Source organism: Staurois parvus, unplaced genomic scaffold, assembly GCF_062004578.1.
Source record: "Staurois parvus isolate SC_StPar_1 unplaced genomic scaffold, SC_StPar_1.0 ptg000668l, whole genome shotgun sequence".
NCBI lineage: Eukaryota > Metazoa > Chordata > Amphibia > Anura > Ranidae > Staurois > Staurois parvus.
In genome coordinates, this window is record NW_028318464.1 from 4,484,108 (window position 1) to 4,626,300 (window position 142,193).

The 142,193-nt window shown below is 42.5% G+C and overlaps 1 protein-coding gene across 2 annotated transcripts; it reads right to left on the reverse strand.

Annotated features, from left to right (window-relative positions):
* Positions 1 to 27,891: 27,891 nt before the first annotated feature.
* LOC149447863 (galectin-4-like) lies at positions 27,892 to 114,615 on the reverse strand. Of its 2 annotated transcripts, XM_089651983.1 has the most exons (13): positions 114,469 to 114,615; positions 76,936 to 77,024; positions 59,739 to 59,934; positions 56,986 to 57,114; positions 51,383 to 51,418; positions 47,685 to 47,711; positions 41,853 to 41,891; positions 41,678 to 41,710; positions 32,913 to 32,951; positions 32,738 to 32,770; positions 31,090 to 31,178; positions 29,659 to 29,824; positions 27,892 to 29,581 (listed from the first exon to the last, which is right to left on the reverse strand). In XM_089651983.1, the coding sequence occupies exons 1-13, from the start codon at positions 114,496 to 114,498 to the stop codon at positions 29,438 to 29,440; spliced, it is 1,050 nt and encodes a 349-aa protein (XP_089508109.1). In that variant the 5' UTR covers positions 114,499 to 114,615; the 3' UTR covers positions 27,892 to 29,437. The 2 variants fall into 2 exon arrangements, with proteins under 2 accessions (XP_089508109.1, XP_089508110.1); XM_089651984.1 differs by lacking the exon at positions 51,383 to 51,418.
* Between the last annotated feature and the right edge of the window lie 27,578 nt (positions 114,616 to 142,193).

The following is a 142,193-nucleotide window of genomic DNA, read 5'->3' on the forward strand; positions in this document are numbered from 1 at the left end:
CCATTTACATCCGATTACCCTTCCATCCAGTCTGCCTAAATAGAGAATGGATTCCCTTTTTTTTTTTTTTCTCTTCCCACCTAGTGTCTTTCAGGACAGCACCTCAGAGACCTAGGCTCCTCCCTTACACAGGAAACACCACCTCGCATATTTTCAAAACCGAGCCTTCCTGCCAGCTCCTCGGTTTTAGCATGGGAGACACTGCCAGGAAACCAGGTCTGTGGAACCAGTAGGGTTCTGCTGCAGTGGTTTGACATGGAGGTTGCTCCTGTTTATGGTGTGTGTGTGTGTGGCACTGGGACTCTGTTGCTGTTCGGTGCATAATGGTAATGTCATCTGATGCTTGGCTTGCTGCCCCAGCTTCCCCCCGGACATAAAGGGGAAGCTCTGGGGTCCGCTATCATTTTAGGGCCCAGGGGGTACGGTACTGGGGAAGCGCCCATCTGCCTGCAGTGATTCCTTTACTATGCAGCTGGTGGTGGAGCCTCTTTGGACCTGGTCAGATGGTAACTGACGTCACTTCCGGTTGAGGGAGTGACTTCCCCTAAATGTGCTACTTCTGACCGCAGGTGCAGTGATAGATGAACCAGAATTATGTGTGACATTTTGCTGGGAGCAAGCAACAGCACCAGCCATGTTTAGGTGAGTGGTCCCAAAGAAGGGGCTATTTCCTGCCTGTTTTTGCCCATAGGCTCCACATGTAGCTGGTCCTTCTTGTTGGTCAGAAGGTGTAGGACCACCCACCAGGAATCCCTGGCATAGGTTGGAGGCCAGGGGTTTCCCTGGTTTGAAATATGGCTTTCTGTGTTATATTTTGCTGCAGTCTAAAGCCACAGAAAAATCTAAGCCTCCTTCCCATTGGACAAAGAGGAAAAGCCCCTTTGTGCAGGACCATGCTCAAGGAGTCTTGGAGCAAGGTGTTAATTAGATCTTGTATTGAGGATCTAGTCAGGGAGCAATCAAAGGACCAAAATAGCAACTTGGTGGCTTCGGTCAAAGAATTACCTGCTACTTTTCAGTCCTTTTAAGTCTCTAATTGCTAGCTTTCCTCATCTGCAGACCCAGAGGCAGCTCCCACCTACATGGCAGCGTTTGACACCAGTTCCTCTGGTCACTCCATCTGCCAGTAAGGGGGCTCCAGCAGATTCTAAGGATCATATTCAAGAAGAGTAAAAAATAAACTCTCCTTTGCATGATAAAACGTATCGGGAACAGAAGATGAGGGGGATTTTTTGTTCTCAGATTTTCCTTCGACAAAGACACAACCATTGGAATAAGTTTTGAAAACTTGATAAAGACTTTTCACAGGTATTGAGAAGCACCCACTTGGCTTTCGAAAATATGGGGGCTCTGACAGACACCATGGACAAGAGGATTAACTCTTTTAAAGAAAACTTGGGACTTAACAGTGGCGAATTTGAAATCAGCGGTGGCCACCATGGTAGTTGCCCACAATATTGAGTATGGGTTACACAGTTGCAGGGACACGTGGAGTCAGGTACTCCCAAGGAAGAGATTTTGGTCTTCGTTCCTACACTCCTGCAGGGGGCGGATATATCGCAGACTCCTCACCAGAATCAGTCCTTAAGTCAGTCTTCAGCTTTAGCTGTGGAATTCCGTTTACGGGGTACATGCATGTGTTTTTTGTTTTTTTGGAGTTTGGGTCAGACCGCACGGCAGTCAATAGGAAAGCCTTTCCCAAAAGACAATGCTTCTGAGCAGGGTAAGAAAATGTTTAGCTCCTGGAAGAGGTTTTAGGCTAACAGGAACAAGTCTGTAAAGAAAGAATGCTTGGAGTCAGGGCAAAGGTAAGTGAGGAGTGTGTTTTTTTTTTTTTTTTTTTTTTTTTTTTTCCTTCTGTCGTCCTGAACAAGCCCAATAGACTCAATGATGGTTTTCTTGCAGTGGGAGGAAGATTTTAGTAATTGTAATAGGGCATTACTGTGTAGAATTTTCAAAATCCCCACCGCAAAGGTTTTTGGTGAAGGATTTGCCAAGATGTTCAGGCATCATCTGCGCGCCTTGCTGCAGGAAGTAGAAGAGCAGAGGGTGGTGGTTCTGGTTCCTCATGCCAAAATAGGCAAGGGTTTCTATTCTCAAATCTTTGTGGTCAGAAAGCCGTCTGAGTCTGAAATCTTTGAATGAATCCCTAACATACAATAGGTTCTGCATGGATTAAAAAATTTTTCCGTCAATTCTCTTCTGCTGCTGACCTATTTCATGAACACCTATTTGCACATCCTGATTGTGGGAAAACTCCTAGAGGCATCTCAGGCTGGTGGTTTGGTCATCACAGGAGGTGACCCATTGGGAGGTTTGGACACTGCCCTTTTGGCCTCTCATTGTTACCCAGAATGTTTACCGAGGTCATGGTGGAGGCTCTAGCTTTGATCTGCCTCAGGTCTCGGAGGTGGCCTACTTGGATGACCTGCTCTATTTTTGCAGAATCTGCAGATCAGTTGTCCCAAGATCCCAGTTTAGCGCAGGGGCACCTGGAAGGGTTGGGATAGCTCTTGAACCTGGAGAAGTCAAATCAGCCATTGTCCACAAGAGAAGCCTGGGCTTGCTGACGTCCTCCATCCCAGCAGTACAGTGGGCAAGGTTGCATTTGTGGCCTTTGCAACTGTTTATCCTTTGGCATTTAGCACCACCATCAGAAATTGCTAGACTCTGTGGTAAAGGTTCTAACTCTGGTGAAAAACACGCTCTGGTGGTGGAGGTGGTTGGGAAATCTGTGCCAAGGAGGTAAACAGATGTAAGCACCATGAGATGGGGAGCCCATTTGGGGGCGCTGATAGCCCAGGGCAGGTGGCAGGCCAAGGAGTCAGGAAGATCCTTGAATTGGAGGGAGCTGAGGACAATTGTTTTGGTTCTCAGCGCCTTCCAGTCAGCTGCAGGATCAACACGTGTGAATCCCATCAGACAACTGCATGGCGGTGGCATATGTAATCAGGCGGATGGGGAGGGCCCAGAGCATTGCTCTGTGGTCACAGTCAGTGAAACTCCTGAAATAGGCAGAGAGAGCAATGTAGTGCCCATCTCAGCAGTTCACCTGAAAGGGATGTTCAATCAAGTTGCAGATTTCCACAGCAGGAGACAGGTAAGGGAAGCCGATTGGGTCCTCAGTCAGGAGGTTTACCAGGTGGTTATGCAAATGTGGAGTTCCCTTTCATAGATCTGTTTGCGACAAGGGATAAAGCAAAAATGCTATTTTTTTCCTCCCTAATCAGGTGGGACAGGGTGCTAGGAGTGGATGCCTTGACGCAATCTTGGCGATTTCCCTTTTGGCCTTTGCTGTCGGCAGTACTGAGGAAGTTCAGAAGCAAGAAGACCACCTTAAAGTGGTTGTGAAGGCTGAAGGATTTTTACCTTCATACATTCTGTGCATGAAGGTAATAAACCACCTGTGTGCAGTAGCCCAACCCCCCCCCTTAATGCTTACCTGAGCCCCCTCTTGATCCAGCGATGTGCACAAGAGTCTCGGTTTGCCAGGGACTTTCCTTTCTCATTGACTGTGACAGCAGTGGGAGCCAATACCTCCCGCTGCTGCTGATCACAGCCAGTGAGCCAATGAGAGAGGGGTGCCTCCATAGCGAGCTGCTTGCTGTGGGGGCACTTGACAGGAGGGAAGGGCAAGGAACATCTGCGGGGGACCCAAGAGGAGGATTGTTGCTGCTCTGTGCAAAACCATTACACCGAGCAGGTAAGCATGACATGTTTATTGAAAAAAAAATAAATTGTCTTTACTATTCTATTACTTTTCATAGACCTAAATTGGCTCAGGAGGCATTGGTTTGCGATCCTTTTGAGCTGGCAGCGGAAGCTCCCTGGATACTTCCATGCTGGGAAGATCATCTCTCTTGGGGTCCTGTGTCCACATGTAGAGAGATGGTGGTGTGGTTACTGAGGAACGGCTCCTGAAGTCTAAAGGGTTTTTAGTACCCTGTTGAGTAGTAGGAAAGAGGAGACTAGATCCTCAGTATGGTCAAGAGTCAGGTTTCGGCACTTACTGTGTTCCTTTGAAAAACCTTTGTCCAGTGATCCGTTGGTGGTTGGGTTTTTCAATGCTCCATCCAGGCTGAGACTGATTGGGGGACCCCCTTTTCCTAGGTGTGATCTGGTGATCGTTTTGCAAGCCCTGATGTGAGATCCCTTTTTGAGCTTTTGGAAACATATTCGTTAAGGGTTTTGACCCTTACATTTTTTTAATAGCCATTACCAGAGCTAGGAGAGTAAGTGAGCTGGAGGATTCGTTCGAGCTCCTTTCAGATTTTTCTAGATCGTGTAATATTTAAAACAGATCCAATGTTTCTTCCATAGGTGGCCTCGAGCTACCATCATGGGCAAGAGATTTACCCACTTTTTGTTCTGATCCCTTGTGAACAGGAAAGAAAACCTCATTTGCTGGTTTGTTTGTAAGAAGGTGTGTGTTGCAGTATTTGGATGCGATTCCTTTTTTTTTTTGGTGTTTTTGGGCTCTAGCAAGGGTTTTAGGGCTTCCAGATTTAACCTTGTGAGGTGGCTGAAGGTGGCTATTGGACAGGCTTATTCGGTAGGGAAGCTACCATTCCAGAGGGGATAGTTGCTAGCTCAACTCGGGCCATGGCTGTTACATCAGCGGAGAAGGCTGATGCTATGCCTGGGCAAATTTGCAGAGCCGCAACATTGTCTAGCTTTGCTACTTTCGTTAAGCACTTCATACTGGATTTGATCTTGGCGAAAGAGCAGGCCTTCGGTCCTAAGGTCCTGCAAGCAGTAGTCCTGTCCTAGGCGGAAGGTCTCTCTTATCCTCTCAGTGGTGCTGTTCTGAAAAACGCTGGGGGTGGGGAGAATCAAAGTTATACTACAGTATACTTTTTAGAAGGATTTTTGTTTTTATCGAATTTGTTTACATGTAACAATCACTGTTTTTTTTTTTTTTTTTTTCTAGACAATTTCTTGGAACCCCCAAACATATTTTTAAAGTAGAGGCCATAGAAAATAAATTGGTGGGTGTTGCAATTTTTGTGTCGCAATGTATTTTGCGCAGAATTTTTTTGGGGTTGCCTCCGCTGTGGGGGAACCTGCAGAATCTGACACTAATAAGGGATTAGAGGTGATTTCCACCTGCCAGAGCACCCTAACCTGCAAAATTGAAAAGGTAAATATTGACATCTAACTTATTCGGCAAGATTTACAAAAGCTCCAGGAGTGGGTCACGGAGGCGGAAGCACATCTTAGTCATGTGGACAGGTTACCACTGAACTGCAACACCATCTTCATACAGTGCTGCAGAAGCAAGACGACATGGAAAACAGACTGCGAAGGTGCAACCTCCGATTCGTTGGTCTTCCCGAGGGTGTGGAGGGATCGGATCCGACTACTTTCTTGGAGTCGTTGCTCACTGATACCTATGGCAGGGAAGCACTCTCCCCTACCTTCGTGGTGGAGCGTGCCCATCGCTTGGCCTCTGCCAAAAGGTGCACCGCCACGCATGTTTATTGTCAAATTCCTGAACGATCGTGATCAGGACACTATCCTTCGCCTCACCAGGGAAAAAAGAAGCATCCCTTTTCAGAATATCAGGATTGCGTTTTTTTCCCGACTTCTCGGCTGAGGTGCAAAAGTGCAGTGCGTAGTTTGTGGAGGCCAAGCGCCAACTTCGGATTCATTAGGTTTCCTATGCTATGCTCTTTACTGCCAAACTCCCGAGTTGTGGGTGATGACAAGGTATACTTTTTTTGAAGACCCGAAATCAGTACTGACCTGGCTGATCAACGAACAGCATCGGGCCCTGTTGCAGCCTGCTTTCTTGGGACATCTAATGGAATTGTGCTTCATTTCTCCCCATTCCGCAGATCCATGAGTGTAGCGCGCTGCACCTGTCCATGACTTTGATTCCCTTTGCTCTCCACCTTTTTGCTGATTTTTTTTCCCCCCTCCTGACATTCACAATTTTTTCTTTTCGCTCATCTCCCCTTCTCTTGCCCCCCCGCCCCTCCCTTTTTTTTTTTTTTTTTTTTTCTTTTTTCTTTTCTTTTTTTTTTAATTTTATTTTTCGGTTTCAGCTCCTAATTCCTTTCATTTTGTCCTACCTGTGAGTCTTGGTCCCTCCTATCTAGATATCCGGTGGTTTCTTCAACTGCTCTGTTTCTTCCTCTTTCCCTTTTTTCCCTCCCCACATTTCCCTTTCTTTTCTCCTTCTGCTCCTTTTTTTTTTTTTTCTCCTTCCTTTTTCACTTCCCTATTTTCTGTTTGGTTTTATTCTGTTTTCTTTCGTTTTCCACTTGGACCTCTGACACCCTGGGCTATGAACCACTTTTCAGTGGATTGTTGGCTCCCCTAGTACCTGAACCTCCCTTTGTATGCTTCGTATTTTGCTGCTGTTTTTTGTTCATAGTCTGGTTTTGGGTGGAGGTTTAGCATTTTTTTTTTCTTTTCATTACATTTTATTCCATGTGAGGTTTCCCTGGCCAGCTGGAGTGGGGAAATTTTGTCAACTTCCTGTATTTTCTGTTACCCTCTCCATACTGGTCCAGAATGTATGTATAGTTTATTTTGTTACTCGTTTTGTTTGTTCCTGTTAGTATTGTATTTGCAAACTCAAGAAGGTTATGCTGTCTATTGATATGTGGTTTCTTTTATAAGTTAATGGCTCCTCTGACTATACCTTATGTGGGCGAATACCTGTATTTTGTATTGCCTTTGGATCATGTGATGAGGTCTGCTCCTCTGAGCTATGTTTTACTGTGCTCCTTTTTGTGTTATGCACTCTGCTCATGTAGATTCGCCTGCATGCATCTGTCTCACACAGTGTCATGGCTACTCAAGTTTTTGACGTGGACCGTCCGTAATATGAGGGCATGGCCTAAGCGCACTGCTGTATTTCCTCATTTAAAATCTTTGAAGGTTGACGTGGTGGTCCTTGTGGAGACCCAAGTTACCGGTCAGCTCCAATTGGCCCTTACAAAAACCCTGGATTGGGTGGCTTTATCAGGCCCCTTACACCTCAAATTCTCGAGGTGTTGCCATACTAATTGCCAAGACGATCCGTTTTCAGCTACTTACTCTACAGGTGTAGATTTATTTTTTATATGCTGTCCTTTAATGATATAGAAATGTTGATACTGGCTTACTACATCCCCCCCCCCCCTTCCAGTTTCCTGTTTTTAACTGAAGGCTTGGCGTTTGTTGTACAATACCCCGGTATCCCTACAGTGTGGTTGGGGGATTTCAATATGCTCATAGACCCTAGTCTGGATAAATTGGATTACAACCCCTCTGTCCGCACCTCATTCCGTGTTACTCGTTTTGGTAAACCTTTGGCGGAATTTGCGCTGGTGGACACTTGGAGGTACTTGTACTCCACGACTAAAACTTACTCCTTGTTTTTCTGCTTCCTACTCTACTATATCTCGCATAGACTACATATACTACTGCATCTAGATTAGTTGTTCAGCAAGCAGAGGAATGTTTGCTGGACCTAAAACACTCTTTCCAGGCAAACCCTTCAGGAGAAGCCGCTTCCCTTGTTAAGCTACAGCGTCGTCTGGTTAATCACCTGCTTTTTGAGAAGGCCAACCAGAATATTGTTTTTAGTAGACAGAGAAAATTTGAGCATGGGGAATGAGCTGGTCACCTTTTGGCATACCTGGCACATTTGGCTCTCATGCTCTCCACTGTGATCTCCTTGCGGGACGCCTTGGGTGCCTGTATTACTGATCTGGACTTGGTGGCGGGGAAGTTTCATCAGTTTCCACCCTTTTTATTCATCCACGGTTAATGACTCTCCCACTGAGCTTATACAATTTTTACAGACCATACCATTTCCTACCCTTACCCCTTCTCAAATTGCTAACCTGGAAGCCCCCATTTCTGTCGAAGATATTACTGAAGCCATGGCCCACTTGTCCCCATCTAAAGCGCCAGGTTCTGATGGACTCCCTTTGGAGTTTTACACCTACTTTCTGGACTCCCTTATCCCTCGCTTACCTAATTTGTACCAACATATCTATAATTCCGCCTCTCTCCCTTGCTCTGAGTGAAGCCTTAATAGTCCTCAATCCTAACCCTGGCAATGATCACCTCCCCGAGTCATACTGACCCATCTCTCTCTTACAGCTAGGTATTAAGGCCCTGGCCCTATGCTTAAATAAAATCATATTAAATTTAATTCACCCAGATCAGGTCGCAATTATGCCAGCCAAAAACACTGCGTTCAATCTCTGGAGGCTTTTTTTTTAACCTGCAGGCCGCCTATGATTATATGGGTTCCTGAGTCATTTTACTCGACGCTGCTAAAGCTTTCGACTCTGTGAAATGGGGGTATTTATGGGGATGTTTACGTAGATTTGGCTTTGAGCCCAAATTTCTAAAATGGCTCAGATTACTTTATCACGCTCCTACAGCTAGGGTATTAGTTGGTGGTCGGGTGTCTGGTTCCTTTTCCCTTTCTAGAGGTACACATCAGGGATGTCTCATTTCCCCCCAGTTTTATGCTCTGGAGGTGGAGCCCCTGGCTTTAGCTCTCCTTACACACCCAAATATTCGTGGCCTGTAATCTGGTCTGCTAACCAAAACGGTGAGTTTATGTGCAGCTGACATGCTCTTGTACCTGGAGGATGCGGGTCCCTTGCTTAGGGCCGCTCTTGACCGTATAGAATATTTTGGACATTTTTCTGACCTTAGAATAAATTGGGGGAAGTCCCAGATTCTCCCTCTGGACATTGGTGCTCCTACTAAGGAGCAGGCCACTCTCCCTCTAGGTAGTGTCAGCACTATAACTTATCTTGGGATTGTAGTTTCTCATGTGGCTTTGGATTATCTTTGGCTTAACTTGGAACCCCTGTACCTTATGCTAAAATCCAAATTACAGGCTTGGGCTCGTCTCCCCTTGCGGGTTATGGGGTGCTTTAATTTGATTAAGATGGTGCTTCTGCCCAAACTTCTTTTATATTCTTTGGCATACACCGGTATATTTACTGTTGCGGGTCTTAAAATCTCTTTACTCTGTTTAATTCCTTTGTACGGGGCAATATGAGACACAAATTGTCGTGGCGTGCTCTTAAAAATCCCATGCACCTGGGGGGTGCGGCATTTCTAGATCGTAGCTTTTATTACTTAACAGTCCAATTGTCTCACTTTTTCCATTTGGTCAAGTGGGATAGGGACAGGTATCTTGCCTTGGTGTGTGCTCCGGCCTCTTCTTGGGCCGTTCACCTCTTTCAATTGTTATTAAAGGTCATGCGCGATCCCTTAATTATGGGTGGTTGCAGGGGATTATTGTGCACCCAGATTGGTGAATCTGTCTTGCAGCTGGACTCTAAATATCTTATGGATGTGATTTTGGGTACGGAGCCCAAAAAACATACATCCACATTTTAGAACGCTCTCATTTTACCCTCTGCATCGATATTGGCATATCGACTTAAAACCCATTGGGAGGTGGACGTGGGGGAGCTGGCTGTTGAAATGTGGGAGGAGGTGCTGTCCTCAAACAAGTTGGTCTCCCCGAATTGTCTGGCTGCCTCACTCAGCTATATATAATACATAGAATTTATCTAACACCTATCCGATTGTCTACATACAGACCACAATATAGTCCACTTTGTCCTAGATGTGGGGCCTCTGATAGTACTTTTTTTTTATTTAATATGGTCTTGTGGCCGGATTATTGCTTGCTCACATGGCTGCAGGCATTACCGCCTACATTTTCACAGTAGGTCGCTGCAAAAAAAAACCTGGACATTACCATATAAGAAGGTTATTTATATGCATAGAGGATGCCCTGCTAAATACCATAATATTTGGGATAAATGGCTTGACTCCACATTCACTTGCGATGAGGAGGAGGTATGATTATGTCCTGTTTTACTCTGCCCTTTTTTTTTTTTTTTTTTTTTTTCATGTGATGGAGGTACCATGTTAGTTGATGCTATGTTAGTCTTCCTTTCCTTGCCCATGGCACGTGCCTATAGTCTGTACTATTATTTCCTTTTGTCAACTGTTTTGTCTTCGCCTTTATTGGATCTGTAATGTGATTACATTTTTAATCAAGCAAACTCTTTATTAAGAGAAGAATACATGCAAAGGATGTTACACCAAGTAAATAGATGACTAACATGTTATGCTTTAAAATTGCACACACCCGTGCAATAGCGATAAACAACGTAAATGTTACTATCCATAGGTGACATTTTAAAAGCCTTGACTGGCTATCACTTTAGATTGACACAGGAAATTTGGTGCTAGAATTACTGCCCATGATCTGACGTTCGTGGTGATACTTCACATGTGAGAGACAATTGCTGTTTGTGTATTTCTGCATGTGTACACCTTTTGCGTAGGGTGCTCTTAAAAAAAAAATAAATGATTTAAAAGAAAAATTTTTTTATTTATTTTTATTTCTGTTAAGGAATGTAGACACAAAGGTGTTGCGATGTGTGCGGACAATCTTTGGGCTGTAACCATGGAAGAGAAGTCAATGGGACAGGTGATAAGACTGATTTAAGGGTAACCCACTGTTTACAAAGGCTGCTGTGAAACCAATTCAGGACCCTACTAAGTATAGCTGCCACATGATATAGTTCCAGGTGTGGCAGACTAAGATATATTGGAGTCTAGCCGAGGACCTATGCCATTTATATTTGAGTAGTAAAGATCACACCAATCGGAAAAATTAATGAGGGACCTGGATTGGAATTGTTTGAAGAATATCTGAAAACCTAGGAAGGTCATCCATCTCATCCAGGAGTGTCGCACTGAAGATCAGCTTCTAAGACGTTGCTGTATAGAAGACAACAGCGGATAATAATTTAACTCGTACAGTTTGTGAAGTTGCGAGGGTATCTGAGTCTTGTGCCCCTTGAAAATCAAATTTATTGGCAAGAATGTCTCGGGTGTCTACAGGAAGTGAAATATCTAGGCACTACGATTTGGAAGCATTTTAAGATTGAGGGAGCCAAAGATTTCCAATTCCTTTAACCACTTCCATACAGGGCACTTTTACCCCCTTCCTGCCCAGGACAATTTTCAGGTTTCAGCGTTCTCACATTTTTTAATGACAATTGCGCGATCATGCAACACTACCCAAACTAAATTTTTATCATTTTGTTCACACAACTAGAACTTTCTTTTGGTAGTATTTAATCACCGCTGGCATTTTTTATTTTTTGCTAAATTAACAAAACAACATTATAAAAAGACTGAAAATTTAGAAAAACAAGTTTTTTGTTTTTTTTTTCTTTTATAAAAATTTGCAAATAAATAATTGTTCTTCATAAATTTAGGCCAATATGTATTCTGCTACATTTCTTTGGTGAAAATAACCCAAATCAGTATTTATTATTTAGTCTGTAGGAAAGTTATAGAGTTCACAAACTATGGGATATATCTGAATATTGATCAATCTTGAAGTACTGACAGCCAATCTAATTTCTTGAGGCCCAAGAATGTCAGAACAGTACAGATATTGCCCAAAGGACCCCTTTTTGCAAAGTGGACAGTCTGACGTATTTCATAAGAGGCATGGCGAGTTTTTTGAAGTTGTAATTTTTGTGTAATTTTTCAGAAAATGACAAAATTAAACAAAATTTTCACTTTTTTTTTTTCTTTTTAAACACAATTTGATTATAGCAAAGAATTTATGTGCTATAAGCAAGCGTTTAACTGAGTGACATCGATTCATTTAGGTTTTTTTGTTGTGATTAGCTGTGATTGACCACGGCTAATCACATTACACAGATGGGCTGTGATTGGCCCAGTCTGCGTATGTGATCGCTGTGTCCATATACAGCTAGACACACTTGTATACAATGGATGGCATGAAAGGAAGCCATCCATTGTATACAACTGTCATGTGACCTGTTGTGATTGGTCACAGCATGTCACTTGGTACTGGCAACAGGGCTGGTACATGGATCTGTCATCCCAAACTATCAATGGGTTGGTAATATGGAGCAAAAGATCTACTGCAGATATACCTAACTTATGTGCTCCATTGCCAGTATATATAAAAGCAGGACAACCTTGCCGGGTCCCATTAGATACACTATATTGCCAAAGGTATTTGGACACCTCTCCAAATCATTGGATTCAGGTGTTCCAATCACCTCCATGGCCACAGGTGTATAAAATCAAGCACCTAGGCATGCAGACTGCTTCTACAAACATTTTATGCTCTCAGGAGCTCAGTGAATTTAAGCGTGGTACTGTGATAGGTTGCCACCTGTGCAATAAGTCCATCTGTGAAATTTTCTTGCTACTAAATATTCCACGGTCAACTGTTAGTGGTATTGTAACAAGATGGAAGCAATTGGGAACAGCATCTCAGCCACGAAGTGGTAGGCAAAGTACAATGACAGCGGGGTCAGCGCATACTGAAGCGCACAGTGCACAGAAGTCGCCAACTGTCTGTAGAGTCAATCGCTAAAAACCTCCAAACTTCATGTGGCCTTCAGATTAGCACAACAACAGTGTATAGAGAGCTTCATGGAATGGGTTTCCATGGCTGAGTAGCTGCCGTCACCGAGTGCAATGCAAAGCATCGGATGCAGTGTTGTGAAGAACGCCGCCCCTGGACTCTAGAGCAGTGGAGACGTATTCTCTAGAGTGACGAATCACGCTTCTCTGTCCAATCTGATGGATGTATTTGGGTTTGGCGGTTGCTAGAACGGTATTTGCCTGACTGCATTATGCCAAGTGTAAAGTTTGGTAGAGGGGGGATTATGGTGTGGGGTTGTTTCTCAGGGATTGGGCTTGGCCCCTTAGTTCCAGTGACTCTTAAGGCATCAGCATACCAAGACATTTTGGACAATTTCATGCTCCCAACTTTGTGGGAACAGTTTGGGGATGGATCCTTCCTGTTCCAACATGACTGCGCACCAGTGCACAAAGCAAGGTCCATAAATACATGGATGAGCGAGCTTGGGGTGGAGGAACTTGACTGGTTTCAAGAAGTGTGAGGGAAGGATCGAGAATAAGAGCGGGGAGTGATCAGAACATAATTGAGAGCGAATTGATGCCTGGGGTTGCCAAATAAGGAGAATATGCAAGACAGGAAACTGATCTATCCTACTACACTATATGTAGCATGCGTTAGGAAGTGACATGTATAATCATGAATGGTTGGGTGAAGCATCTTCCATACATCAACTAATTGAAATTCATGTAAACGTCGCTTAAGCTGACTAGGTTGAGACAACAAACATGAGTTTTGGTAGATAGTGTCTAAAAAAGGATCAATTACTATATTAAAATCCCTACTCCACACTATTCTTCCTTTTTTTTGGCTACACAGGTTAGTCACAATAGGTGTTAGGAGCAGGGATGGGACAGTTTCAAGACTAGTTAGGTTGAATCTTGCCACCTGTCCTAGTCTGTTATAAAAAATATATAGTAAACGCATAAATTTAGGCCAAAATGTATTCTGCTAAATGTCTTTGGTAGAAAAAAAACAATACGTGTATATTAATTGCTTTGTGTGAAAGTTCTAGTGTCTACAAACTGGTATAGATACTGGGAATTTACACCATTTTTTGCTATCCAGTGCTGTGCTAATTTTAACTGAGACATGTAATACTAAAATTTTGTCCTTTTTTTTTTTCACACAAAGAGCTTTCTTTTGGTGGCATTTGATCACCTCCTGGGTTTTTTATTTTTTGCGCTATAAACAAAACAAGACCAAAAATTTTGAAAACCATATTTTCTCATTTCTGTTATAAAAAAATATCCAATAAACTCAAATTTCGTCATAAATTTAGACCAAAATGTATTTTGCTATGTATTTGGCAAAAAAAAAATCCTATAGGTATATATTTGTTTGTGTGAAAGTTATAGCTCCTACAAACTATGGTATAGATACTGGAATTTACACAGCTTTTACTTTGACTACCCATTACATTTCTTGAGGTGCTAAAATGCCAGAACAGTACACACACCCCCAAAGTACCCCTTTTTGGAAAGTAGACATCCTAAGCTATCTTCTGAGATGCATGCTGAGTTCATGCAAGATTTTTTTTTTCCACAAGTTTTTGGAAAATGTCGGTTTTTTTTTTTGGTTTTTTTTTCTTTTTACACAGTTATATAAATATATTTCTCCCATGTGCCATGTGTCTATTTGGAATTACACCCCAAAATATTTTCTGCTTCTTCGGAGTATGGGGATACTACATGTGTGAGACTTTTTGGGAGCCTAGCCTCATACAGGAGCCCGAAATCCAATGACCTCTTGAAAGCCTGATGGTGTGTAAATTTCTTATTTCACTTCCTGACTACCTATCACAGTTTCAGAGGCTCTGAAATTCCAGGATAACATAATCCCCCTAAAAATGACCCTTGGAAAGTAGACACCCCAGACTATTTGCTGGGAGGCATGTTGAATCAATGGAGTACGTTTTTTTTTTTTACTGCAAGTTCTTGGAACATCCCAAAAAAAAATTTTTTTTTTCTACACATAGTTGTCACTTAAATTTTATATTGCTCACACATGCCATGGGTATATGTGGAATTACAGCCGAAAATACATTCTGCTACTTCTACTGAGTATGGTAGATATCCCCAATCACATGTGTGAGACTTTTTGGAAGCCTAGCCACATACAGGAGCCCGAAATGTAATGACAACTTTGAAAGTCTGACGGTGCATAACTTCCTCATTTCACTTCCTCACTACCTATCAGTTTCGGAGGCCCTGAAATGCCAGGATAGCACCAACCCCCCCCCCCCCCAAATTACCCCTTTTTGGAAAGTAGACACCCCAAGAAATTTAAAAAGAGGCATGGTGAGTATTTTTCAGATCTAATTTTTTTTCTCACAAGGTTTTGAAAAATAAAATAAAATACATTTTTTCGGTTTCTTCTTTCATTTTCCAAAAACCTGAAGGTGCTTATTGGAGTTTGGGGTCCTGTACGTGGCTAGATTGCCAAAATGTCTCTCATATGTGGTATCTTCATACTCTGAAAAAGTAGCAAAATGTATTTTGGGGAGTAATTCCACATATACCTATGGCATGTGTGAGCAATATGTCATTTAAGTAACAACTTTGTGTAAAAAAACTTTGGTTAAAAAAAAAATTAATTCTATTGACTCAATGTGCCTCTCAGCAAAGCGTTTGGAGTGTCTACTTTCCAAAAAGGGGTCTTTTTTTGGGGGGGGGCATTTTATGCCCAGCATTAAACGTTTATGCCACACATCACTCACTCTTCTAACCACATGAAGACCAAGCCTTTTCTGACACTTTTTTTTAACATGAAAAAAATAATTTTTTTTTCCCAGAAATTACTTTGAACCCCCAAAAATTATATATATTTTTTTTAAAGTGGACATCCTAGTGAATAAAATGGGCACTGCAATTTTTAAGTCATAGTATTCTCACATCGATTTTTTAATTTTTTTTTTTTTTTTTTTCAAACGCAACATTTTTGAAAAAAATAAACTTTTACTTTTTAATGCACAAAAACACAATATATTAACCAATTGTTTGGTAAATTATAAAAGATGATGGTATGTCGAGTAAATAGATACCAAACATGACATGCTTTAAAACTGCGCACACCCCATGCAATGGCGACAATCTGCATACATTTTTAATATCTATAGGTGACAATTTAAAAGCCTTTACAGGATACAATTTTAGATTAAAGCAGGAGTTCTAGTGCTAGAATTACTGCCCTCAATCTGACGTTTGCATTGATACATAACATGCACGGTGCAACTGCTGTTTACATACCAACATGGGGTCAATGCTTGCACACGCAGTTTCATGGGGCGAGGGTATTTTTTTTTTTTCAGTTATTTTGATTTTTTTTTTTTTCAATTATTTCTACACTGTCCCTTTTTTCATTTTTATTTTTTCACTTTTATTATCACAGGGAATGTAAATATCCCCTGTGACTGCAATAGGCATTGACAGGTATTCTTTTCTGAGAAATCTGGAATTTATTAGATTCTAGATATCTCCTCTGCCTTACATCATCTGATCTCACCAAGATCGGTGTGATCAGATGCTTTCCCAATTTAAAAATATTTATATCCACGAAATTGAAGTGATGAAATGCTCGTAGCTTCCGATTGCTTAGACTATAGATGTGATTGGTGCCATTCAGGTCTCATTGGAGACCTGAAAGGCACCAATCATCTCTATGGTCAGCTGGCAGAAATGTCGGCTGCATTCTAAGTTTCCTCTGATTGCATGTGACTGCCTGAGTAAGCTGCGGGGGGGGGGGGGGGGGGGGGGGGGGGGGTTGCATGTTTTTTAAGCCTGTGGGCTGAATGAAAAAAAGAGAAGAAATCTCTGCCAGAAAGTATGTGGTATGCCTACCATTAGAATATACCATCCTGCATCCAACCACTTCTAATGGTGAGCACACATGAAATGTTTTTTTTTTTTTGTTCAGCCTGAGATTCAGAGAATCACATTGATCGATGTGGATGAAGAAATCTCTGCCACAAAATTATTTTTTTTTAAATAAATATTTGCCAAAGCATAATGGCCATCCACCCACTAGTCACCCTAGGCCCCCATGCTTTGGGCATATATGGTCTTATTTAACTGTGAATATCTCATCTAACAGCGTTCTACACACGAACGTATATTCAGAGCAAGACCCTGTTGCTGTCAGAATAAACAGATCGGTGCTGCAGCTGAATGGCATTCCTGCAAAGAAAACAGCAATGGTTAACAATAAAACAGTAATACTAAAACCATAACAGTAAAATGGTAACTTGACAACAATGAAACAACTATTTTTTGTTTTTTTAAGTTTTAATTTTTTTTTACTTTATTTTTCCTGACTACCTAACATCTTTTGAGACCCTTTATCACAGTCCGCACTGTAGCAGTAACTCTGCTATAGCGAGGAGCAAAACCAGTTAAAAAAAAAAATTCACCCCATCTCCATGCTCACGCGCAAAGGCAAATGCAAGCAGCAGTCCAATGGTGGTATGTAAACAGAGATAGCATCATATATGTGAGGTATCACCCCAAACATCAGAATGAGAGCAGTAATTCTAGCACTATACCTCCTGTTTAAATCTAAAGAGCAGTAATTCTAGCACTATACCTCCTGTTTAAATCTAAAGTGTGATCTGTAAATGCTTTTAAAGCATCCCCTTTGTATATTACAAGTTTACATAATTTGTCACCAGTGCACGGTCGTGAGCAATTTAAAAGAGTATCGCTCAAACAATTGGGCAATAATATTGTTTTTTTTTGCGCATTAAAATTCTACAAAGTGTATTTATCCTAAAAATGTGTTTGAAAAATCACCGCATAAATACTGTGTGACAGAAAAAAATGTCAAGACCCACTGTGTTTATTCTATATATATATATATATATATATATATATATATATATAGTGATTTTCTAGCAGAAAAGCAGTTTTTTTGTGTCAGAAAAGGCTTGGTTTTCAAGTGGTTAGAAAAGGAGGTGATGTCTGGCATAAGCTGGCCCTGAAATGTGAAATGTCAGGGGTCATTTGGGGGGGGTGTTTAGGTATTCTACTAAGAATACCTAACCCCCCCCCCCCCCAATGACCCCTTTTTTGGAAAGTAGACCCATTTGTGGCCATAAGTTTTTGGAAAATGAAGACCGAAAACGAAAATTAATTTTTTTCTTTTCTTTTCTTTTTCGAAACACTGTGACAAAAATATCTGCAAAGTACTCTCCATGCCTCTTGTCAAATTCCTTGGGGTATCTACTTTCCAAAAAGGTGAGGTGTTTGTGCACTGCTCAAAAAAAAAAATTAAAGTAACACTTTCAAAACACATCAGATCTCAATGGGAAAAATATCATGCTGGATATCTATACTGATATGGACTGGGTAATGTGTTAGGAATGTAAGGATGCCCCATCGTTTGATGGAAATGAAAAATATCAACCTTCCTAATATTCCAAAAGGCTGATTCCTAAGAATTCGGAGAAATTGCACTGGCCTGGATACATACTATTCTCAAGCCTCTATCCTGAAGGATAGATTTGTGGAAAAAGGCTATGATGAACCCATAGTTGCATGCACTTTAAAATCAGTGGCCGATATGAACAGAGATCTGATGCTGAGTGATTCCGCGAAGCAGAGGCAATCTAAGGTGTGCCTCTTTATCACTACTTTCTCCACGCAGCACAAGGCAATTACAAAGATTATTAATAACAAATGGAAAATTCTTAAAGCAGATCCGGTTTTAGTGAAGGTCTTACCAAACAGACCTGAAATCACTTTCCAAAAGGGCTATGCCTTTGAGGAATAAAATAGCTCCAAATATAATTAATCCCCCACCTAATGTGTCTTTTTTTCAATAACTTGGTGGGGTTTTTCCCGTGTAATAAGTGTGTGATATGCACATGTAGTAAATACAGGAAAAGGAGAGTGAATAATTTCACCTCCACTACTGGGAAATCTTATGACATTGGCAGCTTTATATCTTGTAATAGCAAATATGTGGTTTACTTTGTTACGATACCCATGCAAGAAGCAATATATAGGCCGTACCACAAGGAGGTTGAGGTATCGCCTATGCGAACACGTGTATAATATTAGGTGAGGCTACAAGGAGGACTCCCTCTCAATACATTATTGGCTATGCGATAATAGGGATCCATCCTCTTCTGACCTTTATGGGAATAGATATTATACAGACTCATTGGAGAGGCACCAACAATAGAAGGGCAGTGTCCCAATTAGAGTCAATTGGATTTTTGAGATGGGAACTATGCACCCTAGAGGACTCAATATTGACATGGGCATTAATTGTTTTATTGATAATAGCTAAAAAAAAAAAAAAAAAAACCTTTTTATATTGTTTTATAATAATTTTCACAAATTTTACAGTTTTTTTTCATCCTTTTATGAGCATCTGTTTATAGATTTTACATTTTTAGTATCTACATTCCCTTTTACCGTCTTTTTGCTTATCTTACTCCCACTCTGGTCATTGCGAATTTTAATTTTATCTTTTTGTTCTATTTTTTTTTTTGTATTTTATTTTAATAAAGTCTATCTATGCATCTTATTTTATTTACCATTTCAGATTATTAAATAGTAATAGTGCAGCGCTGTAATGTTAATAGAGATACAAGTAAGTAAAAGTGAGATAAAATAAAATTAAAATAAAAAGTTCATGAAAGTCCTTTATACAATGAAAGGTGATTGCAAGCGAAAATCTTGTGAAGACCTCCTCAGCATTAGATAGATGACTGGAAACAAATAGACAAAATGCGCACTCACCGACCGCGCATTTTAAATGCGCATGTATGCAGTTTTATCCAGATAATCAGCCAGATATATGGATCAGCCAAACGCATAGGTCATCCCTCTCAGGAAAAAGACATCCGCCTTGGGTGCAGTAATATGCCTCTAGGTCCAAAGAACCTCCTTGCCCAAAGTGTTTACGGTAGATTGGGATCTCTCTCCTGGTAACAAGGTTCTGGCGCTCATGTGCTGTGATTATTCCTTGAGGGGTCTCTAGGAATGATTGTATTGTCCCCATTTATCAGCATATCATCACTACTATTGTGACTATACCTTTCCTGATATCCGAGGATCTATTTTGTGGTTGTAACAAGCTATTATACTCCCTGGTGATCTAGATGGCACGAATTGTGTTTTTGTCCTCCGTGAAAATGGCGCCCGCGCATGCGCCGTTAGCCACCTACAACAAAATGGTGCTTGACACGGAGACGTTGGTCTTCAACAAAATGGCACGCACGTAATGCGCATGCGCCATTTTCACTATATATACACGCTGTAAGACGTCGGACGCTGTAGGCACACCCCCTATGATTATGTGCAATAGCACGAAACGTGTCAGGGAGGTGCTACAGCGTCATGACGTCACGCATGCTGGCACCACGTGGGTCCCGGCGGCCATCTTTGATCCTTGTCAGTGAATTCAGTTCTGTTCCCTTTTTATCTGCTTTTGATGTTGGAATAAACGCACATCATTTAAAACGATATCACGCTATTGGCCTCCTCTTTCTGGGGCTCTCTGTGAGCTTTTAACAACCCACAGAGCTACATGAGAGGACTGGCAGAGCCATTGCTGACAGAGGAGTGAGCAGTGAGGGACATCAGACCAGACCATACTCCCCTTTAAGGGGACCTCCAGTTCTACCACTGAGAGTGTTATCTCTAAATGCGCTCACTGATTGCTCATCTGGTGAGTGTGCAGTCTTTATACCTGATTAACAACCCCCTCTGCTACTTAACTGACCAGATCAATATCTCTAGTTTAATTGACTTGATGCTATACTCTGATTAAAAAGTGTTCCTTTTAATTTTTTTTTGAGCAGTGTATTATCCTGAACGTTTAGGGCCTCCAAAAATGTGATAGGTAGTGAGGTAGTGATATGAGAAAATTTACCCTTTTGAAAGTCTGGAGGTGGTCATTGGATTTTGGGGGCATGTCTGTGGCTAGCCTGCCAAAAAGTCTCACATGTGGTATCTCCATACACAGAAGTAACAGAATGTTGTATGATATTCAACATATACCAAGGCATGCGTGAGCAATATATCATTTAACTAACAACTTTGTGTTAAAAAAAAAAAAAAAGAAATTTTCTAAAAATTTGTGGCAAAAAATAAAATGTCCCATGGGCTCTACATGCCTCTTAGGAAATTCCTTGGGGTGTCTACCTTCCAAAAAAGGGTCATTTCGGTCTTTTTTGTACTGCCCTGGCATTTACCACCTCAAGAAATGTGATAGGCAGTCAGATAGTAAAAGCTGCGTTAATTCATATATATATATATATATATATATATATATATATATCAGTTTTATAGAAGCTATAATGTTCACACAAACCAATTAATATACACATACTGGGATTTTTTTTTTTTTTTTTAATTTTCGGTCTTTTTTTCATTTATATCACAAAAAATACGAAAATCCATTGGTGATCAAATACCCCCCCCCCCCCCCAAAAGAACATCAATTTCGTTTGGGTACAGCATTGCATGACTGCGTAATTTCCAGTTGAAACAACGCAGTGCCAAATAACAAAAATCTTCTGGAGGGCAAGTGGGTAAAGAAAAGAATACAGTCCCTACAGTCAACATGGTGGAGGGTCACTGATGTTTTGGGGATGCTTTGCTGCTTCAGGCACTGACTGTCTTGACCATGTGCATGGCATTATGAAATCTGAAGACTACCGAAGAATTCTAGGGTGCAATGTAGGGCCCAGTGTCAGTTTGGTCTCCATAAGAGGTCATGGGTCTTACAGCAGGACAATGACCCAAAATGCATGTCAAAAAGCACCCAGAAATGGTTTCAGACAAAGCACTGGAGAGTACTGAACTGGCCAGCAATGAGTCCAGATCTCATAGAGCACCCATGGAGACATCTCAAAACAGCAGTTGGGAAAAGGAACCCTTCCAATCTGAGAGACCTCTAGCAGTTGGCGAAAGAAGAGTGGTCCAAAATTCCAGTAGAGAGGTGTAAGAAACTTATTGATAGTCACAGGAGGCGATTGATTTCAGTTATTCTTTCCAAGGGGTGTGCTACCAAATATTAAATTGAAGGTGCCAATAATTTTGTCCTGTCCATTTTTGGGGGTTTGCGTGGAATGTGTCAAATATGGCTTTTTGTTTCTCTGCTTTTTTGTGTTTTAGCAATACAAACAAAAGAAATAAACATGAGAATGCCTAATAATTTGTAATTGCAACAATTTTCTAGGTGTAGTGGTGCATTATCTGACAAATGCAAGGGTGCCAATATTTTTGGCCATGACTGTATTAGAAGTCTAGCACTTTCACATAACACCCCCTATTGAGGTTTGGTTTAAGTTAGTGTTTTGGTTTTTTTTTTTGGTCACCTTGGGTCAGCAGCTTTTTAAATAGACACTGTGGCGTGGTGTTTTATAATATTTTGTACACCTAAATCTAGAGGTGACTAAATTCATTTATACAGTATAATCCTTAAACTCATAACAAGTCCTTGAGCTATTTTATAACATAATCCTCTTCACATTTACAGTACTATAGAATCTATCTTTGTGTATATACAGATAGAAGTTTGTATTTAGAATAATTATTTTTTGGCTAAATAAATTAATTGTAGTGCAAGCTTTTGAGGCATGCTGGCCTCTTATTCAGGCAATATGCCTGTTGAAATCCAATCCCAAGAAGTGCAGCCCTCCACCACTGGACTATAACTCCCCCTTCACAGTGGGGGGGGGGAAAAATCACAGGTGCTATCTACAGGCAAACAGTGTGAGTATCTCAAAAGTGATTGGGTGGCTCTACAGGTGCCCAGATCACTTTTGCATTTAAAACCTGGCCCCTTCTGAGAAGAATAGAAAGCAGCTTATGGTGACTGCAGCTTCGAGCCTCTTTACCGGTTTTTGAAGCCTTGGCATATGGGGGATGCCCAAAGTCGTTAACTGGTTATATCAGTCACATGTCCGGGAGCAATACAGACAATTGCGGAAACCCTTAGATACATTACTGCTCTCCAGAATCTAAATTATGTAGTTTTGTACAGAGTTCAGAAAAAAACATTATTCATACCTTCCAGCAGTCCCAGATTGTGAGGGACTGTCCCATATTTTGATCCTATTCCCACTATTTTGTGTACAGGGGCTGTGTCCTGCATAGGTTTTAGCCCTGTTCACTGTGTTCAGAGCTAATATATATGCAAATATTAGCTGGATTTGCATATGAATGATGTGACCTATGGCTTTACTGGCTTATTCATATGCAAATCCCTCTACATTCATATGGCAAGCTGGGTGAAGCTTCTCCCTGGCTTCAGCAGTGGGAAGGACTTCCTTCTGCTGCATCTCTCCATTCCACCAGTGAGTGAGCTTAAGGAAGGAAGGGGTCTGTACTTATGGGGTTAGTCTGTTCTGTTAGGGATGAGGGTCCTGTACTGGAAGGTGGAAGCTTGTACTGGAGGGGCTCTGTATGGAGGTGCATTCTTTACTGGTGGGGATGGAGGGGTCCTGTGCTGGAGGGAACCTTTGTACTGAAGGGACAGTCTGCACTGTACTGATGGGGAGGAGGACTGTAATGGAGGGGGGAGGTCAATACTGGTTCTTAACTGAAAGGGGTCCGCATGTGCTCTTCTGCTTCACTGCAACAAGGAAATGGGAAACTTTATTCAGAGAAAGACAGTTTACCATAGGTGTAGCTACAAACTTATAAACACTGTCATCTACTGGTTGAAGAATATATCTCTATTGAATACTGATGTACTTGTTGCAGAAAATACATGAGCACTGTATTCCAACACCCCCACTCATCAACTACTCCTTATATTGGCCCCATTTCAGATATCCATTCTATAAATCTGTTTCAATTTATTAAGAGATGTCCTCTCTTCGTCAGCAGCTCTGATTCATTTTTGTTTTTCATGGGTTGGAAGTCTTTGCATCTCATCCCATGATTTGCTTACTTGAGCCAAAAACTGTTCAAGCCTCTTTGGTACTTAACTTTTGTTATAACAGATATAGTGTAGTATATTTAGAGTAATCATCTATAAAACTGAGAAAATACCTCTTCTTTCCTGGAGTCAATTTTTCCACTGGACTGCAAAGATCTGAGTGAATTAAGTCCAGAGGTTTTTTTAGCTCGGTTTTGTTACTTTGCTTTGGAAAGGCTTTTCTTGTTTTCACTTATACAGCTGGTGCATTTAATTGTTTGGTCATATGGGCTCATTTTTGTTCCACTTGCATAATCTTTTTCAGTAAATCTCTTTATTATGTCAGGACTTCTGTACCATGTGTGAATGTAGTTTGGATGTTTTCCTCCTTGGCAGTATTAACCACCTCATTGCAGTTTAGCTGATACAGTTCAGCTGTAATTTTTGAAAGCAAGATATCCCATTTTGAGATGGCATCACTGACAAAAAAAATTAGACTCAAGCATACAGGACAGTTTTCACTGCATCTTTTTAGTGACACTCTGGTAAATAGGACAGTAAAGAAACAGTCTCCTATTCCATTATTTGCTGTCGTGATTTTGTTCTGTTTTACTCTGGTCAAGATGAATAAGGAAACTTCTATCATTTGTCATGTGACTCGTAGCTCCTGAATCAACACACCATGCCTGCAAAGATGAATTGCAACTTTTGGATTGAAAAACATAATCATTAACTGAAGATAAATCTGTTTCTTTCTTCACACTTTTGCTCTTTTGTAGTTTTGTTTTTGCATTTTAGCTTCCCAGATTCTGCAATCTGCTTTTAAATGGTCTTGTTTCTTGTACACAAAGCATTCACATGTTTATTGTTGCATGTTACTGTTCTTTTCCTATTTTTGTCTTTAAAGCCGACTCTGCAATAGAAGCACCATCACTATTAATGCTTTCTTTTTTATGCTTAATTTAATCCAGAAGCTTGCCCTTGACATATTGCAAGGTCAGTTCATCATATGGACATGCACCAAGTGCTGTGACAAACGTTTCATAACTTTCTGGTAAACCACTAAGTAATAGATCTGCAACGTGAAAATCTTTTATTCTCCTATACCTTTCAGGCGTTAAACCATTTCCAGGGTGTGCCTTATGTTATCCTGCATATCCTGGCCTTCCATCAGCTTGGTTTGGTATTGCTTTCAAATAGTTTATTGCTGAGATTAGTTCTTTCATGTGTTTTTTTTTTTTTTTTTGTAATCCTTTCTACATTTCTTTTGCAGTTTCATACTCGCTATACACTATATTGCCAAAAGTATTAGGACACCACTCCCAAGTCATTGAATTCAGGTGTTCCAATCACCTTCACGGCCACAGTTGTATAAAACCAAGCACCTAGGCATGCAGACTGCTTCTGCAAACATTTGTGAAAGAATGGGTCACTCTCAGGAGCTCAGTGAATTCAAGCGTGGCACCTTGATAGGTTGCCACCTGTGCAATAAGTCCACCAGTGAATTTTCTTTGCTATTAAATATTCTACGGTCAGTTGTTAGTGGTATTATAACAAAGTGGCAGCAACTGGGAACAACTGCAACTTGGCCACGAAGTGGTAGGTCACGTAAAATGACAGTGGGGTCAGCGCATGCTGAAGCACACAGAGCGCAGAAGTCGCCAACTGTCTGCAGAGTCAATAACTAAAGACTCCAAACTGTGTGTGGCCTTCAGATTAGCACAACAGTCTGTAGAGAGCTTCATGGAATAGGTTTCCACAGCTGAGCAGCTGCATCCAAGCCTGACATCACTAAGCGCAAAGAGTCAGATGCAGTGGTGTAAGACACACCGCCACTGGACTTTAGAGCAGTGGAGACATGTTCTCTGGAGGGGCAAATCATACTTCTGTCTGGCAATCCGATGGACGTGTCTGGGTTTGGTAGGTGCCAGGAGAACAGTACTTGCCTGACTGCATTGTGCCAAGTGTAAAGTTTGTGGAGGGGGGGTTATGGTGTGGGGTTGTTTTTCAGGGGTTAGGCTTGGCCCCTTAGTTCGAAGAAGGGAACTCTTAAGGCATCAGCATACCAAGACATTTTGGACAATTTCATGCTTCCAACTTTGTGGGAACAGTTTGGGAATGGGCCCTTTTTGTTTCAACATGACTGCGCACCAGTGCATAAAGAAAGGTCCATAAAGACATGGATGAGTGAGTTTGGGGTGAAGGAACTTGACTGGCCTGCACAGAGTCCTGACCTCAACCCAATAGAACACCTTTGAGATGAATTAGAGTGGAAACTGCAAGCCAGGCCTTTTCATGCGACATCAGTGCTTGACCTCACAAATGTGCTTCTGGAAGAATGTTCAAATATTCCCATAGACACACTCTTAAACCTTTTGGGCATCCTTCCCAGAAGAGTTGAAGCTGTTATAGCTGCAAAGGGTGGGCCAACTCAATATTGAACCCTACGGACTAAGACTGAGATACCATTAAAGTTCATGTGCGTGTAAAGGCAGACGTCCCAATACTTTTGGCAATATAGTGTATGTATGATTTTGATCATCTTCTATGCTAAGAGAGATTGTGCTCTGAGCTTTCTGATATTTCTCTATCCACTCATCTAAAGGGTGTTCTGGCCTGACTTCATGTATATATTTCCATGTACCTTCTGTATTTTGCAGCATTTTCATCTTGAATTTCCAAGACTGGTAGTGCTGGTGTGTGCAAATGAAAGTTTTGTTGCAGCTATGTTACTGGTCCTTTTTTATTTTTTTGCAGTCTTCTTTCTGTTGTATCTTGCTCTTTTTGCTGTAGCTGGCTATGACCGGGCCCATAATTTGTTATAAATGTTGTATATAGCCCTACAGAACAGACCGTGCATAGTCCACGTGCTTCTCTGCTTCACTGCAACGAGGAAACAGGAAAGACACAGTTTGCCATAGATGCTGCTACAAACTTATAAACACTGCCATCTACTGGTTGAATAATATATATCTACTGAATACTGATGTAGTTGTTACCCAAAATGCATGAAACTGTATTCCAACAGGAATGATGAGGAGGGAGAAGGTCTGAACTGGAGAGGGGTCTGTAATGGTGAGATAGAAGGGGTCTGTATTGTGGAGGGGTCAGTACTGACAAGGGTCTGGGAGGAGGATATGTGCTGGGGGTGGTCTGTACTGAAAAGGGGCTGGAAGATCTGTGCTGAGGGGGTTTTAGGGCTGTGGTGGCAGATCGGTACTGGGGGGGGAAATGTGAGCTTGGGGAGGGGATGTGTACTGAGAGGAGGTGGTAATAGTTTGGTTATATGATGTAGACTGGCCTTCGCAGAGGCATAACTAGAACCTTCAGGGCCCTAGTGCAAGCAATGTGAAGGGTTCCCCTGATCTCTGGTTCTGGGGCCCTTCCCTCGGAGCCTGATATATGTGCACATTCTAAGAACTCCAGGATGGAGGATCGTACGCCATAATTTGAGTGCATTGTACCTATGTCCTGGTGAGTTTATGCTATCCAGAGAGTGTGCTTAGGACTCTTTACACTTTCTCACAGTGGATGGAGCACCAATGAACTTTCCATTCTGGTTCATCTGGAGCATCGTGTGAAATTTTGCATCTTTATCACAAGTTGGAAGCACATCATTTGAAGTATTAATCCAATCTATAAGTGGAGCACTTTTTGTGGGTGGTGGAGCTGCCGGAAGGAGAATTCCGCTTTTTCCTCCCTCCAATAGCAGTCTGCTGTGAGGGCAGGAGAGCCTCCCCTACTGAGAACAAACCTCTTTCTCAGCATGGTACTGCTGGGGATTGAAGACAGACTATCCTTCATTCTTGTCTCCTATTTTCATGTTTCATATCCTATGACCAAAGCCAGAAAGAAGAAGTGGAGAGGTAAATTGCAGGACCCACATACATTCTGGGCTACAACAGCCCTATTATAATGCCCCAACTATCTGGCTCCTCTCCCACAGCGCATCCTTAGTTCCCATGCATCACTGTATGCAAAACCCCTCAGCAACTTTTCTGCTTTCTTACCTTGCTCTTCTCCAGTATACCCTCAAACCCCTGGTTCTGCCCCTGCGATGAGAGAGCCAAGGTCAATAAAGTGATAAAAGACCAGTCCTCCTATCACTACATTAAAGTACAAGCCTCTTATGACGTTAGGAGCCAGAAGGAATGCAATCAGCATGGCAGAGGGGAACAACTGTGTGTAGTACAAACACAGACTGTCAAATGCAAGTAATGGGTGCTGAAATGAGCCTTCTAATGTCTAGCATCCAACAATGGTACCTGAAGAGGTGGCACCCCAGAAACAAAATCTTGACACAGCACTTCAGGATCTGCTCCAGTTGAGGAATATGAAGGCAGCTGTTGATGGGGATGCTAGAAGAATCACATCCTAACACCCCTTTGGCACTACCCCTGTCCATGAGAGAGACCAGGTAAAGGTTCTGGCTACACCAATTAATACATTGGTTTTGAGTGGAATGACCCATTAAATACCTCCTCTGACTCAGAGATTTATATATAACATAGAAAATATTTGGTAGAAAAAGTAAGGGTATAAAATACTCCAATACACCGTTTAATGTGTTGCTTAATTTTATTTGAGTCATCATAATTTAACTAAAATGTATAATGAAAACATATTGTTAAAAAAAGAGTAATCAATAATTTCAACATAAACTTTATAAAAAGAAATTATTCAGCATAATATTAGCATATCTGATTATACAATAGAAAACATTGTTGCATTTTAATTCCTGGGTTCATATATAGTCTTTTTCTGGTCTCTAGGGGGTCATGTCGGCTGGCCAGAATGGAAAGTCAGATTAGTAACCATTGATCACAAAAAATACAGAATAGGCAATCTTCAAATAGGAGGCAGTAAAATCACTTCTATTCAAAATTCAAATTAAAGCGTAAATAAAGAATAATTGAAGGGCTGTGGATTCACTTTGCAGGAGAAAATGCTGTTCCAGGCTCTGTCCAGTGATGGTCATGTGACCAAAATTCAAAGCATATTCTCATGTGATCTGTGCCAAAGGAGTGGATCACAGTTCAGACTGGCCAATCATCCCCTTCAGTAAAGATCATTCAATTAAATGCATTGGTTTCAGTCACATGACAGGCACAAAAAGAAGATAAAAATACATTTACTTTATGCAAAGTTAGCCTCTCAATTACTCTTTATAGGCATGCATCTCAGCAAGACTGATGCACAGAACGGCTGCACCTCCAAGCTTTCAATGCCAGCTCTCTGGTGAGTCATATGTACTGTATGTACGTGAAACAGTTTAACCAATAAAACACTAGCTATGGTATTTTTGGCACTGGATGATTTGTTTTCTAACTAACTTTACAAGATGTATTTGCTCACCCAGTAATGTATGATACATTTTTTTGCCAAAATGATTGCTCAACAGTCATGTAGGGGACATTTGAATTACATTGTTTTGCAATTACTTCAGTTTTCATACTTGCAATAATAAAAATGCAATGCCAACCTCTAAGGCAAATCCATGGCAATGCCAAATGTTTTGAACTGATCTATGCCTGACTAACCAAAAGTAATCTCCTGCTCCACACACACACACCTTATCACAACTTCCTAAGAATGAGAATAGAAATACCCTCCCACCTGAATGCCAGTTCCATGCATCTCCAGAATTGCACCATTGGCAAACTGTGAGCAGCAGAAGGTCACTTTTTGCATATTCATTGATTACCAAACTGGCAACTCAACCCTAGAAAAGTGTCTGGAGTCTATGGTACTCAAAACTCTGAAATCCAAAACAACCTGCTTTTTTGGCCTTTCATGGACTAGATGATAAATTAATAATATCCATTCAAAATGATCAAAACCTCCAAGGTCTTTATTTATTTTGATGATTATGAATGTATCAAGTCTGCGGAATTCCAAAGAGCAGGGTTCTGTGTGACACGACACAACACTATCGGTTCACTATACTTGACCTTAAAGTCCAGCTTTCAAATGAATTGTCTTGTTGCCCCCAAACTGTACCAGGTGCTTCTAATTTACTGTGGCGAATATTTTTTAATAACGTACATTTCTTAAAATAATGTGTGTTTTGGCCACACTCTGATAATTATCTTCATTCAGTTGAGGTCAGTACTGCACATATGTTAAGGTGACGTTTCCACCGATTTCCATCATGTCAATCTGGTTGGCAGGCAGACGATGGACATAGTTGAAAAGTTTTGATCCATTGGAGTAGACACCCAGTACTCCTCCCTCATTTCTGATTTCCATCTGTAATTAAAAGTGACTGTTTAGATAAGGAGGTCCTCAGATGGGAAATTCAGGTGTCTACTATGTGCATTTCTCACCTGAAAAATTTGCCCTGGATAAAATGGCATGAATGCGAGCTGCCTCTCTTCCGGACCCCAGGTACCCCTGGTCTGAGTGTTCCTTACTATTGTACCTTCATTAAAGCGAGGGTTGATATGTAGGTGGATATTATTTGTTCTGCTACTCAGAAGGTTGACATGGAATCTACAAAATTTAAACAGTATAAAGTAAATGACTATATACTACATCACATCAGTGTTGTGCACACAGAAAAAATGGTAAGAATGTTCCATATAATCTATTGGTATTTGAGTAAGCAACCATAAAAGGAACAGGTAGCGGTTTTGTACATTTCTTTATTATTGTGAGGATATAGGACACAAAATTAAAAAAATATATATTTTTTCTTTTTTTGTCCAGTAAATATGATATATTATAGATTAAGTTTACTTTAAATGAGCTGGTGGAGCTTTGGGCTTTTTTCACACATGTATCTCTATTTACAGCCTATTGAGTAAAAAACCCTGCAATTTGCTCACACAAGTAGATGACTTATCACTGATAACTTATCCCTTTTTGGTTATCTTACCTCAATGCTTCAGACTGTGTAAAGGAGACACAAGGCAGGCAGCAACAGGTGGTAAAAAATGCCCCCCCCCCCGCAGGAGTTTATTTCATAATGTACTAGTGTGCACAGCATGTTAGCACTTTATGGCACACTTACCTGTCAATTGATCCCCTCCAGCACTGCAGTGTCAGCACTCTTGGCTGTCATTGATGCTGCCATCTTCTCTTGGGTTCAGACACTTTTGCCAATTGACTGGCAAGGCTTTGATAAAGTCACTCCTGCACATGCACACAGGAGTCCTGGCACAGAGCGGTGCCATTAATATATGCTGACAGGCAGGAGGAAGCAGATATTTACTTATTATTTTATTACAGGTACTTGTATAGCACCGACGACCTTAGTGCTGCTAAGCGCTAACCACTTAGCCACTGTGCTGTCAATAAGGTTTCTTCTGTCATAAATCCTGCCTCTCAGCGTTTTTTTTTTTTCTTCTCATAGTTTAATGCAACTTTATCACTAAAGAAAGCTGTACAGAATTTTTAATATGTATGGCCAGCCAGATAAAGGATTTGAAAGAAGATCCAAAACTGCATACCTTTTATTTAATAGCATGTATCTAAAAATAGCGCACTACTGCATTTTCTATAGCACACTCATGCCTAACAAACGTTTGTAGAAAAGTCAGACCTGTCTGTGTTGTCTCAATTCAAATAATCATACCTGAACTAAAATGGTAGCTGAATAACTGGGGCTTAATATGACTGTTTTTTGTAGGGCAACACAGAGAGTTCTGTTTCAGATATTTTCATACATGAGGTCTATAGGGTTTTTGATGAAGGCTTGGAAACCTTAGGCCAGCCAATTACCAAATAAAAAGTGCTGATACACTGTAAGAACGTACCTGTCTGCTCCAAAATTCACATTTCCTGTAATCACAATGTTTCGGGTATTGGCAAAACTTGTTGGGAAAGCAGCTTGAAAAGGCATCACCTAGATAAAATAAAAATCAGCTTTAATCACTTCAAACTGTATGAAGTTTTAACATGTTATTCTACCCTAAACTCATATCTTCATAATGGTGAGTCAAGTTACCTTCTGGGTCATTATATCTTTCATATATATAAATTTCACATGTACTCTGGCTACTGCTTTGTTAGTCCAGTCTGAGGATTCTGCTCAGCTCATCAGTCGTTAATCATCCAAAGAGAAAAATCTGGGACAGCCACACTCCTCATATGCTTTTATTGATGAAAATGCACTGTACACATCACATCACAGGGGAAGAAAGCAAGAGATAATGTGTTTTGTGCCTAAGCTAGCACTTAATCATAAGTGATTTAAGTGCTCTTGCTTTTCTTTCCCTGTGATGTGTACAGTGCCCTTTCTTCAATTAAAGCATTTGAGGAGTGTGGCTATCCCAGATTATTCTCTTTGCTTGATTCCAGCAGTTAGATCTCCCTGTATAAGTATCTGACCACTCAGCTCTGCACCATGTTATTGTACCTAATGTAAAACCCACCCACCTTTTCCATAATACTCATCAGGAGGGCTCTTCCAGATACAACCCAACCATATCTATCCAAAATTGAAGTAATGCTATGTGATCTATCCTTGAAAATAGTTATATATGTTGTAGAACATTAAAATGAGGATGATGGCCTTATTCAGGTCTTGTGAAAGGAAGCCTTAACCAATGGAAAAATTGATGAAAGTGGATTCTGTTAGTTATGCATTTGTGTAATGTTTACAATTTTGTGAGCCTGATTGGCTGTAATGTTGAAGGGAAGGGCTAAGACCCTATTTTGTGATGTTCTAGGGGCTGATAAACAGAATGTGAGGATTTCAAGCTGAGTAATTCCCACCCTCTCTGGTCAGTTACCTTTGTCACAAATTTATTAGAAGTTAGTTATGATTACTGAATTTTTTATCCTTAGCTGGGTTATGGGGGTAGTTGGATATCTGTACAACACTCATGGTAAGGACCAGGGGTGGACTGACAACTCATGGGGCCCCCGGGCAATAGGGGATCCTGGGGCCCCTGTGTCCTTGCCCAAACTCAAAAAAGCCTATGAAAAAGGTACCAGGGGCATCTCATGGGGCCCCCTACTGACCCCGGGCCCTCGGGCAGTGCCCGAGTTTCCAAATGTTCAGTCTGCCCCTGATAAGGATATTTAGGCTGAGGTGATGTTATCATTTAGGTATGCTAATCCCATACCTTGGACTAGCACTGGTTTGTCTAGTAATGGCTACATGATATACACTGTATTGTGCTGAAAAGTTAATTTGAACTTATAGAAAGCATGTTCAATTGTAGCCTAAGTTGGGCAATGCACCAGTTTGGTGGATTTATTCAATAGTTGTTGTTAATATGCTTCTCAGCAGTCTAGAAAGATGCTCATTTAATGGAACAATCCTGTAGTATACTAGTGCATATTTAGAATGTAAAAGCTAACGTGATTGGTAGAAATGGGCAAAACCCCAACTATCACGGGATTTGTTACACCATCCCTTTATGACCAAAGTATGTATGAAAAATAACCTAAACATACCGGATTATGCACCATTGTAGGTCCTTTCTGTGGCTGAAATGATATACAAAATATATTATTATTGTCAAAGAATATAATTGCTCAGGATACTTATATGGTCATTAACTTATTATACAATTTTAGCTTTGTCACTTTGAAAATGCAGTATTGTTTTACAGACAACATGGAAGCTTACCTTGGCTGCCCCAACCATTGCAAAAGTCAAACTTTGTGCCTGGAACAAATGTAAATGATGTAATAAAAAATATGTTTATGGTGTCCCTTTTTATACATCTGTAATGTGTCTAGTTCTAAACCATATATATTTTAGATTTACCACTAAACCTAAAGTTACAGAGATTAAAGCTACTTACAAAATTCATAGTACCAACATTTGACTTTCAAACAAATTTTTAGACTATTTGTTCTTTAGCCAGTACATTAAACTATACCTAAAACAAAAATATATTTTTTTATTTTGGTTAACATGAGAGGACTTTTTCTTCAGTCTCTGTCCCTGCTGGGGAGATTTACCCTCTCTATTGGTCCTGTTGACCACACTGTTTCTGGGTTTGAACATGAGGAAAAATTTAAATTTTTTTAGTTGTCACTTCTTGTTGTGTCTCATGAAAGGAAGTCAAGCAAATCTCCCCAATAAGATACTGTGGGGAGTCGCGGAGACATACTGGATGCCTTTATCTGCCATTGTGCTCTTGCTGAGCTTCCTGAATGAGCCTGTGCCTTTTTAAGGAGGAGTGGGCTCTCTTCAGGTACACCTGCCCTTAACCTATCTATAAATGCTCCAATTTGGAGACTTTCAAAAGTATAATGTTAGGACCACAGTATACAGAGGAGCCTTGAGTAGGCACTGCTGTTTACACATATACACTGCTTAAAAAAAATCAAAGGAACACTTTTTAATCAGAGTATAGCATCAAGTTAATTAAACTTCTGGGATATTTATCTGGTCAGTTAAGTAGCAGAGGGGGTTGTTAATCCGTTTCAGCTGCGTTGGTGTTAATGAAATTAACAACTGGTGCATTAGATGGGCAACAATGAGATGACCCCCAAAACAGGAATGGTTTTACAGGTGGAGGCCACTGACATTTTTTCCCTACTCATCTTTTCTGACTGTTTTTCACTAGTTTTTCATTTAGCTAGGGTCGGTGTCACTACTGCAAAAAAAAAAAAAAAGGGGGGGGGGGGTGAAAAAAGAATTCACAAGAAAAAAGCGGTTACATTATGGACATAAAGTGATACCCAAAAAATTATGCTTTATTGCAAGATTTGCACATATTTAGACATTTAGGTAAATACCACAGTTAGCAATCACCACAAGATGAGACAATACCAAAAGAGCTAACCTAAAACAAAAAATAAGGAAAATAAAAGGACGTCATGACCGGTCATGTATATGATTGTGCTGTAACGACAACGATACAAGGTCTTGTGTATCTACAGCACAGGCACATTGGAAACACCACCATGTAGGGGATGTACACAAATAATCTGAACATATAGGACTGTGCATCAAAATTGCAATGCAAAACATAGGTACCAATGGAACATATGGACTGAGGAGCCCAGCTAGACAATGCTTGAGATCTAGTATAAGATCCATCGCAGGGCATGAATTAAACCGAAAAATATACGCAACAGATAGATGTGCACATTGCTGCTGATATGTGCGCCAATAGAGATATTAAGACTAATCCTGTCATAAATCAAAAACACTGTCCTTAAATGAAGATTGTATGCCTTATTGAAAGAATTCAGGTAGATCGAGACTGGTAGGCTGAAATCAGTGTCCAGATATGACACAGGGTGAAAATGGAACTTTGGAAAAAAACTTGATAACAATAATGACTTCTCCATATGGCATCCGTCAGCTGTAGTTGGAATAGCAGGGCCCTGCCGATATGGTGTAAAGATTCTTCACTGCCAGCATGTGGACTAAATGCCTCCTTTAATTTATGGCTGACATGGAAACAATATGGATATCCACACAGTATAGTGGAAGTGGGGTGCTGCACACCATCTAGGAAGTGTGGCATAATGTCCCCATCCTGTGATAAATAAGTAACATGAGAGAAAGTCAATATGGCAGTCACTATGCAGCCTCAAATAGAGGAGGCCCTAGGGCCGTAATTCCTTTTCAGTATAGACAGTGTTCCACTCACCACCCGTGCAGTGAATAAGGGACAGTGCACAATATCTCCTGTTAGGTTCAAGTCCCAGATGCAGCCGCCAGCATCAGGACTGTTGATAAGTTGGCTCCGCTTCCATCCAGATACACATGTAGATTGATGAACGCCCAGCAAGAGCGTGTGTTTCCTTGTCCATTGCAGGGCTTGGTGTCAGGGACGCCAGAGCTGGCCTCGATCGCGCAAGGTTTGCGCGTGCGCGGTGTGCCCGGCCGCACTAGCGTGCGAGCATTGGGACCTGGGCACCCACAACTGCAGCGGCGCTCGCGCATGCGCACTCGCGATCGCAGACGTGTGCCTGGCACCAATGAGGGCGCCCTATTTAAAACAGGTCAGGTCTGACTCTAGCTGCTGTATGGTCTTACCTGTATCCTGAGTTTCCTGTATTGCAGATTGCCTTGTTGCCGACCCTGCCTGACCCTGATTTGCTGTCTCTCCTGTTCTGATTCCTGGCTTGTCTGACCATTCTCATGCTTAACCCTGCACGTTCTGATGTCCTGTTACCGAAGCTGGCTTGTGACCTGTTTATCCTTTTGCCTACTGATTTGGTACCATTCTGCCTCCACCGTTACCGACCCGGCCTGCCCGACTCTGCTCTCACTACCTCCTCACATCAGGCTCTCACCTGCTATACACCTCCAGTGGTGCTTCTACCACAGCTGGGTGAACCCAGGGGCCGCGACCTGGTCTCGGCCTGCTCCAAGTCCATCCCCACCATCAGGGGCCCTGGTGAACAAGCAGGTTGGGACTTAGATTCCGCGCCATGGGGGATTCCGGTCTCTGGAACTCTAGAGGCTACCACTGGCAGGGACATAACACTTGGTGTATGGCGCCAATGTGCCGGCCAGTACTGACGTGATGTCAACGCATTTCGATGATGAGCGGATCTTACTCAGCTTCGTTAGGACCAATAGAAAGCATATGTAGAAATTCCACTTATATCAGGCCTATCTCCACCCATATATGCAAATACAGACACAGCAAATGATTCCATTGGTAAACAGATAAAAAAAACTGTCATTATAGCAATAATTATGCATACCTAGCAATTATCAGGGTCCTGTCCATGACAGAAGTTCTGGAAGATCTGGCGTTTCTGCCAGTACTCTGCATGGCCGCAGAAGGACACATCAGCCTCAGTCTTTATAAGGAGGCTCATCACTTCCTCAAGTTGCTGGATGATCTCTAGCTCCCCGTGCCCTGTTCCTGTTTCCTGTGATTTCGACCCGTGATTTCTTGGTACCGACTCGGCTTGCTCCTGGACCTGTCTACTCTGCCTTACCCCTGATCTGACCTCAGCTTGGCTTATGGATACTCTCTCTCTCTCTCTTGCTCCTCTGTGTATGAACTCGGCTATCCCATCTGACTACGTCTGCTCTGATTCCCACCTGGTACCTGACTTGGCTTGAACCGACTACCCAGTAAACATCTAAATCCTGGAAGGGCTTGCATACCACGCACAGGCGCCTCCTGTCTGCAGACCTATCTCCGTGCACCGGCTGTACTTCTGAGTGGACCACCAACCAGCACTCCTACAGGTGACCTGTGCAACTTTGGGCCTGACTCCCGCTGTCCCACTCTCAGGGGAGTCCGGAACTTAGCCGCAAGGGAAGCTTTCTCTCCATTGGCCTCTATCACCAGGTACGTGATAGCAATACTCACAGTGGAAGTTAATATAGTTATATATACCTTAGCTATATATGCAGGGAAAAATTGGAGATGCTCTATTAGTGGGAAAGAGAACTTTTTAGTCTAGTCTGATCTCTTTTGTTTCCCTATTGATGCAGAAACACTTGGAGATCAAGTTCAACATTTAACCCTTCAGGATATATGGTGTCAAGCTTATAGATCCAATATTTTTCACGTTTTAAGAGCTCCTTATCAAAATCACCTCTTCTCTGTGGGAAATTGAGGGCATAGATTCCTTTGACCCTGATACCCTCTAGTTTACCCCCATGATACCTTGAAAAATGTTGGGCAAGATTACTTTCCGATTCATTAGATTTACTATCTCTAAAATGTTCTATACATACTTTAATTTGCCTTTTCGTTTTACCAATGTACATTTTGTTACATGGGCAGGTTAACATATATAGTACTTTCGATGCAGAGCAATTAATGAGGCTTTGGATTTTATAATAGGCCTTATTTTCAGAATCAGAAAACCTATCTGTGCGATCTACAAATTTACAGATCTGACATCTGCGATAGCTAAACATCCCTTTTATGCGTGAAGTAAGCCAAGTAGATTGTTTTAAAGGTTGATAATCAGAATGGATAAGTAAGTCACCAAGATTTGGTGCTCTTCTAGCTACCATTTGCAGACGATCCCCTACAATTCTACCTAACTTAGGACACTGTGAAAGAATCTTCCAATGTTTTTCCAAAACCTGTTTAACTTCCTTCCATTGTGCTCCATATTGAATTATCATCCTAACTGGTTGGGGATTCTGTTTATCTACATTGTTGTCCTCCTTGGAGGACAGCAAAGTTTTCCTATCAACATTATATGCTCGTTTTCTTGCCTTCCTAAACTGAGAATGAGAATACCCACGTTCTCTAAATCTCTTATATAGATCCTGTGCCTCCATTTTAAATTGATTACTATTTGAAGAATTTTTACGACACCATAGAAACTGTCCAATAGGTATACCCGTAATAAGGGAACGTAGATGGTGACTTCTAGCCTCAAGTAATGTATTAGCCGCAGTGGGTTTTCTAAAGGTTTTAGTGACTAATCTACCATTCTCAAATCGAATATTAAGGTCTTGAAAGGAAATTTGACATCTGTCATGGACAAATGTAAGTTTAATATTCAATGCATTATGATTTAATTCGTCCATGAACCGACTCAAATCCTCAATAGACCCTCTCCAAACAAGGAACACGTCATCAATATATCTCAACAAAATCTGTACGTGAGTGAGAAACATTTGTGACCGATACACAAATTGTTCCTCCCAATATGTAGACATGCATACGCTGGGGCTCAAGGTGCTCCCATACTTGTGCCTCTTATTTGTTGATGGAAGCTATTATTGAACTGGAAAAAATTATGATGCAACATGAAATCCAATAGATCAATAATGAACTCATTCTGTCCACCCATTTCTGGATAAAAAATGTCCAGAAAGTGACGGGCTGATTTAAGACCACATTCATGTGGGATGGACATATAAAGTGATTCAACGTCCACCCCAACAAGGATGGAATTTTCTTCAATTTCCAAATCCTGGATTTTAGCAAGGACATCCTTGGTATCTCTCACATAGGATAAATTGGGAACCATATCTTTAAGAAAGAGATCAATATATTTACCTGTTCTTTCTAGGGGACCCTGAATTGCAAAGACTATTGGTCTCCCTGGTGGGTTAGACAAATCCTTATGAATTTTAGGGATTATATAGAAGGTAGGAAAATTAAATTCCTCAATTCTGAGATATTCATATTCTCTTAGTTAGTAGGGCAGCTTCTCTTCCTAGGGATAATGTAAAGTTAAGTTTTTTTAACCAAAATGGGAAAAGGGTTAGTACCGTATTTTTCGCCATATAAGACGCTCCGTAATATAAGACGCACCCAATTTTAAAGGAGGAAAATCTAGAAAAAAAAGATTCTGAACCCAATACATATAGTAATTCATCCCCCATATAGTAATTCATCACCCCTATAGTAATTCATCCCCCCTATAGTAATTCATTCCCCATATTGTCTCAATTCACTTACCTTTGCTCCGCGCGGTCCTCTCGCCGTGTTCCCGCGCCGTTCCGGTCTTCAGGGCGGACTGTGAGAGGAGAGGAGTTCGTCACGCTGCCCCGCCTACATCCGTAGTTTGCCCATTGCTGATCCACGAGCAGAGGGGGTGATGACGTCAGCGCGCACCGCCGGGTGTACTAAGATGGCCGACCGCTCCAGAGATAGGCCAAAGCCGCGGCCTTTCCTACGGCTGTGGCCGCGTCTCTCTATTCGTCGTATAAGACGCACCAACTTTTCCCCCCCAGTTTTGGGGAAGAAAAAGTGCGTCTTATACGGCGAAAAATATGGTATCTAGTTTACGATATGTAATATGGTCACCTAATTGACGTTTAACTTATTTCACGTATCTCTGTTTTTTCAATATTAAAACATTTCCACCCTTGTCGTTTCTCTTAATAATATCCTTAGCTTCTTTTAATTCTTTAAGTGCCTTCCTTTCTCTCTTAGTGAGATTATCACCCAGAGGCATTTTCCACTCAAGGCACTTTAAATCTGCTGACACAAGGTCTAGAAATGCTGCAATCCTTTTATTACTGTGTATTTTTGGCATTTTTGTGGATCTAATTGCTAAATCCACCTTCCTAATTACATCCAGGTGGCCAATTTCATCATTTTCTTCCTGATCACAAAATCCACCCTCCTGTGCTAGCGAAACAAGCATTTCCAAGGCCTCTTTGTCCTCCATGTGTGTATCTGAGTCAGATTCACAACCAATCCCAGGTCTTTCATGTACCAATCTAAGAAACACTTTCCTTAGAAATAAGTTGACATCTTTAAAGGCCTCAAATTCATCCATGGGGGTCATAGAAGAAAAGGACATCCCTTTATTTAATAACATATGTTCCTGTTTAAGTGGAACGTCAGTTAAATTAATGACTTTTTGATCACAAGGATTGCTACCTACTATCTTCTTTGACTCCTTGTTCTGCCCTTGCCTTCCTGTTGCCTCCCTTTTATCTGTTCCTCCTTTCTTTTTTGGATTCCCTTTCCTGTCTGGGATTGATCTACCGAGGGTAGACCTCCATCCCGTTGATCTAAAAAAAGATACCGATTTACCAAGGCTCTCTGAGTCACCTTCACTAGATGGAGTTTCTCCAGTTGATCTAGAATGAGAACGAAAAAAATCTACCTTTAGATCGACTTCTTCCTCTTTTCATAGTGAGATCAAATATCTCACCTGTTTCCCAATCTTTAAGATCTTGTTTAAACTTAGTTTATTTCTGTATTCTGAGATTTTTTTTGTACCCTCTCAACTTCTTTCCTAAGTTAATTTTGTTTCTCAAAGCTTTCAGTAGTTTTAAATGGATCTAAGCGATTAACACTTTCCCTAATAGCTATATCGAGTTCCTCCAATTGCAGTTTCTTTTCTTCCACAATCCGTTTAATACCACTAATCCCTTGTTCAATGCACAAGGCCTTCCATTTGCTCAGAAATCTTTAATTATGTAACCGTTGAGCAGGTACTACTTTACTACTTAAACCACGAGGAATAATATTTTGTTTGATGTAGGCTTCCAAGAAACATACATCCCATTTCCGATTCAGATGTTTAATAACTAATTTTTTATGTTCTTTAAATCGGATTTTAATGTATTCATCCTCAGTAGTTATTTTTGAACTCTCAGCAAGGAAGGCTCTGTACATTTCTTGTTCAATCTCTTCCCCAGGTATAAATGCCATAGGTAATTTCTGACTGTGAGCACCGGGCAAATTCAAGAAAAAAGTAAAAACCCTTAGACTGTGGCAACGGGTAACTTAATAAATAGTCTCGGCCTCTATGGCCTCTATAGAAACTGCTCTGTTTGTCCAGTCTGAGGATTCCGCTCAGCTAGTCAGCCGTTAATCATCCAAAGAGAAAAATCTGGGACAGCCACACTCCTCATATGCATTTATTGAAGAAAATGCACTGTACACATCACATCACAGGGGAAGAAAGCAAGAGATAACGTGTTTTGTGCCTAAACTAGCACTTAATCAATCATAAGGGATTTAAGTGCTCTTGCTTTTCTTTCCCTGTGATATGATGTGTACGGTGCCCTTTCTTCAATAAAAGCATCTGAGGAGTGCGGCTATCCCAGATTATTCTCTTTGCATGATTCCAGCAGTTAGATCTCCCTGTATAAGTATCTGAATACTCAGCTCTGCACCATGTTATTGTACCTAATGTAAAACCCACCCACCTTTTCCATAATACTCATCAGGAGGGTTCTACCAGATACAACCCAACCATACTGTATCTATCCAAAATTGAAGTAATGCTATGTGATCTATCTTTGGGAGTAGTTATATAAGTTTGTTAAAATGAGGATGATGGCCTTATTCAGCTTTTGTGAAAGGGAGCCTTAACCAATGGAAGAATGAATGAAAGTGGATGCTGTTAGTTATGTATTTGTATAATGTTTACAATTTTGGTGAGCCTGATTGGCTGTAATGTTAAAGGGAGGGACTAAGACCCTATTTTGTGATGTTCTAGGGGCTGATAAACAGAATGTGAGGATTTCAAGCTGAGTAGTTCCCACCCTCTCTGGTCAGCTACCTGTCACAGATTTATTAGAAGTTAGTTATGGTTACTGAATGTTTTTTATCCTTGGCTGGGTTATGGGGGTAGTTGGATATCTGTACAGCACTCATGGTAAGGACATTTAGGCTGAGGTGATGTTATGTAGGTATGCTAATCGCATACCTTGGACTAACAGTGATTTGACTAGTAATGGATACATGATATATACTGTATTATGCTGAAAAGTTAATTTGCACTTATAGAAAGCATGTTCAATTGTAGCCTAAGTTGGGCAATGCACCACTGTGGGGGATTTATTCAAAAGTTGTTGTTAATATGCTTCTCAGCAGTCTAGAAAGATGCTCATTTAACCATAATGGAACAATCGTGTAGTATGTAAAAGCTAACGTGATTGGTAGAAATGGGCAAAACCCCAACTATCACGGGATTTGTTACACCATCCCTTTATGACCAAAGTATGTATGAAAAATAACCTAAACATACCGGATTATGCACCATTGTAGGTCCTTTCTGTGGCTGAAATGATATACAAAATATATTATTATTGTCAAAGAATATAATTGCTCAGGATACTTATATGGTCATTAACTTATTATACAATTTTAGCTTTGTCACTTTGAAAATGCAGTATTGTTTTACAGACAACATGGAAGCTTACCTTGGCTGCCCCAACCATTGCAAAAGTCAAACTTTGTGCCTGGAACAAATGTAAATGATGTAATAAAAAATATGTTTACGGTGTCCTCTTTATACATCTATAATGTGTCTAGTTCTAAACCATATATATTTTAGATTTACCAATAAACCTAAAGTTACAGAGATTAAAGCTACTTACAAAATTCATAGTACCAACACCATTTGACTTTCAAACAAAATGTTTAACTATTTGTTCTTTAGCCAATACATTAAACTATACCTAAAACAAAAATATATTTTTCCATTTTGGTTAACGTAAGAAAGGACTTTAGGATTTGGACCCTGTCAGATTTTTTTTCTTCTGTCTCTGTCCCCGCTGGGGAGATTTACGCTCTCTAATGGTCCTGTTGACCACACTGTCTCTGGGACTGAACATGAGGAAAAATCTAAAATTTTTTAGCTGTCACTTCTTGTTGTGTCTCATGAAAGGAAGTCAAGGAAATCTCCCCAATAAGATACTGTGGGGAGTCACGAGGACATACTGGATGCCTTCATCTGCCATTGTGCTCTTGCTGAGCTTCTAGAATGACCATGTGCCTTTTTAAGGAGGAGTGGGCTCTCTTCAGGTACACCTGCCCTTAACCTACAGTCAGGTCCATAAATATGGGGAAATTGACACAATTCTAACATTTTTGGCTCTATACACCACCACAATGGATTTGAAATGAAACGAACAAGATGTGCTTTAACTGCAGACTGTCATCTTTAATTTGAGGGTATTTACATCCAAATCAGGTGAATGGTGTAGGAATTACAACAGTTTGCATATGTGCCTCCCACTTGTTAAGGGACCAAAAGTAATGGGACAGAATAATAATCATGAATCAAACTTTCCCTTTTTAATACTTGGTTGTAAATCCTTTGCAGTCAATTACAGCCTGAAGTCTGGAACGCATAGACATCACCAGACTCTGGGTTTCATCCCTGGTGATGCTCTGCCAGGCCTCTACTGCAACTGTCTTCAGTTCCTGCTTGTTCTTGGGGCATTTTCCCTTCAGTTTTGTCTTCAGCAAGTGAAATGCATGCTCAATCGGATTCAGGTCAGGTGATTGACTTGGCCATTGCGTAACATTCCACTTCTTTCCCTTAAAAAACTCTTTGGTTGCTTTTGCAGTATGCTTTGGGTCATTGTCCATCTGCACTGTGAAGAGGCGTCCAATGAGTTCTGAAGCATTTGGCTGAATATGAGCAGATAATATTGCCCGAAACACTTCAGAATTCATCCTGCTGCTTTTGTCAGCAGTCACATTATCAATAAATACAAGAGAACCAGTTCCATTGGCAGCCATACATGCCCACGCCATCTTGTGGTGAACCCTCTGTATTCACTCTAGTGAAGTCTTCTCTTGATTGTTGACTTTGACACACATACACCTACCTCCTGGAGAGTGTTCTTGATCTGGCCAACTGTTGTGAATGGTGTTTTCTTCACCAGGGAAAGAATTCTTCGGTCATCCACCACAGTTGTTTTCCGTGGTCTTCCGGGTCTTTTGGTGTTGCTGAGCTCACCGATGTGTTCCTTCTTTTTAAGAATGTTCCAAACAGTTGTTTTGGCCACGCCTAATGTTTTTTTTGCTATCTCTCTGATGGGTTTGTTTTGTTTTTTCAGCCTAATAATGGCTTGCTTCACTGATAGTGACACCTCTTTGGATCTCATCTTGAGAGTTGACAGCAACAGATTCCAAATGCAAATAGCACACTTGAAATGAACTCTGGACCTTTTATCTGCTCATTGTAATTGGGATAATGAGGGAATAACACACACCTGGCCATGGAACAGCTGAGAAGCCAATTGTCCCATTACTTTTGGTCCCTTAACAAGTGGAAGGCACATATGCAAACTGTTGTAATTCCTACACCGTTCACCTGATTTGGATGTAAATACCCTCAAATTAAAGCTAACAGTCTGTAGTTAAACACATCTTGTTCGTTTCATTTAAAATCCATTGTGGTGGTGTATAGAGCCAAAAATGTTAGAATTCTGTTGATGTCCCAATATTTATGGACCTGACTGTATCTATAAATGCTCCAATTTGGAGACTTTCAAAAGTATAATGTTAGGACCGCAATATACAGAGGAGCCTTGAGTAGGCACTGCTGCTTACACATATACACTGCTCAAAAAAATTAAAGGAACACTTTTTAATCAGAGTATAGCATCAAGTCAATTAAACTCCTGGGCTATTTATCTGGACAGTTAAGTAGCAGAGGGGGTTGTTAATCCGTTTCAGCTGCGTTGGTGTTAATGAAATTAACAACTGGTGCACTAGATGGGCAACAATGAGATGACCCCCAAAACAGGAACAGTTTTACAGGTGGAGGCCACTGCCATTTTTTCCCTACTCCATCTTTTCTGACTGTTTTTCACTAGTTTTGCATTTGGCTAGGGTCAGTGTCACTACTGGTAGCATGAAGCGATACCTAGACCCTACATAGTTTGCACAGGCAGCCCAACTTTTCCAGGATGGCACATCAATACGTGCTATTGCCAGAAGGTTTGCTTTGTCTCCCAGCACAGTCTCAAGAGCATGGAGGAGATTCCAGGAGACAGGCAGTTACTGTAGGAGAGCTGGATAGGGCCGTAGAAGGTCCTTAGCCATAAGCAGGACTGGTATCTGCTCCTTTGTGCAAGGAGGAACAGGATGAGCACTGCCAGAGCCATACAAAATGACCTCCAGCAGGCCACTGGTGTGAATGTCTCTGACCAAACAATCAGAAACAGACTTCATGAAGGGGGCCTGAGGGCCTGATGTTCTCTTGTAGGCCCTGTGCTCACTGCCCGGCAGCATAGAGCTCAATTGGCATTTGCCATTGACCACCAAAATTTGGCAGGTCCACCACTGGCACCCTGTGCTTTTCACAGATGAGAGCAGGTTCACCGGAGCACATGTGACAGACGTGAAAGGGTCTGGAGAAGCCGTGGAGAATGTTATGATACCTGTAACGTTGTTCAACATGACCGTTTTGGTGGTGGGTCAGTGATGGTCTGAGGAGGCATATCCATGGAGGGTCACACAGACCTCCTACAGGCTAGACAATGGCACCCTGATTGCCATTAGGTATCGGGATGAAATCCTTGACACATTGTCAAACACTACGCTGGTCAGACCCTACGCTACAATGCCCTGGTCCAGATCTGGAAGGAAATACCCCAGAACACCATCTGTCATCTCAGGAGCATGCCCCAATGTTGACAGGCATGCATACAAGCACGTGGGAGCCATACAATCTGAGTGTCATTTTGAGTTGCTGCAATGAAATTTCAGCAAAATGGACTAGCCTGCTGCATCATTTTTTTCACTGTGATTTCCGGGTTGTCTTTGAATTCAGTCCTCTGTAAGTTGATAATTTTCATTTCCAACAAACGATAAGGCATCCTTACGTTCCTGGCACATTACCCAGTTCATATCAGTATAGATATCCAGCATTATATTTTTACCCATTAAGATCTGATGTGTTTTCAAAGCGTCCCTTTAATTGTTTTGAGCAGTGTATTTGCAAATGTGTGTAAATAAAACCTGTCTTTGATAAGAACTATTAGGATCAATTTTTATTTATTTATTTTTTTAATTTGTGGCTGAGAGGCCATATATATATATATAATGTGTGTGTGGCTGGCAGGAAGGAGTTAATTAATCCACTGCTATAGTGATCCAATTTGGAGACTCTCAATTCTATAGAGTTAGGACTGCATTTTACAGACTAGCCTGGGCGTAGGCACTGTGGCTTACACATATATTTGTAAATGTGTGTAACTAAACTCTCTATCTTTGACATGAATTGTTAGACAGGGTCAAATTTGTTTTTTTGCAGGCTAGTGGGTAAGTGTGCTGGGAAAATTTTGTTTGTGTGCACTGTGGAGCATCAGCCTGGGGAAGGATTGAAATGGGGGATAATTGTAGAGGACAGTTAGTTGCCCTACAGCCCTGTTTTATAACCAGGAGAGATGGGTTTTTGGTGTCTGAAGAGAGAAGACCTGTGTGGAGCTTAAATCTCACTTGAAGACTTGCATGACTGAAACTTTCTTGGTTGGTGAGCCTGGTTTTTGGGGTTTGAATCTGTGCTGAAGCTAAGCACATTTTGGCTTCTGTTTGAAAACTCTGTATTGTGCTGACAAGAAGCTGTTTCAGCTTTGTTTGAACAGAAGTTGAAAAAGCCTGTTTATTTTTGTTTTCTGACCAAAAAAGCAGATTTTAAGTTCATAGACCTATATGACAGATGCATTTTTTTCCTCTTTTGATGCTGACAACACAAACAGGAAAAAATAAAAAAAAAAAACAGAAAAAAAAATTAAAGAATAAAGTTGACCTTTGTAAAAAATAAATAAATAAAAATAAATGCACATCTTTTTGCAGGTTAAAAAAAAAAGGTTAATTTATTATTTTTTTTTAATAGCCTGTAAAGCATTGTATGATGAGCAGATCGTAGGTGCGGTATCAGGCTCCTCCAGACTGTCATTGTAGCTGTCTGCCCGTACATTGTATAGGCAGGTGGTTACTGAATGACAGGAAGCATCACTGAACTACAAGAGCAATCATTGGTGCCCTGGTAGTTCATTGAGAACTACAAGCCATCACCTGCAATGGCTGATGGCAGTTGTAGTTCTCTCATTCACAAAATTCTGTGAATGAATGAAGCGGCCGGGTGAGCAGAGCCCCGCAAGACTGAGTTTTTTTTTTAATTGTGACAGCGGGTGCGGGGAGAGGATCCCCAGCCCACTGTTACAATGTGGATTGGGGAGGGGCTGCTGAAACCGTAACATGTTACATGTTACACCCTGAATAAGGGTGTTACATGTTACAAAAGGTGAACTTATCCTTTTAAGGGTTTTACCATTTCCTACACAACCCAATGTAAAAAGAAAATTTTGGCTTTGGATATGCTTTAAGTAAAAGCATCATAAAAAGACTAAAATCAAAATGTGGACTATAGCTGAAATTGTGGTCCATGTTATTTTGGCTGCAAGTTTTATACTACTCTTTAAAGTCAGCGATGTGTTTGAATACAGAACTCCCCAGTACGTCAATTTATTAATAGATTTATCCTTTATCAGCCAGTAATTTAATTTAATTTGCTGTTATCAGTGTTTCCATTTGCATCTCCATATACTGAAAGGGATGGGCAGGGATCTATAGTTTTTAATTTGCATGTTAGATACTCTCCAATAACCTAGACATAAGATAAAAGTTCAAAGTATCTGTATATCATGGTATTCATCATTAAAAGCTCATTTGTACTAAAATAAGTTCCCCCTGAATTCCTCTGCTATATAACAGGCACCCTCCAGTGCACATACTCTTCCTTCATTTCCACTGGTAACTAATTGAAAATCCCAGAAGTTCTAGTTATGGGACATGCATATTTTACTGGCCTTCCGTAATACAGAACTACTGAGCAGATAAACGCCAGACCTGAATGGCATCAACAAGTCTGGTGACTTGCAAAAATCAAATTTCTGGGACAGCTGAAGTTTGAAAAAGGTTTTCAATAAGAACCAGAGTTAAAGATGGTACTCTCTGTACTCCTGGGTGATGGTTTTGGTCTTTTATTTTCACTACTTTTTGAAGACCCTACTTACAGCTTTTCTGGGACTTTGTTTAACGTTTCTGTGAGTTTGATAGCAAGGATTACAGATCTTACTGACACAGCTCTACGGGGATATACCAATGTTATTTGGAAAATGATGTTGCATGATATAATGAATATGATTACTGTTACCCATTGCTCTTTCTCTCTCTATTATTTATTTTCCTATTCATCTCAAAGTTTTGTTAGTAAAGCTTTCCAGACTTACCATGGGTGCTCCATACATTGGTGGAGCCTATAAGAGGAAGCATAATAAAGTCAGTTAATATTAGGAGGGAGGGTATCACAAAGAATCAGGTTATGTAATGCAATGTTAGCAAGCAAGCTAGCTGTTAAGCTCCATGATTCAAAGCTTGTAAAGGCAAATGTATTATCTGTTCACATACTATATCATGCCAACAATTAATTTGTCTTTACATTACAACACATGGCAGCTCATGTTATTTGTTAAAGCAGAGTTTCAGTCATTTAATTTTTTTCTAAAGGCACCCACATGAGAGTGGCAGCTTAGGCAATGCAAGTTGAGATCACCTGTACTTGTAATCCTTTGCTTTCCTTATAAAAAAATAAAATTACTTACTGCACCCTCATATTGTGAATGCTGTCATCTTAAGTGTGGGCACCTGAAGCCCGCTCAGACATTCTTTCAGGAAATTGTGCAGCTGGCTACCCACCATGGACTTCCCGTTCTCTCTCCTGCGCAGTGTGAAGAAGGCGTGGCACTTTCTAGTGCCTGTGCAGTGTGAAGCAATCCCTGCTATCATGTCACTTCTGGTCTCATAATCACACGAGATTTTGGTATTAGGCATTCCCTAGGACTGCTGGGATAAATGACGCCAATATCCCAGAAGCCTTAGGGAATGCCTGATGATGTAATAGCATAGGCAGCTGGGACAGGAAGTGGAGACAGAAATTATCGATTAAAGGTATTTAGGAAAAAAATATACATATATATTGTTATGCCCTCACTATACGTGGTTGAGGTATAATTAGACAGACAGATAACCCTTCTCCCTTAACAACTCATTGATGCAGGCGCTAGGCCCTCTTTTCAACTTTTATTGCAGGGAAGTTAGAGTAAAACTACAAATGAAAGAAATAACATTCAATCAGTGTATACAATATACAAAATATACAGTCCTGACACACTAGTCTAGCTAGAGAAAGGGTTTTAAACATACTGGCGATGTTTACGTTAGGCTGACAACAGAACTGCAGCTGAATAAGTGTGGAGTCCTCTGGAGGAGATGTAAGATGGCTGCTAGGAAATGTCTCTAAGACCTCATGGTAAAGACCATAGGATGATGGGAAAACTACGTGGCTTTTAAGCAACAAAATGTGTATCTACAGGAAATATTCTGTAAAACTGTAATTATACAAAAGAGCCACTAAATGGAGAAATTACACTTTACCTTACATTCCATAGCATAATAAATTAACAATGGACATCACATAAACATATGCTGAAGGCATGACTATATATATATATATATATATATATATATATATATAGCCAAAACGGACTGTGAAAAGGGAGACCATTGTCTTTCAGGGGAGAAAAAAAAAAGGCTGGAACTCCGCTTTAAATAAGTTGTGTAAGCATAATGTAAAAGAAAGCTGCCAACGTTTCTATTATATCAAGAGTTTTTATACATGTCTGTTGTCACACCTTTTACATGGCTGCCTATGTCTTGTAGCAGGACTGGCATATTAGTAATCTTCTTGTGGCCAAGGTTGCATTTTAACATGATAATGGGGTGACAGGTGGTAGGCTGCATTTAGACACTGCAGTCTATGGAGAGAAGGGAGTCATACAGAGGGCATGGGATTGTATCAGATTGTACCATTCAAAAAATATCTATCAATCTCACCCAAAATGTTGTCAGTTGATAACTTCCAATGCTCTCTGCTTGTGCTACATTGTTCTGAGGATTACAGAAGCCCATCCAGCTACATTTTATACATGAGGACAGGGGGAGAGTCCAGCATTCCTGGCCTGTTCTTTTTGCTCTGACACAGATAGATAAATGAGTGTTGTCATGCTAGAATGGGAAATGTTACTGGCAAAATCCCCAAGTAAAAAATGAAAGAAGAAGCCTAAAAAAGTTTTTTTTTAAAAATGCAGCCTTCCACATCTAAGGACTGGAAATCTGCAATATATAAAGTGTTATATTATGGGTTTAGACATACTTTAAACTGTGTGTTTAGTCTATAATTGCTCCTTCACTATTTCCAATAATGTATATATTAAAATATTAATAAGCTGAGAAAGCAATAAGCATGTCTACCGCAGCACCGCATAAGCAGTCCAGATTTACCAGCCAAAACCTAACTGCAAAAGCATAAGTGTCACAGTAAAGAAGTATGTTCCAATACAATAAAAGTGACCTTCACCTAAGCAAGTGTTGTCTGTTAAAAGTGCCAACAGTGAGGGTTAATGGCTTAAAGTGTACCTGTATTTATTTTTGGCAAGCAATATGCAGAGCCAAATTGTGTATAGAAATAAGACATTGTTCTTGCTTTTCTTTTTACTCAGTCAATAAGAAATGGATGTATGTTGGAAGAATGATGTTAAATTCTCCTAATAACATTAGGTTTCACCACCAGTACAACTGAACCTGCGGAGCCCAACTTTTTCCATGAGTATAGAAGCAGACTGGGCTGTAGAGGAGTAAAGCAAGCCATAGATGATTCGATTTTCTTTCCTTCCACCATTAACTGTATTGATGGGGGAATCCCTCTAACAGGGCTATTGTGTTCTGCTAGCGGGGAGCCATCCTGACAGACAGAACACAATGATTACTGCTAGCAGCTAAAGCCACCGTCAGTAATCACATGTAAAAAATCTGACAGGCTGACTTCCGGGATATTACCGGAATCATTACACCTCTGGAATCCTTATTCTAGAGATGTAAACAAAATGCAGCGTGTGTTATGTCATATTCTGAGTCACGCATATTGCGTCCTGCATTCACCGGCTTCCAACACCGGTGCAAGAATATATAGATCTGCTGCCCCCTGACCTTTCTGATATACAGTGTGTATGCATGTGTTTGAGTGTGGATGCAGTGTATATACTGTATACTATGTACATTACCCACTCTGTACCCCTGCAGGGGTCTAGGATGGGTAATGCACATAATGCAGTGCAGGGGTCCAAGGTGGTTAAGGTTCATAATTCAGGGGTCCAGGGTGGATAATATACATAATACAGAGTTTCTGGAGTGCGTAAAGTGTACAGTTCTGAATTCTGGGGTCCCATGCTGAGCGGCTGCCCTGCTGCTTCGTGAACACAGAAGGTCACATGTTCGGCACAAGCACCATTCAGAGAATGATTTACATACATTGAGAATGCATTTTTTTAGTGAATGCAAATCATTCTACGACTGGGAAAGGAGGAGGGGTGTTCACGTCACAATCTCCACTTCGTCTAATCAGAAAACAATTTGCGTTTAAGAAAATTAATTCTCAATTAATGCAAATCATCCTCTGAATGGTGCCCAAGTTCACTATGCAGGAAGAAAACTGCTCAGCATGGAACCCAGAAGCTAATGGTGATCACTGTAGTAGCAGAGTCTACTAGAGTGATTTCCAAGTTTGCAGGGATCGCCCAGGTATGGCACATACCAAACTGGACCAATTTAACTATGCAAAAATATGCATACCTGGAATTCACCTTTAACTGCACATATCTTATGAAAAAATGTTTGTTGAAATGAAATATCAGGGGGCAGGATCTCTTTAAACACAACACTTCCAACATACGCTAAAACCTTCATTTTGAAAGGGCCATATTTACTCTCTGCCATACTGTCCTCCTTCACAGCATTGTGTTTCCTACTAAATTACAAGTACACAATAAGAAAGAATGTTAGTGCATCTACCACTGCACAGGCACATACTCACTGCACATGGAGTGTATGGCGGTGGTGCAGAATATTCCTAAAATTATAAACAATGGCCATTAGCTTTAAAAAACAACTCCAAGCAGACATATATACAAACTTCTTGTAATATCTGGCATATTCTTTTAAAATCATATGTTCATTAATCCAATATAATAACCTAATTTTTTCTCCCTCTTGCTCTGCTACATACTTGGTAGGGAAATTTAAGATGATGCTTGCTGAATCACATGGTCAACTGCTGTTTCGTAACAGTGCCAGCCATCTTGGAGATATATCAGCCAAATGTTTGCGTTACTTATTAGAGGTATACTGTATATCTGGACATGTCTGAAACCTGGTAAACATGTTTTGAGAAGAAATACTCATCCTATGACTTCTAAAATATTGTCAAGGACATCCCAAGACCTCATAAGCAGCCAGGAGTGGTCAACACCCTGCCAACCTTATCTTGGAGAGGACATTTGATGTATATGGACTTACCTAGTGGAAGATAATTGGAAGTCATTAGGTGTTGTTAAACTATAATGTTTGAGCTAGCTTTTTATCTTGATTGCAGAGTATATTAATCCGTACAATCACAGGGGCATTTGGCGATCTTTTTGGCTTGTAAGTTGACCCCCCCACGTGTGTACAGCATGTGTGCCTAGTAAATGTTTTGCTGATTTGCACCTACTCACTGGCAGTTGCTGTTTGTTCTAGGAAAGATCCCTATTCCATACCATCTGAGATTTGAAGTTGGGGTTGCTGTGAGAATATCTACTTTTTAAATGGATGTTCAGAAGTGTGATACACACTCTGCTTATAGGAGGGTGAGAGATCCAGTGGGCAACACCGGTATGGTTACTACAGATTCAAAGAACAGGCAAGAGGTGGAGCAGTGGCACAAGGTCTGCAGGACTACAGGCTTCAGATAGGTATTGTCACCATCATTTTTTTTAAATGGCTAGACAGTATTTCAGGGGTGGTTGGATCACAATTTTGTCTGCATTATTGGCAGGAAACATTTCTTCTGTATGTGTTTCATCTGTATAATTAGCTGGAGATACACTATATTACCAAAAGTATTGGGACGCCAGCTTTTACACGCATGTGAACTTTAATGACATCCCAGTCTTAGTCCATAGAGTGCAATATTGAGTTGGCCCACCCTTTGCAGCTATAACAACTTCAACTGTTCTGGGAACTCTGTCCACAAGAATTAGGAGTGTGTCTATAGGAATATTTTTCCAGAAGCGCATTTGTGAGGCTAGACACTGATGTCGGACAAGAAGGCCTGGCCTGCAGTCTCCACTCTAATTCATCCCAAAGGTGTTCTGTCAGGTTGAGGTCAGGAATCTGTGCAGGCCAATCAAGTTCCTCCACCCCAAACTCGCCCATCCATGTCTTTATGGACTTTGCTTTGTGCATTAGTGTGCAGTCATGTTGGAAAAGGACGGGGCCTTCCCCAAACTGTTCCCACAAAGTTGGTAGCATGAAATTGTTCAACATGCCCTGGTATGCTGATGCATTAAGAGTTCCCTTCAGTGGAATTAAGGGGCCAAGCCCAACCCCCGAAAAACAACCCTACACCATAATCCCCCCCCCTCCACCAAACTTTACACTTGGCATAATGCAGTCAGGCAAGTACTGTTCTGGCAATTGCCAAACCCAGACACATCCATCGGATTGCCAGACAGAAGCATAATTCATCACTCCAGAGAACACGTCTCCACTGCTCTAGAGACCGGTGGTGGCGTACTTTACACCACTGCATCTGCCGCTTTGCATTGCACTTAGTGATGTAAGGCTTGGATGCAGCTGCTCGGCCATGGAAACCCATTCCATGAAGCTCTCTATGCACTGTTGTGGTGCTAATCTGAAGGCCACACAAAGTTTGGAGGTCTTTAGCTATTGACTCTGCAAACAGTTGGCAACTTCTGTGCACTCTGTGCTTCAGCATGCATTGACCCCGCACTGTAATTTTACATGACCTACCACTTCGTGGCTGAGTTGCAGTTGTTCCCAGTTGCTTCCACTTTGTTATAATACCACTAACAGTTGACTGTGGAATATTCAGTAGCAAGGAAATTTCATGGAGTAAGCTCCTGAGAGCGATCCATTCTTTCACAAATGTTTGTAGAAGCAGTCTGCATGCCTAGGTGCTTGATTTTATACATCTGTAGTCATGGAGGTGATTGGAATACCTGAATCCAATGATTTGGAGGGATGTCCCAATACTTTTCGCAATATATAGTGTATGCTTTAGGCTGGTTTCACATCTATGCACTTTAATTTTCATGTGTTTCTCAATATGGGTTTTCATGGATGGCAAATAACCTTTTATGACACATCAAATGATATTATTTGACATCACATTTATTTTCAAAGGGTCTGGTTTACATTTGTGCATTGCAGCAAGTCATGGAAAATAGTTCAAGCTTTTTCATTCATTGATGTGCTTCAAGAGGATCATAGAAATCAATGGGAGCACATGAAAATGTACAATACCTGCATTTTCACGTGCTGCAAATACAATACCTCCCTAGAGGCTGAGCATGCAATTCAAGAAAACAAACAGTGAATGTGAAACAATGTGAAAAAATGTATGAAAACAGAAGTGCATAGCTGTAAAGCCAGCTTTAATCTTACATCTGACCGACATATACATTTCACAGTTATGTAACGTAAAAAAATACTTAATCATGTTGGTAGCAGTGTATTTCTTCCACTTATAAAAGGAAAGGCACAGTGATGTAAAACATCTATTTAATGATTAACCTTTTGCTCCATGCTGCAAGTAACATCCCTATTTAGGGTGTTACATGTAACATGATGTAAATGGGCCTATCCCAAATAGCCTCCACAAGGCTGCATGCAAGGTTCTTCTCCCCCACAACTGCTGTCACTTTTGACACCTGCACAGCCGCGTCATTCCTTTAGCTATCTGTAAGGGGGACATCTTTCCCACTGACCTCCAGGGTTCCTCCAGAGGTTGCTGGGAGTTCCTTGAGCAGTGGCTGATTCACCTCTCATTTAATGGTACCTTCATAGTTTCAGGGTCAACCCCACTTGGCTTAACCAGCAGACACTGATAATCTTTTTAGCTATCTGTAAGGAGGACATCCTTCCCACTGACCACCAATGTAAAAGGCATTCTTTCTACTGACTTTCACAGAATTGGTTTTAGCAAGGATTCCCCAAGACCTGAAAATTATTTTGAGAGTTACTCTGTGGTAAACTTAAAGTTAAGAAAGGTGACATTAGATTGCTGTTTGTTGGGCTAAGTGCTAGCCAAAAGGCACCCTGCCCAGTCTCTGTATTCCACTGAATCCTATCAGGTACTAAGTACTTGTGACAGGCCCCTGGGCCATAATCAGTGGGTAGAAGGCTAGCCCCTAGTCCCCTCCAAAAGCCCCTGTCCAGGTTGGGTCTGACAGTACCCAAAGGAAAGTACTTAAAGCTTGTTTGGCTGCACATCTCCTTGGATCACAGGAGTGCAGTTCATTCTGCACTCCTGTGACCCATTTTCAGCTGAAAGCCCACTGTCAGCTCACGTCACTCAGCCAGTCCAGGCTGGGGAAAGATCCCAACTTTAAAGATGTCTAGACTGACACCTGGCTGAGCGGGGGTGGGTGGCAGAGCAGAGAGTGGTGACTGACATTCACCAGCTCTCTGCTCATGAAGCAATGAGAACTAAGTGATCACCGGTCTTTGATCGCTCAGTTCCCAGTCTTAGAGTTGTCAGGGACAGATGCAATATTGGACCAATGCTGCATACACCTAGGTGACTGAGCCAACAGTCTGCAGAGCAGGTGGCCTGACAGTGAAAATTTAGCAGTAAAAGAATTCTGTGTAACTGTCAATATTGAAAAAAACAGTTACCATAATTTTTTATGACCCTGCACATGAGTGGATGGGTGAAGAGAATGCATTTCCACTTCACCCCACTTCACAATGCCATAGATTAGTCCCTGTTGTGACTATGCTATATAATGCTGTATTTGCACTGAAAACATACTCAAAGGTGGATATAAGCATTCAAATTTGGGATGTAATTTTCAAACAGATTTCTCTTCATTTTAATATGGTGGTTTTTTTATATCCCTCAAAGGTGCATTTTCTGATGCTGATCTATGAATATGTTCCTGGAAAGAATACAACAATTTACGTTCTCATGATTTCACAAACTCTTGGCTATCTAGAGGAAGCTATCTTGGTCACCATCCATATCTGAGTAAATTATCTGAAATGCGGTTTTCCTGTCAAGCTTGTCAGAATTCAGTTTATGTGGCAGAACTCCTTAACCAGAGATGCAGACAAAGATATGATATTTTGAGATTAAGCCCTGGTTCGCATTGATGCAACTTGTCATGCAATTTGACAGTTCAAATTGCATCCAACGATCGGCAATGGAACCATTCTAATCAGTGTGACTCCAACTTCATCGGAGTTGCACCGATTTGAAAAGTAGCTCCTACACTACATTTGCTGATTGGGGTAAGACATGCATGAAGTTGCACAGATGTCTATCAAGTTGCACCTGAAGTCACACTGCCATCCGACTTTGAAATTGTTCACTTCAAATGAAGACACATGATTTCAAAGTTGGATACAGTGTGAATCGGGGCTTAATGTGTTATTCCAGTGCAGAGCTATGTCAGTGGTATTTAATGCAAAAACACATGAAAACACAGAAGAACAACTTCACTTTTTTGGCTGATTCACTCCAGCAGCCGTGTTGTGATGCAGCCACTGGTGTGTGCTGTGGAGTACACAGTGTTGGAGAGCCAATTACACAGCATCACATGGTTACTTTTTTTTTCAAATAGATTGGAATGTCACAAAATGACATTCATGTTTATTCACTGTTCCATGTTGTAATGCAGTGTAGTGCATTGTGACACGTTGCAGTAAAGAAAGTACTGCAATTTCATTGAACACTATTGCAACACAGTGGTGTGAACTGAACAAATAGGACATAAGGCAACTTATTATCCTATGACCTTCCCACCCACATCCAGCTCCTACTCCTGTGCAACACTCACTCTAATCATTTCAATGCTGGTCTGTATTCATGGCAGCCCCAAGCTATCCAAACACAATCCATTGAAATAATGTAGGCAAGCGGCACACTTGTACAGTAGTAGCTGGACATGGCCAGGAATGTTCACTGCAAAGGCTGTACAGGGAGAACAGGGCTGTACAGTGAAGATCTCAGGAGAAGGATTGTCTGGTAAATTTTATTACCTGGGCTTCACTGTGTGTATGGGAGTCTTAAAAAGACAATTTTACTAAAAGTGAAGTTGTCCTTGAAAGGAAACCTGTACTGAATGGGAAAATGTTGACGCTACAATTGCTGACTTTACCTTCTGAAAATACTAGTTGTCAGGATGCAGTAATGTTCCAATAGCTTCAATACTTAATGAACCATTAATTAGGAACAGGTAATCAGATTGAGACTTCCAGCTTTTAATTATGTTAGCTTGCTCTGGATCAGTGAATCAGAACATGATACACCAAAGACAGCCAGGACATTAGCATTTTCAAAAGGAGCTTAGTACCAACAGCTCCATACTTCTTTCAGTACAGATTTTATAACATTGAAGCACTGGTGGTACTTACAAATGATGATGATGATGGATGAAAGTTGACACAGCTGAGGTTGACGTCACCATTAACGCTAAGGGACTGGATGGTTTGAAAAGACACACGGTGGTGATATTCTAACAGGAACTGTCCATTCACTGTGACCTGAACAGTAAAAAAAACCCCACAAAAGTAACTTAGCTGGAATTTTGATAAAATGACATTCAAACTTTTGGATTCCCCCTCACTCTTTGTTCTGGGGACAGCAGTGAGCACCAGGACCTGACAGGTGTTCTACCCCTCACCATTGTATCCAAAATAGGTTTGGGTTTCGATACACTTTAAAGTATGCATGACAAGAAAGGAGTCCCAATCCTGTGCACACAGGTAAACAAGAAGAGTGCAGCAGCAACAGTTAGTAGTCTTCATTCCTAAACGTTCTAAGTTGATCCCAGTCTAGGAGCTCCCCCAAACCCCACAATATGCAATAGATTCTACAAGCAAGCGATAAAATATTGATTTTGGTTGGAAATATGCTTTAGAATGTTTAAATGCATTATAAACGATCACATCTGCATCTTTTTTGTATGTTTTTCATCTCCATAAGATGTACATTGATCATGTAGTTTCATGGTGTCACTTGTACACACAGCCTATAGTAGAGTAAATCTTCACATTGTTGTCAGACGATTCTGTTTAAAACATTACACTTTACACTTTAAAGCACTTTATTAGGTACACCTATTCAATTGCTTGGTAACACAAACTGCTAATCAGCCAATCACATGACAGCAACTCAATGCATTTAGGCATGTAGATGAGGTGAAGATGACTTGCTGAAGTTCAAACTGAGCATCTGATTGGGGAAGAAAGGGGATTTAAGTGACTTTGAGCATGTCATAGTTGTTTATGCCAGAAGAGCTGGTCTAAGTATTTCAAAAACTGCTGATCTTCTGGGATTTTCATGCACAACCATCTCTAGGGTTTACAGAGAATGGTCCGAAAAAGAGAAAATATCCAGTGAGCTGCAGCTGTGTGGAAATGCCTTGCTGAGGTCAGAGGAGAATGGGCAAACTGGTTGCTGTGACATTCAGATAGTAGGGTCAGAATTTGGCATAAACAACATGAAAGCATGGATCCATCCTGCCTTGTATCAACAGTTCAGGCTGGTAGTGGTATAATGGTGTGGGTGATATTTTCCTGGCACTAGCAAGGTGTACCTAATAAATTGGCCGGTGAGTGTATGGTAAAGGTGTAAAGATATTAACGAACAGCAAACAAAAAAAAAAGGTTTTCATTATTAATAGTTTATAAAATAGAAATGAACAAAAAAATCAGCAGGAAAATAATTATTAAATGGAGAAGGAGAATAAGGAGTTAATTTGGGCTGATTATAGTAAATTAAGCGTTAATAAGGGGTTAAACATAGGAAAATTTAAAGAAAACAAAACCTTTTTTTTTTTTTTTTTTTTACTAGACAGGTTGCCTTTAACTGACTTTATCTGCAGATCAAAGTTCATCTCTTTGATCTGTAGAGGAATAAACAGAACGATATAAAAAGAAACATTGTTTCATTTTGTCTTTCTATTTTAGTAGCTGAGCAATGCTGTTGATAAATATTGTCAGGCTGCTTTTTTTGACTGCTCCAATTGCCAGGACTTGTTTACACTTCAGCTGTCCTCAGGGGCACCCTGCTGACAGCTGAATGCATCATTGGTTATTAAAGTGTTACTAAACCCATGTCCCTGCATTCACTATATCTGGTCTCCCACAGTACACAGAACATGGAAATGCAATGATTTTAGTAAATATAAACTGCTAAATACCTTTTCTCTTCAGCAGTATATAGCAGTCTTGTAACTTCTATCAGTGTCCAGCTGAGTACTGGTGAAAGCTTATAGGAGAAGTTTTCATTCTGCTCTGACTGTCCTATGAGGCCGCATGACCCTTGACCTTCTGTCTGGACAGTGCTGATTGGCTCTGTGCTAATCGCATGCACCCTCCCAAAGAAATAAAAACTCTCTAGCAACACATACTAAACTGGGCACGTGCAGAGTGACTCCTAGTTCTCTGTGCTATCAGAAGATTGATTGGGGAGAGTAGAAGATGGGGAGGATAAGAGAAGACGGGACTAAACAGCCTTTTTACACAATGCGAAGGATTTACCCCTTCGGTTCCACAGGGAGTATAATAAGCATGCTTTTCTGCATATTCAGACTCATTTTACTGTTGTGGGTTTTGTAACACTTTAAGAAACTTCGGCCCAGCTCCTTATCAACCTGTAATTGCCAGCTTTTTTTTTTTTTAATTTACATTTCAGTTGTCAGTGGAGGAATCTCACTGACAGCTGAAAGAACCAAGCCTGAAGGTACTTGTGCAAATGCTTGGTATCGGTGCAACCCTAGTAATTAGAGCTGACATAGCCAAAGAGAAACAGCTCAGTTTAGGAGAGCTCACCTTTCTGGAAATTATGGGTTTTGATCACATTAGCACTCCCACATTTATGAGGAAACACAAAGAAAGTGGCTAAGCTTAAACTGGACACTGTGACCCAGTGCAAGAAGTTTCTTGTACCTTTGGTGAATAGGAACAAGCTAGGTGAATGAATATATGGACAAAGGAGGAATTGATCAGCCTTGACACTGCAAACTTCAGCCACAACATGTGATCCCATCATTACTAGGTAAGACAAACAAATGACAGAGAATATACTGTAACTACACTAATACCTTGTTAAAATAATAAAAACGTGTTTAAATGTACAATGCCTTTAAGTTTGGTAAACCCACCTGAAATGCATGTCCTACCACAACAATGGTTACATCAAAGTACGCATTCCTTTGGAAGGGCATATGGTTCTTCCTCTCTTCAGAGCCCCATTTATTGTTTTGCATGGTGTTGCATACAATGACACTGCCCTCGTCAAACCGTGGGTTGAAGTGAAATGCAATGTCATTATTGAAGCAGACAAAGTTTATGGCAAATCTGTAAAAAAGCGAGACAGTGTTAGCAGTTTCAATATACTTGGCTAAAGGCAAATGTAAGTTTCTTATGTCACAACCTGAAATTAAAATAGAATTTACTTGTTTACTTTTCATTTTACAATTATTTTTACATTTATGATTCAATCTAGCATTCTGAAGATTAATAATATTTGTTATTGTGATACAAAAAAATTATTTACCTAAAAAGTAAACAATTCTTGGCTACATAAAAATTTACCCTTAGCTCCCAGTACTTGGTAGAACCATATATAACTATATTTAAAGGCAAAACTGTTTTTAGTTTTGGATAGAGTGGAAAGGGACCAGAACACCTGTCAGTTTTTATTACTGTCTGTGTCCCTGTTAGGGAGATTCATCCTCTCTATTTGTTCTGGTTACCATTGTCATCTAAAGAAAAAGAAAATCAAAAATTTTGGGTTGACATCAGAACAGTAATAGAAAGGAAATCTTTCAAAGGGGATGCTAGTTGTGGTAACACCCTAGGATTCCTTCGCTTTGGAGGGGTTTCTTTTCACTTCCTGTTTTGGCTATGGGACAGAAAGTGAAGGGAATTAATCCCATTGGGTCACAGATGGCAAAAAAACCTGCCAGGGATTACAACCCACCAGTACTCTATCCAAAATGAAAAAAAAAATGCTACATTAACCACCTCCTGCCCACCATATAAGGAAATGATGGGAGGGTAGCGGTTCTCTTGTTTTGAGAATACATCATATGACGTCCTCCCACTCTAGCTGTGCATGTACGCCCCGGCAATCGGTGGTGAGCTGTGTCCCTGGGATACAGATCACCAGTCGCAGTAAACGGCCAATGACACAGGCTCTATCATGTGATCAGCTGTATCCAATCACAGCTGATCGCATGTAAATAGAAATGCCCGTTATCATCAGTCCTAGAGAGCCGGTAAGCTGCATTCCTCAAAGGGGACATGTACACTGATCATCAATGCCCTGATGATCAGTGTAGCCCCTGCATTGCCACCTATCAGTGCCCATAATTGCCACCTGTTGGTACCCATCAATGCCACCTGCCAGTGCCTAGTATCAGTGCCCATCAGAGCTGCCTTTCAGTGCCCAGTATCAGTGCCCATCAGAGCTGCCTTTCAGTGCCAACTATCAGTGCCAGTCAGTAGTGTCCATCAGTGCTGCCTATGAGTGCCATCTTTCAGTTCCCATCAGTGATGCCTGTCAATGCCCATCGGTGCCACCTAGCAGTGTCCATCATTGCAGCCTCATTATCATACATCGGTGAAGGAGAAGAATTACTTATTTACAAAATTTTGCAACAGAAACTAACAAAAAACTTTTTTTTTTCAAAATTTTCAGTCTTTTTTTAGTTTGTTTAGCAAAAAATAAAAAACCCCAGTGGTGATTAAATACCACCAAAAGAAAGCTCTATTTGTCTCACATTTGGGTACAGTGTTGCATGACCGCGCAATTGTCATTCAAAGTGCGACAGCACTGAAAATTGGCCTGTGCAGGAAGGGGGTAAAAGTGCCTGGTAGGCAAATGATTAATGGCAGCTGTTAGTTTTTGGAGGTAAGTTTGTATCAGCTTTGAAAATCTGCATCTGACATTTTTGGCCATTCTTCTTAGCAAAATTGTTCTACTCCTGCCAGGCTGGAATGGAGATGATGATGAGCAATCTTCAAGTTTTGTCACAGATTTGCAAATGGATTGATGTCCGGGATTTGAGTTGACTGTTATAAGTAGAGATGAGCGAAGTATTCAAAAATTCGATTCGACTGATTCGGCGAATTCGTGGAAAAATTTTGATTCGAGTCGAATATATTCGCTGCGAATTTAACTTATAAAAGGGTGTTTCTAGGCTTCAGAGAGACTTTATATTAGTGCAGAACACTGTACCTTTAATTTAAATGCCCTTGGAGTCTGCTGGGGAAGAGAAATAATACTGACAGTCAGTATGACATGCAGATGAGTGCCGTCGATCTTAGAATCACCGCACACTTCACTCATTTGGGCAGTCACGGGGCCAAAACCAGAGTGTGGAGCCACAGTGTGGCAGTGGAGGCAGCAGCAATGGGAGGCCATACAGCACCCTATGACAAAAATGGAAACCACCAGCAGTGTGAGGAGACCTGAAAGTGGCACATGGCAGAGTGTGGCGATGGAGACAGCAGCAATGGGAGGCCGTACAGGGACCCATGAGAGACTCTGGACCTGGCAGCAGCATGAGGAGGCGGTACAGGGGCCCATGACAGATTACGGGCCTGGCAGCAGCATGAGGAGTTGGTACGGGGGCCCATGGCAGATTACGGGCCTGGCAGCAGCAATGGGAGGCCGTACAGGGACCCATGACACACTCTGGACCTGGCAGCAGCATGAGGAGGCGGTACAGGGGCGCATGACAGATTACGAGCCTGGCAGCAGCAACTTGGACAGGAGGACGTTCAGCTTCTGCACCGTCGGGTGCGTGCTCGCAAACTGTTGTCTCTTAGAAACGGATTCCAAGAAAGACTGCTGACGGAATCCGTGAAGAGGAGTAGCAGGAGAAGGAGCATCTGAACGAGCGGAATATGCCAACAAGCGACAACAGGGGCCCATGACAGATTACGGGCCTGACAGCAGCATGAGGAGTCGGTACGGGGGCCCATGGCAGATTAGGGGCCTGGCAGCAGCTATGGGAGGCCCGTAATCTGCCAGCACCCTATGACAAAAAATGGAACCCACCAGCAGTGTGAGGATACCTGAAAGTGGCACATGGCAGAGTGTGGCGATGGAGACAGCAGCAATGGGAGGCCGTACAGGGACCCATGAGAGACTCTGGACCTGGCAGCAGCATGAGGAGGCGGTATAGGGGCCCATGGCAGATTAGGGGCCTGGCAGCAGCTATGGGAGGCCCGTAATCTGCCAGCACCCTATGACAAAAAATGGAACCCACCAGCAGTGTGAGGAGACCTGAAAGTGGCACATGGCAGAGTGTGGCGATGGAGACAGCAGCAATGGGAGGCCGTACAGGGACCCATGAGAGACTCTGGACTTGGCAGCAGCATGAGGAGGCGGTATAGGGGCCCATGGCAGATTAGGGGCCTGGCAGCAGCTATGGGAGGCCCGTAATCTGCCAGCACCCTATGACAAAAAATGGAACACACCAGCAGTGTGAGGAGACCTGAAAGTGGCACATGTTTGGGGCATGATTCATGGCGGATTTAGTCAGTTGTGTCAGGAACTGGTGGTTTGAAATCCAGACTAATCCACGCCTGATTCATTTTCACAAACGTGAGTCTCTCCACACTTTGGGTGGACAGTCGTGTCCTCCGCGGAGTTGCAATACCTCCTGCCGCACTAAACACGCGCTCCGATGCCACGCTACTGGCCGGGCATGACAGCCTTTCAAGGGCAAATTCAGCTAGTTGGGGCCAAAGGTCAAGTTTCGTTGCCCAGTAGTCAAGGGGATTGTCTACCTCGGTTGGCATGGTGCTGTCCAAGTAGGCCCGAGCCTGTTGTTTGAGGTCCTGCTCCAGGTCCACCTGATGCTGCTGCGGCTGGTTAGTAGTTTCCTCACTGCGCTGGTGAAGAAAGCTACTCATCATCGACTGCAGACTGAGGCAGCTGCTGCTGGTGGAGCTGCCACTGCTCCTACCACCCCACCCCTCCCCTGCTGCCATGGCAGCGGAACGCGAGCGCACAGGGCCCACAGTGTCTGAGGATGGACGTTGGCGCAGACAGGCAGAGACCAGCTGACTACATAGGTGGTTTTTATAGTACGTTATTTTGGCCTCCCTCTCTGCAGGTGTGAAAAAGGCCACCATTTTTGAACGGTAGCGAGGGTCCAACAAGGTGGACAGCCAAAAGTCATCCCTCTGTCTGATGGTTATTATTCGGCTGTTGGTACGCAAGCAAGCGAGCATGCTATGGGCCATTTGTGCCAAGGAATGCGAGGGACTCCCTGCCTCCATCTCCACAGCATACTGCCACGGTGCGTCTGGGTCCTCTGTCTCCTCTTCCTCCTCCTCTACCAGATGCTCCTGCTCCTCCACTCCTGTCCGCTGAGTGGAAAAACCACCCATTTCACTCAATAATTCCTGAGCACCAATGTCCTCCTCTACCTCCTCCTCTTCTTCCTGTCCTGCCCCCACAGGGGTCATGTGGCGTTGAGATCTGTGCGCCACGTCTACCGCACCCTGACCAGCCATTGTTAACAGCATTTGTTCCAGGACGTGCAACAGAGGAATGACGTCGTTCATCCCATAGTCCTGCCGACTCACGAATAGCGTGGCCTCCTCAAAGGGCCTGAGCAAGCGCAGGTGTCACGCATGAGCTGCCAATGGCTGACATCTAAGTTACACAGGGAGTACCTTTATCCGCTTTTAACATCAGGAAATCTGTGATGGCCTTTTGCTGTTCGTAAAGGCGGTCTAACATATGTAGGGTTGAATTCCACCTTGTTGCAACGTCACAGCATGAGGAGTCGGTACGGGGGCCCATGGCAGATTACGGGCCTGGCAGCAGCAATGGGAGGCCCGTAATCTGCCAGCACCCTATGTCAAAAAATTCAACACACCAGCAGTGTGTGAGGAGACCTGAAAGTGGCACATGGCAGAGTGTGGCGATGGAGACAGCAGCAATGGGAGGCTGTACAGGGACCCATGAGACACTCTGGACCTGGCAGCAGCATGAGGAGGCGGTATAGGGGCCCATGGCAGATTAGGGGCCTGGCAGCAGCTATAGGAGGCCCGTAATCTGCCAGCACCCTATGTCAAAAAATTGAACACACCAGCAGTGTGAGGAGACCTGAAAGTGGCACATGGCATGAGACACTGTGGACCTGGCAGCAGCATGAGGAGGCGGTACAGGGGCCCATGGCAGATTAGGGGCCTGGCAGCAGCTATGGGAGGCCCCTAATCTGCCAGCACCCTATGACAAAAAATGGAACACACCAGCAGTGTGAGGAGACCTGAAAGTGGCACATGGCAGAGTGTGGCGATGGAGACAGCAGCAATGGGAGGCCGTACAGGGACCCATGAGACACTCTGGACCTGGCAGCAGCATGAGGAGGCGGTATAGGGGCCCATGGCAGATTAGGGGCCTGGCAGCAGCTATGGGAGGCCCGTAATCTGCCAGCACCCTATGTCAAAAAATTGAACACACCAGCAGTGTGTGAGGAGACCTGAAAGTGGCACATGGCAGAGTGTGGCGATGGAGACAGCAGCAATGGGAGGCCGTACAGGGACCCATGAGAGACTGTGGACCTGGCAGCAGCATGAGGAGGCGGTATAGGGGCCCATGGCAGATTAGGGACCTGGCAGCAGCTATAGGAGGCCCGTAATCTGCCAGCACCCTATGTCAAAAAATTCAACACACCAGCAGTGTGAGGAGACCTGAAAGTGGCACATGGCATGAGACACTGTGGACCTGGCAGCAGCATGAGGAGGCGGTACAGGGGCCCATGGCAGATTAGGGGCCTGGCAGCAGCTATGGGAGGCCCGTAATCTGCCAGCACCCTATGTCAAAAAATTGAACAGACCAGCAGTGTGTGAGGAGACCTGAAAGTGGCACATGGCAGAGTGTGAGAATGGAGACAGCAGCAATGGGAGGCCGTACAGGGACCCATGAGAGACTCTGGACCTGGCAGCAGCATGAGGAGGCGGTATAGGGGCCCATGGCAGATTAGGGGCCTGGCAGCAGCAATGGGAGGCCCGTAATCTGCCAGCACCCTATGACAAAAAATGGAACACACCAGCAGTGTGTGAGGAGACCTGAAAGTGGCACATGGCAGAGTGTGGCGATGGAGACAGCAGCAATGGGAGGCCGTACAGGGACCCATGAGAGACTCTGGACCTGGCAGCAGCATGAGGAGGCGGTATAGGGGCCCATGGCAGATTAGGGGCCTGGCAGCAGCTATAGGAGGCCCGTAATCTGCCAGCACCCTATGTCAAAAAATTGAACACACCAGCAGTGTGAGGAGACCTGAAAGTGGCACTGTCAGGGCAGGAGCTGAGGAACGGACAGGCAGGCCTAACAATGTAACGCACTGGCTGACGACAACCACCACCCACAGACCGAAGTCCCTCAGGGCGCGGAGTCTAAGTCCCAGGCTGCCCTTCACCAGGGCCCCTGATGGTGGGGATGGACTTGACGCAGCCAGGAACCAGGTCGCGGCCCCCGAGACACCTCAGCTGCGGTAATGGCCGCCGCCAATGGCGTGTAGCTGGTGGAAGAGACAAAAGAGTAGTCAGACAAGCCGGGGTCAACAACAACAGGACAGAACAGTACAGGACAGCAGACGAGAATCACAGGTCACAAGCCGGGTTCAGCAACAGAGGGTCAGATCAAAGGAGAATACAAAGAATAGTCAAGACAAGCCGAATCAGATACCAGGAGAGTCACGAGAGTCAGAACAGAGTAACAGCAACACAAAGACACAAGACACAAGTGCAAAGAGCATGTGCGGGCCACAGGCTTATATGTCATCAGCCACACCCCTCTGGAGGATGGACCACAGAAACCTGAAGGCATAAAAGGGCTCCCATCATGCACAGCAGAATCCAAGATGGACACCAGCACATGAAGTAACATAACCACAGGGAAAAGGTAGGACCTTGACAGGCACATGGCATGAGACACTGTGGACCTGGCAGCAGCATGAGGAGGCGGTACAGGGGCCCATGGCAGATTAGGGGCCTGGCAGCAGCTATAGGAGGCCCGTAATCTGCCAGCACCCTATGACAAAAAATGGAACCCACCAGCAGTGTGAGGAGACCTGAAAGTGGCACATGGCAGAGTGTGGCGATGGAGACAGCAGCAATGGGAGGCCGTACAGGGACCCATGAGACACTGTGGGCCTGGCAGCAGCATGAGGAGGCGGTACAGGGGCCCATGGCAGATTAGGGGCCTGGCAGCAGCAATGGGAGGCCCGTAATCTGCCAGCACCCTATGACAAAAAATGGAACACACCAGCAGTGTGTGAGGAGACCTGAAAGTGGCACATGGCAGAGTGTGGCGATGGAGACAGCAGCAATGGGAGGCCGTACAGGGACCCATGAGAGACTCTGGACCTGGCAGCAGCATGAGGAGGCGGTATAGGGGCCCATGGCAGATTAGGGGCCTGGCAGCAGCTATAGGAGGCCCGTAATCTGCCAGCACCCTATGTCAAAAAATTGAACACACCAGCAGTGTGAGGAGACCTGAAAGTGGCACATGGCATGAGACACTGTGGACCTGGCAGCAGCATGAGGAGGCGGTACAGGGGCCCATGGCAGATTAGGGGCCTGGCAGCAGCTATAGGAGGCCCGTAATCTGCCAGCACCCTATGACAAAAAATGGAACACACCAGCAGTGTGAGGAGACCTGAAAGTGGCACATGGCAGAGTGTGGCGATGGAGACAGCAGCAATGGGAGGCCGTACAGGGACCCATGAGAGACTCTGGACCTGGCAGCAGCATGAGGAGGCGGTACAGGGGCCCATGGCAGATTAGGGGCCTGGCAGCAGCTATGGGAGGCCCGTAATCTGCCAGCACCCTATGACAAAAAATGGAACACACCAGCAGTGTGTGAGGAGACCTGAAAGTGGCACATGGCAGAGTGTCGCGATGGAGACAGCAGCAATGGGAGGCCGTACAGGGACCCATGAGAGACTCTGGACCTGGCAGCAGCATGAGGAGGCGGTACAGGGGCCCATGGCAGATTAGGGGCCTGGCAGCAGCTATGGGAGGCCCGTAATCTGCCAGCACCCTATGACAAAAAATGGAACACACCAGCAGTGTGTGAGGAGACCTGAAAGTGGCACATGGCAGAGTGTCGCGATGGAGACAGCAGCAATGGGAGGCCGTACAGGGACCCATGAGAGACTCTGGACCTGGCAGCAGCATGAGGAGGCGGTACAGGGGCCCATGGCAGATTAGGGGCCTGGCAGCAGCTATGGGAGGCCCGTAATCTGCCAGCACCCTATGACAAAAAATGGAACACACCAGCAGTGTGTGAGGAGACCTGAAAGTGGCACATGGCAGAGTGTCGCGATGGAGACAGCAGCAATGGGAGGCCGTACAGGGACCCATGAGACACTGTGGACCTGGCAGCAGCATGAGGAGGCGGTACAGGGGCCCATGGCAGATTAGGGGCCTGGCAGCAGCTATAGGAGGCCCGTAATCTGCCAGCACCCTATGACAAAAAATGGAACACACCAGCAGTGTGAGGAGACCTGAAAGTGGCACATGGCATGAGACACTGTGGACCTGGCAGCAGCATGAGGAGGCGGTACAGGGGCCCATGGCAGATTAGGGGCCTGGCAGCAGCTATGGGAGGCCCGTAATCTGCCAGCACCCTATGACAAAAAATGGAACACACCAGCAGTGTGTGAGGAGACCTGAAAGTGGCACATGGCAGAGTGTGGCGATGGAGACAGCAGCAATGGGAGGCCGTACAGGGACCCATGAGACACTCTGGACCTGGCAGCAGCATGAGGAGGCGCTATAGGGGCCCATGGCAGATTAGGGGCCTGGCAGCAGCTATGGGAGGCCCGTAATCTGCCAGCACCCTATGACAAAAAATGGAACACACCAGCAGTGTGTGAGGAGACCTGAAAGTGGCACATGGCAGAGTGTGGCGATGGAGACAACCCACCGACTGTTTTGCTCCCTGCCAAGCTGCCACCCTCTTCTCCTGATGATGCGGAAGCAATAGCCTGATGACGACGAGGCTGCCAAGTGCGATCAGCCTCATCATCATCAATTAGGGTCTCCGCCTCACTACTAGCCCCCTCGGCTGTGTGTGGGTCAGGAGACAGACCTGTCTCTAGACCGGCTACCGAGCCACTCTCCTCACCACTACTTCTTCGCCTGGCTGCTGAAGAGGCGGATGTCTCCCCCCGTTCCTGACCGCCCTCTGTTAGCTCTTCCTCACTGTACTGGATGACACCGGGAGCACTGGCCTCTGGCTGCGAATAGTGCTGCCTCGACCCCTTCCTCTGCTGCCACGTCTGCTCGCTCCTAAAACATTGCCTCCTCTGCCACTCCTCTGCATGTTGTCTGACATACTCTTTAATTCAACGATTCTGTGTCCCTGAGTAACAATTCTGTGTCTGTCCCTGAGTAACAATTCTGTGTCCCTGAGTAACGTTTCTGTGGCCCTAAGTAACAGTTCTGTGGCCCTCAGTAACAATTCTGTGTCCCTCAGTAACAATTCTGTGTCCCTCAGTAACAATTCTGTGTCTGTCCCTGAGTAACAATTCTGTGTCCCTCAGTAACAATTCTGTGTCCCTCAGTAACAATTCTGTGTCCCTCAGTAACAATTCTGTGTCCCTGAGTAACAATTCTGTGTCTGTCCCTGAGTAAGAATTCTGTGTCTGTCCCTGAGTAACAATTCTGTGTCCCTAAGTAACGTTTCTGTTGCCCTAAGTAACGTTTCTGTGGCCCTAAGTAACGTTTCTGTGGCCCTAAGTAACGATTCTGTGGCCCTCAGTAACAATTCTGTGTCCCTGAGTAACAATTCTGTGTCCCTGAGTAACAATTCTGTGTCTGTCCCTGAGTAAGAATTCTGTGTCTGTCCCTGATTAACAATTCTGTGTCCCTGAGTAACATTTCTGTGGCCCTAAGTAACAGTTCTGTGTCCCTCAGTAACAATTCTGTGTCCCTCAGTAACAATTCTGTGTCTGTCCCTGAGTAACAATTCTGTGTCTGTCCCTGAGTAACAATTCTGTGTCCCTCAGTAACAATTCTGTGTCCCTCAGTAACAATTCTGTGTCCCTGAGTAACAATTCTGTGTCCCTCAGTAACAATTCTGTGTCCCTCAGTAACAATTCTGTGTCCCTCAGTAACAATTCTGTGTCCCTGAGTAACAATTCTGTGTCCCTGAGTAACAATTCTGTGTCTGTCCCTGAGTAACAATTCTGTGTCTGTCCCTGAGTAACAATTCTGTGTCCCTAAGTAACGTTTCTGTTGCCCTAAGTAACGTTTCTGTGGCCCTAAGTAACGTTTCTGTGGCCCTAAGTAACGATTCTGTGGCCCTCAGTAACGATTCTGTGGCCCTCAGTAACAATTCTGTGTCCCTCAGTAACAATTCTGTGTCCCTGAGTAACAATTCTGTGTCTGTCCCTGAGTAACAATTCTGTGTCTGTCCCTGATTAACAATTCTGTGTCCCTGAGTAACGTTTCTGTGGCCCTAAGTAACAGTTCTGTGGCCCTCAGTAACAATTCTGTGTCCCTCAGTAACAATTCTGTGTCTGTCCCTGAGTAACAATTCTGTGTCTGTCCCTGAGTAACAATTCTGTGTCCCTGAGTAACGTTTCTGTGGCCCTAAGTAACAGTTCTGTGGCCCTCAGTAACAATTCTGTGTCCCTCAGTAACAATTCTGTGTCTGTCCCTGAGTAACAATTCTGTGTCTGTCCCTGAGTAACAATTCTGTGTCCCTCAGTAACAATTCTGTGTCCCTCAGTAACGTTTCTGTGGCCCTAAGTAACGTTTCTGTGGCCCTAAGTAACGGTTCTGTGTCCCTCAGTAACAATTCTGTATCCCTCAGTAACAATTCTGTGTCTGTCCCTAAGTAACAATTCTGTGGCCCTAAGTAAAGTTTCTGTGGCCCTAAGTAACGTTTCTGTGTCCCTAAGTAACGATTCTGTGGCCCTAAGTAATGTTTCTGTAGCCCTAAGTAACGTTTCTGTAGCCCTAAGTAACGTTTCTGTGGCCCTAAGTAACGGTTCTGTGGCCCTCAGTAACAATTCTGTGGCCCTCAGTAACAATTCTGTGTCTGTCCCTAAGTAACAATTCTGTGGCCCTAAGTAACGTTTCTGTGGCCCTAAGTAACGTTTCTGTGGCCCTAAGTAACGATTCTGTGGCCCTAAGTAACGTTTCTGTGACCCTCAGTAACAAATCTGTGTCCCTCAGTAACAATTCTGTGTCTGTCCCTAAGTAACGTTTCTGTGGCCCTAAGTAACGATTCTGTGGCCCTCAGTAACAAATCTGTGTCCCTCAGTAACAATTCTGTGTCTGTCCCTAAGTAACAATTCTGTGGCCCTAAGTAACGTTTCTGTGGCCCTAAGTAACGATTCTGTGGCCCTCAGTAACAATTCTGTATCCCTCAGTAACAATTCTGTCTGTCCCTAAGTAACAATTCTGTGTCCCTACGTAACGTTTCTGTGGCCCTAAGTAACGTTTCTGTGGCCCTAAGTAACGATTCTGTGGCCCTAAGTAATGTTTCTGTGGCCCTAAGTAACGTTTCTGTGGCCCTTAGTAACAATTCTGTGTCCCTCAATAACAATTCTGTGTCTGTCCCTAAGTAACAATTCTGTGGCCCTAAGTAACGTTTCTGTGGCCCTAAGTAACGTTTCTGTGGCCCTCAGTAACAATTCTGTGTCCCTCAATAACAATTCTGTGTCTGTCCCTAAGTAACAATTCCGTGGCCCTAAGTAACGTTTCTGTGGCCCTAAGTAACGATTCTGTGGCCCTCAGTAACAAATCTGTGTCCCTCACTAACAATTCTGTGTCTGTCCCTAAGTAACAATTCTGTGGCCCTAAGTAACGATTCTGTGGCCCTCAGTAACAATTCTGTGTCTGTCCCTAAGTAACAATTCTGTGGCCCTAAGTAACGTTTCTGTGGCCCTAAGTAACGATTCTGTGGCCCTCAGTAACAAATCTTTGTCCCTCAGTAACAATTCTGTGTCTGTCCCTAAGTAACATTTCTGTGGCCCTAAGTAACGATTCTGTGGCCCTCAGTAACAAATCTGTGTCCCTCAGTAACAATTCTGTGTCTGTCCCTAAGTAACAATTCTGTGGCCCTAAGTAACGTTTCTGTGGCCCTAAGTAACGATTCTGTGGCCCTCAGTAACAATTCTGTATCCCTCAGTAACAATTCTCTCTGTCCCTGAGTAACAATTCTGTGTCCCTAAGTAACGTTTCTGTGGCCCTAAGTAACGTTTCTGTGGCCCTAAGTAACGATTCTGTGGCCCTAAGTAACGTTTCTGTGGCCCTAAGTAACGTTTCTGTGGCCCTTAGTAACAATTCTGTGTCCCTCAATAACAATTCTGTGTCTGTTCCTAAGTAACAATTCTGTGGCCCTAAGTAACGTTTCTGTGGCCCTAAGTAACGTTTCTGTGGCCCTCAGTAACAATTCTGTGTCCCTCAATAACAATTCTGTGTCTGTCCCTAAGTAACAATTCTGTGGCCCTCAGTAACAAATCTGTGTCCCTCAGTAACAATTCTGTGTCTGTCCCTAAGTAACAATTCTGTGGCCCTAAGTAACGTTTCTGTGGCCTTAAGTAACGGTTCTGTGGCCCTCAGTAACAATTCTGTGTCCCTCAATAACAATTCTGTGTCTGTCCCTAAGTAACAATTCTGTGGCCCTAAGTAACGTTTATGTGGCCCTAAGTAACGATTCTGTGGCCCTCAGTAACAAATCTGTGTCCCTCACTAACAATTCTGTGTCTGTCCCTAAGTAACAATTCTGTGGCCCTAAGTAACGATTCTGTGGCCCTCAGTAACAATTCTGTGTCTGTCCCTAAGTAACAATTCTGTGGCCCTAAGTAACGTTTCTGTGGCCCTAAGTAACGATTCTGTGGCCCTCAGTAACAAATCTGTGTCCCTCAGTAACAATTCTGTGTTTGTCCCTAAGTAACAATTCTGTGGCCCTAAGTAACGTTTCTGTGGCCCTAAGTAACGATTCTGTGGCCCTCAGTAACAAATCTGTGTCCCTCAGTAACAATTCTGTGTCTGTCCCTAAGTAACAATTCTGTGGCCCTAAGTAACGATTCTGTGGCCCTCAGTAACAAATCTGTGTCCCTCAGTAACAATTCTGTGTCTGTCCCTAAGTAACAATTCTGTGGCCCTAAGTAACGTTTCTGTGGCCCTAAGTAACGGTTCTGTGGCCCTCAGTAACAATTCTGTGTCCCTCAATAACAATTCTGTGTCTGTCCCTAAGTAACAATTCTGTGGCCCTAAGTAACGTTTCTGTGGCCCTAAGTAACGATTCTGTGGCCCTCAGTAACAAATCTGTGTCCCTCAGTAACAATTCTGTGTCTGTCCCTAAGTAACAATTCTGTGGCCCTAAGTAACGATTCTGTGGCCCTCAGTAACAATTCTGTGTCTGTCCCTAAGTAACAATTCTGTGGCCCTAAGTAACGTTTCTGTGGCCCTAAGTAACGATTCTGTGTCCCTCAGTAACAATTCTGTGTCTGTCCCTAAGTAACAATTCTGTGGCCCTAAGTAACGATTCTGTGGCCCTCAGTAACAAATCTGTGTCCCTCAGTAACAATTCTGTGTCTGTCCCTAAGTAACAATTCTGTGGCCCTAAGTAACGTTTCTGTGGCCCTAAGTAACGATTCTGTGGCCCTCAGTAACAATTCTGTATCCCTCAGTAACAATTCTGTCTGTCCCTGAGTAACAATTCTGTGTCCCTAAGTAACAATTCTGTGTCCCTAAGTAACGTTTCTGTGGCCCTAAGTAACGTTTCTGTGGCCCTAAGTAACGATTCTGTGGCCCTAAGTAACGTTTCTGTGGCCCTAAGTAACGTTTCTGTGGCCCTCAGTAACAAATCTGTGTCCCTCAGTAACAATTCTGTGTCTGTCCCTAAGTAACAATTCTGTGGCCCTAAGTAACGTTTCTGTGGCCTTAAGTAACGGTTCTGTGGCCCTCAGTAACAATTCTGTGTCCCTCAATAACAATTCTGTGTCTGTCCCTAAGTAACAATTCTGTGGCCCTAAGTAACGTTTCTGTGGCCCTAAGTAACGATTCTGTGGCCCTCAGTAACAAATCTGTGTCCCTCACTAACAATTCTGTGTCTGTCCCTAAGTAACAATTCTGTGGCCCTAAGTAACGATTCTGTGGCCCTCAGTAACAATTCTGTGTCTGTCCCTAAGTAACAATTCTGTGGCCCTAAGTAACGTTTCTGTGGCCCTAAGTAACGTTTCTGTGGCCCTTAGTAACAATTCTGTGTCCCTCAATAACAATTCTGTGTCTGTCCCTAAGTAACAATTCTGTGGCCCTAAGTAACGTTTCTGTGGCCCTAAGTAACGTTTCTGTGGCCCTCAGTAACAATTCTGTGTCCCTCAATAACAATTCTGTGTCTGTCCCTAAGTAACAATTCTGTGGCCCTAAGTAACGATTCTGTGGCCCTCAGTAACAAATCTGTGTCCCTCAGTAACAATTCTGTGTCTGTCCCTAAGTAACAATTCTGTGGCCTTAAGTAACGATTCTGTGGCCCTCAGTAACAAATCTGTGTCCCTCAGTAACAATTCTGTGTCTGTCCCTAAGTAACAATTCTGTGGCCCTAAGTAACGTTTCTGTGGCCCTAAGTAACGATTCTGTGGCCCTCAGTAACGATTCTGTATCCCTCAGTAACAATTCTGTCTGTCCCTGAGTAACAATTCTGTGTCCCTAAGTAACGTTTCTGTGGCCCTAAGTAACGTTTCTGTGGCCCTAAGTAACGTTTCTGTTGCCCTAAGTAACGATTCTGTGGCTCTAAGTAACGTTTCTGTGGCCCTAAGTAACGTTTCTGTGGCCCTTAGTAACAATTCTGTGTCCCTCAATAACAATTCTGTGTCTGTCCCTAAGTAACAATTCTGTGGCCCTAAGTAACGTTTCTGTGGCCCTAAGTAACGTTTCTGTGGCCCTCAGTAACAATTCTGTGTCCCTCAATAACAATTCTGTGTCTGTCCCTAAGTAACAATTCTGTGGCCCTAAGTAACGATTCTGTGGCCCTCAGTAACAAATCTGTGTCCCTCAGTAACAATTCTGTGTCTGTCCCTAAGTAACAATTCTGTGGCCCTAAGTAACGTTTCTGTGGCCTTAAGTAACGGTTCTGTGGCCCTCAGTAACAATTCTGTGTCCCTCAATAACAATTCTGTGTCTGTCCCTAAGTAACAATTCTGTGGCCCTAAGTAACGTTTCTGTGGCCCTAAGTAACGATTCTGTGGCCCTCAGTAACAAATCTGTGTCCCTCACTAACAATTCTGTGTCTGTCCCTAAGTAACAATTCTGTGGCCCTAAGTAACGATTCTGTGGCCCTCAGTAACAATTCTGTGTCTGTCCCTAAGTAACAATTCTGTGGCCCTAAGTAACGTTTCTGTGGCCCTAAGTAACGATTCTGTGGCCCTCAGTAACAAATCTGTGTCCCTCAGTAACAATTCTGTGTTTGTCCCTAAGTAACAATTCTGTGGCCCTAAGTAACGTTTCTGTGGCCCTAAGTAACGATTCTGTGCCCCTCAGTAACAAATCTGTGTCCCTCAGTAACAATTCTGTGTCTGTCCCTAAGTAACAATTCTGTGGCCCTAAGTAACGATTCTGTGGCCCTAAGTAACGTTTCTGTGGCCCTAAGTAACGTTTCTGTGGCCCTAAGTAACGATTCTGTGGCTCTAAGTAACGTTTCTGTGGCCCTAAGTAACGTTTCTGTGGCCCTTAGTAACAATTCTGTGTCCCTCAATAACAATTCTGTGTCTGTCCCTAAGTAACAATTCTGTGGCCCTAAGTAACGTTTCTGTGGCCCTAAGTAACGTTTCTGTGGCCCTCAGTAACAATTCTGTGTCCCTCAATAACAATTCTGTGTCTGTCCCTAAGTAACAATTCTGTGGCCCTAAGTAACGATTCTGTGGCCCTCAGTAACAAATCTGTGTCCCTCAGTAACAATTCTGTGTCTGTCCCTAAGTAACAATTCTGTGGCCCTAAGTAACGTTTCTGTGGCCTTAAGTAACGGTTCTGTGGCCCTCAGTAACAATTCTGTGTCCCTCAATAACAATTCTGTGTCTGTCCCTAAGTAACAATTCTGTGGCCCTAAGTAACGTTTCTGTGGCCCTAAGTAACGATTCTGTGGCCCTCAGTAACAAATCTGTGTCCCTCACTAACAATTCTGTGTCTGTCCCTAAGTAACAATTCTGTGGCCCTAAGTAACGATTCTGTGGCCCTCAGTAACAATTCTGTGTCTGTCCCTAAGTAACAATTCTGTGGCCCTAAGTAACGTTTCTGTGGCCCTAAGTAACGATTCTGTGGCCCTCAGTAACAAATCTGTGTCCCTCAGTAACAATTCTGTGTTTGTCCCTAAGTAACAATTCTGTGGCCCTAAGTAACGTTTCTGTGGCCCTAAGTAACGATTCTGTGGCCCTCAGTAACAAATCTGTGTCCCTCAGTAACAATTCTGTGTCTGTCCCTAAGTAACAATTCTGTGGCCCTAAGTAACGATTCTGTGGCCCTCAGTAACAAATCTGTGTCCCTCAGTAACAATTCTGTGTCTGTCCCTAAGTAACAATTCTGTGGCCCTAAGTAACGTTTCTGTGGCCCTAAGTAACGATTCTGTGGCCCTCAGTAACAATTCTGTATCCCTCAGTAACAATTCTGTCTGTCCCTGAGTAACAATTCTGTGTCCCTAAGTAACGTTTCTGTGGCCCTAACTAACGATTCTGTGGCCCTAAGTAACGTTTCTGTGGCCCTATGTAACGTTTCTATGGCCCTAAGTAACGATTCTGTGGCCCTAACTAACGTTTCTCTGTCCCTAACTCTCTCCCTGCATACAGCCAGGTCTGCCTCTGTTGAATGACTGGAGGCAAATGGAGAATTCTAAAATGGCTGCCATTTATAGCTCGACCATTACACTGTGCTGGCTGGCTGGCTGCTGATTGGCTAATGCGATCACATGTCATGAATGAATGCATTATGGGTCAGCGCGCCTTGTCTGCGCGCCTTCCCAGACATCCCCGCTCCGTCGCCGCACATGTCGCCGCCATTTTAGGAAAAATTTCGATTCGCGCATCCGAAGTCTGCTTATTTTCGGATTCGACGCGAATCGAAATTTTCCTAATATTCGAAACGAATTCCACTTCGCCTACTTCGATTCGCTCATCTCTAGTTATAAGACACTCGGGTTCTTGGCTTTAAACCACTTTGATTTCCAAACTTGTTTGAGTCAGTGACAAAATAAAATATATAAGCCACCATCAACAAGAAAGCCAGGGAATTAGCATTTTTAGGAGAGGTCAGCAGTGGCAACCTACACTTTCCCTCAATTTTCTTTAATACTCATTCTGCCTTTGCTCAGTAACATACCTCTTAGCATGACTGTGGACTTGTCCTTGTAGAGTCACTCTCTTTCCATCTGTGACCCCCCCGAGTATTGCACTCTGGAAGGGCACAACCTGCAAAAAAGGAAACTTGTTAAAACCATCAATTCAATTTACACAATTTCAAGTAAAGTATGTTTCACAGATCACAAAAAGAGTTCATACAGAATGAAATTGCAGCTTTGGGTGTCCATTTGACAGTTAAGAATTTTGATGTCCTTACAGTAATAAACTTCTATAATTACTTAATTTCTTCCCTGTGCATAGGTCAGTTGTAGTTTTCACACTTTTTTAAACACACACGCATCACTGGGTTTCTGTGCTTCTCTGTGCAATGCACACAGATCATGGCTGGTGGGAGAGGCCAGCAGGAATCTGTATATAGCTTCCTAAAAGCATCACAGCAACTTGCCTCAGTACTGCTCTCAACAGCCATCAGCTATGATGCAAGTAGCAGGTTGGCTCTTGGGGGGAATTATGCAAATATCAGGAGGAGTTTTGCTTTGATGGGTAGATTCCAGTCTGGAGGAGTGGGTGTTCCTAGGCAGGCTGCATCTGCATGCAGACCACCCTAGATAACACCTACGTGTGATGTTGTGCCTCCATTATTCATAGGACTAAAATCCAATGAATGAAAGGAACCAGGCCAGGAATTGTAAGGCTGGGAAGGAAGGATCTAGATCTGGGTTCTCCAAACTTTCTAAACAAAGGGCCGGTTTACTGTCCTTCAGACTTTAGGAGGGCTGGAGTACCCAGTGGGAGTAGAAAATGTCCCAGCGTCAGTAGTAGTAAAAAAAAATGACATAGTGCATATAGTCAGTGGTAAGAGGAATAGTGTCCAGTCATTGGTATTAGTTGGAGGAACAGTGTCCCATCTTTGGTATTAGTGGGAGGAATAGTGCTCATCATTGGTATTAGTTGGAGGAAGAATGCCCCATTCATTGGTATTACTAGGAGGAATAATGCCTCATCATTGGTATTACTAGGAGGAACAGTGCCCCATCATTGGTAATATTAGGAGGAACAGTGCCCCATCATTGGTATTACTAGGAGGAATAATGCCTCATCATTGGTATTACTAGGAGGAACAGTGCCCCATCATTGGTATTACTAGGAGGAATAATGCCTCATCATTGGTATTACTAGGAGGAATAATGCCTCATCATTGGTATTACTAGGAGGAACAGTGCCCCATCATTGGTATTAGTAGGAGGAATAGTGACCCATCATTGGTGACAGTGGGAGCAGTAGTGCCCCATCATTGGTGTTGGGGAAGAATAGTGCCCCATCATTGGTGTCAGGGGAATGAATAGTGTCCCATCATTGGTATCAGAGGAAGGAATAGTGCCCCATCCTTGGTATTAGTTGGAGGAATAGAGCCCCATCTTTGGTAAAAGTTGGAGGAATAGTACCTAATTGTTTATATCAGTGGGGGGAACTGTGCCCTATCATTAGTGTCAGCAGAAGGAAAAATGCCCCATAGTTGGTGCCAGTGAAAGAAATGGTGCCTCCTTGTTGGTGTCAGTGGGAGAAATAGTACCCTGAGTGCCAGATAGAGCCAAGCAAAGGGCCCATGGGCTGCAGTTTGGAGACTACTGATCTAGATAATGATGGATGTCCTCCATCCAGGAAATGAGGGGGCTCTATTTAATTCCCTGCAGATTCTAATGCAAACTGTGAAAAGCTCATAGTCTGTCAATTTAGACAAAAAAATTTCAGTATTGGAGAGGAGCCTGAGCAGAAGAGGGTCGAGTTCAGTTGTACGGCACGCTATTCTATCATTCATCCCTTGGCCACCACTGGGAAAGTAAACCTGTTTCACATCTAGGTAATTTAAACTACAAATATGTTAAATATATATATATATATATATATATATATATTGTGACAGTAGGCAGGTGAAATCACCTGGTTGCGTCCTGGATGGACGATATATTTGTCCGAGATTCAGGGTTTATGGGGATTTGTACCACTAGAGGGAAGTGCTGAGTCCTTCAGCACTGAGATAATGAGCCCAGCTGAAGGTAGTGGGCTCATTAACACTTGTATAAAGCTTCCCAGAGTGCTTAGGGAGTTGCTCCACCCTGGAACCAGATCTGTGCCTGAACTGTCTGGGGAGCTGACCTGTTATCTGTGTGCAGAGAGACCAAAGCCTGTGTGGCTAACCTCCCAGTACTAGCAACTAGGTATAGCAGCAGGCTGTACCTAGTGGGTAGCTAGGGAAAAGCTGTTGTTGCAGTAAGTAGCCAAGTTTGCCAGGATTTATTTTGATGTCTCTTTTTGTTTATCATTTGTTCTGTAAATATTGTAAATAAATTGCACCTGTTTGTTTTCACCTCCACTATTGTTGTGCTGTGCCTATCTTTTTGTGTTGTGCACCCATCCAGGGGGTCACACACACCCGCTGCCGAGCTAACCTTGTTACATATGGTGGAGGACGGCGGGCAGTTGTGGTAACTAAAGGCCAGCATGGAGGAGATAATCAGACAGTTGGCTCTGGCAAATGCCAATCAACAACAGGCAAATGCCAATCAACAGCAGGCAAATGCAAGTTTCCAGCAGAGCATTGCAGCCCAGCAGAAGGCCTTGGAACAAGCAGAGGTCCGCCATAGGGAATTGCTGGTGCAACAGGACCAGAAACACCAGAAACAAATTGAGGCTGTTTTGAAGCAGCTCCAGCAGAGGCAGCAGACTGAGGCTGGTGATGATTCTGGTAAAACACCATCATTTTCTGTGGGCCGTTTATTGCCAAAAATGACTGGAGAGGATGATCCGGAGGTGTTTCTAACCACCTTTGAAAGGACTGCTGAAAGGGAAAAGTGGCCTAAAGAACAGTGGGCTTGATTGATGGCCCCATTATTAACTGGAGAATCGCAAAAAGCTTACTATGACCTGGAGCCAGACCAAGCCAAAAACTATGATGTGCTAAAAGTGGAAATTTTGGCCCGGTTGGGTGTTACCCTCGCTGTCCGTGCTCAGCGGGTACATAATTGGACTTTTCGGCTTGGGAAACCTCCCAGGTCACAGATGTATGATCTCATTCACCTGAGCAGGAAGTGGCTGCAGCCAGAGACTTTGACCGCCCCAAAAATTGTGGAACGTGTCGTCATGGATCGGTTCCTAAGGTCTCTGCCTAATACTATTCAAAAGTGGGTCAGCCATGGAGACCCAGAAACTGCAGACAAGCTGGTGGATCTAGTGGAGAGATACTTGGCTACTGAGAACCTGACCTCCTCTTTCAGAGACTCACGGACTTTCCACCCTAAGACCAGACCATCCCCAGCGGCGGGTAAGATGACTACAAGGGGTGAGGGTGGAGAGAGTGAGAGGGTGGGAGTATTACCCAATGTCTGGCAAGAGCGGCCAGGAAGGCCAAGGCCGCAAGAAGCGGTGAAAAAAATTATTTGTTACCGCTGCCGGCAAGAGGGACATATTGCAGCTAATTGCCCAGTGGTGGATGAGCCTATGCAGTGTGACTTTCTGAGCAATAGACGTCAGTCGCTGTTTGCGACAGTGGTATGCACGGCCAGCCCGGGCACTGAGAAACATTTGTGCAAAATGACTGTTAATGGAAATAATATTGTGGGGTTGCTGGATTCAGGTAGCTTGGTAACCTTGATAAGAGAGGAGATGGTCACTACAAAGGTCTCTGGGCATAAAAAGGTGGCAGTGATTTGTGTGCATGGGGACACTAGGGAGTATCCCGTGGCTACTGTGTTTTTTGAGAACCCCAAAGGTAACCTGTCTCATCAGGTAGGATTGGTACCTCATTTACCACATGATGCCATTGTGGGGAGGGATTTTCCAAAATTCTGGGAACTCTGGGATTGTTCTGACCCCCCCACTGTCTCCCCTGCAGACCAGGAAGGTGAATCCCAGAAAGCGTCTGAGTGTGGTGAGGTCTCTCCCAAGTTCCCCTTGTCGGTACTAGCTGGGGAGACCCAAGGAACTGGGGAGGAGCCCAGCTCCTCAGATGAAAATCTGCCGGTTTTGGATTTCTCGGACTTAGAGGTGCATAGGGAAAATTTTGCCACCGAACAGCTGAAAGACCCCACGCTGATAAAAGCCCGGGAAAATGTAGTAAAAGTAGATGGCCAACTAGTGAGTCCTGAGAAAACTGCTGCTTATCCATACTTCCTTGTGGAAAGGGACCTACTCTATCGAGTTGCTCAGGGGGCAGAAGAAACCATTGAGCAACTGGTGGTGCCCAGACCTTACAGGAAGTTGGTGTTGGAGTTGGCCCATGGACACATCCTTGGGGGTCATTTGGGGGCGGAGAAAACACGGGAAAGAGTACTGCAGCGGTTCTATTGACCTGGGGTCATTAAGGAGGTGGAAAATTACTGTTCCTCTTGCCCTGTGTGTCAGAAGTCGGCCCTTATGCCCCATTTCCGTAGTCCACTGGTACCTCTTCCCATCATTGAGGTCCCCTTTGAAAGGATTGCCATGGATTTGGTAGGTCCGCTGGTGAAATCCGCTAGGGGGCATCAGTACCTGTTGGTCATACTCGACTATGCCACCCGCTATCCAGAAGCAATTCCACTCCGAAATACCTCTGCCAAGACAATAGCTAAGGAGCTATTCCTCGTTTTCAGCCGAGTGGGTATTTCAAAGGAACTGCTGACGGACCAGGGAACCCCCTTTATGTCCCGGGTGATGAAAGAGCTCTGCAAACTGTTCAAGGTAAAACAGTTGCGCACCTCTGTGTATCATCCCCAAACTGACGGGTTGGTGGAAAGGTTCAACAAAACCCTGAAACAAATGCTAAGGAAGGTGGTAGATAAGGATGGAAAGGGTTGGGATTATTTAGTACCCTATTTGATGTTTGCCATCCGGGAGGTACCCCAGTCCTCCACAGGGTTTTCACCATTTGAGTTGCTCTATGGGAGACACCCAAGGGGGCTGTTAGATATCGCCAAGGAAACTTGGGAAAGTGAGAGTTCTCCCCACCGGAGTGTGATTGAGCACGTCGCCCAAATGCAAGATAGAATTGCCCAGGTCATGCCTATCGTAAAGGAACATTTGTCCCAAGCACAGTTAGCGCAGCAGAGGGTGTACAATCGGGGGGCCCGGACCAGGTCGTTTGCTGAAGGAGATAGAGTGCTAGTGCTAATCCCTACGGTTGAAAGCAAATTCCTGGCCAAATGGCATGGCCCATACGAGGTGATTGAGAAAGTGAGTGAGGTGAATTACAGGGTCAGACAACCAGGAAGGCGGAAACCGGAGCAGATCTACCACATCAATCTGCTAAAGGCCTGGAGGGACAGGGAATCCCTAGTTGCTGAGGGTTTGTCACCAGCGCCATCTAACTGCTTGGTTCTGGAGGTTGGAATAGCAGTCACCTTGTCTACAATTCAAAAACAGGAGGCTAAAGAGTTTGTGCTCCGCAACACAGAGGTTTTTTCTGAGCTGCCGGGACAAACCTCGGGGGTGGAGCATGACATTATCACCCCACCGGGTGAAAGAGTAAAACTGAAACCCTATAGAATCCCAGAGGCTCGACGGGAGGCAATACGTGGGGAAGTACAGAGAATGCTAGATTTGGGGGTGATAGAGGAGTCCCAAAGTGACTGGTCCAGCCCCATAGTGTTGGTGCCCAAACCAGATGGGAGCTGGCGATTTTGTAACGACTTTCGACAGTTGAATAAAGTTACAAAATTTGACACCTACCCCATGCCAAGGATAGATGAACTAATTGACCGACTGGGAGCAGCCCGGTACATGACAACACTAGACTTGACGAAAGGTTATTGGCAAATTCCCCTAGCTAAGTCAGCAAAGGAGAAGACTGCATTTGTAACCCCAGAAGGGTCATTCCAGTATAAAAGAATGCCGTTCGGGTTACAGAATGCACCGGCCACCTTTCAGCGAAAAATGGATCAGATTCTTCGTCCCCATCAGAAGTATGCTGCAGCGTACTTGGACGATGTGATTATCCATAGCGCAGACTGGGCCTCACATTTGCCAAAAGTTCAGGCTGTGCTAGACTCAATATGGAAAGCTGGGTTTACGGCCAACCCAAAGAAGTGTACGATTGGACAGGAGGAGGCCAAGTACCTGGGGTACACTATTGGGAGAGGGGTAATAAAACCTCAGATAAACAAAGTGGAAGCAATACAGAATTGGCCACGCCCAAATAACAAAAAGCAGGTACGGGCTTTTCTAGGAATTGCTGGCTACTATCGGCGATTCATTCCCCATTTTGCTTCTATGGCAGTACCCCTAACCAACCTGACAAAAGGGAAGGAGTCTGTCATGGTTAAGTGGTCCCCTGAGGCTGAAGCAGCCTTCCTGTCTTTAAAAAGGGCCTTATGTAGCCAGCCAGTCCTATACTCACCAGACTTCTCAAAAGACTTTGTGGTCCAGACAGATGCATCCAATGTTGGCTTAGGAGCAGTGCTGTCCCAGGTTTGGCAGGGGGAGGAGCACCCGGTAATCTATCTCAGCCGAAAGCTAAAGTCTCACGAGGAAAATTACGCCACGATTGAGAAGGAGTGTTTAGTGGTAAAGTGGGCCCTAGATTCCCTTCGGTACTATCTGCTGGGCAGACATTTTGACCTGATCACAGATCACGCTCCCTTGAAATGGATGGCTCAAAATAAGGAGACCAATAGAAGGGTAAATAGGTGGTTTCTGGCCCTACAGGAATTTACCTTCACGGTGAAGCATCGCCCCGGTGTTCAGATGGGAAATGTGGATGCTTTATCCCGGGTACATGCCTGCCTGGCTACTGGTGTTACAACCCCAAGGTTGAAACAAGAGGGGGGGGGTATGTGACAGTAGGCAGGTGAAATCACCTGGTTGCGTCCTGGATGGACGATATATTTGTCCGAGATTCAGGGTTTATGGGGATTTGTACCACTAGAGGGAAGTGCTGAGTCCTTCAGCACTGAGATAATGAGCCCAGCTGAAGGTAGTGGGCTCATTAACACTTGTATAAAGCTTCCCAGAGTGCTTAGGGAGTTGCTCCACCCTGGAACCAGATCTGTGCCTGAACTGTCTGGGGAGCTGACCTGTTATCTGTGTGCAGAGAGACCAAAGCCTGTGTGGTTAACCTCCCAGTACTAGCAACTAGGTATAGCAGCAGGCTGTACCTAGTGGGTAGCTAGGGAAAAGCTGTTGTTGCAGTAAGTAGCCAAGTTGGCCAGGATTTATTTTGATGTCTCTTTTTGTTTATCATTTTTTCTGTAAATATTGTAAATAAATTGCACCTGTTTGTTTTCACCTCCACTATTGTTGTGCTGTGCCTATCTTTTTGTGTTGTGCACCCATCCAGGGGGTCACACACACCCGCTGCCGAGCTAACCTTGTTACAATATATATATATATAAGTAGGGGTTACCTGCACTCAAAACCACAATGGCAAAAGATCAATTAAAAGAGAAGTACAGCCAAAGCTCTTTTGGCCTTACCTCTCCTGTGGATCACAGAAGTGCAGTTCATTCTGCACTCTTGTGACCCATTTTCAGCTGACAGTGTGCTGAAGCCCACTGTCAGTTGACTTCACTCAGTTGGTCCAGGCTGGGAAAAGATCCCGACTTCAAAGTTGGGATCCACCCCAGGTGTAGTGGCACCTGGCTCAGCCTCTTCATGAGCCACAGAGAGTCTGTGCCAGCAGCTCCTTCTCCGTCCACAGTCCAGTGCTCCACTGAGTGCTGGAGGGGGGGGGGGGGTAGAGCAGACAGCAGTGACTGAGAGTGCTCTCCCACAAACACCTGCTCAGAACTCGGGGGTATCGGTCATAGGTTATCTATATGATCTGCTGCACAGAGCTCAGTCGGTGCCAGGTCTGAAGCAGGATGCAGTCCTTACAATGCAGATCCTGGAGCAGCTGGGCTGGGTGCTCAGCTTTGAGAAGCCGGCCCTGAAGTCAGTACAGAGCCTGGAATATTTGGGGATGGTCCTAGACACAGTTAAGGCAAAAGTATTTCTGCCTCCAGGAAACGTTACGCCCTTAGGAACAAGGGCCAAGAGGTATCCTTCAATTCGCCTCTGTATAATGTTGCTGGGGAAGATGGTGTCCTCATTCAAGGAAATTCCCTATGCCCAATTCCACTCCAGACTGCTGCAAAGGAACATTCTGACTGTTTGGGACAAGAAAGTTCTGGCTCTGGATTACCGTATGTCTTTGTCTCCCGTGGTACTGCGAAGCCTAAATTAATGGTTGATGACTCAGAATTTGGAGAGAGGGAGATCCTTTTGGTTGGTGGTGTGGAAACTGGTAACCACCGATACCAGCCTCTCAGGTTGGGGGCTGTCCTAGAGGGGGCCACAGTTCAGGAAACATGGCTTCCACGAGAGAGGGTTCTACCTATCAATGTCCTGGAGCTCCGGGCAGTGAGGCTTTCTCTGAGGTATTTTACATGCAGGCTTCAGGGTTGGCCAGTAAGTATTCAGTCTGACAATGCCACAGCAGTGGCATACATCAACCACCAGGAGGGTACCAGGAGTTGGGGGGCTCAGTTGAAGGTGAATTACATTCTGATCTGGGCAGAGAGATATGCTCCAAATTTGTCAGCAGTGTTCATTCCGGGGATAGAGAATTGGCAAGCGGATTATCTCAGTTGCCGCCAATTGGTTTCAGGGAAATGGGCTTTTCATCCGGAGGTTTTTGCAACAATCTGCAAGTGATGGGGTTACCCGAACATAGATCTGTTGGCATCCAGGTTCAACAACAGCAATTTTGTTTCCAGGGTAAGGGACCCTCGTGCGGCAGGGGTACATGCCTTAGTGAACCAGTTTCCTCTGATTTATGCTTCTCCTCTGATTCAGCTACTGCCACATCTCTTACACAGGATTCGGGTGATATTAGTTCCAGTGACACTGATTGACATGGCCTGGCCCAGGAGCTCCTGGTACGCAGACATAGTAAAACTGTCAGTGGATGATCCGTGGTCTCTGCCGTGCCAGCCACACCTGCTGGCTCAAGGATCTATATTGCACCCAGCTTTACGGTCGCTAAATTTGACGGCATGGCTATCGAAACCCATTTCCTGAAAGACGGGGTAGCAGATTCTGTCATCCCCATTATGTTGAGCGCTAGAAAGGTAGTTTCCAGGAAAATTTATTACAGAGCTTGGATGGCTTACATTTCCTGGTGTGAGGTCCGGAAACTGCACCCACGAAAATATGTGACTGGTAGAATTCTGTAATTTCTTAAGTTAGGGTTGTAGAAGAAATTGGCTGTTGGTACCATTAGGGGCCAGGTTTCAGCATTACCTGTTTTTTTTTCCAGAGACCCATTGCATCTCACTCTTTGGTTCATACTTTTTGCAAGGAGTGATGCATATTGCTCCTCCTATCAAGTTACCTTTATGTCCTTGGGACCTGAACTTGATTTTACAGGTTTTGCAGAAACCAAAATTTGAACCTATAAGGGAGATTCCACTGGTTCTGATGACTCAAAAGGTTTTGTTTCTAGTGGCAATCACTTCTGCAAGAAGGGTGTTGGAGCTGGCAGCTTTTTCTTGAACCATTTCTGGTTTTGCATCAAGATAAAGTTTTGTTGCGACCTCAACTGACTTTTTTACCAAAGGGGGTTTCTAGTCTTCATCTCAATCAGGACATTGTTCTGCCTTCATTCTTTCCTAGGCCTCAGTCAGCAAGAGAGAAATCTTTGCATACTCTGTATGTGGTACGCGCTATAAGGGTCTTCCTGAAATTGTCAGCACAGGTCAGGAAGTCGGAGGCTCTTTTTGTGCTACCTCAGGGCTTAAAATTTCAAGTCCTGAGCTACTAGCCAGACCTTAGAGTTACTCGCCACCAACAAACACACACAAACAGAGACACCTGTACACACACACAGACATGTACATACACACACAGAAATATGTACACACATGCACAGAGACACATGTACACACACACACATACAGACACATGTATACACACACAGGCACGTACAGACACGCATACACACAGATACATGTACATACACAGAAATACACACACAGACGCATGTACATACACACAGACGCATGTACATACATACACAGACACATGTACACAGAGACACATGTATGTACATACACACACACACACGTACATGCAAACACACACAGACACATGTACACGTACACACACAAACATGTACATACAAACAGACACATGTACAGATACACACATGTACATACACACAGACATATGTACAATTGTACATGCATACACAGACACACACAAACACACACACACCCCCCATAAAAAGTTGCAGTACTTTGTTGTTCACTCACAGATCCAGGTACTGCACTCTAGGGGGAGGCAGAGAGCACAGCACACACTCCTTCCTTTGCTTTCACTGCGCTCAGCTATTGAGCAGTCTGACAGCTCCCAGTGCCAATGACAGATCCAGCCTGAGCTCCGAGCCTGCTCAGCAAGATGGCCCTGGGGGGGACACTTGCCCCCACCATAATTTCCACTTGCCATTGGCGAGCAGGCGAGTGGAAATTTCAAGCCCTGTGCTACCTGATGGGCCCAGGAAGGGGTAGGCAGCATCCAAGGTGACTATTTTACATTGGATCCACCAGTTGATCATTCAAGTTTGAAGGGTAAGGTCCCAACCTTTAGGGTGAAAACACACTTTACCAGGAGTGTAAGGACATCGTGGGTGATCTGCCATCAGGCATCAGTTGCTCAGATTTGCAAGGCCGCTACATGGGCTTCAGTTCATACATTCACAAGGTTTTACCAGGTGGATGTGAGAGCCGCAGAGGACTCTGCCTTTGGCCACAACGTCTTGCGAATAGGTCTTGTGGGATTGTTGGCGGTGGCTATCATGGTGTCACCCTCCCCTCAAAATTCTTTATTGCTTTAGGACATCCCACAAAGTCATGAATAGCCTGCTTTGTGTCCCGTGATGTACGATAAAGAAAACTGGATTTTTTCCTACATACTTACCTGTAAAATCCATTTCTTGGAGTACATCACGAGACACAGTGGTCCCGCCCCTCTTTCTGGAATTTCATTTCTTGCTACAAAAACTGAAGTACTTCCTGTGTAGGAGGGGTTATATATGGGATGACTTCCTCTCTGATTTGGTGGCCAATGTCCATTCACGTATAGGTGGCATCAAGGGCGGACTGACCATTTGGAAACTCAGGCACTGCCCCAGGGGCCCGGGGTCAGTAAGGGGCCCCATGAGATGCCCCTGGTACCTTTTTCATAGGCTTTTTTGAGTTTGGGCAAGGACACAGGGGACCCATGATCCCCTATTGCCCGGGGGCCCCATGAGTTGTCAGTCCGCCCCTGGGTGGCATATAGCCTACATAGTCATAGATAGCCTGTTCTGTGTCCCGTGATGTACTCAGAGAAATGGATTTTACAGGTAAGTATGTAGAAAAAATCCAGTTTTTCCTGTGAGCTTGGCACTGACATTTATAGAAAAGATTTACATATAATTTCAGGTGACTACTTAACATCATTTAATACAGTTATTTAGTCATTAAAAGTAAAAATGAAACTATTTTGTGTAGCTGAATTTGAGTTAGTATGAACCTCTTGTAATGCCCCGTATAGTAAAACATGAAGTGGGAAAGGGGCAGCACTGAGATCCAATCAGGTGTGGTGCATACCCAAGGAGCATGCTGACAGGAGATGACAGCAGGCTGAGCAGAAAGATGATCTAAGTATTCTGCATCTGCTCTGTCCAATCATAGGCAGTGGAAAGTGAGGTAACCTGTACTGTTTTACTAAAATATTTAGTTGTTGGGTGCCTCGTAGCTAGTGGACCTTTTTCTGCAGAATATAGTTACCATGTGTCCCCTTTTCTGAAGGACAGTCCCCACTTTCAGAGGTCTATTCCCAGGAAACAAGCATCCCCAAAATTCTCCCCCCAAAGCCGAGCCAAGTAATGCTAACACTGCATTGTGCAGGCACCTTTTTTTCTGGCTTTCAGAATCCGTACTCAGAGAGGGAAAGCCATTATTCAATCCTGACCCTTGCACTTTGTGCATTATGCACTTTTGACTTGTGTACTCTGCACATTATACACTACTGACTCCTGCACTCTGTGCATCATGCACTCTTGGCCTGTGCACATTATGCACTCCTGACCTATCTACTCTTTTGCACTCTTGACTTCAGGTGTTCCAGGTATATCTTTGCAAAATGGGCAAACTCTTTTTGTTCAGCCTCTTTACCCCCGGCCCCAAAATTGTAGATGAGGAAAAATGCACCAGACATTTGACTCAAAAGGACAAAAAATATAGGTCTGTTGCAGACTAAGGACTCATGCACAATGGACATTTTTACAGCTACTCTTTTTGGCTTCTGGCATTTTTTTCTACAGTAAACTTCCCATTATGTTATCTTATGAGTCCATGCACACATAGGCCTTAATCAGCGTTTTTTGGCAGGAGCGTTGTTTGGCTGGAAAAAAAAACAGAACTAGTGGGTTTCATGAGAATGTTTTAGCTGTAAAAATGCTCTAACACTGATAAGAGCTGAAGGTATAGTTGTGGAGATTAAATGAGATGCTTATACAGGACCCTGAGGTAGAAAGAAGGTTGAGGGAGGAAATAGAGCAATTTTTCCTGTTAAATGAAACCAAAGAACTCTCGGTAGCCTCTCCCACACTCAAACCACACCCAAAAAAGCCTATGAAAGGTACCAGGGGCATCTCATGGGGCCCCCTACTGACCCTGGGCCCTTCGGGCAGTGCCCAAGTGACTAAATGGTTAGTCCGCCCCTGGTGGCCACTATTTGGGAAACATATAAGGAGTATATTAGGGGCCAAAAAAAAGAAAGAATGGGAGAGAAAAATAAAAGAGGTGACAGAGGAGTTATATGTCTTGGAGCAGGCACATAAAAATAAACAGGATACAAAAATATACTTGAAGATTATACTGAAAAGAGATGAGCTAAAAGACCTACTGGAACAGGAAACAAGGAAGATAATTAACAGGGTTTCAAAGAAAAGATATCGGAGAGGGAATAGGCCAGGAAAATACCTGATGAAAAGACTAAAGGAAAAGAAATTGAAGAATTATATTGAAAAGATTAAAGATGAAAAAGGAGAACTGGTTTATTCCACCACCGACATCGCTAATGTGTTTCAAATTATTATAGTAGACTGTATGCTGTGGGCTAAAGGAATAGGAAGGCACAGAGGATGTAAAGAGGAAGAAAACACAGGATTATTTAGAGGCTGCAGACCTGCCAAAAATATCAGAAGAAAAATTAGCAACTCTAGAACAACCGATATCCCAAGACGAAATTAATATGTCCCTGAAGAATACAATAGGAGGGACGAGCCCAGGACCCGATGGGTTTATGGTGGGGTACTACAAGAAATTTAAAGATTTAATGATCCCGAAACTTTGCACATACATGAATGCCTTAGGAGAGGGAATGGGAGTAAGAGAGGAATCACTCCAAGCACATATAACAAGTATCTTGAAAGAAGGAAAGGATAGTTCACAATGCGCTAGTTATAAACCAATATCTTTATTAAATACAGATACAAAATTGTTTGCGAAAGTGCTAGCTGCTAGGTAAAAAGGGTTGATGCCAGAATGGATACATTTAGATCAAGCTGGATTTGTCCTAGGTAGGGAGGGGAAGGATAATGGTTTAAGGACATTGCTCCTTCTTCAAAAAGGGAAGAGAGATAAGTCACTGAAAATTTTACTGTCGATTGATGCCGAAAAATCCTTCGACAGGGCAGATTGGGGGTTTATGATAAATACTCTAGAGAGGTCTTGGAAATAGGAGCTAGGATGTTAAAATGGATAAAGGAGCTTTATAATACTCCATGAGCAGCGGTTAAGGTAAATGGGTCCCTCTCAGGGTTTTTTAAGATGTGTAATGGTACCAGACAGGGATATCCATTATCCCTGTTGTTATTTGTTTTATCCCTGGAACCTCTGTTGGCAACAGTAAGAAACAGTGTAGATATCAGGGGAATTAAGATAGAAGAGATAGTTCACAAGGTAGCAGCATATGCAGATGATATGCTGTTTTATATAGTGAACCCTGGACTAATGTTACCTAATTTAATGAGATTATTAAAACAATATGGAGAGCTTTCAAATCTGAAGATAAACCCCTCAAAGTCAGAGATCTTGAATATTAATGTTTCAAAGAAAGAAGCCAGATCCTACAAAATGATTTTCCATTCACATGGATAGAGAAGGATCTGGGTTACTTAGGAATAAAACTAACCCCTTCTATAAAGAACATATATCAGGTAAATTATATTCCATTAATAAATGAAATAAAGGATGAGCTGAGAAGACTCTCAAGGGGTAGGGTCTCCTGGATTGGGCATATAAACTTGGTTAAGATGGTGATAGTCACAAAAATGTTATATAAATTCCATATGCTTCAGGTCCACATTCCAAGATCCTTTTTTGGGATAATAAAAAAACTAATACTTAAATATGGGCTAATAAGAAACTGAGAATTAGTTATGAAGTTTTGTGTAATAATAAAGAGAAAGGGGGATTAAATTTGCCCAATATTAAGAATTATTATATTGCAGTGATACTGTCACGAGTGGTAGATTGTACATTTAATTCGCAGGGGAAAAGTTGGGTTAAAATAGAGGGCATTTTAGGTATAGCACGACTAGAGAAGGCTATTTGGGTTCCACGAAAGTTTCGTATTATAGATGAGATTAGTAGCACTTTGACACAGGAGGTGTTAAAATTATGGGATGGAATGCACAAACAAATGAGCAGCGGATGTAGATGAAATGTTTGTGTTTTTTATGAATATGCTATACTGTTGAGTTTTCCTATTATTTCCCTTTGTAATGAAAAATTTAAAAAAAGATTTAAATATAAAATGAAAAAACGCTGATAAAAGCTGAAAAATGCTAAAAAACCGCAAACGCTGAAAAAACATTTAAAAAAACGCTGAAAAAAGCTAATGCAAAAAAGCTAAACACGACAAAACAAATGTTTTTAATGCAGCATTCTACAACTAACGCTAAACATCAGAATTTTTTTTACATTTTCTATAGGTAATGGACTAAAACAAAGAGCACCCAATACTAGGAGAGCAGAGCAGTTAAACATTTTTACCAATTATTAAGTTAAAGTGATTGTGATTGTAAAGGCTACACTTTTTACTTTATCCCAGCATTTGTATGACTCCCCCTGCACCTCCTAAATACTTAGTCCTAACTCAATCAAGCATTGTGCTTTTCTGTAGTGGCTCTCTCCTTTCTCCCTGTATTCACAGGACAGAGGCAGCAGTGGAAGCCATTGGCTCCTGCTGATGTCAATCAAATCCTGTGAGGAGGTAGTGGGAGGTGGGGCCATGCTGCGCTGTGTGTGTCTACAGATGGAGTAAAGAGGGCACAATGTGGGTGGGTCAGGAAGGCACAGTACAAGCAGCAGTAATCTACAATCTGAAAAAAAGGTAAACTGCTGGCATAGATCTTACCTGTTCTGGCATGCAGTCAAAGAGATAAACGCACAATCCGGAATGAAATCTCACCCCTCTACCTTCCCCGAAACAGTTTCTGGCACTTGCCCTGAGGTGAAGCATTTTACTACTGCTGCTTGTGTGGGCGGGATGTGTATTGCTCCGATCCCTACCAGTCCTCCTCTCCATCACGAGATGGACAGGAGAGGAGGGCTGGTGAGGATTACAGCAATACACATTACACCCACACAAGCAGCGGAAGGTAGAGAGGGGAGATTTAATTCCAGATTGTAGAGTTAGCCCACTGCAGGCTGCTGCTATCTCCATGGTCTAGAATCCAGGACAGTTTAGTAAAATGTCAGTGACTGGCAAGTATGCAAATGTAATGTAAGGTTATCATGTGGCCCCCATCAGGGTTGCCAACCTCCCGAAGTGAAAATGACTGATATGGCAAAAAAAAAAAAAACTTAAAGCAGTAGTAAACAACAGACAAAAAAAGTCCCCTGCAAGGTAATGTCATAATGCACTATTACATTATGTAAAACTTACCTTAGAACGAAGCCCTCCAGCGGCACGCTGTCACCGTTGTAGAGGCTTCCATCTTCATCCATCTTCCTTCCGGGTTTGTGAGCTCTGGCCTTCTTACAGGCCGGGCTGCGATTACGTCACTCCTGCGCATACACATGGGAGTCCCAGGCCATGGCACACAGCTCTGAAGGAACGGTACGGGTATGCCGTTCCTTTAGAGTGCATGTGCCAGATTAAATTAAGAGAGAATATCTCCTAAACAGTGCACATTTAGGAGATATTCATTTTACCTACAAGTAGGCTTTAATATAAGCTTACCTGTAGGTAAAATTAAAAAACAGAGTTTACAACCACTTTAATGACAGCCAAATTATTTACTGACAGTTCAAAACGTTAGCCAAAATTACCATTTTCACTGAAAATATCAATATTTAAGCTACAGACATATAGCTAGTGTGATTAGCTTTGTGCTTAAGGTATAACAAAAGCCAAAAAAAATCTTCTTTATACATGAAGATCAGGTTAATATAACCCAGCACAGAGTTCCCCCTTACATCAGAGTCTGCAGGGTTCCCCTTTACAGTGCAAGGGAGAGCTCTGTGGATCCTGATGTAAAAGGGAACACTGTGGACTGTGATGTAAAGGAGAAATCTGTGGAGTCTGATGTAAGGGGGAATGTTGCAGACATGTCCCCTTTACACAAGAGTCTACAGAGTAATTCCTTAAATAGCAGTCCATAAAGTTCTCCCTTACATCAGATTCTACAGAGTTCCCCTTTACTTCAGAGTCTGCAGGGTTTCCCCTTACAGTGTTAGCGGACCCTGATGTATAGGGGACTTCTGCAGACTGACCGTGATGTAAGGGGTCTCTGGTCATCGGAACCCCCCTTCCTTACACAAGATTCCACAGAGTTCCTCCTTACATTAGAGTCTGCAGGATTCCCCCTTACAGTGCAAGGGGGAAATCTGTGGACCCTGAAGTAAAGGGGAACTCTGATGTAAAGGGGAACGCTGCGTACCACGATGTAAGGGGGAATGCTGATGTAATGTGGTCTCTAAGACTCTATTTATTTAATAGAATCTTAGAAAAATAAATAAAACAGATTTCCAAGATTGATCCCCAGGATGGTATTGGATCTGGATGACAATACTTTTATTGTGCAGGGGTCAAGTGCTCACATACACTATGTAAACACAATGTCATTTGGATTTTTAGCAATCCCAAAGTTGTAAAAAAAAAACTGTTGTGACTTGTTCTTAACCACTTCCCCTCCTGAGGATTTACCCCCCTTCCTGACCAGGCCTCTTTTTGCTACCGGCGCTGCACTAATTTAACTGATAATTGCGAGGTCATGCAATGCTGCACCCAAACGAAATTTACGTCCTTTTTTCACACAAATAGTGCTTTGTTTTAGTGGTATTTGATCACCTGTGCGCTTTTTATTTTTTGCGCTATAAACAAAAAAAGACCAAACATTTTGAAGAAAAACAATATTTTTTACTTTCGGCTATAAAAAATATATAGTAAACTCAAAGTTAGTTATAAATTTATGCCAAAATGTATTCTGCTACATGTTTTTGGTAAAAAAAATCCCAATAAGTGTATATTGATTGCTTTGTGTGAAAGTTATAGCGCCTACAAACTATGGTATAGATATTGCAATTTACGCCATTTTTTTGCTATACAGCACTGCACTAGTTTAACTGACAATTGCGCGGTCATGCAATACAGTACATAAATTAAATTGAAGTCCTTTTTTCACACACACAGAGCTTTATTTTGGTGGTATTTTATCACCTGTGCACTTTTTATTTTTGGCACTATAAACAAAAAAAGTTTTGAGAAAAAAACCGATATTTTCTTATTTCTGTCATAAAAAAAATCCAAAAAAACTAAAATGTCATAATAAATTTAGGCCAAAATGTATTCTGCTACATGTTTTTGGTTAAAAAAATATCCCAAAAAGTGTATAGTGATTGCTTTGTGTGAATGTTATAGCGTTTACAAACTATGGTATAGATAATGGAATTTACACAGCTTTTCCTCTGACTGCCCATCACATTTCTTGAGGTGCTAAAATACCAGGACATTACAAACACCCCCAAATGGCCCCTTTTTGGAAAGCAGACACCCTAAGCTATCTGCTGAGAGGCATATTGAGTCCATGGAAGATTTATTTTTCTTCCACAAGTTTCTAAGAAATGACAAAAACTTTATTTTTTTTTTTTTACACAAAGTTGTCATTAAAATTATATATTTCTCACACAAGTCATGGGTATATGTGGAATTACACCCCAAAATACATTCTGCTACTTCTACCAGGTATGGGGATACCACATGTGTGAGACTTTTTGGGAGCCTAGCCACATACAGGAGCCTGAAATCCAATGACCACTTTGAAAGTCTGAAGGTGCGTAACTTCCTCATTTCACTTCCTCACTAGCCATCACAGTTTCGGAGGCGCTGAAATGCCAGGATAGCACCAAGCCCCCCCAAATTACCTTTTTTTGAAAAGTAGACACCCCAATGAATTTAAAAAGAGGCATGATGATTATTTAAGTATTTTGCAGATTTCATTTTTTCTCACAAGGTTTTGAAATATAAAAAAAAAGAAAAGAAAAAACTGTTTTTGTTTTTTTTCTTCAATTTTCAAAAACTTGTGGCAACAAATGAGATCTGCAAAATACTCTCACCATGCTTCTGACCAAATTCCTTGGGGTGTCCACTTTCCATAAAGTGGTCATTTGGGGGGGGTTTTGTGCTATCCTGGCATTTCAGGGCCTCCGAAACTGTAAAAGGTAGTCAGGAAGTGCAATGAGGATATAAAGCCCTTTAAAAGCCTGATGGTGCTTATTGGATTTTGGGGTCCTGTACTTGGCTAGACTGCCAAAACATCTCTCACATGTGGTACCCCTATACTCGGGAGAAGTAACAGAATGTATTTTGGGGAGTAATTCCACATATACCTATGGCATGTGTGAGCAATAAATCATTTAAGTGACAATTGTGTGTAAAAAAACTTTTGTCTGTCATTTTCCAAAAATTTATGGCAAAGAAATAATTTCTTCTATTGATTCAATATGCCTCTCAGCAAATAGTTTGGGGTGTCTACTTTCCAAAAAGGGGTCGTTTTGGTGGGTGGGGGCATTTTATGCCCAGCATTAGAAGTTTATGCCACACATCGCTCACTCTTCTAACCACCTGAAGATCAAGCCTTTTCTGACACTTTTTGTTCACATGAAAAAAATGTGTATTTTTTGCTAGGAAATTAATTTAAACCCCAAACATTATATATTTTTTAAAGCAAACACCCTAGTGAATAAAATAGTGGGTGCTAAACTTTTTATGTCACATAGTACTCGTGCAGCGATTTTTCAAATGCAATATTTTTTTAAAAAAATACACTTTTAATGCACAAAAACACTAAATATTGTCCAATTATTTGGTAAAATATAAAAGATGATGGTATGCTGAGTAAATAGATACCAAACATGACATGCTTTAAAACTGCGCATGCCCCGTGCAATGGCGACAAACTGCATACGTTTTTTTAATATCCATAGGCAACATTTTAAAAGCCTTTACAAGCTACCATTTTAGATTTACAGAGGAGATCTAGTGTTAGAATTACTGCCCTTGATCTGACGTTCATGGCAATACCTCACATGCATGGTGCAACCGCTGTTTCCATACTGGCACAGGGTCAATGCTCACGAACGCAGATGCGCGTGTGCAGGGGGGCGAGGGTCCTTTTTTTTTTTTTTAAGTTATTTTGATTTTTTTATTATTTTTACACTGTCCATTTTTTTTTAGCACTTTTAATGCTATCACAGGGAATGCAAATATCCCCTATAACTTCAGTGGGCATTGTCATATATTCTTTTTTGAGAAATCTGGGGTCTATCAGACTCTAGATATCTCCTCTGCCCTTATCGGTGTGATCAGATGCTTTCCCAATTTTCAAATGGCACTGTTTATATCCTGCGAAACTGAAGTGATGAAATGCTCGTAGCTTCTGATTTTTTAGAGTATAGAGATGATTGGCACCACTCTGGTCTCCAATCAGCTCTATGGTCAGCTGGCAGAAACACCGGCTGCATTCTCAGGTTCCCCCCAATGGCACGGGACTGCCCGAGAAGGCCGTGGAAGGCAGTGGGGGAGGGGGTGCATCATCTTCTGCTGCTTGTAAAAGCAATCCTGCAGCTTATTAGCCACTAGGATTGCTTTTACATGAAAGCCGATCGCCGGCTGAAAAAAACGATACCAAGATGATGCCTGCAGCTGTAGGCATCATCCTGGTATAACCATTCAAAGTCCAGTGATGTACCAGTACCTCGGTTTACAAATTTAATTCGTTCTGCAGGATATTTCATATAGAGAAAAATTCGTAAACCGAAACACTGTTTCCCATAGGAATGCACTGAAAACCAATTAATCCGTTCATCAGGTCAGAAAAACAGTAAACGCTACTAAAATAATGCATGAGTTATTTTAACTCGTGCAATATTTTAGTAGTGACAACCATGGGTTAATATTGCAATGTAAAAAAAATTTTTAATTGCAGGTAATTCACTCAGCTGTCAGGTGCCAGTTTTTAAATGTAATTACCGTATTTGTTTTCCCTTCACTATACAGTAGTTCAGAAATTCAGCAGTTACTTTCCCCCTCCAGCTGAAAAAGAAAAAGTTTATTTCCCCAAGTTAAAACATACAATGTTTCCTTTCAGTTTCTTAAAATATACAAAGTATCCTTTAGCTCTGGGAAACTGACAGCTAATGTTGCAAGCTATACCAAAGAAAAAAAAAAGGCGGCAATTGCATTTAAAAATCAGCACTGTCATGCACTTAGTATTGTAAAAAAAGTGAGTAAAACATTTGTAAAGCGAGGCATTATTTTCAATGGATTTTCATTCGTAAACCAAAAATTACGTTAACAGAGTTATTTGTAAACCAAGGTATTACTGTACATGCTTTGCTCTTTTTTTTTGTATGCAGCCTGTGGACTGAATGAAAAAAAGAGAAGAAATCTCTGCCAGAAAAAGTGTGTGGTGTGCGCACCATTGGAATATACCGCCCTGCATCCACCCACTTCTAAGAGTGGGCACACATTAGGTCACACTTTGGCACATGCACCAGTTCCAAGATTGTACAATTGTCTAAACAGTGGCACGCTTGAATAAAAATTGTCCACGTATAAGTGGTACCCCATATGGAGAAGGATGACACCAAGTCCCAAACTATCTTGCCACTGCTCCCCATGTATTCTGGGCATCTGGGGGGCTCCACGTGACTATCTTTTCCCTCGTAAATCCGAACAATACTTGTGCTCGCCACCACACCAGCTTGAACTACACTTATGGGACTCGCCACTTCGTCAAGTCATACTGCAGTGCTGGTATTATTATTATAATACAGGATTTATGGTGCCAACAGTTTGCTCAGCACTTTACAATATAACGGGAGACAATACAGCAACAATACAGTTCAATACAAGAGGGTTAGGAGGGCCTGATCCTGGGAGCTTACAATCTAAGAGGTATGTGAAAGACCAGGATGTACTAGTCCGCTGGTGTCGCCAGTTCACCAAAAGGTAGCGTGGCACTAGTACTGGCACTCTGCTGCATATGAGAGTCATCAAAATTTACCGACAAGTGCTAACAAAGATCAGGCCTGATTCTGTGAACACTGCGGTTTTGTGTGCAATGTATCAAGTGACAGTGACCTTCTGACACTGCACTTGCTGGGGGAGGAGGGGGAGGTAATCGTAGGGGTTAAACGCAGGTGCTGGCAGGTGCCGGGAATGTTTCATTGTTTGCCGGCAATCGTCGTGACCCGGCGGGTAATGACCGACCAGGACCCGATGATTGACACCTGCAGCCGCATTTGGTAGCACGGATAGAGCGGTCACGTGCCTCTCGCGTGCCCCCTACCTGTTTTGCAAAATCACGTTTTAAAACGTGATTTTGCGCAGCGGTGCCGCCCTGTCACCGTTTTTATACAGTGGCTGGTCGGCAACCAGTTAGTGTCACATAGTCAGGTAGACTCAAGTCCATTTAGTTCAACCAATAAAAAAAAAAAAAAATACATAGAAAATCTCCATGTACAGAATCCTATACCTACATTTCATCTAGGGGAATTAAAGAAAATATCTGTCAGGAATGGACTTGCCAATAGTGGTGGGACTCACCTGCCTTGTGGGCTGCAGTACCAGGGCTGGCCAGCGGGTGCTCTCAACAACCAGAGGTTCACTTCGGCAATTAGCCATCACCTGGGGCTGATTGCAGGTGGTGTATTTAAGGGATGGCCAGACCTGCAGTCTGTGCCTTGGTGTGTGTTTTTCCTTGGGCCCCTGTATCTTGTAACCTGCATTCCTGTTCCTGTTTCTGCCTGACTTGTTGCCGACCCTGCCTGATCCTGACCTCTGCTGACTTCTCCTGTTTGATCCCTGGCTTGTGACCCTGACCATTCTCTGCCTGACCCCCTGTACCTACCTGTCCGTTAGTTGCTGTACCCGGCTCGTGACCTGACTACTCTCCGCCTGCTCCTCCTGTACCTACCTGCCCGATAGTTATCGACCCGGCCTGCCTGACTACGTTGTGCTCTATATGTGTATGTACCTGTGTATCTATATCAGTTTAGGTTTGGGTTTGTTTCACCTTGTTGTATGTATTTGTGTTAGCTTGGGGTTTGGTGCACTGCGTTTATATTTGTATTGTTAGTCTTAATAAATTGTCTTATTTATACCATATCTGAAGCCTGCATTTCCCTGTGTCAGTACACACACCTCTGGTCACACCCGCATCCCTGACAATATCCAATTGCCTTCCTCCAGAAGGCAATTGGATATTCTTGGATCAACCATCCCGGATGTTATTGAGCAGACTGATTGTTTTTCCTTTGTAGAATCAAGAGAATAAAGTTATCTTGTACGTGATATATTTTTAATAAATAGACTTTGTTGGTTATATTTTGGGGTAAGTGCCTGTGGGTGTGTACGTTTTGCAAATGTTGCATTTAGAAAAAAAAGGAAAATGCATTTTCCCTAGTTTTTCACTATTTCTTCGCAATAAAAAAACTAAGAAATAAAAATTGATGTATTTAAACCCGCTACCAAATTAAATCTCTATCTGTTTCAGAAATATAGATACAATTTGTTGGTGTGAACTACCAATGCAAGAAGGTGCCAAACCAAGGCACCTCAGAAACGATAAAAAAATGCTGTGGGACTTAAGGAAATTGAGGGAAAAACAGGCCAAAGGCATTTTGATAGTTAAAGCTGAAGACTTTACTTCTGTATAGCAATGTCACACCATTGCTTATTCTTATCATACAACACCAGAATGCATTCTTATTATAATTATGACTGTAAGCAAACAGGAAGCTTTGCGAGTTTCTGTTCAAATAGAACTTTAGTCTAATTAAGGAATACTTATGAAAGAGATTAACTTGTAAACAGGTTGGAAACTGCTTAGCTAGACAGGTGCTAGGCCAGGCTGGGTTTGGTAGGGTAAAGTCTTTATACCAGTTTCCTGGGCATTTTGAGTTTCATCTGTCCCACCTGTGAAATAAATCAGGGGGAAGGCTGAGGCCAATGGCCCTGGGGTTTTGCTGTATACCTGCATGTGCCGGTGTGTTCCATTTCTGACCTGCTCTACAAGGACTTCTTCCTCCTTGTATCCCATGATAACAAAAGCCATGGACCATGCACCCAGCAAAGGCCTTTGCCACTATGTATGGACTTCTTATGCTAAAAGGTATGCCTGGGCCATTTGATAGACAGTTAGGGCTATGGAAGGAAATGTTTGCTCTTCTTTCTGTCGCCACGTTGTGTACAACAGAGTCTGGTAAAGACTATTAAACTTGTCCTTAAGCCTGGTCTGAAGTTATTCAAAGGGGTGCATAATGAGGATGGTGTATACAAAGAACCTGGGTCTGTAATAGCACTAGAGGGGTATGAAATACACAGTACTACAGTGTCAAGTGAGCACTATAATGAAGAACAAGGTTGTTGCTACAAGCAACCAAGTTCACATTGCAGAGTCTCAAGCAATCAGTACAGTTGTGGCGCCGTGGCTGTGGTGGGGGTTCCTCTGGTAGTGAGGGGGCGCCATCTGGGCTCCCTCCCTAGCGGTCCATCTCCTGTGACAACTGAAAGCAGATCAGCGTTACAGAGGCCCTTACCCTGGCCAACAGGTACAGAGCAGGAAGACTGAGGACACGTATGAGACCTGCGCTATGTGTCTGTCGGGGTTTCATTCTGTTACTGGGAGCAAGGTAACAAAAGGTATGATGACTGGTGGTGGGTGCAACATGGTCAGGCCCACTTCCCTGAATGCAATACAAATACAGTGCTGAAATTAGAGCAAGGGGACACTCTTGAAAGGGACAATCGGCTTCATACAACTTGCAGTGTTAGCTCATCTCATCTCGGGAAACTGCCACAATGTTAGACTTTGCACATGACCACAGTTCCTGCCTGGCCCCGGGCATCGGTGAACATGCCTTCAAGCAAAAGGTAGCCCTGGTGTATGGGCGTGCTAGACCCCGCCAGCAACATGGCATAGTCAGACTTCTATCTTGTCACCTACTAGTCTTCAGACTGGTGTAACACATTTTATAAAGGTGATGTATTGAACCCACGAGTCCATGTACGGTATTTTTCAGCCATATTTGCTTAGTTACATACAAAGGCTCTGCTTTCTTTGTGCCACTTATCCTCTTATCTTACTGCAAGTCTACCAACCAGGATTGCCAAATAAAAATGACTCTGCAGTGATTGGTAGCCAATGGTCATTTCTGTGTGCTGCTTCATTCCTCTGCTATCAGCATGAATGACTTCTGACAAGTTTTCCTGACACCAAGAGAAAAATGGTGATGGGGAAGGACCTCCAGCAAATTGACAGCCTCAGCTCTGTTCCTGGGAGCTTCGTGGAGGGTGTGTGTGTTCCTTCCCTCCAATCAGCTCTCTTCACTGAGCTCTTTAGAGTGTAACTTCAGCTGTCCGCCTCCTTTTTTTGAACTCTCAGACAAGCTTTATAAGTTCTGGACTTTGATTTTATGTAAAAGAGAAGACTGCAGATAAACAGGTACAACTTATGTAGGATTTGCTTCATCTCTGTTTATCACTTGAGGTCAATTCACTGGGTATATGTAAGGGTTTAAAACCACTTTAATGTTGATTGAGAGAGTTTAATTCCGCTTTAAAGCGGAGCTCCACCCAAAAGGGGAAGTTCCGCTTTAAGGACTGCTCTCCCGCTCCCCATTAAGGATTGGCACCTTTGGAGGGGCGGGGGGAGTGGGTACCTGAATTTTACAGGTACCCACTCCCATTTCCGGTCCGATTGCCTAGGCAATCCGAAACGGAAGGTGTCCTCCCTTCCTGTAGTCTTTTGGGACACGTGATAGGTCCCAGAAGACTACAGGACCATTTATGAAGCGCAGCACTACTTGCGCATGCGCAATGGATACCCAACTGTGAAGCCACAAGCAGTCGCAGCTGGGTGCCCACACTGAAGATGCCGGCCTCCAAGAATACAGGACGGCCAGTGCAACGGGCTGCGGGGGACACACCGCGGGAGCAAGGGACAGGTAAGTGGCTGTTTTTTAAAAGTCAGCAGCTACAGTTTTTGTAGCTGCTGACTTTTATTTTTTGACAGGATGAGTGGAACTCCGCTTTAAGTTCTGAATCTTTGACATAGCTCTACTAACACCTTTAAACAGATTAAAACATAATGGTGCCATCAATGAGCCATGGGGTAACAGCGCTAACAGCCTTACATCATTCAGAGTATGAATCATTAATCTGCACACTATGAATGAGGTCTTTAGGCCAGTTTTATAATCATTTACAGACTGAACATTCAAAGGCTAGAGACCTTATACCGTAAGTTACACATTATCAGTCTATGGGCAACTGTCACTAATTAAATATCAAAGTCCAAATATAATACACCCAGCCCATCCTTTGTCCAGGTATAATGGTCAGATCTTAGTCATTTTATCGTATCTCTTATTATGTAGCAATGGTTACATAGTTAGGTTGAGACAAAACCAAGTCCATCTATTTCATTCAATAGGATAGGATAAGATATAAAAATACATAGAAAACCTCCGTGTAGCGAATCCTGTACCCACAGCTGATACGGAGGAAGGCAAAAACGGTGCTGCATTCATGAAAACAAAGTGGAGCTTTAGAATTCTCTAGAACACTGTTTCTCACGTTTTTTTAAAGCAGACCTATACTCTTACTTTAAGTTGCAAGGGTAGGTTTATGGGGGTATCCACATACCACAATCACAAGAAATGAACCCCCCATTGTGTTTGCTATGCAGTACCACAAGTGAACAAGTCTGTGCCACAACCTTATCTAATGCACATGGTACTGCGGGTACCACATGGTGGTGCAGATTATTGGGGAGGGTTACCACGAGTGTGATTGAGACAGGTAACACCTTTAACAACTTTAACCTATTATTTATGTGTATCTCAATGTAAAGCTGTTACTTTTTAACAAAGCTAGAAAAAAGTAGAGGAAGGGTTAAACGCCCATCTAGCTCCTGGTGATATAGTAAGAACGATCAATAGATATGCAGTTTCTGCTTCATGTGAAAGATAAATACAATGGTTGTTTGCATTCTTTACAGTCACCATCACATGATCTTACCTTTCCGGCACATTTACAAGGTACAGGAAGAATGCTTTATTTGAATAAATGAAGTGCAGCGCTAAAAAACACAATAAGCAGAAAGTTCGATCTAAAAAGTTCGATCTATAAATACGTTATCAAATGTTCGTAAATATTGCAATCGGTATGAAAGCATAGTAGACACAGCTATGACGGATCTGGAAGAAATGGCAGAAATGCGCACTCACCGACCACGCATAGGAAATGCGCATGTATTTATTAAATCCCACAGATGTCGTTCTCCCTCAGGAAGGGGTGTCATCAACCAATCTGCTGGGCTTACAGGGCCTCCTTAAGATCAGGATGAGTGAAGGGGAAGACTTCCCTCCTCTGGATGTAGTATGTAACTGTGTCTGCTGACCCCTCAATGAGGGGCAAAAAGTGGGAGAGTACCCATAGTGTAGTATGTCAAGTATTTTATTGATAAAAAAAACTCAGTACAGGGCAGGTCAGTAATGGTGCTGACAAGTGCCAGAAAACACAGAATGAAGGAAAGTATATAACTGACCTAGAAATCAGGTGGCCGCCAGACCTCCTCGTGGTCTGAGCGGCAATGAGGCGTCACAGCTGTCAGTTCCTCCTGAGGCCTTTCGTGCTAAGGCACATCATCAGAGGGGATACTGACAGCTCTGTGACAGACGCCAAATGCTTAAATAATAAAAAACGGGAGTCGTGCATGCGCACTAACTCAAGGCCATTTTCGGAAAGACCAGTCAACTGCGCATACGTGCACGTCAAGATGCCATTTTACCGTGGATACACGGAACTGTCAGCCGAGGTGCATTACACATCATTGACAGAGCACACTGAAAGGTGCATTTGAGCCAGAGAAAGTGGCTCATGATCCCAAGGGAGGTGATTAAAGTAATAACTCCAATTCACATCAGAATATTATAACCACAAACCTCTTCCCAGATAGTTCAGTACCAAGGTGGTGATTGGTAAGGGGAATAATACTGACATACCCACGGCATAAAAAGGTGCTCCGGGTGCACAGGTCTCCAATTTGCTTTAAAATATTACATAAAATGTAGCAAAAAACAATAATAATAATAAAAACATTATTATGTACAGTTATATTAGCGGCCGGTCAAAGAACGGGGATAATTACTAATATACAAAATTCCCCACCGCTATCGAAAAGGACCGGATTATCTGCATTTAGAGACACCATTTCTTTGCCAAGGAGATAAAAATGATAGCTGAGGTATATCTATGCACAGCCATCCGAGTGTATACAACAACGCTTGTGTGCCACAAATAGTGGCTCTCAGTCCCAAGGAGATAATAATAATAGCAAATCCCCCTATTCAGTGATTTATCACCAAGATTGGTGAATTTTTGGGGGAAATGACACTAATTTATCCATGGCATGTGCAGGTGCTCAGGGTGCAGCAATAAATAATGTATGTAATAAAATATACTCAGATGCATAAATATAAGAAATGAAATATATTCTTATATAAAATAACCATTACTAATTCACTAAAACAATATATTCATAAAATAAGGAATAGAATAGCATAAAATGAATAGGATAGCTTAAAATTCTATAAACTCAATATGAAAGCCTATATTCGTCAATCCTAATTGTACAGTCAATAAAACCATAAAATAAATGAAAAAAGAGTCGATCAGCTTATTGGTGGGTATGCAAGATGCTGATTATTAGCTATAAAGCAATTAACATCAATCTCAATATTGTGTCCCCTGGGGTACAGGGTATCCAATTCATAGACCCATTTTGTTTCTGCTTGTGATACGGCTCTGGTTTTATTCATGCCTCTCCAATGTGGTGATATCACATCAATTCCCACAAACTTAAGGGAGGAGGGGTCATTGTTATGGAACATTCTATAAGGATTAGAGAGTGAATGCTCTCTGTAGCCCTTCTTGATGTTGGCTACATGTTCTCTTAACTGGTCACGGAGTCGTCTAGTCTTGCGCCCCACATACTGTTTATGGCATGGACATTGGAGGAGATACACCACAAATTTACTGTTACATGAAATAAACCGGTTGATGGTGTATGTTTTCCCGGTTGTGAAAGATTCAAAGTTGTTGATTCTGCATTTCCTAATACCATTATATTTACAGATAATACACTTATTACAAGGGTAAAACCCTTTCAGTTCGTCAAAAAATGTGGTGCCAGTCGGGGGGTTCACTACGTTAGGTGCTATTTGATGCCTGATTGCTGTCGCTTTCCGGAAAATAATCTCCGGTTTGTCTGGCAAGATTTTAGACAGTGTGGGATCCAGTTTCAATAAGTTCCAATTTTTCTTTATAATTCCCCCAATCTGTCTAAACTGTGTGGAAAATGTTGTGACAAAGGGGCATACCCTTGATTCTATTGGTCTGGGTTTATTAGATAGCATATCATTTCTGTCACATTGGGCAATCATCTGTATAGCGTTATCCAGAATATCCTCCTTGTAGCCCTTTTCCAGGAACCTTTTCTTCAATATCATAGCTTGATCAAAGTAAGTATCCATATCTGTACAGTTGCGTCGGATACGCATGAACTGACCTTTCGGAATGTTACTCAACCAGTTAGGGTGATGACAGCTACTGGTTGGGATGTAGCTATTCCTGTCTGTACTTTTAAAAAACGATTTTGTTACAATTTTGCCATTAAAATTAATAAGTGTAAGATCCAAAAAATTAATTTCGGACTGACTGTATGTAAACGTAAGACTGATATTGAGCCTTTTTGTTATTAAGGCTAGTGAAAAAGTTAACCAGAAATTCCTTCTCCCCATTCCAAAGGAGAATAATATCGTCAATGTACCTCTTATACATGACTAGTAATCTGCAAGTAATATGACTGGTCAAACCAGAGATAATTGTGGTCCATTGCAAATTCAAGTAACTCCAAGAGAAAGTGTTTTTGTGCCCCGGGTAAAGTGCTAGAATTAGTGAGATAGAAATCCACAGCCTCCATACCATCAACGTGGTTGATGTTAGTATAAAGAGAGGCTATGTCAGCGGTAACCAGGTAAGTATTAGGTGATGTGCTTAAAGTGCTACAAATATTTAACACCTGCTTCGTGTCACGAAGGTAAGATGGGGTTTGCACCACCAACGGTTGCAGATAGTAATCTATATATTCCCCTATCTTGGAGCTAAGGGATCCGATCCCACTAATAATCGGACGGCCCGGTGGATGGACTGGGTCCTTATGTATCTTGGGCAAGATGTATAATATAGGCAATTTAGGTGCTGAAGGGCACAGGAAGGCTTTCTCTTTCTTGTTTAAGATATTCAGATCACTAAAGCTATGATGAGGTTTGCACCACCAACGGTTGCAGATAGTAATCTATATATTCCCCTATCTTGGAGCTAAGGGATCCGATCCCACAAATAATCGGACGGCCCGGTGGATGGACTGGGTCCTTATGTATCTTGGGCAAGATGTATAATATATGCAATTTAGGTGCTGAAGGGCACAGGAAAGCTTTCTCTTTCTTGTTTAAGATATTCAGATCACTAAAGCTATGATCTGAATATCTTAAACAAGAAAGAGAAAGCTTTCCTGTGCCCTTCAGCACCTAAATTGCCTATATTATACATCTTGCCCAAGATACATAAGGACCCAGTTCATCCACCGGGCCGTCTGATTATTAGTGGAATCGGATCCCTCAGCTCCAAGATAGGGGAATATATAGATTACTATCTGCAACCGTTGGTGGTGCAAACCCCATCTTACCTTCGTGACACGAAGCAGGTGTTAAATATTTGTAGCACTTTAAGCACATCACCTAATACTTACCTGGTTACCGCTGACGTAGCCTCTCTTTATACTAACATCAACCACGTTGATGGTATGGAGGCTGTGGATTTCTATCTCACTAATTCTGGCACTTTACCCGGGGCACAAAAACACTTTCTCTTGGAGTTACTTGAATTTGCAATGGACCACAATTATCTCTGGTTTGACCAGTCATATTACTTGCAGATTACTAGTCATGTATAAGAGGTACATTAACGATATTATTCTCCTTTGGAATGGGGAGAAGGAATCTCTGGTTAACTTTTTCACTAGCCTTAATAACAATAAGCTCAATATCAGTCTTACGTTTACATACAGTCAGTCCGAAATTAATTTTTTGGATCTTACACTTATTAATTTTAATGGCAAAATTGTAACAAAATCGTTTTTTAAAAGTACAGACAGGAATAGCTACATCCCAACCAGTAGCTGTCATCACCCTAACTGGTTGAGTAACATTCCGAAAGGTCAGTTCATGCGTATCCGACGCAACTGTACAGATATGGATACTTACTTTGATCAAGCTATGATATTGAAGAAAAGGTTCCTGGAAAAGGGCTACAAGGAGGATATTCTGGATAACGCTATACAGATGATTGCCCAATGTGACAGAAATGATATGCTATCTAATAAACCCAGACCAATAGAATCAAGGGTATGCCCCTTTGTCACAACATTTTCCACACAGTTTAGACAGATTGGGGGAATTATAAAGAAAAATTGGAACTTATTGAAACTGGATCCCACACTGTCTAAAATCTTGCCAGACAAACCGGAGATTATTTTCCGGAAAGCGACAGCAATCAGGCATCAAATAGCACCTAACGTAGTGAACCCCCCGACTGGCACCACATTTTTTGACGAACTGAAAGGGTTTTACCCTTGTAATAAGTGTATTATCTGTAAATATAATGGTATTAGGAAATGCAGAATCAACAACTTTGAATCTTTCACAACCGGGAAAACATACACCATCAACCGGTTTATTTCATGTAACAGTAAATTTGTGGTGTATCTCCTCCAATGTCCATGCCATAAACAGTATGTAGGGCGCAAGACTAGACGACTCCGTGACCAGTTAAGAGAACATGTAGCCAACATCAAGAAGGGCTACAGAGAGCATTCACTCTCTAATCCTTATAGAATGTTCCATAACAATGACCCCTCCTCCCTTAAGTTTGTGGGAATTGATGTGATATCACCACATTGGAGAGGCATGAATAAAACCAGAGCCGTATCACAAGCAGAAACAAAATGGGTCTATGAATTGGATACCCTGTACCCCAGGGGACACAATATTGAGATTGATGTTAATTGCTTTATAGCTAATAATCAGCATCTTGCATACCCACCAATAAGCTGATCGACTCTTTTTTCATTTATTTTATGGTTTTATTGACTGTACAATTAGGACTGACGAATATAGGCTTTCATATTGAGTTTATAGAATTTTAAGCTATCCTATTCATTTTATGCTATTCTATTTCTTATTTTATGAATATATTGTTTTAGTGAATTAGTAATGGTTATTTTATATAAGAATATATTTCCTTTCTTATATTTATGCATCTGAGTATATTTTATTACATAAATTATTTATTGCTGCACCCTGAGCACTTGCACATGCCATGGATAAATTAGTGTCATTTCCCCCAAAAATTCACCAATCTTGGTGATAAATCACTGAATAGGGGGATTTGCTATTATTATTATCTCCTTGGGACTGAGAGCCACTATTTGTGGCACACAAGCGTTGTTGTATACGCTCGGATGGCTGTGCATAGATATACCTCAGCTATCATTTTTATCTCCTTGGCAAAGAAATGGTGTTTCTAAATGCAGATAATCCGGTCCTTTTCGATAGCGCTGGGGAATTTTGTATATTAGTAATTATCCCCGTTCTTTGACTGGCCGCTAATATAACTGTACATAATAATTTTTTTATTATTATTGTTTTTTGCTACATTTTATGTAATATTTTAAAGCAAATTGGAGACCTGTGCACCCGGAGCACCTTTTTATGCCGTGGGTATGTCAGTATTTTTCCCCTTACCAATCACCACCTTGGTACTGAACTATCTGGGAAGAGGTTTGTGGTTATAATATTCTGATGTGAATTGGAGTTATTACTTTAATCACCTCCCTTGGGATCATGAGCCACTTTCTCTGGCTCAAATGCACCTTGCAGTGTGCTCTGTCAACGATGTGTAATGCACCTCGGCTGACAGTTCCGTGTATCCACGGTAAAATGGCATCTTGACGTGCGCGCATGCGCAGTTACCTGGTCTTTCCGAAAATGGCCTCGAGTTAATGCACATGCGCGACTCCCGTTTTTTATTATTTAAGCATTTGGCGTCTGTCACAGAGCTGTCAGTATCCCCTCTGATGATGTGCCTTAGCACGAAAGACCTCAGGAGGAACTGACAGCTGTGACGCCTCATTGCCGCTCAGACCACGAGGAGGTCTGGCGGCCACCTGATTTCTAGGTCAGTTATACACTTTCCTTCATTCTATGTTTTCTGGCACTTGTCAGCACCATTACTGACCTGCCCTGTACTGAGTTTTTTTTATCAATAAAATACTTGACATACTACACTATGGGTACTCTCCCACTTTTTGCCCCTCATTGAGGGGTCAGCAGACACAGCTACATACTACATCCAGAGGAGGGAAGTCTTCACCTGGAGGGAACCTTTGCCCGGCTGACTCATCCTGATCCTAAGGAGGCCCTGTAAGCCCAGCAGATCGGTTGATGACACCCCTTCCTGAGGGAGAACGACATCTGTGGGATTTAATAAATACATGCGCATTACTGCCATTTCTTCCGGATCCGTCATAGCTGTGTCTACTATGTTTTCATACCAATTGCAGTATTTACAAACATTTGATAATGTATTTATAGATCAAACTTTTTAGATCGAACTTTCTGCTTATTGTGTTTTTTAGCGCTGCACTTAATTTATTTACGTATACCAGAGGCAGTTGTGATCTCCTCTAGTGCTATTAGCTGCTTATCTTTACTTCCTCATTAGTAGCGCTCACTTTGTTATATATTGTAAGAATGCTTTATTGTTTTCCTAAATATCCAATATACTAATGTGATCTTGGCTGCTTTGCTTTTGACCATTGGGACATTTCCTCATTTAAGCAGTATTAAATCCAAAAGTAAACAATAATTTTATTGCAGTTTGCCAATTTTTGGATGTGGTGGCTGCATTCGTTTTCTTTTTTGGGCTTTCTTTCCTTTATTTTCATCTGCAACATATTACATTTTTGATTTTGAGTTTATTACTGCTTTAAGGCCACATTCACAATTTTTATTAGGGCTACAATGAATTCCAATACTAAGAATAACAGGTGTTCAGGAATAGCTGAGGCCACTCAGCCTATACAAAGCAATGATAAGCTGACTGGGTTGCAGTTGTTTGTGGCTGATTGCAAATCCAGACTTGTGAGGACGCAGTCTACATCCAGGGGCAATCATAAGCACCTAACCTCAGGTAATTGGTGGATGTCTGATTACAACCAAAACAGCCATGGAAAGTTGCAATCGCCATTGGTTGGTCATTGCTTTGTATAGGTTAAATGACTGCAGCTATTCGCCAACACCTGTCATTCTGGCTGCAGGAATCCTCTGATTCTTGATACAGGAATTCACACTATAGCTCAGCATTACACCCAGTCTGGTGCACAGATCAAATAGAAATACAGAACTGACAACTGAAGAAACAGTCTTCAAACTTTCTAAACAAAGGGCCAGATTACAGTCCTTCAAACCATCCAGGGGCTGGACTGTAGCCAGTGGGAGAAGAATGTGTTCTGGCATCAGTGGGAGTAAACAATGGCCCATCATTGGTATTAGGGGGACTAATAATGCCCCTTTGTTGGTATAAATAGGAGAAATAGTGTCCCATCATTGGTGTCAGTGGGAGGAATAGTGCCCCATCATTGGTAATAGGGGGAGTAATAGTGTCCCTTCATTGGTATCAGTGTTACGAATGGTGCCCCATCATTGGTGTCAGTGGAAACAATAGTGCCCCATTATTGGTGTCAGTGGGAGGAATAGTGCCCCATCATTGGTAATAGGGGGAGTAATAGTGTCCCTTCATTGGTATCAGTGTTAGGAATGGTGCCCCTTTTTTGGTGTCAGTGGGAAGAATAGTGCCCCATTGTTGGTGTCAGTGGGAGGAATAGTGCTCCATTGTTGGTGTTAGTTGGAGGAATAGTGCCCCATCTTTGGTATCAATGGGAGGAATAGTGTCCCTTCATTGGTGTCAGTGAGAGGATTAGTGCCCCATTGTCTGTGTCAGTGGCAGTAACTATGACCTACTGTTGCTGACAGTGGGAGGAATAATGCCCCAAGGGCAGGATAAAAGCAAGCAATGGCTGCATCTGGCCCCTGGGCCACAGTTTGGAGACCACTGGTTTAAAGTGACATTGCTCAGATCTTCACACTCAGATGCCTGGTCTTTCTCTGTGTTCTGTGGTTTCTCCTGGCAGCCCCTACACCACTACAGGATATAGCAGTGGATAAGAGATCAGTGGAAGGAACCACAGTGCATGGTAGGGAGCCAGGCATTTGAAGGTTTCATTTTAATTGCATAGTTACATTGGTCCAGCTTGAACCAATGTAAGTATGCATATCTCATACTTGTAGGAGCTGCAAGTCAGCATAGCAGTTGCCACTACTACAATGATAGCGATACTACCAGGCATCTTCCAGGTTCTGTACCAAACAGCTGCCCTTCTGCATAACAACCACAGGGGGTCGCTAACTCTTTATTGCCACCATTCACAAAACACCATGATTACATGGCATTCTCTGACTGGACAAGGTGGAGATTATGACATCATCCCCTTACCTTTCAATCTTGCCCAATCAGAGATCACCTCTTCGCTACTTAATCAGTCTCTAGACACTTGACCCCCAATATTCAATCTAATGCAACAACAAGGCCTCTAACCTCCTCAAGGGCCACTCATACACATTTTTTTCCAATGCAAACAAGTCCCAGCAGCAAATAGAAAATGCAATCAAAGCACAAAAAGAAAATGAAAGATTTCCATTGCTTTTCCTCACTTAGCAATGACTGTAATGTTGAAGTATTTATTTTAGTAATACATAACTGGATTGCTATTCGCTGTCTTTTATGTGCTTCCTACAAACACTCTCACTCTGATCAATGTCATTTTTGTTAATCCACATTGAATAAATAAGCTGAGTCTTGAGTAGCCAAAATTGATTTGCTTTTCTTTGTATTTTAGTATGTTGCTTTCACCTGACAGTACATGCATTTCAATGACGTTTACATTTACCCATTACATGGGTGGAACGGCCATTTCAGTGGCTGTCATTTTTTTTTTACATGTTTAAAGCTAAACTCCAGGTATCTGGACAGGTATTAAACATGCTTATATTGAGCTTGCCAGGTATGTATATCTCATAAATGACGGGCTGCGGTGGAAGCTGACAATCATTGTAGTAGTCGGCACTACTACTACTACTACAGTGATAGCCCTGATCGTCGGAGTCATGTGCAAGTGGCTTCCAATCTGCACCCTGACCACAGGAAATCGCTTGCTTGGTACTGAAGCCCTTCACAGACTGCCTTGTATTTTTGTTTTTTAATACTAGGCATTTTCTGATTGACTAAGGTGGAGATTGAACGACAACATCTTCCTCTACGCCTTGATCAACAAAGAAAGCCTTGTGTTCAATGAAAAAAGTACAAGGAGTTCTATCAATAGTGGCAGTTCTGAGCGAGCAACCCCCGTGGTCATTGTGCAGAGGGGAAGACACTCACACAGAACCAAAGCAGGACCCAGAAGATCACGGCCATCACTGTACAAGCGCCAATTACTACAGTGATCGTTAGCTTCCCCAGTGGCCCATCAGGCATGAGATAGGCAAAAGATGGACCAATGTAAGTATGCAATACAGATCATACCTGTAGTTCAGCTTTAGGGCTCATTCACACAGACTTACCTATGTATACTCCAGTGTGACCCTAGGTTCACACCTAAGCGTTTTCTGCAGCATTTAACATGATTTCCTATGGGACATGTTCACACCTGTGCGTTTTCACTCAGTGTGGATTTTTTGGAAAGGATCAGGGACTTTTTTGAACACAAAAAGTTGCATTTTTGGTTTATAGACGTCAATGGAAACGCTGCAGAAAAGCATGTATTGCGTTTTTGATGTGTTTTGTGTTTTAAATCTGCCTAGCAACAAGAAAAAGAAAAAAGCAAAACGCACCAAAAAAGCAATGCAGAAATGGCTCAAACGCAACCTGCATAGGTGTGAACCTAGCTTGAAGGGCCATTTTTACCTGCACATGATGCTCAGGTGTTCCATGCAGGCAGTCCCATTTATTGCTACTGGGATGCAGCAGCTGCATGGACACAGCCACTGCTCCCAGTTTGACATGTGTGCGGGTGCATATCCCCGGATGCAGACAATGTGTGTTTGGGGACATGCACCCACACAGCTGTCAAACTGGGGAAAGCGGCTTTGTCTTTGCCGTGTCTGTGCAGCTGCTGTGTCCCAGTAGCAATAAAAGGGACTGCCCGCATGGAACACCTGAGCATCCTGTGCAGGCAATACGTCCCTTCACACAGGAGAATGCATAAGGATGCCCGTGGGAATGAGCCCTTATAATGATTCTGTTATATCTCCTAGATTGTAAGCTATAACAAGCAGGTTCCTCTGTTTCCTCCTGAACCAAATGGTATTGTAACTGTTATGTCTACCTTCATTTTGTAAAGCGCTGCGCAAACTGTTGGCGCTATATAGATTATGTCTAATACTAATAATGTGACACTAGAATGTATTGTGAAACCTTTTTAAACTGAGTAGAAATGATTTCCTGTTCTATACGCACGTCAGCACTTTGCAGTTTCTGAGCCAACATTCCATCATTCAACTCGGCTGTATTCTTGTACATAGCAGGTAATTATTCAACATAGCGGAGCCAATTCACATCTTTAGGTGATATCAGTACTGCAGGAGAAGATTGTAAAAGCACGCACTCCCATTTCCTTCTTTCATTATTACAAACTACTGATGTGGTCATTATTTGTATTTACAAACAGACAAACATTGTACTAAAAAACAGTAAAAACAATTAGTAATATACTACAATTAGTAATATACTACAATCAGTAACTTACTGGGTTGTATATTGGTGCATAGCCTGCCATCTGCTCTGTGTACTGCTGCACGTTCGATGACCCAGGGAGTGAGAAGTAAAGCTAGTTTCGTTTTCCTGTAGAGGAAGAATATAGGAAACAACAGGGGTGGGACCATCTGAGATTATACACATCAGTAGTACTGTGTATAGGGCTGCCTATGATGGGGACATCTGGCACCTGAAAAATCTGCATTTCCAGCTTGTATTTTTAAATACAGTTACAGACAACCCTTCACTTGTATGGCAGGCTGTACTTGTGGCTCCCAGAGCGCAGGGAGATTACTGAAATTTTATGCTGGGCATATTGTCAGCTTGTCAAAGTCCACGTGCATTAACCCCTTTGCCGCCAGAGCTGTTTCTGTGGGGGTTTTTTTGTACACATGTTAAAAAATCATTTTAGGCCTCAAGATTACCTAAAATACATGTTAACCCTCAGCTTAGAAACAACCCATTCAGTTTAATATAGAAATGAAAGGCAAATGAGAGTGGGCTCAACGCATGCTGAAGCACACAGTGCGCAGAAGTCACCAACTGTCTGCAGTTGGTGAGTCAATAGCTAAAGACCTCCAAACTTTGTGTGTAGAGAGCTTCATGGAATGGTTTTCTATGACTGAGCAGCTGCATCCAAGACTTATATCACCAAGTGCAATGCAAAGCATCGGATGCAGTGGTGTAAAGCACACCGCCACTGGACTCTAGAGCAGTGGAGACATGTTCTCTGGAGTGACAAATCACACTTCTCTGTCTGGCAATTCGATGGATGTGTCTGGGTTTGGTGGATGCCAGCAGAACGGTACTTGCCTGACTGCATTGTGCCAAGTGTAAAGTTTGGTGGAGGGGGATTATGGTGTGGGGTTGTTTTTCAGGGGTTGGGCTTGGCCCCTTAGTTCCAGCGAAGGGAACTCTAAAGGTGTCAGCATACCAAGGCATTTTGGACAATTTCATGCTCCAACTTTGTGGGAACAGTTTGGGGATGGCTTCTTCCTGTTCCAACATGACTGCGCACCAGTACACAAAGCAAGGTCCATAAAGACATGGATGACCAAGTTTGGGGTGCAGGAACTTGACTGGCCTGCACAGAATCCTGACCTCAACCTGATAGAACACCTTTGGGATGTATTAGAGCGGAGTCTGCGAGCCAGGCCTTCTCGTCCGACATCAGTGCCTGACCTCACAAATGTGTTTCTGGAAGAATGGTCAAACATTCCCATAGACACACTCCTAAACCTTGTGGACAGCCTTCCCAGAAGAGTTGAAGCAGTTATAGCTGCAAAGGGTGGGCCAACTCAATATTGAAGCCTACGGACTAAGACTGGGATGCCATTAAAGTTCATGTGTGTGTAAAGCCAGGCCGACTAATACTTTTTACAATATAGTGTGTACATACAGTGCCCAGCATAAATGAGTACACCCCTTTTGAAAAATATGATTTGAATCAATATCTCAATGAAAACGAGAACAATTTATACAATTTTGACAAAACTGAGTTTTATAGAACATTTGTTTAGCTCATTACATGAAAGTAAGGTTAATAATATAATTTATATCAGCCTTTCTCAACCGGGGTGCCGCCGGAGGTCTTCAGGGTTGCCATGGGGAGAATAGCTGTCATTTGATCCCGAGCTCCCGATCCCCAGCCGCACGTTACGTCAGCACTGGGAGCCGTCACACCGCTCTGCAAAGTGAAAGCAAAGGGAAGGGGAGTGTCTTCTGTGCTCTCTGGTTCCCCCTAGAGTGCAGTACCAGGCTGTGTGATGGAAGCTAAGGTACTGGAACTTTTCATACTTCTGTATACATGTGCCTTTTTTTGTGTGTATGAGTGTGTGTGTGTGTGTGTACATGTATGTGTGTATGTGTATATGTACATGTGTATGTGTACATGTATGTATGTGTGTGTGTGTACGTACACGTGTGTGTGTGTGTACATATGTTTGTAAGTGTGTGTTTGTTTTTATATGTGTGTATATGTATTTTATTTTTAATCTTGGCCCCCTATTACTGTCCTATCAGAACTGCTTTTTTAGAACTTGTTCCTAATAGCAGCAAGGACTGCTGCTCCTCTGAAAAGCAATCCATGCTCAGATCGCTTTTCAGAGGCATTGACAGGTGGTAAAGAGGCAATAGGTTGCCTCCTCACCACCTGGTTTAACCCCAGCATCAATCACTACACCACAGCTGTGTGCAATGCACACACAGCTGCGGGGTGGTTGTAGTTCAACTCCATTCACTTGGAGGTATACTTCCAGCTGCAGCAACAGCATGTGTATACCCCAGCTGCTGTATCTGCGGCTAAAGGAGGAGCAGCTGGGGGTGATAAAAGCAGCTCAATTGAGTGGTTTTACCGCCGTCCAACCTTACACCGAACAGGCCCTTGGTTCACATCTGTCTGGCTGTGTGTAGGGCAGCCAATTCATTTCAATGGGCTGCCTTACCTGCAGAAATGCAGGGAAAGTCATCCCTGATCTTAGTTTTAAAATTGCACCACACCAAAATCACCCCGCATTTGCCAATGTATGGGGTACCCCTAAATAGCAGAGCATTTGTCTGCATGTCAGGAATGAGCGCGATTTTGCGTGCGTTCCGTGACACACAGTAACGTGAACCAAGCCTTGGACAGGGGTGCCTCGTGACTGAAAATACTTTTCAAGGGTGCCCCAACTGGGAAAGGTTGAAAAACACTGACTTAGATTACACAATCTTCAGTTTTACTCAAATTAGTTGTTGCAAAAATGAATACACCCCACAACAAAAATTACTACATCTAGTATTTTGTATGACCTGCATGATTTGTAAGGAAAGCACCAAGTCTTCTAGTCATGGAATGAACAAGTTGGCGACATATTGCAACATCTTCTTTTTCCATTTTTCTAGAACAAACTCTTTTAGAGCCTGGATGATGGACGGAGAGTGATGTTCAACTTGTCTCTTCAGTACTCCTCATAGGTGTTCAATTGGGTTCAGATCAGGAGACATACTTGGCCACTGAATCACTTTCACCCTGTTCTTCAGAAATGCAACAGCGGCCTTAGATGTGTGTTTTGGATCATTGCCATGTTGGAAAAGTGCACAATAACCAAGGGCAGTGAGCAGGTAGCATCTTCTCTTTCAATATAGAGCAGTAAATAGGTGAATTCATGATGCTATCAATGAAATGCAGCTCCCTGACACCAGCAGAACTCATGCAGCGCCACAGAAGCGCATTGCCACCACCATGTTTCACTGTAGGCACCATGCATTTCTCTTTGTACTCCTCACCTTTGTGATGCCATACAGTTTTGAAGCCATCAGGTCCAAAGACATTTACAGTTGCAAGAAAAAGTATGTGAACCCCTTGGGATTACATGGAGTTTTGCATGAATTGGGCATAAAATGTGCTCTGAACATCATTTAAGTCACAACAATAGAAGAACACAGTCTGCTGAACATAATACTACACAAACATTAGATGTTGCCATGGTTTAATTGCACATAACATGTAAACATTCACAGTGTAGGGAGGAAAAAGTATGTGAGTCCCTAGCTTAATGACTTCTCCCAGAGCTAATTGGAGCCAGGAGTGAGCCAACCTTGACTCCAATCAGTGTGATGATATTGGATGTGTTTCTTACAGCTGTCCTGCCCTTAAAAAACACACACCTGATTTGGGTTTACTGGTTTCAAGAAGCACTGTCTGATGTGAACCATGCCTCGCAGAAAAGAGCTCTCAGAAGACCTACGATCAAGAATTCTTGACTTGCATGAAGCTGGAAAGGGTTACAAAAGTATTTCCAAAAGCCTTGATGTTCATGTGTCCACGGTAAGACAGACTGTCTACAAATGGAGAAAGTTTAGCACTGTTGCTACTCTCACTAGGCGCGGTCGTCCTGTAAAAATGACTGCAAGAGCACAGCGCAGAATGCTGCATGAGGTAAAGAAGAATCCCAGAGTGTCAGCTAAAGATCTACAGAAATCTCTGGCACATGCTAACATTTTTGTTGACACATCTACAATAAGGAAAACATTAAACAAGAATGGAGTACATGGGAGGACACCACGGAGGAAGCCATTGCTGTCCAAAAAGAATATTGCAGCACGTTTGAAGTTTGCAAAAGAGCACATGGATGTTCCACAGCACTACTGGCAAAATATACTGTGGACAGATGAAACCAAGATTGAGTTGTTTGGGAAGAACACACAACACTATGTGTGGAGAAAAAAAGGCACAGCACACCAACATCAAAACCTCATCCCCACTGTAAAGCATGGCGGAGGGAGCATCATGGTTTGGGGCTGCTTCGCTGCCTCAGGGCCTGGACGGATTGTTGTCATTGATGGGAAAATGAATTCCAGAGTTTATCAAGACATTTTGCAGGAAAACGCACGACCATCTGTTCGCCAACTGAAGCTCCGCAGAGGATGGGTGATGCAACAGGGCAATGACCCAAAGCATACAAGTAATTCAACAAAACAATGGCTGCAAGAGCACAGAATATGCCTTCTGGAGTGGCCCAGTCAGAGTCCTGACCTCAACCCGATTAAAATGCTGTGGCATGACCTTAAGAGAGCGATTCACACCAGACATCCCAAGAATATTGCTACACTGAAACAGTTTTGTGAAGAGGAGTGGTCCAAAATTACTCCAGATCGTTGTGCAGGTCTGATCTGCAACTACAGGAAACGTTTGGTTGAGGTTATTGCTGCCAAAGGAGGGTCAACCAGTTATTAAGTCCAAAGGTTCACATACTTTTTCCTCCCTGCACTGTGAATGTTTACATGTTATGTGCAATTAAACCATGGCAACATCTAATGTTTGTGTAGTATTATGTTCAGCAGACTGTGTTCTTCTATTGTTGTCACTTAGATGACGTTCAGAGCACATTTTATGCCCAATTCATGCAAAACTCCACGTAATCCCAAGGGGTTCACATACTTTTTCTTGCAACTGTATATAGCTCTTCTGTTTGATTCTGTTATACATACTCAGGAGCTAATTGTCACCCACAGGCTTTGAAACATGTTTAACCCCTTACCACCACCACCTTATAGCCCTTGAGGGGTTACAAATGCTAGGAGGCGGAGGCAAGCATTCCAATCACATCACCACTGCTGTAGCACCCCTACAGTTGCTAGTGTAGGTAAATTTAGTTTGTCTCCCCTGTAGGCAGAGGAGCATGTGTTAATTATGTTTAGGAGACTGCACAGTGCTTCACAGGCTGTGGCTCTGTTACCTCCCCCTGTATTCTGGAACTCACTGGATGTTTCTAGAACATAGTGGGCAGAGGGACAGAAGGTCAAATGTTCTGGAGTTTCCACCAATCCCTGCGAAGGCGAGCCTAGAAAGTGGGGAAGCAGCCTATAAATATTGTGAAGCCTTGAAGTCTGGGAGCAGAGTCCAGGGTCTTCTGGAGGGGACCCTTGTGCAGGGGGCTCTTCCCCTGGGGCAGAAAAGAAAGAACAAGAGCAGGAGAGAGTGGAAGGAAGCTCCAGGACATCACTCAGCTACAGTTTCAGTCAGGCCTAGCTGCAGACTTCAAACCAAACCACAGGCAGCAAATGTCCAGTTCAGCAGCCTTCTGTATTTTGGGAGCTGGAGCTACTTGATGAGAATGAGTGAGTGCAAGCAACCCAAAGGATGGAAAGGACAGTGAAGTGCAATACTTCATGTCTGGGATCAGGGGTAGCTTAGGCGCAGTGCAAGTCAGGAGCACCCTAACACTTCCAACTTTGGGACTAGAGCAGCCAGGTGCAGTGCAATACAGCCAGGCGCTGTATCTTCAGCATTACTTTTTGGGACTTTTATTTCCTGTTTCACCATTACTCCCGCTGTTGTGCAGCACAGTGCAGTTTGGATTAACAGTCAGAGACTTTAGCAGGTCCTCAACTGTTTGTTTGGAGTTTGCAGTTTTCTACAGTATTGTACATCCCCAGTACCCCAAATTCCCATCCAAGTTCTATGTTCCCAAAATAAACACTTAAAGCCAAAACCCCTAGACATTTGATATATGTAGTTAATATCTGACATTGAATAAGCTATTGGAGACCTTTTGCTAAATAACAAAAAAAGAATTAATTTATGACAAGTATGAACAGCATGTAAATGGTTAAAAGCCTGTATTTAAGGAGAGTAAGCCAACAACTTCTTGTAACGCTTCCTGAAGACATCATTACGACAAAACGTACGTCGAAGGGGAGCTCCAGGAAGTGATCTCATTCCAACCCAACGGGGAGGCCCGGAAGTGGTGAGACGCATCTGTATAGTGGAAAGGCCCGCGCTAGGTTTAGTGAAGCTGGCCAGTGGTGAAAATAGGCCAGCTTACCCAAATGCAGGGCGGAATGCACCATTTAATGTGAGAGCGCAGTAGCGGAAGCTTTTAACTGTATTGAGTGGTTTTAATAAAAGGGTTTTACACTACAGGAGTCTCTTTTCTTCCCAATCTTATGATGTTCCTGCTGACACTTTGAAAGAGAAAAGGTATATTCCTGGAGATGGTTTATTAAATTGGAGAATCCATAACAAAGGGCATCTAGACCAACTCTTAAGTGAGAAGGTCATGGCTATCTGGTGAGTTTTCCAGAATGGTGGTGGTGGTGCACAGTGATGGAGTGGATAACACTGAAGGCAGTATTCAAGCAATAAGACGGAAGTTTATCTTTTTTTTACATGAAGCACTTTTATTTGTACATATGGAAGAAAACAAATAACGAACTGCACATTTTTTTGAAGAAGCAGTTTAGGTTGCACTTTATGGACTACACTTTATGGACTTTATATGTAATTGTGTTTTCAGAGAGATATAAGACATAATAATTTCTAGATTGATTATAGGAGAGTTGTATATTAAAAGGAATACAGGGAGTATATACAACTCCGTGGAAATTTACTTCGTGGAAATTAGGCCCAGGACTTTACCAATCCAAAGCATCAATGCTAACCACGCCTGTACTATGTATGGTGGTTTTAGATTACAATATTTTCCTCCAAAGGAATTTGATAAATTGTAGAATAACAATTCAAACACATAAGAGTTTGCATAGTTGTTACCTGTCATCACCAGTTATAAATAAGCCTGGTAGTGGGTGATAAGAAAATAGAAGCTCTGTAGTTTCATGTTGGAGGAATAGAAAGTACTGAAGTGTGAGTAAAATATTATCAGTATTCTTATCAGTTGAAGAGTCCTAAATGAAACTTCCACCCTGAAGAAGTGTTACAGATGAATGTAAAAATGTATTTTCCATGCACACACATATAAAAATGTATATTAGAAGGCTGAGAATTGAGCAATCAAACACTGTTGAACACTCAGTTCTCCCCACGGAGAGCTGTCAGTCTCCGTCTCTCTGTTCTGCCGCCCCCCCAATGGTCATTGGAGCACTGGGCTGTGGAGAGGGTGGGTGCGGCTGGATCAGGTTCTCAGTGGCTTGCTGAGAGGCTGAGCAAGGTGCCGGGCCAGGCTACTGAGTGGTGGTAGCAATTTTTCCCCAGCTTGTGGACAGATGTCAGCCGACAGCAGGATTTAGCCCACTGTCAGCTGAAACACGTCACAGGACTGCAGGATGAACTGCACTCCTGTGATCAACAGGAGAAGTTCAGCCAGACAATTTTTGGCTGTACTTCTTTAAAGAAAGGGGCCTCCAGAGTGGTATTCTCAGAAATATTGTCTGTACCTAGAGCCACACCAGAGAGGCAACAGGAGATAAGGGAATTTAATAAGTGCCTGAGAAACTGGTGCAAGAAGGAGGGTTTTGAGTTCCTGGAGAACTGGGCTGACTTTTCAATTGGTTACCATCTCTATAGTAGAGATGGACTGCACCTAAATTGGGAGGGTGCAGCTCTGTTGGGGGAGAAGATGGGCAAAAAGTTAGAGGGACTTTTTAACTAGACAGTGGAGGGGACCAGAGGAAGCTATTTGAGGCAGTAAAGGAGGAACGGAGAGTGCTACTGTGGTCAGTGTTGGCAGTGTAGCTAGATTGCCTCCCTCTACCTCCTCCCTCAGCAGCTGATGATGCTAATGTGGTCTCAATGGGGACTCACTTGGATAGAACATCCCCTAAGGGCAGAGCCAGCGAGGCTTGAAAATTGATTGGGCAGTACTCGGGAGGGGTGGTGGCTGTCCTCAGGGATGATCGCTCCCATCCCACCTTTTGCTGGTGTATGTTTGAAGCTGTGCATGAAAGCAACACAGAAGTAAGTGGATGTGGTTGCGGGGAGCTAAATTATTTTCTGGATAGCTGTAAATGTAAACAAAATAAAGTCTCTGCAAATGTCAACCTTTTTTTAAATCCAGCATTCACTGGACTGTTTGAAACTGGGTTTAAAACTGCTTTACACAATTTCTCACAGTCAGAACAATGCTACATGAAAGAAGGAGATATCATCTTTGTCAGCCAGCAGCACTTTTTTACTGCAATCTTTTAGACTTTTACATAAGAGTAAAAACATACTGCTAGCTGACTAAAACAGTACCTCTATTTCTCATGCAGCACTGTCTTGACTGTGAGAAATTGGGCAGAGCAGTTTTAAACCCAATTTCTCACAGTCACTCCTTGCTGCCACCATAGGCATGCACACGGAGTGTGCCAGATGTGCCTGGGCACACTCTAATCACCCTGTGCACATCGCTCTGCCCGGTGAACCAGTTCAGCAGGAGGCCCAGCAGCAGAGAGAGGAGTTGGATTCACAAATTCCGGCACTTTCGCTTTGCAGCTATTTAAAAAAAAATTCCCAGGTCCCATTATTCAGCTAAGAGCCTGGGGGCAGAAAAGCGACTATTTAACCACTTTCAGGTACAGGTGGAGTGATCTACTGCACCATGGTTCCTGACAATTAAATTAAAGTCCCGGCCTTTTCCATATCAAAATGCCAGGGCTTTAATTTAATTGTGCAAGATTACTCCGCATGCACCCAAAAGTGGTTAAATAGTCCTCTTTTTGCTTCAGATCCCATTGCCCAGGAGGAAGGTTCTCAGGAGGAAGGGACACAATTATCCAAGGCTCTCAACTCTGGAGGATCCTCCAGAAGAAGCACTGCACCCAGTCCCTGGGTCCCAGGTAGAGGAAGCTGTCCGGACCTGGAATGTGCAGGGTCGGGTATTGTTTCAGGATGGAGAGGGGGAAAGGGGCTGCTAAATATTTAGTTTACCTGCTCCTGCCATTTCTGAATGAACACAGTGAGCAATCAGTACCAATAACTCATTGTGTCCACTCATAACTGAAGCAAGCTAAATATACGTACAATATAGTACAATAAAATATATGTACAAAACCTTTATTAATATTTAATAAAAAATTAATTAAATAAAGTTACTCTGACAAGGGGAACACACATACACCAGTCATATACAGTAAAACAAAATAAAAGAAATTGTCCATACTAGGGACGTAGCAAATGGTCAATACTGTACATCAAAATGGCTTTCGGAGCCAAATATTATTCCAATGCACATCTTTGAATGGAAAGCTGATTCAACATATGCTCTCCAAGTCGTTAACAATTGCAATAATGAACCAGCATCATGCAGATAAATAGAGCTATACGGAGGATAACCCATAGAGGGTTTTACTGAAGCAAATTCGCATCAAGCAAGTCCATTTGTTCTCCAAACACTCAATAATGAATAGATATAGTCATCATGAGAACACTTGCATTTAGTTGCTTTGTTGCAGTAAGCATGTAAATATGAGCAATAAGAACTCAGCAGGAGTTTCCCATATACAGTAACTGTCTCCAATCACGGAATATAAGGCATCACGGAGCAAATGAAGTGACATAAAGTTACCATGTGGACCATAATATACAGTAGCACTTATGAAAGTAATATGTTGATGGAAACTCAAAGGCTGCCAATGCAGTAATATGATCAAAAGATGTCCACTCAATTTGAGGAAGTATCACAGCTCGTTCAGGAAAGGATAAGCAAAGTTCAGTGTAATAAGTAATAGACAGGGATAATGGTGGCTAGAGCATTAGAACGTGGCTGAATATTTCGGTTTGATTGAGTTAGTCATTTACTGCCACCTCCAGTCAATGCATTGCCATGTATCCTCTCTCCTTCACTTTCCGAGATAAGGCTGTTCCTATTTCCTTAAGTCGCTACTGTTGGTATACTCTGTAGTTACTCCGATGTGATGTGCGGCATATATTGGCTTCCATCTGGCCATGTGAAATCCATCATGGGGACACTTGCATACATCATTTTCCGGATGTGATGACATCAGTTAGTTGAAGTATTTTGTCTGCCAATCGTTGCAGACTTCATCAGCACTAGGAGGGGGACAGTCCTACACTTCCTTAAATACCTTATCTAACTTCTGGTCCCGGCGTCGTATGGAACGGAGGTGAGCCATCCCTGTTCCCGCCACCCTCCTCTGCCGCTGCAGTTCCAAGCCGCCCCTCCTTCCTACCCATGGCTTTGGGGGACCATATGGACCACTTTGTAGAGCGGTTCCATGCCCACTCCTCTTCTGTCCCCTGCCTGTCACAGGGGGGACACAGAGGCTGCTGCAGCCAAGATGGCGGCCGCTCCCAGCACACACGCTGACACAGGGGATCAGCATAACACAATGCAGCTGCAGCCTCCTGCTTCCCAGCCTCCGGACCCTGCTTCACCAGCAAGCATTGCCCACGCAGTCATGGCACTCCTAACGCCTACTCTCACGGCAGCGGTCGATAGTGCTGTTATTAAAGGGATAGAACAGCTTCATAAAGATCTCCATGCCCAGGCTCAGCGCATTATACAGATGGAAGATAGGATCTCCTCCATGGAAGACGACTCATTGGCTGTTTCTGCCGCAGTAGCCAGACTCACCAGGATCCAAAGAGATCTTCAAGATATGGTAGACGATCTTGAAAACCGCAGTGGAACAATTTGCGCATCATAGGTCTGCCCGGGACGTATTCTCCCTCCATGCTAATCAACGTATGTGCTACGTCCATTCCGGAGCAACTAGGCCAGGGGTCTGCAACTTTTAAGACATAAAGAGCCACTTGGACCCGTTTCCGAAGGGAAAAAAAAGACTGGGAGCCGCAAAACCATTGCAACATTTAAAACAAATCCGACACTGCATATATTGTTTCTTACCTTAATGCTATATAGAGGATCGTGCAGTTAGCTTCATCCCCCATATAGTAATTCATCCCCCATAGTAATTCATCCCCCATATAGTAATTCATCCCCCCTATAGTAATTCATCCCCCATTATAATTCATCCCCCCTATAGTAATTCATCCCCCATATAGTAATTCATCCCCCATATAGTAATTCATCCCCCATATAGTAATTCATCCTCCATAGTAATTCATCCCCCCTATAGTAATTCATCCCCCCTATAGTAATTCATCCCCCATAGTAATTCATCCCCCATATAGTAATTCATCCCCCATATAGTAATTCATCCCCCATATAGTAATTCATCCCCCCTATAGTAATTCATCCCCCATATAGTACTTCATCCCCATAGTAATTCATCCCCCATATAGTAATACATCCCCCATAGTAATTCATCCCCCATATAGTAATTCATCCCCCCTATAGTAATTCATCCCCCATATAGTACTTCATCCCCCATAGTAATTCATCCCCCATATAGTAATACATCCCCCATAGTAATTCATCCCCCATATAGTAATTCATCCCCCCTATAGTAATTCATCCCCCCTATAGTAATTCATCCTCCATAGTAATTCATCCCCCATAGTAATTCATCCCCCATATAGTAATTCATCCCCCATATAGTAATTCATCCTCCATAGTAATTCATCCCCCATATAGTAATTCATCCCCCATAGTAATTCATCCCCCATATAGTAATACATCCCCCATATAGTAATTCATCCCCCATATAGTAATTCATCCCCCATATAGTAATTCATCCCCCATATAGTAATTCATCCTCCATATAGTAATTCATCCTCCATAGTAATTCATCCCCCATATAGTAATTCATCCTCCATAGTAATTCATCCCCCATATAGTAATTCATCCTCCATATAGTAATTCATCCTCCATAGTAATTCATCCCCCATATAGTAATTCATCCTCCATAGTAATTCATCCCCCATAGTAATTCATCCCCCATATAGTAATTCATCCTCCATAGTAATTCATCCCCCATAGTAATTAATCCTCCATATAATAATTCATCCCCCATAGTAATTCATCCCCCCTATAGTAATTAATTCCCCATATTGTCTCAATTCACTTACCTTTGCTCCGCGCGTTCCTCTCGCTGTGTTCCCGCACTGTGTTCCGGTCTTCAGGGCGGACTGTGAGAGGAGTTCGTCACGCTGCCCCGCCTACATCCTGGCTGCCCCGCCTACATCCTGACAGCTAATGTTCCACGCTCCGCGGGCCGGATTAAAAGAGTCCTGACTTTTGAGGCGGCCGCCCGAGAGGAGGGAGGGGAGCGGGCGCCCGGCACACAGAAGAGCCGCATGTGGCTTGCGATCCGCGGCTTGCCGACCACTGAAACCCTATTGCCTGTCACCTGGTGGGCAGTGTGCTCCGGAGCCGCAGCAAAGATGAAAAAGAGCCGCATGCGGCTCTGGAGCCGCGGGTTGCCGACACCCGAACTAGGCCTACGGTATCCCTGTGTGGTTGAAAGGGCCCACTGTATTAGCCCGCCGTTCGATTCTCGCACTAAACCTAGGCCGGTCATTGTACACTACCTGAATTATGCTGACAAACAAGCAATCCTTCAGAAATTTTGGCGCACACATGCTTTATCTGTTAAAAGAAAAAGATACATAAATAAATTAATATTAACAAATAAAATAAAGAAAAAATACCTAGATCAAGTTTTGATCTAGTTCAGTGCCAGGGTTAGTGTTTTGGTCAAGGTCAGGGTCAAAGGTCAGGGTTTCTTTTTTTTTAACTTGGTATCAGTGTCAGTTAGTGTCAGTGTGTTTAGGTATTAAAAAAAACACAGAAAACAAAATGCACACTATTGTTTCCGGGCTGTACTACGGGTACAAACAAAAAATAACATGCACATACATGGTATCGCTGTCATCGGCCAGAGCTAGAAAATGTATTTTGGGTTGTTCTTTGGTGGTAGATTATGGTAGTAGCAAGAAACAGACAGCTAAATTTAAAAAAATTATTATTTTTTTTTGTATTTTGGGCCAGTTTTCCTATGATAATTAAATAAAAATCATGAGATATCCATTACCATTTACCACCAAGTGAAAGCCTAATTTGTTCTGAAAAAAAACAAGTTATAATTCACCTGGATGTACAAAGTAGCTGTGATGATATGTACGGTTTTACTAACACATGTCAACGTTGCAAAATTGTGCTTAGGCATGAAGATTTGTTTTACCCTTAGGCGTGAGGGGGTTAATTAATGTAGACGCCCAAAATACTTTAAAAAATCGTGGCATCCAGGTTGGCCCTACTGCTTCCCGACATATTACATATCCGGCCCAATCGGGTTCGTGGCGGGTCACTGTCAAGGTCCTACCTTTCCTCAGGGCTTGTGCTACTCCATGTGCTGGCATCCATCTTAGGTGTCTGCAAAGCATTGTGGGATCCTTTATGCTTTCAGCCCCTGTGGCTCCTCCCCCAGGAGGTGGCGGCTTATCACATATAAGTCTGCTGTTTGTAGCTGTCCATTGCATTCATGTCCTGTCTGTTGCACAGCAGCAAGCTCCTGTTTAGTTTCTCATTGCTCTCCTGGATACCGACTCGGCTTTGGCAAGACTCCTTCCTGGCTTCTGACCCGGCTCTGGCGATCATCCTTCCTGGCTTCTGACCCCGGCTCTAGCGATCATCCTTCCTGGCTTCTGACCCCGGCTCTGGCGATCATCCTTCCTGGCTTCTGACCCCGGCTCTGGCGACCATCCTTCCTGGCTACTGTTCTACCAAGTCATCCGCTGTTGCTGTTGGACTTGCATAGACTCTGTCTTGTTTTTGTATAATAAACCTACCTTTAATTGCACCTCCTTGTGTGTCTGGCTCCTCGCTCCCTGACAGTCGCTCAGCAACACTCAACATTCGCAAAGTACTGCTAACTCTGGTACATGCTAAAACCCACCCACAGATTGATCTAGCACTTATATCTTTGGACGTTGAAAAATCCTTTGATAACATAAGCTTTGCTTGGCGCTTCATGGTTATGAGGAGGTTTGGTTTTTCAGGCCCCATTTTGGACTTTTTACGACACATGTACTCCTCACCTACAGCTAGATTAGTCCCACCTGATTTTGTTTCCCCGAGCATTCCCTTAACCAAAGGCAACAGGCAGGGCTGCCCGCTCTCCCCCCTTCTCTTTAACATCACCCTTGAACCTTTGTCCAGATTACTTAATTCGAAGTCGGGGATCAGTGGTGTCACAATTGGCCACCTTACTCTCCGCTCCGCTTTTACAATCTGTCCTGCCTTCTTTGTCAGAGTCTTGATTGGATTATTATTATTGGGAAATCACGTTATTCGAACTACTCCCTAGAGGAGGCCCTGGTGTCTACACTACTTGGCCTACCACTATGGATATCCACCTGCCTATTCTTGGAAAGCCTATCTTCCCTTCAGTGAGTGAGCATGCAGCATTTACCCACTGGTCTCATAATGGACTTACGAAAGTCATATCCATCTTTGATAATACCAAACGTACCTTTCAGCCCTTTTCAGTACTAGCTGACAAATACTCCTTATTGGGATCTCATATCTTTTACTACCACCAGCTGGTGACCTTCCTCCGAACGTGCTATTATCCAAAACAACATCCCTTCCAGCGCTCCTTTATAGAAATTCTACTGCATCAGGATAACTATTCCATCTCGGCAATCTACTCTCATCTAATCGCACACTAGTCTGCAAAATACCATCTTACTCCTTTTAATCAGTAATGTCTACTGATGAAACTCTGGATAAAATACTGTCGGGATACAGGAACATCTCTTCACTTGCCCTCTGCAAAACATGGCCGGAACCTCAATTCTAAATCATTCATAGAGCTTACTATCCTTTCTCAGTGAATCCAGCTGTCACTCCCCGCCCTACATGTCCTTGGTGCAACCACACTGGACCTACTCGGTTTCATCGCCTTTGGGAATGTGCCCGAGTTTCTACCTTCTGGGATTGAGTTTTTTCGTTACATTAATTAATTATACAACATCTCTCTCACCAAAGATCCTATGCTCTGTCTCTTCAATTAGCAAGATCCCGCAATGTCGGCAAGTCCTAATGCTCTTCCTCAGTGGATCCATATATGTTTATTGGTAGCTCGCAGAGCACTCATGTAAGCTTGGTTACAACCAAACCCCCCACAGCTCAAGACTGTGATACAGGCATTACCTGCCCTATTTAATATGGAGAAGCTGGACACCATGACTCAGAATTTTAAGTCTACACATCGCTTTATCTCTAGATGGCGGTGCTTCATGGAACACTCCTTTACTCCTGCGGAACTAGCCACTCATATGGAACCTTTTTGATATTTGGTTTGGTATCTCAAAGCTCAACTCACCAATACGTTGGGTAAACTACGTTTGTCCAACTCCTCTTGTAGCCCCACCCCACAGCTATCTATTCCGCAGTCACACAATGGAGCTCATGCTCCTCCTTATGATTCTTAGCTCATACATTACTCTGTCGTAAATGTCTTTTCAATAGAGATGTTCTTGTTCAGGCCTTCATAACCAAGATTCTGTTCCTAGGGAATTGCTTAACTTTTGGAATTTGGCTTATGTTATACTGATTTGTTGTGTCATTGATGTCTATTTGGACACTGCCTTTTGTTTCCATTACAGAAGTTGTACTGACTTCTGTACTCATGAATCTTATGAAAAATGGTTTAAAGATTTGTATGTCAAGTTACTTTTGTACCAAGTGTATAAAATTCAATAACATTTTTTTAAATAAAACAAAAAAAAAACAAAAAACTTATCTCCTGCGTAATAATCCTGTCACTACACCCTCTAGTGTTGAGATGTCATCATTACATTCTAAAAACATTAGAATTAGACTGTGGAAAAAAAAAATACAATCGATAGATCTCTAGTTGAAGGCAATCAAAGAGTGAGGGTCAATTATTGTAGCTTTAGACTTTTTGTAATTTTCTACCTTTATCTAAGGGAACAGTCATCAAGTATTACATTGTTATACAAATGAGGAAATCCAGAAGGAAAGGAGATTGATTGAGGAATACTTTAACGTTTAATTCAGTATTTAATCCTTTGCATTTCTAGCATACAAATCCAATATTTTTCCTTCTGCAATAAAACCTTATGATAACCTCCTCTTCTAGAGGACAGGTTTATCCCTTTTACTGTTAGACCCTCTGCTTGTCCATTATGTGCCTCCTTACAATGTTGTGCTAATAGATTTTCCCTTTCCTTCTCAGTTTTTTTGTGGTTACTTTTAATGTCTCTTAGATGTTCACCCATGCGGATCCTTAGTGTTCTTTTAGTCTTACCTATATCAAATTTCTTGCATGGACATTCCAGCATGTAGATAACTCTAGTGCTTGAACAATTTATAAATCTCTTAATTTCATAGACTTTTGTTTTATCCGCATTGGTGAACATTCAACATTTTGCTACAAAAGGACATGTTTGGCAGTGACAAGGATACATACCTGTCAATTCTGACATACAGTGCCTTGAAAAAGTATTCATACCTCTGGCAATTTTCCACATTTTGTCATGTTACAACCAAAACGTAAATGTATTTTATTGGAATTTTATGTGATAGACCAACAAACATTTTTTACATATAAATATTTGAAAAGTGTGACGTGCATTTGTATTCAGCCCCCCTGAGTCAATACTTTGTAGAACCACCTTTCGCTGCAATTACAGCTGCAAGTCTTTTTGGGGATGTCTCTACCAGCTTTGCACATCTAGAGAGTAAAATTTGTACCCATTCTAATTTGCAAAATAGCTCAAGCTCTGTCATATTGGATATGGAGCGTCTGTGAACAGCAATTGTCAAGTCTTGCCACAGATTCTCAGTTGGATTTAGGTCTGGACTTGGCCATTCTAACACATGAATATGCTTTGATCTAAACCATTCCATTGTAACTCTGGCAGTATGTTTAGGGTTGTTGTCCGGCTGGAAGGTGAACCTCCACATCAGTCTCAAGTATTTTGCAGTCTTTAACAGGTTTTCTTCTGTTTTTGCCCTGAATTTGGCTCCATCCATCTTCCCATCAACTCTGACCAGCTTCCCTGTCCCTGCTGAAGAAAAGCATCCCCACAACATGATGCTGCCACCATCATGTTTCATGGTGGGGATAGTGTGTTCAGGGTGATGTGCAGTGTTAGTTTTCTGCCACACATAGTGTTTTGCTTTTAGTTCAGAAAGTTTGGCTTTGGTCTATTCTGACCAGAGCACCTTCTTCTACAAGTTTGCTGTGTTCCCCACATGGCTTGTTGGAAACCGCAAACAGGACATTTTATGGTTTTCTTTCAACAATGGATTTCTTCTTGCCACTCTTCCATAAAGGCCAGATTTGTGGAATGCATGACTAATAGTTGTCCTGTGGACAGATTCTCCCACCTGAGCTGTGGATCTCTGCAGCTTCTCCAGAGTTACTATGGGCCTCTTGGCTGCTTCTCTGATTAATGCTCCCCTGGCCCGATCTGTAGGTTTAGGTGGACAGCCATGTCTTGATAGGTTTGCAGTTGTGCCATACTCTTTCCATTTTTGGATGATGGATTTAACAGTGCTCCGTGAGATGTTCAAAGCTTAGGATATTTTTTTCATAACCTAACCCTACTTTAAACTTCTCCACAACTTTATCCCTGACCTGTCTGGTGTGTTCCTTGGCCTCCATGATGCGGTTTGTTCACTAATGTTCTCTATCAAACCTCTGAGGACTTCGCAGAACAGCTGTATTGATACTGGGATTAAATTACACACAGGTACTTAGTAAGATATTTAGTAATTAGGTGATTTCTGAAGGCAATTGGTTCCACTAGATTTTAATTAGGGGTATCAGAATAAAGAGGGGTTAATACAAATGCACGCCTCTCTTTTCACATATTTGTTTGTAAAAAATTTTGAAAACCATTTATCATTTTCCTTCTACTTCTCAATTATGTGTCACTTTATGTTGGTCTATCACATAAAATCCCAATAAAATACATTTGAAAAATTTTAAGGGATATGAATACTTTTTCAAGGCACTGTATTTGTTAATTAATTACCTTTTGGGTGTCTTTTGAATTCAAAATGTACTAATAGATCACTCAAATTGGAAGTTCTTTTTTGCCACCATTTGAGGTTTAGCACCAACTATATCCACAATGGTAGGGTTGGCAGTCAAGATATGCCAATGAGTTTGTAAAATGTCTTTAACATCATGCCATTGCTGACTAAATTTGGCGATAAGCTTAACTGGTCCCATTTGTTATTTTGTGTTGTCATTACTTTCACTTTGTAAGAGATCCTGTCTCTCTGTTTTTAGAGCTCTGTATTTAGTTTTTCGTAATGTTCTATGTGAATAACCTCTTTCCCTGAATCTTTAGTGCATCTGCATAGCTTCCAATCAAATCTGGGTTTGTTCCGTACAGTTTCTCTAAATACAGAGAAACTGACCCATTGGTATTCCTTGTAGAGATGAGCGAATTATTCAAAAATTCGATTCGGCTGATTCGCCAAATTTGAGGAAGAAATTCGATTCGATGCGAATTTATTCGCTGCGAATTTAACTTATAAAAAGGGTTTCTAGGCTTCAGAGAGCCTTTATATTAGTGCAGAACACTGTACCTTTAATTTAAATGCCCTTGGAGATGAGGAAGGAGAAGGAGAAGGAGAAGGATGAGAAGAAGGAGAAGGAGAAGGATGAGAAGAAGGAGAAGGATGAGAAGAAGGAGAAGGATGAGAAGAAGGAGAAGGAGAAGGAGAAGGATGAGAAGAAGGAGAAGGATGAGAAGAAGGAGAGGAAGAAGGATGAGAAGAAGGAGAAGGATGAGAAGAAGGAGAAGGAGAAGGATGAGAAGAAGGAGAAGGATGAGAAGAAGGAGAAGGATGAGAAGAAGGAGAAGGATGAGAAGAAGGATGAGAAGAAAGAGAAGGATGAGAAGAAGGATGAGAAGAAGGAGAAGGATGAGAAGAAGGATGAGAAGAAGAAGAAGGATGAGAAGAAGGAGAAGGATGAGAAGAAGAAGAAGGATGAGAAGAAGAAGAAGGATGAGAAGAAGAAGAAGGATGAGAAGAAGGAGAAGGATGAGAAGAAGGAGAAGGATGAGAAGAAGAAGAAGGATGAGAAGAAGAAGAAGGATGAGAAGAAGGAGAAGGATGAGAAGAAGAAGAAGGATGAGAAGAAGAAGAAGGATGAGAAGAAGGAGAATTCCAAGCTGGCAAAAAGTGTATCTGCAGAGCTCCGCTATTTCTTAGCGGAGCTCTGCAGATACACTTAGCGGAGCTCTGCAGATACACTTTTTGCCGGCTTGGAATTCTTCTTATTTTCATCCTACTTCTTCTTCTTCATCCTCATCCTCATCCTCAGAAGAAGAAGAAGAGGATGAGGATGAAGAAGAAGTAGGATGAAAATAAGAAGAATTCCAAGCCGGCAAAAAGTGTATCTGCAGAGCTCCTCTATTTCTGACAGATACACTTTTTGCCGGCTTGGAATTCTTCTTATTTTCATCCTACTTCTTCTTCTTCTTCTTCTTCATCCTCATCCTCATCCTCTTCTTCTTCTTCTGAGGATGAGGATGAGGATGAATAAGAAGAAGAAGTAGGATGAAAATAAGAAGAATTCCAAGCCGGCAAAAAGTGTATCTGCAGAGCTCCGCTAAGTGTATCTGCAGAGCTCCGCTATTTCTGACAGTTCTCTGACATTCACATTTACAGCGGTTGAAACATTGTATCTATTTGTTTCCATCCTCATCCTCAGAAGAAGAAGAAGAGGATGAGGATGAGGATGAAGAAGAAGAAGAAGAAGAAGAAGAAGTAGGATGAAAATAACAAGAATTCCAAGCCGGCAAAAAGTGTATCTGCAGAGCTCCTCTATTTCTGACAGATACACTTTTTCCCGGCTTGGAATTCTTCTTATTTTCATCCTACTTCTTCTTCTTCTTCATCCTCATCCTCATCCTCTTCTTCTTCTTCTGAGGATGAGGATGAAGAAATGGAAACAAATATATACAATGTTTCAACCGCTGTAAAATGTGAATGTCAGAGAACTGTCAGAAATAGCGGAGCTCTGCAGATACACTTAGCGGAGCTCTGCAGATACACTTTTTGCCGGCTTGGAATTCTTCTTATTTTCATCCTACTTCTTCTTCTTCTTCTTCTTCTTCATCCTCATCCTCAGAAGAAGAAGAAGAATGAAAAGAAGAAGAAGAAGAATGAAAAGAAGAATGAAAAGAAGAAGAAGAATGAAAAGAAGAAGAAGAAGAATGAAAAGAATGAGAAGAATGAAAAGATTCTTCTTCTTCTTCTTTTCATTCTTCTTTTCATTCTTCTTCTTCTTTTCATTCTTCTTCTTCTTCTTCTTTTCATTCTTCTTTTCATTCTTCTCATTCTTCTTTTCATTCTTCTCATTCTTCTTCTCATTCTTCTTTTCATTCTTCTTCTCATTCTTCTTTTCATTCTTCTTCTTCTTTTCATTCTTCTTTTCATTCTTCTTTTCATTCTTCTTCTCATTCTTCTTTTCATTCTTCTTCTTCTTTTCATTCTTCTTCTCATTCTTCTTTTCATGAAGAAGAAAAGAAGAATGAGAAGAATGAAAAGAAGAATGAAAAGAAGAAGAAGAAGAATGAAAAGAAGAATGAGAAGAAGAATGAAAAGAAGAATGAAAAGAAGAATGACAAGAATGAAAAGAAGAATGAAAAGAAGAAGAATGAAAAGAAGAAGAATGAAAAGAAGAATGAAAAGAAGAAGAAGAATGAAAAGAAGAAGAAGAAGAATGAAAAGAAGAATGAAAAGAAGAATGAGAAGAATGAAAAGATTCTTCTTCTTCTTCTTCTTCTTTTCATTCTTCTTTTCATTCTTCTTCTTTTTTTCATTCTTCTTCTTCTTTTCATTCTTCTTTTCATTCTTCTCATTCTTCTTTTCATTCTTCTCATTCTTCTTCTCATTCTTCTTTTCATTCTTCTTCTCATTCTTCTTTTCATTCTTCTTCTTCTTTTCATTCTTCTTTTCATTCTTCTCATTCTTCTTTTCATTCTTCTTTTCATTCTTCTTCTTCTTTTCATTCTTCTTTTCATTCTTCTTCTCATTCTTCTTTTCATGAAGAAGAAAAGAAGAATGAGAAGAATGAAAAGAAGAATGAAAAGAAGAATGAGAAGAAGAATGAAAAGAAGAATGAAAAGAAGAATGAGAAGAATGAAAAGAAGAATGAAAAGAAGAAGAAGAAGAATGAAAAGAAGAAGAAGAATGAAAAGAAGAAGAAGAAGAATGAAAAGAAGAAGAAGAAGAATGAAAAGAAGAATGAAAAGAAGAAGAAGAATAAAAAGAAGAAGAAGAAGAATGAAAAGAAGAAGAAGAAGAATGAAAAGAAGAATGAGAAGAATGAAAAGAAGAAGAATGAAAAGAAGAATGAAAATAAGAAGAAGAATGAAAAGAAGAAGAAGAAGAATGAAAAGAAGAATGAAAAGAAGAAGAAGAATGAAAAGAAGAAGAAGAAGAATGAAAAGAAGAATGAAAAGAAGAATGAGAAGAATGAAAAGATTCTTCTTCTTCTTTTCATTCTTCTTTTCATTCTTCTTCTTCTTTTCATTCTTCTTTTCATTCTTCTCATTCTTCTTTTCATTCTTCTCATTCTTCTTTTCATTCTTATTTTCATTCTTCTTCTTCTTTTCATTCTTCTCATTCTTCTTTTCATTCTTCTTTTCATTCTTCTTCTCATTCTTCTTTTCATTCTTCTTCTTCTTTTCATTCTTCTTTTCATTCTTCTTCTTCTTCTTTTCATTCTTCTTCTTTTCATTCTTCTTTTCATTCTTCTCATTCTTCTTTTCATTCTTCTGATTCTTCTTCTCATTCTTCTTTTCATTCTTCTTCTCATTCTTCTTTTCATTCTTCTTCTTCTTTTCATTCTTCTTTTCATTCTTCTCATTCTTCTTTTCATTCTTCTTCTCATTCTTCTTTTCATGAAGAAGAAAAGAAGAATGAGAAGAATGAAAAGAAGAATGAAAAGAAGAAGAAGAATGAAAAGAAGAATGAGAAGAAGAATGAAAAGAATAATGAAAAGAAGAATGAGAAGAATGAAAAGAAGAATGAAAAGAAGAAGTATTCCAGTACAGCAAAAAGTGTATCTGCAGAGAGCTCCGCTATTTCTGACAGTTCTCTGACAGTTCCTTCACATTTACAGCGGTTGAAACATTGTATCTGTTTCCGAATAAAAACATCTGTATCCTAAATGGAAACAAATAGATACAATGTTTCAACCGCTGTACATGTGAAGGAACTGTCAGAGAACTGTCAGAAATAGCGGAGCTCTCTGCAGGGACACTTTTGCCGGCTGATCGGGAAAAATCCGATTCGCGCACCCGAAGTATGCTAATATTCGGATTCGCCGCGAATCGAATTTTTCCTGAAATTCGAAACGAATTCCACTTCGCCTGGTTCGATTCGCTCATCTCTAATTCCTTGTTTAAGAGACTCTGGGTGATGGCTTCTCGCGTGTAACAAAGTATTTGCTGCAGTTTATTTTCTAAATGTCCTGGTAATTAATTAGTTTTCCTTAATAGACACAAATAGGTCCAAAAAAGAAAATTTTCTGTAATCATAGCAGATAGTGAATTTGATGTTTCTTTCATTTTGATTCAGTACCATCAGGAATTCCTTAAGTTGATCTTCTGTTCCATTCCAGAGAACTAAAAAAAAAAAATCGATGTACCTCAGCCATTATAGGACATAGCCGAGGTACATCGGGGAATTACAGACTTTCTCCATTTCCCGTAATCCCAAATAGAGGCACGCATATGCCGGAACCCAAGGGTCTCCCATTGAGGTACCACAGATCTGCTGGTAATTGACTCCCAGAAATTGGAAACAATTGTGGAAGAGAATAAATTCAAGGAGGTCTAGGATAAATTAATTTTGGGCTCCTGTATCTGAATAATGTAGACCAAGGAAATAGGCCACTGCTTTTATACCCCAAGTATGTGAAATCAACATGTACAGAGATTCCATGTTGATTCCCACTAAAGGGGTTCCTTCAGGAACTTGGATATCCTCTATTTTAAATAAAACATCCCTAATATTTTGTACATAAGATTGTAGGGTAGTAACCATATCCTTGATCATATCATCCAGATATTGCCCTATTTTTTCCAGTAGGCCACTGACTGCGGATAAAATAGGTCTCCCTGGTGGATTCAGGGGGTCTTTATGTATCTTGGGGATTACTGTAAATTACAAAAAGGCCAAAAGTGTAAAGGAAGAAAATATTTTTCTTCAGATAATGAATGTGTTTTTCAAGCCAAAAGTTGCACCTCATCAAGTCACAGGACAAATGACAGAATTTCTTTATTCACCATGACCAGAGTAAAACAAAACAAAAATTACCTCAGCTAATGGGCTAATAATAATGGAATCAGAAGGAATAGGAGACTTTATTTTTACTGTCCTATTTCCCAATGTCACCAGAAAGATACCTGTGAAACATGTCTTGTATGTCCCAGCTCTTGAAACTAATCTTTTGTCAGTGAAGAAGCTCACAAAACAAGGCAATGTAAGATATTTCTTTTGTGATGGCACATCTTGGATGACAGTTGTGCTTTGCTAAAATTACAGATGAACTGTATCCGGTGAACTGCAATGAGGTGATTAATACTGCCAAGGAGGAAAAAATATTCAAACTGCATCACAGATGGCACAGACGACTTGGGCACAGAAGTCCTGACATAATAAAGAAATGAACTGAGAATGGCTATGTGAGTGGAATAAAAATTAGTCCATGTGATCAAACAATGAAATGTACCAGCTAAACTGTATACAGCGGACACAGCTGATGACAGATCACTGTACCTATACTATGACGTATCACAGCAGATCATGTCAATTGTAAACAATGAATGGCTTCAATTCATGCCATTCATCATGTACAGTTGGGTTGCTAGCTATTATTGGCTAATAACAGCCCATCTTTACCATGTGATTAGCTGTGACCAATCACAACAATACACACTGAATGAATCAATTTCATTGGAGTAAAAATGGTTGCCTATACCAGTGAAATTCACTGGTATAAGCAATTATAATGTGTAAAAAAAAAATTTAAAAATCCTGATCACTTCCCCAGAGTAGTACAATGTTACTATGGTAAGATTATATTGCTCTGGTCACAGTATAAAACAAAATTTAAAAAAAAAATGTAAAAGATGAAAAAATGTTTTAAATATTTTATACTATCACCAGTCAATGTCCCTAATCACTGCCACACCAGTTATGTGATGATGCTGTACTATACTGGTCACAGTATGTAAAAAAAATGTGTGAAAACATTTTTTGAATATCTTCATTTTCCAAAAATATATGACAAAAAATGATAACACCAAAAAACTCGCCATGCCTCTTACTGAATACCTTGGATTGTCTACTTCCCAATAAGGAGTCATCTGGGGGATATCTGTACTGTCCTGACATTTTTGGGCAGTCAGTACCTCAGGATTGATTGATTTTTAGATATATACCATAGTTTGTGGTCTCCTTTCTTTCCTATAGACTAAATGATAAATGCTGATTTTGGTTATTTTCACCAAAGAAATGTAGTAGAATACATTTTGGCCTAAATTTAGGAAGAAATATTATTTCTAAACTTTTTTAACAGAAATGAAGAAAAGCATTTTATTTTCAAAATGTTTGATCTTTTTTCATTTATTTAGATAAATAAAATAGATACATTTAGAATAAATAAGAAAACCCAGTGGTGATTAATTCCACCAAAAGAAAGCTCTATTTGTGTGGAAAAAATTAAAAAATGTCATATTGGTAGTTTGCATGACCGCACAATTGTCATTCAAAGTGCGACAGCGCTGAAAGCTGAAAATTGTCATGGGCAGAGGTTAAAGTGCCTGCTATTGAAGTGGATAATAACATATGAATTAAGGGCATCAGCGACTGCATTCCAATGAGCAAAAATATAAAAGAACTAAAGTCAAACCTGGGTGGCTAAATTTGAGCCTATAAAGGCATATTAAATAGAAAATAATATCCTTTAAAAAATATATGGCCAAGGGCTCACCACCAGCATTCTAACACTACAAGAAATTCAAGAAGAAATGTAAGAGGGCAATCAGAGCATTGACAATAGACCACAATCATATTCATTTTTTTAAATCTTTTTTGGTGATATGTACCGTATTTTTCACCGTATAAGACGCACTTTTTCTTCCCCAAAACTGGGGGGGAAATCTCAGTGCGTCTTATGGAGCGAATATGGAGCGGCCGGTCCGGTATTTCCACCGCGGCCGTGTCAGAATACCGGGCCGGCCGCTCAGCTCTGCAGCAGGACCTTACCTGTTCCTCTATCCAGCGGCGCGCTGTCTTCCGGCTTCTGTAGTTTGGGCACTGGGCATGACAGCCGGGTGCCAAGTGCGCATGCGCAAGAAGCGGTGCTTTTTGTGAATGGTAAGGCGGTACCTGGGGCACATGACAGATCCCAGAAGCCGCCGGACCAATCACAAAGCGCAAGTGCTTCTCGCTCATGCGCACTGGGCACCCGGCTGTCATGCCGAGCGCCATTACAGAAGCCGGGAAGACAGCGCGCGGCTGGATCGAGGAACAGGTAAGATCAAACAAAAACTCTGCGGAAGTAAGAGCTGGTACCTGTCAAATTCAGGTACCCGCTCCCCACCTCCCCACCTCCCCAAAGGTCAGCAGTCATCTGTACTGTCCACAGTCTCTGGTCATCCCTGTGCTGTCCGCAGTCTCTGGTCATCCCTGTGCTGTCCGCAGTCTCTGGTCATCCCTGTGCTGTCCGCAGTCTCTGGTCATCTCCTGTACTGTGTCTGCAGTCCATTAGTTCAGAATTTTTTTTTCTCCTGTTCTCTGCCTCTAAAACCTAGGTGCGTCTTATGGTCAGGTGCGTCTTATACGGCGAAAAATACGGTAAGTATGTTTTCTTTCTGGGCCAATGAATAACCATACTTTTTGTGGCTCCTGTATAACATATATATTTTATTTACATTTATTTATGTTTTGTTTTTTTCATTTAACATGGTCTCTCCACAGATACACAAAATTTGGCTGTGTCCTGATATAGTGGGTGCTGTTTCATGAAACGCATTGAGATTCTAGTCCAAATGTGCATCTTTTAAACTGTGGCTATAGTGTTGTATGTATCCAACTAATGTATAAAACACATGGATCTAGTGTGTATGTCATGTCACCTGTTTGTGCAAGATTTTAGTTCTAATATGTAATAAATGTCGTACTCTTTTAAGCAAATTGTCATCACTTTTGTTGGGCACAACTCATTAAAAGTCCTATGAGCAAAAAATTTCTTTTTATGTTCTCTTTATCTTAAAAGTCAGCAGCTACAGTATTTGTAGGGGGAGCCTGGAACTCATCTTTGTTGTAAATAAATCACCAGGACCAGATGGCTTACACCCAAGAGTCTTCAAAGAACTTAGTCAGGTTATTGCTAGAAAGTTATTCCTAATCTATAAGGACAGCTTACTGGCAAAAATAGACTTTGGTCTTGAGAACGCCCTGTGGGTGGGGCAAAACGCGTCAACGCACTTCCGGTCTGCCGTCCTGACATCCCGAGTTACTTTCGGTGAGTGGAACGCATGCCGAGCAGTGCGTTCCAAGCGGCCATCTTTGGAGCCGTATCCTGTCATCCCTTGCTACAACCAGGCTGTGAGGTCCCTGGTATGAGATGTGGAAGCATTTAAGCCTATGGAGGCAATAAAATAGATGCTTTTATTCATCTTAACAAATGTGAGTGGTCTGGCAATTTTTACTAGCAGTATTACACTATTATATATTTTTTCCCTTGCACTGCTGTGGAGTTTGGTGAGAGGAGAAGGCAGGAGCGAGTGGAAGAAACTACCTTATATCCTATATGGTGGGAAGGAGCCCTGAAAGCTTTTAAAGGGGGTCTAGGAGCCCATAACATCCTAAAAGGCGCATTGCTCACCATCATCTGGTGAGTGCGTGTCAGGGATCTCGGGCTGGATCACAGCGCGCGAGTCTGTGCATGCGCGGTATGCAGAGGCGCACTAGCGTGTGGGCACTAGGACGGCAACAGCGCCCATGGACGCGCACCTGGGACCAATGGGAGCGCAGGGCACCCTCTTTGAACAGGCTCTGACAGTGCTTAGTTGCCGTATGGTCTTTCTTGTATCCTGTGAAATTGCTTTGCTGCCGAACCTGCCTGACCCTGATTTGTTGACTTCTCCTGCTCTAACCCCTGGCTTGCCTGACCATTCTACTGCCTACTCCTGCGCCTCTGATCCCCTGTTGCCAAACCTGGACCGTGACCCGTTTATTCTTCTGCCTGCCGTTTGTACCGACCTGCCCCGCTGTACCGACCTGGCCTGTCTGACCTTGCTTACTCTGCCTCCTCACATCAGACTCTCACCTGCTACGTACCACCGACAGGTGTCTCTACCACAGCTGGTTGCACCCAGGGGTAGCGACCTGGTCTCGGCTTGCTCCAAGTCCATCCCCACTATCAGGGGTCCTGGTGAACAAGCAGGTTGGGACTTAGATTCTGCGCCCTGGGGAATTCTGGTCTGTGGAGCGCTAGAGGCTACCGCCGGTCGGTCCTTAACAGAACCATACGGCTATGACGGAGTCTGGAGGAGGACCCTCTCCCTGGGAAGAGATA

What these genes read in the sequence shown, in the direction of transcription:
- LOC149447863 (XM_089651983.1), bottom strand. Translation starts at nt 114,498, where the DNA reads ATGGCAGGCTATGCACCAATATACAACCCA. An exon ending in CAATGGTTGGGGCAGCCAAG is followed by an intron (nt 41,711 to 41,852) that starts GTAAGCTTCCAT and finishes ATATCATTTCAG; the next exon opens with CCACAGAAAGGACCTACAAT. An exon ending in CAATGGTTGGGGCAGCCAAG is followed by an intron (nt 32,771 to 32,912) that starts GTAAGCTTCCAT and finishes ATATCATTTCAG; the next exon opens with CCACAGAAAGGACCTACAAT.